General features: G+C 36.0%; 6 protein-coding genes across 6 annotated transcripts; 2 read left to right on the top strand and 4 right to left on the bottom strand.

The window, feature by feature from the left end:
* Positions 1-2,935: 2,935 nt before the first annotated feature.
* On the top strand, positions 2,936-21,307 carry LOC140172462 (hyalin-like). Its single transcript, XM_072195609.1, has 12 exons — positions 2,936-3,032; positions 5,712-5,975; positions 7,467-7,685; positions 9,048-9,311; positions 10,897-11,115; positions 12,353-12,616; positions 13,954-14,217; positions 15,798-16,016; positions 17,114-17,129; positions 17,766-17,995; positions 19,583-19,801; positions 21,033-21,307. The coding sequence occupies exons 1-12, from the start codon at positions 2,936-2,938 to the stop codon at positions 21,305-21,307; spliced, it is 2,550 nt and encodes an 849-aa protein (XP_072051710.1).
* A 9,487-nt stretch (positions 21,308-30,794) lies between these two features.
* Positions 30,795-40,460, top strand: LOC140172461 (adhesion G-protein coupled receptor G6-like). Its single transcript, XM_072195608.1, has 11 exons — positions 30,795-31,262; positions 31,822-31,896; positions 32,058-32,173; positions 32,719-32,865; positions 33,198-33,570; positions 34,151-34,353; positions 34,900-35,070; positions 36,922-37,031; positions 37,630-37,895; positions 38,597-38,663; positions 39,791-40,460. The coding sequence occupies exons 1-11, from the start codon at positions 30,863-30,865 to the stop codon at positions 40,296-40,298; spliced, it is 2,436 nt and encodes an 811-aa protein (XP_072051709.1). The 5' UTR covers positions 30,795-30,862; the 3' UTR covers positions 40,299-40,460.
* Positions 40,461-44,909: 4,449 nt separating this feature from the next.
* LOC140172460 (uncharacterized) lies at positions 44,910-45,449 on the bottom strand. Its single transcript, XM_072195607.1, has one exon. The coding sequence runs from the start codon at positions 45,447-45,449 to the stop codon at positions 44,910-44,912; it is 540 nt and encodes a 179-aa protein (XP_072051708.1).
* A 15,409-nt stretch (positions 45,450-60,858) lies between these two features.
* Positions 60,859-90,429, bottom strand: LOC140172459 (adhesion G-protein coupled receptor G2-like). The gene is made up of 10 exons (XM_072195606.1): positions 90,363-90,429; positions 72,563-72,678; positions 71,465-71,611; positions 70,465-70,837; positions 68,908-69,110; positions 68,322-68,492; positions 65,933-66,042; positions 64,927-65,192; positions 64,421-64,487; positions 60,859-61,865 (listed from the first exon to the last, which is right to left on the bottom strand). Exons 1-10 carry the CDS (start codon positions 90,427-90,429, stop codon positions 61,328-61,330), a joined length of 2,058 nt encoding a protein of 685 aa, XP_072051707.1. The 3' UTR covers positions 60,859-61,327.
* Positions 90,430-96,624: 6,195 nt separating this feature from the next.
* LOC140172458 (fucolectin-like) lies at positions 96,625-99,874 on the bottom strand. The gene is made up of 5 exons (XM_072195605.1): positions 99,811-99,874; positions 99,323-99,463; positions 99,096-99,191; positions 97,555-97,767; positions 96,625-96,752 (listed from the first exon to the last, which is right to left on the bottom strand). Exons 1-5 carry the CDS (start codon positions 99,872-99,874, stop codon positions 96,625-96,627), a joined length of 642 nt encoding a protein of 213 aa, XP_072051706.1.
* Positions 99,875-119,502: 19,628 nt separating this feature from the next.
* On the bottom strand, positions 119,503-120,369 carry LOC140172457 (BTB/POZ domain-containing protein 17-like). Its single transcript, XM_072195603.1, has one exon. It carries the CDS (start codon positions 120,367-120,369, stop codon positions 119,503-119,505), a length of 867 nt encoding a protein of 288 aa, XP_072051704.1.
* Positions 120,370-122,416: the final 2,047 nt, after the last annotated feature.

The following is a 122,416-nucleotide window of genomic DNA, read 5'->3' as shown; positions in this document are numbered from 1 at the left end:
AAGAGTTAACCCTGTGCACGTTAAGTGTCAGAGCTATTCGAAAAGAGAAGGGGGACCATCCCCGGTTCTGATATCTTAGGTTCCAGGATCGTGCATAGGTAAAACAAAAAACTGTGCACGTTAAGCCCGTGCGATAATACTCAATTTGAGGAGGAAGAAGGATGTCTCCGGCAATCACAACATTATGCATTACAACCGTTTCTCAACATGCTCAACGCGCGTTATTTAAAATTCCCGGACGCCGAAATTATCCAGTGCAATGACGTCTCAGTAATACAGTGAAGACTGGCAACAATTGAGCACAAAATACCATGAAGTCATTGCACTAGACAATTTCGGTGGCGGGAATTTTGAATATCGTGTGTTGAGAGCCGGCTGTTTTTATTCGTTTTTTTATGGTCAATAAACTTGTCCTGGAACCAAGTAGTCACCAAAATGTATAAGACAGCCGGTCAGCAACTGGGACTCCTCAGAAGAGCTTCGCCCTGTATTCTACCTGCACAGAGAGCCATCATCTACAAGGCTATGATACGATCAAAAATTGAATATGCCAGCAGTGCTTGTACTGGTGCGACTCCAACCTCACTAGCTCAGCTTGACTCCATCCAAAATAAAGCTAAGCGTGTCATTGATCAAAATACAAGGAGGCCCCTGAGTTATTATGCCAGCTGATGCCAGACATCCATGTCCATGACCCCAGGTTGCGACGGTCTGTGAGATCCCAAGATCAAATAAAACCTTGTCAGCCATGAAAGATCATTTCTACCATCTACAACCCAATTATTGGATTCTCTTCCTGCACAAATTCCAGCCATTAGATCGAGGGCCAGCTTCAGCAGGGAGGTTAGGCGCTTTCTGGGTGCTTCCTCGTCAGCAGCTTCTAAATGATTTTTTTGTCACTGCTGTTGATGCCCAGTTATGCCATGTCGTTAAAAAATATGAGTTTGTTTTAAATAAAACCATGTGATTCGTGAATTGAAATTAACAGGCTCAATAAAAGTGATCACTGAGTGAAGATAATGTTTCTGTTATGAATTTAAAGCATATTTATTGGCTTTGTATATAATAGGCCTACACATATATAGCCTATAGGACAGTGACTTAGGAAGATTTTCAACAAGTGGGGGGGGGGCTGAGAAAATTAAAATTTGTGGCTCATTCATTCTGGGGGTGCCATTGGGGTCAGAAAATTGAGCAAAAAATGCCCATTTACTGGTTTATGATGATTTTTTTTCACTTCGCCTCGAATTATTAGGAGAAGGGGCTGATTATATTAATTAATACAAACTGTTAGACATCTACCAGGACTCGCAAAATGGATTCTGTAACCATAGTCGCGTGGCCAAAACAAAATGAACATGAAATGTCAACGAATTGACGTATGGCATCGGACTATTATTGTTTAAATGGGATCTAGACAACTCGGGTTATACCATTATTATGTTTTCAGGGTTATTAGGAGTTAAGAAAACCTAATGATAATATTGGATGGCTTATTTCGCATGATACCATAACATATCAGATTCGTCATACAAATATCGAACTCGCCGTTGGCTCGTCCGATATTTTTATAACTCATCCGATATGTTATGGTATCATGCTCAACCATCCAATATTATATCAATATCGGGAAATTTCCCGTGAGGTATATTGTTGATATCCGGAGTTGTAGGTGGATTGCACACTGCACTGTGGGTGGATTGTAGAGGGAGGAAAGTGCTGCTATCAATGATTTAATCAGTGATCATCAATTCATCACCATCTGAAAGTTAGGAGATGCAGTGAACTGCAGTTAGACTTGTGCCGTGCAACATGACAACTTAATTCGCGCCATTTCGTGATTTCAGGATGGAATTACTTTCTAAAGTCAAGTGTCGCATCCTCATTGTTCGAATCATAACATTTGTCACATTAATGAATGCGTTTCATTTGCAGTGTGTGGAATCAGGTAGGTTGATAAATTATTATAAGGCTAAAATAATTGTTACGTCTCAAACCCCATGGCAGACAAAAACGAACAGTGGCGTAGGGCCCGGGAGCAAGGGCTAGTGGCGCCCAGGGGCGTAGCCAGCTTTCTTGGTCGGGGGGGGCAAAAAAAAATCAGGGGCACAGCTGAAAAAATTGCAGTTGCAACATGAAATTTAGTTTTTTAGGGAGACTACATGTTTTCGAGCTTCCAAAAAAGGCTTTATTGGGGCGATATTCAAAAAAATTGAATTTGACACTTTTTTTGCCCATGATCGAGACGAAAATTGGTTTATTGTGACAATGTGCGCGCGCAGCGCGCAAATTGTTTGTATTTTACACTATTTTGGCCCATGATCGGGGTGAATTTTGATGAAAAAGGGGCTCCTTGCCCTTTTTCTTTTCCTTTGCCCTTTGGTCAGAGGGGCACTTTTTTCTTTCATTTTTTGTCAGGGGGGGGTTATACCTAAACAATGCGAATATCGAATCAAGTAACTATTCTTCCAAATTGGTATGAGAATTTCATGATTTTACGGCAAAAAAATTATAAAAAAAACCACCGAATTTGCTGTTTCAACTGACATGGACGCGCGAAATGAATGCGTGCGGACGCTGTGAGACATAACAATTCTGAACCTAATTACCGTGTGTATAATGTTATGGATAGACGTTTAGTAGAGCAGCTAGTAAAAGGAACAAACCAAAATATCAATGACGTCTTAGTTTCGTTAAGCATGGTGAGTATGCCACAACCTCCAAGTAATAGAGGTTATCCACTTTACTCATGTGTGACTTCTAACAAAAGGCACTGGTTCCCGTAGTATTCCTCATTCAAACTAATTCAATGCAGTTACCTGCATGACTTTGGCGGGCTATTTTGAAACAGTCATTGTTGCACATGCAGGTACTTCTTTTAGAATGTCCTAAACAAGGTATAGCAGTCGTTGATATGATATGCAGCTTATAGAACATGGATAACCTCTATTATGACAGCACAACTAATGACAAGGCCCTCAGTGAGGTTCAGTCTAGCTTTCAAGCCTCCAACCACGGGAGCGGTAGGAAAGGTGAGAGAGCAGAAAGAATCTCTAGGTTAGGACAGGCTCCCTAAAAGGAATTGACCTTAGGAACATACAACGGAAGGTCCCTTCTGAGTGATGATTTTGCGAACTAGAGAATGAACTAGATAACATAAAATGGGTCATTATTGGACTCAGCAAAGTAAGACGAAAAGGAGAAGCTAGTGGAGTAGGATTCATTATAAGAAAATGCCTCACAGCTAATTATGTCGTAAGCTATAAGAGCACATCTGATAGGGTAGCACAGATGATGATCATCAAGTTATCAAACCAACAGAAACTGAGAATCTTCCGTATATATATATATATATGCCAATCACAAGCCATAAAGATGACGCAGTTGATGAAGTATATGAAGAAATCAATGGCCTTCTCAACCAAGACAAAGCAAGCCATACAATCATAATGGGAGATTTTAATGCCAAGGTGGGATCCAGAGAGCTGGAGAGCAAGTAGTTGGCAAATTTGGAAATCATCAAGCACATTTCATGTACCTATCCTTAAAACGTTTAATGCAAAGGTTGACAGCTAGAATTTCTGTACTACCGTATTTCGTCAAATAAACGCCCCCGGGGGCGTTACATTTTCCCAAGGGGGGGGCGTTTATTAGAGGTCATTTTTAGCACGACAATTCCCGTTAAAATCATTAGGTAAGCTTAAAAGTCACGCTAAAAGGACGAACTATGAACTTTTGACACTGACTTTTGGTTCACTTCCGGTGTTCCGATGCAGATTTTCGCCATTTATTGCTGCTATTACCGACCATGTGAGCAACTTGGTAAGCTTACTACACAAGATAGCATGGAAATATCGGAATTTTTGAAATTGAAAAAGGTGGTGGGGGCGTTTATTTGAGGGGGGGACTATTTGACGAAATACGGTATATGTCATTATTGACCAGTTAACAACAGGTGTAGATTGTATGAACATCCTATGACCTCGGGTACATTTCTCCCACAGTGAAAACATTATTATATCAATATATATATAATTTTCACAGCAAGCATATGTTCACTAAAAGTTTTACTATTATCTAGAAACCCTAGACTCTGGTTATCATGTTTATCTGTCGCTGTTGGTATTTTAAATTACTTCTTTGCACTAAAAACAAGAGCATAAATTAGTTTCATGTATTCACACGAACAAACTTTATGAAGTAAAAATAAGTAAAAATAAAATAGGATACAAATATCATGGTTAGTGCATGGTTCTGAAAATACCCCAGGCAGTCTATCTGGCCTGGCACTATTTAACTCCTTGCATGAAGCAGGTACTTTTTTATGTTCAAGAATTCATCAGCCGGTATCCACTACGATAAAAATATTGGCCAGCCCATCCATTATGACACGATATTGGATAGGCAAAAGACAAAATCCTATCATTTATTCTCATTCTTATTCAGTTTTAATGTAATTTTTGCGAGAAAAACTGCCTTTTTTCAGAAAAAAATAAAGTTACTTTTGTGAGGACATCCCCGTTGTTTTGAATGAACGAAACCATCACGGACATCTAAGCCGCCGAATCGCGTTCTTAGTTCTCGCACGTGTATTACGCGAACGCATTATCGCGCGATCATTGAGGAGCAACAAGCGTGCCGCCGTTGCGTGGCGGCGCGCGCCTTGACTAATATCACTATCAACTATTGTGAGATATTATACACCAGAAAACCAATCAAATTACGTGAATTCTTTTAATACAAGACGCACCCATTAAGACCATTGTAAAGAAAGAGGAAAATTTTTTGATGGATTTGTAGATGATTTGACAAAATATTTGCAGGTGAACCGTGTCAAATTCCTCACAGATTGAGTGGCGTCCTTTTCAAAAACCTATTTGTCTGGTATTGTGAAAATCTAAACATTTTGCTTTGGACCTCTGTTCCAAAGGCAAAATGTTTAACAATGCCATCCAAATAACTGATGCGCAGTTAACAAGATATAAGTAGTTACCTCTCCGGCTGACTGGCTGGTGCATCAAAGTTATGGTACAAAGTCGTTGCATGTACCATATATATAATCCATCGCCAGGGCTGGATTCACCTCTTGCTGGCCCCGAGGCACGGCAACATGATTGGCCCCTGGGTTTTGGATCTTTTTCTTGTTATCTTCATATTAAATAAATAAATAAATAAATAAATAAATAAATAAATAAATAAATAAATAAATAAATAAATAAATAAATAAATATTATGTAGACCATTTAAATATTATTCACAAGTGCGCTAGAAATCCTCTGTTTTTTTGAGACACGGAAAACAGCTAGGTACTCTTTTGATGTTTACTGAGGTATGGAAAGTGTGGCCTTCACCACATAAAAATGGGAAGGCTGTTTAGCATAATAAAGGATTAGGATTAAGTTGAAATACATACACCACCCATGGAAGACCTGATTGTAATCTTCCACATAGGAGGTGTGAATTTCAAATGGGCTTACTTGAATGGGTGACTCCATATTTGAAATCTACACAACCTCTTGTGTAGGAGATTAATGTCATGTTTTTCCATAGGGGAACGGGTAAGGAGGTATATGAATTTCAACTGGATTAGTCCAATTTACGAGGTTACTAGGGCTTTGATACATTTTTTTGAAGATTTCATTTACATCTCCATCTGCTCTGAAGGACACATTAAGAATATAAATAAAAGAACTCGTTTATATCATTTGCAGGTGGACCAAGAGACCAAATTCCACCTGTCATCAGTAATATCCCAACGGGCGTTTATGTCCAAGTACCAGATGCAGCTAATAGTAGCGTGGCTTCATGGAGTGTTCCAACAGCCACGGACAACTCCGGTGTGACACCAAACCGCGTGTCTACTCATAACCCAGGAGATGTGTTCAATTTAGGCAAAACAACTGTTACTTATACTTTTACTGATGGCTCCGGCAATGCTGCGATGTGCTTCTTTTACGTCACTGTAGCAAGAAGGGGTAAGAAATAAATCGATTTTCATTATCTGAAGCAATATATTATTGAAAAATAACACTTTGGTGTTTTGCAAAAGTTTATTCTACAAATCATATACTTTGAAAACTTGCTTAATTAATTGTTGTTAATGAGTTATGTACGTTTTACAAATTCAAGTGTTGTTGTTTTAGCCCTCTTTACAACATAACTCAAGAACCACAGGACCTACAAAAGTATATCTGTGATATTTGAATTCATTCTACACGCTTGCTATGAATTGAGCAATGTATATTTCTGCTAAAGCTCACTACCATTCGCAAGATGCTGCGAACTACTTTTTTTGGGCTGCTTCGTCCAACAATACATCGTATACCATTAAAATATAATTGGTTACAACGCAGATGTGTGCAAACAAAATTGCAAATAGCGCAGAAAACAAATGACAAATTGTGGAAGGCTGTTTAGCATAATAAAGGATTAGTTCCCAATACACTGTGGAGCAAGGAAAGTGGTTATTTGCATAATAAATACACAACTAAATCCTTTTCTAGTGCATTTGTGTATAAATGATATGTCATGAGGCCAATGGTGCTCCAATTGTATTGGCTGTGGTCGGCGAGATGCAAATTGGGTGATGATATCACATCTCATTTAGTTTTGTGTCTGTAGAACACAAATATCCAATTTTAGTCAATTTGGATATTTAATTAAGGTAAGTAGTTATGGCGGACTGAAAAAAAATAGCATGGAAAATCAATTTTGGCGCTTTTCTCAAATACTGCTAATTTTTTGCAGAAATCCGCTAGTTGGATTCGTTGCATCATTTCCTTTTTGAAAATGTACACTTTTATTTGCATATTGCAAAGTCAACTAATCAAGCTAATGCCATTTTGAAGAGCACAGGATGAAATATCATATTACACCCATTTCAAAACAGAGATTGTAATCAACCTAACTATAATGATAACATATAGGCCTAGGTAGTATATCTCTTGTCTACTTTGTTGTTGATCAACATCGTTGTCCATTTAGGGTATACGAGGTCGAAGCAGCCAAATATATCATATCATAATTGTTGTTAATGAGTTATGTACGTTTTACAAATTAAAGTGTTGTTGTTATGGCCCTCTTTACAACATAACTCAAGAACCACAGGACCTACAAAAGTATATCTGTGATATTTGAATTCTACACGCTTGCTATGAATTGAGCAATGTATTTTTCTGCTAAAGCTCACTACCATTCGCAAGATGCTGCGAACTACTTTTTTTGGGCTGCTTCGTCCAACAATACATCGTATACCATTAAAATATAATTGGTTACAACGCATATGTGTGCAAACAAAATTGCAAATAGCGCAGAAAACAAATTGCAAATTGTGTAGGGGAAAATAGCCAAATAAAAATAAAAATAAATATTATACGTATAAATGTTTGGACATTAAAAAAAGTTAGAGGACATCTCCCATTCACCCGTGTATGGTGAATTGACTACGTAAATTCCCGGTTGCCCAGCCACGGCTGTAATAGTACAAATGGGACAGTCTGCCGTATCAGGCGTAGGACGATGGAATCCAATCCAAGCTACAGATAATTCTGGTGCAGTTCCGACGGTGACACAGACCCACAGATCTGGGGATACTTTCAAATTGGGGCAGACCTCAGTCACCTACACTTTCAGGGATGGGGCTGGAAATAGTGCTGAATGCCGATTTACCGTTAATGTTATTAGATGTAAGGACATCTTCTTTCTTATATTTATATTAGGCGTTGCTTCAATACAAGCCGTTTGTTTTTAATTTTTTGTTTTAAATGTGTTTGTAAACTTTGTGTGGTTTTGTATTGGCACTTTAATGTGTCCTTGAAAGTTTGTAATATGATAGACTTGCGATGTTTGTACACTTACATCCCTATTCCCTTTCAATAAACATTTTTTTTTAAAGTCAAAATTTCAATATTTGTGCAATTTGAGGGAACAAAGGCCAAAAATCTGCAATTGTTTATGTTTCCTTATTATTGTAGTCACATAATTATAAGACTTGGCACAAATCTAAGTATTCAAAATCTGGAGTATAGGCTAAGAGTTGGCTCATAATTTTAATATTCTATGTTATTTTTGATGATTGGTTATGAAAATTAGAATGCATAACTTGTATATCGTATAGCGCAGAAAACAAATTACAAATTGTGCAGGGGGAAATAGCCAAATAAAAATAAAAATAAATATTATACGTATAAATGTTTGGACATTAAAAAAAGTTAGAGGACATCTCCCATTCACCCGTGTATGGTGAATTGACTACGTAAATTCCTGGTTGCCCAGCCACGGCTGTAATAGTACAAATGGGACAGTCTGCCGTATCAGGCGTAGGACGATGGAATCCAATCCAAGCTACAGATAATTCTGGTGCAGTTCCGACGGTGACACAGACCCACAGATCTGGGGATACTTTCCAATTGGGGCAGACCTCAGTCACCTACACTTTCACCTCTTGCTGGCCCCGAGGCACGGCAACATGATTGGCCCCTGGGTTTTTGGATCTTTTTCTTGTTATCTTCATATTAAATAAATAAATAAATAAATAAATAAATAAATAAATAAATAAATAAATAAATATTATGTAGACCATTTAAATATTATTCACAAGTGCGCTAGAAATCCTCTGTTTTTTGAGACACGGAAAACAGCTAGGTACTCTTTTGATGTTTACTGAGGTATGGAAAGTGTGGCCTTCACCACATAAAAATGGGAAGGCTGTTTAGCATAATAAAGGATTAGGATTAAGTTGAAATACATACACCACCCATGGAAGACCTGATTGTAATCTTCCACATAGGAGGTGTGAATTTCAAATGGGCTTACTTGAATGGGTGACTCCATATTTGAAATCTACACAACCTCTTGTGTAGGAGATTAATGTCATGTTTTTCCATAGGGGAACGGGTAAGGAGGTATATGAATTTCAACTGGATTAGTCCAATTTACGAGGTTACTAGGGCTTTGATACATTTTTTGAAGATTTCATTTACATCTCCGTCTGCTCTGAAGGACACATTAAGAATATAAATAAAAGAACTCGTTTATATCATTTGCAGGTGGACCAAGAGACCAAATTCCACCTGTCATCAGTAATATCCCAACGGGCGTCCATGTCCAAGTACCAGATGCAGCTAATAGTAGCGTGGCTTCATGGAGTGTTCCAACAGCCACGGACAACTCCGGTGTGACACCAAACCGCGTGTCTACTCATAACCCAGGAGATGTGTTCAATTTAGGCAAAACAACTGTTACTTATACTTTTACTGATGGCTCCGGCAATGCTGCGATGTGCTTCTTATACGTCACTGTAGCAAGAAGGGGTAAGAAATAAATCGATTTTCATTATCTGAAGCAATATATTATTGAAAAATAACACTTTGGTGTTTTGCAAAAGTTTATTCTACAAATCATATACTTTGAAAACTTGCTTAATTAATTGTTGTTAATGAGTTATGTACGTTTTACAAATTCAAGTGTTGTTGTTTTAGCCCTCTTTACAACATAACTCAAGAACCACAGGACCTACAAAAGTATATCTGTGATATTTGAATTCATTCTACACGCTTGCTATGAATTGAGCAATGTATATTTCTGCTAAAGCTCACTACCATTCGCAAGATGCTGCGAACTACTTTTTTTGGGCTGCTTCGTCCAACAATACATCGTATACCATTAAAATATAATTGGTTACAACGCAGATGTGTGCAAACAAAATTGCAAATAGCGCAGAAAACAAATTACAAATTGTGGAAGGCTGTTTAGCATAATAAAGGATTAGTTCCCAATACACTGTGGAGCAAGGAAAGTGGTTATTTGCATAATAAATACACAACTAAATCCTTTTCTAGTGCATTTGTGTATAAATGATATGTCATGAGGCCAATGGTGCTCCAATTGTATTGGCTGTGGACGGCGAGATGCAAATTGGGTGATGATATCACATCTCATTTAGTTTTGTGTCTGTAGAACACAAATATCCAATTTTAGTCAATTTGGATATTTAATTAAGGTAAGTAGTTATGGCGGACTGAAAAAAAATAGCATGGAAAATCAATTTTGGCGCTTTTCTCAAATACTGCTAATTTTTGCAGAAATCCGCTAGTTGGATTCGTTGCATCATTTCCTTTTTGAAAATGTACACTTTTATTTGCATATTGCAAAGTCAACTAATCAAGCTAATGCCATTTTGAAGAGCACAGGATGAAATATCATATTACACCCATTTCAAAACAGAGATTGTAATCAACCTAACTATAATGATAACATATAGGCCTAGGTAGTATATCTCTTGTCTACTTTGTTGTTGATCAACATCGTTGTCCATTTAGGGTATACGAGGTCGAAGCAGCCAAATATAAATCGATTTTCATTATCTGAAGCAATATATTATTGAAAAATAACACTTTGGTGTTTTGCAAAAGTTTATTCTACAAATCATATACTTTGAAAACTTGCTTAATTAATTGTTGTTAATGAGTTATGTACGTTTTACAAATTAAAGTGTTGTTGTTATGGCCCTCTTTACAACATAACTCAAGAACCACAGGACCTACAAAAGTATATCTGTGATATTTGAATTCTACACGCTTGCTATGAATTGAGCAATGTATTTTTCTGCTAAAGCTCACTACCATTCGCAAGATGCTGCGAACTACTTTTTTTGGGCTGCTTCGTCCAACAATACATCGTATACCATTAAAATATAATTGGTTACAACGCATATGTGTGCAAACAAAATTGCAAAAAGCGCAGAAAACAAATTGCAAATTGTGTAGGGGAAAATAGCCAAATAAAAATAAAAATAAATATTATACGTATAAATGTTTGGACATTAAAAAAAGTTAGAGGACATCTCCCATTCACCCGTGTATGGTGAATTGACTACGTAAATTCCTGCTTGCCCAGCCACGGCTGTAATAGTACAAATGGGACAGTCTGCCGTATCAGGCGTAGGACGATGGAATCCAATCCAAGCTACAGATAATTCTGGTGCAGTTCCGACGGTGACACAGACCCACAGATCTGGGGATACTTTCAAATTGGGGCAGACCTCAGTCACCTACACTTTCAGGGATGGGGCTGGAAATAGTGCTGAATGCCGATTTACCGTTAATGTTATTAGATGTAAGGACATCTTCTTTCTTATATTTATATTAGGCGTTGCTACAATACAAGCCGTTTGTTTTTAATTTTTTGTTTTAAATGTGTTTGTAAACTTTGTGTGGTTTTGTATTGGCACTTTAATGTGTCCTTGAAAGTTTGTAATATGATAGACTTGCGATGTTTGTACACTTACATCCCTATTCCCTTTCAATAAACAGTTTTTTAAAAAGTCAAAATTTCAATATTTGTGCAATTTGAGGGAACGAAGGCCAAAAATCTGCAATTGTTTATGTTTCCTTATTATTGTAGTCACATAATTATAAGACTTGGCACAAATCTAAGTATTCAAAATCTGGAGTATAGGCTAAGAGTTGGCTCATAATTTTAATATTCTATGTTATTTTTGATGATTGGTTATGAAAAGATTTTTTTTTTTTCAAAATTAGAATGCATAACTTGACATTAGCCATTTTGTTCAAGTCTTGTATAATAAAATCACATGTTTGTGGCTCTTTTGGTAAAATTTGGTAAAATATTTAGAATTAACTAAATGATTAGGATCGGGCTTTATTTCACTTCACTTCGCAAAACAGGATAATAATTTTTAATCGAAAAACATCAGTGTTGTATTTTTCTGGAATTTGGAGTCGACCATTACAAATGTTTCATAAGGCTACGATCACATAGAAGTATACTGTATACGGTATTCGCTATACGATATATACTCATTCGATTAGGCTGAGTTCAACATAGTAACTTCTATGTGATCGCAGCCTTAGCAACATGTTTGATGTATTAGAGTTGTTGACAAGTACATTATATACCAGAGGCTTTTGTTCATGCTTAACAAATGGACTTGGACTATTTACATAGTAGTTTAAACTATAGTTTATGCTACCATGAAGACAGACTACAACAAATAAAGAAGTTAGAATGACCCATTCAAGTTGAAATACATACACCACCCATGGAAGACCTGATTGTAATCTTCCACATAGGAGGTGTGAATTTCAAATGGGCTTACTTGAATGGGTGACTCCATATTTGAAATCTACACAACCTCTTGTGTAGGAGATTAATGTCATGTTTTTCCATAGGGGAACGGGTAAGGAGGTATATGAATTTCAACTGGATTAGTCCAATTTACGAGGTTACTAGGGCTTTGATACATTTTTTTGAAGATTTCATTTACATCTCCGTCTGCTCTGAAGGACACATTAAGAATATAAATAAAAGAACTCGTTTATATCATTTGCAGGTGGACCAAGAGACCAAATTCCACCTGTCATCAGTAATATCCCAACGGGCGTCCATGTCCAAGTACCAGATGCAGCTAATAGTAGCGTGGCTTCATGGAGTGTTCCAACAGCCACGGACAACTCCGGTGTGACACCAAACCGCGTGTCTACTCATAACCCAGGAGATGTGTTCAATTTAGGCAAAACAACTGTTACTTATACTTTTACTGATGGCTCCGGCAATGCTGCGATGTGCTTCTTTTACGTCACTGTAGCAAGAAGGGGTAAGAAATAAATCGATTTTCATTATCTGAAGCAATATATTATTGAAAAATAACACTTTGGTGTTTTGCAAAAGTTTATTCTACAAATCATATACTTTGAAAACTTGCTTAATTAATTGTTGTTAATGAGTTATGTACGTTTTACAAATTCAAGTGTTGTTGTTTTAGCCCTCTTTACAACATAACTCAAGAACCACAGGACCTACAAAAGTATATCTGTGATATTTGAATTCATTCTACACGCTTGCTATGAATTGAGCAATGTATATTTCTGCTAAAGCTCACTACCATTCGCAAGATGCTGCGAACTACTTTTTTTGGGCTGCTTCGTCCAACAATACATCGTATACCATTAAAATATAATTGGTTACAACGCAGATGTGTGCAAACAAAATTGCAAATAGCGCAGAAAACAAATTACAAATTGTGCAGGGGGAAATAGCCAAATAAAAATAAAACTAAATATTATACGTATAAATGTTTGGACATTAAAAAAAGTTAGAGGACATCTCCCATTCACCCGTGTATGGTGAATTGACTACGTAAATTCCTGGTTGCCCAGCCACGGCTGTAATAGTACAAATGGGACAGTCTGCCGTATCAGGCGTAGGACGATTGAATCCAATCCAAGCTACAGATAATTCTGGTGCAGTTCCGACGGTGACACAGACCCACAGATCTGGGGATACTTTCCAATTGGGGCAGACCTCAGTCACCTACACTTTCACCTCTTGCTGGCCCCGAGGCACGGCAACATGATTGGCCCCTGGGTTTTTGGATCTTTTTTCTTGTTATCTTCATATTAAATAAATAAATAAATAAATAAATAAATAAATAAATAAATAAATAAATAAATATTATGTAGACCATTTAAATATTATTCACAAGTGCGCTAGAAATCCTCTGTTTTTTGAGACACGGAAAACAGCTAGGTACTCTTTTGATGTTTACTGAGGTATGGAAAGTGTGGCCTTCACCACATAAAAATGGGAAGGCTGTTTAGCATAATAAAGGATTAGGATTAAGTTGAAATACATACACCACCCATGGAAGACCTGATTGTAATCTTCCACATAGGAGGTGTGAATTTCAAATGGGCTTACTTGAATGGGTGACTCCATATTTGAAATCTACACAACCTCTTGTGTAGGAGATTAATGTCATGTTTTTCCATAGGGGAACGGGTAAGGAGGTATATGAATTTCAACTGGATTAGTCCAATTTACGAGGTTACTAGGGCTTTGATACATTGTTTTGAAGATTTCATTTACATCTCCGTCTGCTCTGAAGGACACATTAAGAATATAAATAAAAGAACTCGTTTATATCATTTGCAGGTGGACCAAGAGACCAAATTCCACCTGTCATCAGTAATATCCCAACGGGCGTCCATGTCCAAGTACCAGATGCAGCTAATAGTAGCGTGGCTTCATGGAGTGTTCCAACAGCCACGGACAACTCCGGTGTGACACCAAACCGCGTGTCTACTCATAACCCAGGAGATGTGTTCAATTTAGGCAAAACAACTGTTACTTATACTTTTACTGATGGCTCCGGCAATGCTGCGATGTGCTTCTTTTACGTCACTGTAGCAAGAAGGGGTAAGAAATAAATCGATTTTCATTATCTGAAGCAATATATTATTGAAAAATAACACTTTGGTGTTTTGCAAAAGTTTATTCTACAAATCATATACTTTGAAAACTTGCTTAATTAATTGTTGTTAATGAGTTATGTACGTTTTACAAATTCAAGTGTTGTTGTTTTAGCCCTCTTTACAACATAACTCAAGAACCACAGGACCTACAAAAGTATATCTGTGATATTTGAATTCATTCTACACGCTTGCTATGAATTGAGCAATGTATATTTCTGCTAAAGCTCACTACCATTCGCAAGATGCTGCGAACTACTTTTTTTGGGCTGCTTCGTCCAACAATACATCGTATACCATTAAAATATAATTGGTTACAACGCAGATGTGTGCAAACAAAATTGCAAATAGCGCAGAAAACAAATTACAAATTGTGGAAGGCTGTTTAGCATAATAAAGGATTAGTTCCCAATACACTGTGGAGCAAGGAAAGTGGTTATTTGCATAATAAATACACAACTAAATCCTTTTCTAGTGCATTTGTGTATAAATGATATGTCATGAGGCCAATGGTGCTCCAATTGTATTGGCTGTGGACGGCGAGATGCAAATTGGGTGATGATATCACATCTCATTTAGTTTTGTGTCAGAACACAAATATCCAATTTTAGTCAATTTGGATATTTAATTAAGGTAAGTAGTTATGGCGGACTGAAAAAAAATAGCATGGAAAATCAATTTTGGCGCTTTTCTCAAATACTGCTAATTTTTTGCAGAAATCCGCTAGTTGGATTCGTTGCATCATTTCCTTTTTGAAAATGTACACTTTTATTTGCATATTGCAAAGTCAACTAATCAAGCTAATGCCATTTTGAAGAGCACAGGATGAAATATCATATTACACCCATTTCAAAACAGAGATTGTAATCAACCTAACTATAATGATAACATATAGGCCTAGGTAGTATATCTCTTGTCTACTTTGTTGTTGATCAACATCGTTGTCCATTTAGGGTATACGAGGTCGAAGCAGCCAAATATAAATCGATTTTCATTATCTGAAGCAATATATTATTGAAAAATAACACTTTGGTGTTTTGCAAAAGTTTATTCTACAAATCATATACTTTGAAAACTTGCTTAATTAATTGTTGTTAATGAGTTATGTACGTTTTACAAATTAAAGTGTTGTTGTTATGGCCCTCTTTACAACATAACTCAAGAACCACAGGACCTACAAAAGTATATCTGTGATATTTGAATTCTACACGCTTGCTATGAATTGAGCAATGTATTTTTCTGCTAAAGCTCACTACCATTCGCAAGATGCTGCGAACTACTTTTTTTGGGCTGCTTCGTCCAACAATACATCGTATACCATTAAAATATAATTGGTTACAACGCATATGTGTGCAAACAAAATTGCAAATAGCGCAGAAAACAAATTGCAAATTGTGTAGGGGAAAATAGCCAAATAAAAATAAAAATAAATATTATACGTATAAATGTTTGGACATTAAAAAAGTTAGAGGACATCTCCCATTCACCTGTGTATGGTGAATTGACTACGTAAATTCGGTTGCCCAGCCACGGCTGTAATAGTACAAATGGGACAGTCTGCCGTATCAGGCGTAGGACGATGGAATCCAATCCAAGCTACAGATAATTCTGGTGCAGTTCCGACGGTGACACAGACCCACAGATCTGGGGATACTTTCAAATTGGGGCAGACCTCAGTCACCTACACTTTCAGGGATGGGGCTGGAAATAGTGCTGAATGCCGATTTACTGTTAATGTTATTAGATGTAAGGACATCTTCTTTCTTATATTTATATTAGGCGTTGCTACAATACAAGCCGTTTGTTTTTAATTTTTTGTTTTAAATGTGTTTGTAAACTTTGTGTGGTTTTGTATTGGCACTTTAATGTGTCCTTGAAAGTTTGTAATATGATAGACTTGCGATGTTTGTACACTTACATCCCTATTCCCTTTCAATAAACATTTTTTTAAAAAGTCAAAATTTCAATATTTGTGCAATTTGAGGGAACAAAGGCCAAAAATCTGCAATTGTTTATGTTTCCTTATTATTGTAGTCACATAATTATAAGACTTGGCACAAATCTAAGTATTCAAAATCTGGAGTATAGGCTAAGAGTTGGCTCATAATTTTAATATTCTATGTTATTTTTGATGATTGGTTATGAAAAGATTTTTTTTTTTCAAAATTAGAATGCATAACTTGACATTAGCCATTTTGTTCAAGTCTTGTATAATAAAATCACATGTTTGTGGCTCTTTTGGTAAAATTTGGTAAAATATTTAGAATTAACTAAATGATTAGGATCGATCACAGAAGTTACTGTATACGCTTTATTTCACTTCACTTCGCAAAACAGGATAATAATTTTTAATCGAAAAACATCAGTGTTGTATTTTTCTGGAATTTGGAGTCGACCATTACAAATGTTTCATAAGGCTACGATCACATAGAAGTATACTGTATACGGTATTCGCTATACGATATATACTCATTCGATTAGGCTGAGTTCAACATAGTAACTTCTATGTGATCGCAGCCTTAGCAACTTATGTTTGATGTATTAGAGTTGTTGACAAGTACATTATATACCAGAGGCTTTTGTTCATGCTTAACAAATGGACTTGGACTATTTACATAGTAGTTTAAACTATAGTTTATGCTACCATGAAGACAGACTACAACAAATAAAGAAGTTAGAATGACCCATTCAAGTTGAAATACATACACCACCCATGGAAGACCTGATTGTAATCTTCCACATAGGAGGTGTGAATTTCAAATGGGCTTACTTGAATGGGTGACTCCATATTTGAAATCTACACAACCTCTTGTGTAGGAGATTAATGTCATGTTTTTCCATAGGGGAACGGGTAAGGAGGTATATGAATTTCAACTGGATTAGTCCAATTTACGAGGTTACTAGGGCTTTGATACATGTTTTTTGAAGATTTCATTTACATCTCCGTCTGCTCTGAAGGACACATTAAGAATATAAATAAAAGAACTGTTTATATCAGTTTTGCAGGTGGACCAAGAGACCAAATTCCACCTGTCATCAGTAATATCCCAACAAATAAAAAATAAAATAAATATTATACGTATAAATGGCGTCCTGTTTTTTGAGACACGGAAAACAGCTAGGTACTCTTTTGATGTTTACTGAGGTATGGAAAGTGTGGCCTTCACCACATAAAAATGGGAAGGCTGTTTAGCATAATAAAGGATTAGGATTAAGTTGAAATACATACACCACCCATGGAAGACCTGATTGTAATCTTCCACATAGGAGGTGTGAATTTCCACTTGAATGCCATAGAAATCTACACAACCTCTTGTGTAGGAGATTAATGTATGTTTTTCCGGGGAACGGGTAAGGAGGTATATGAATTTCAACTGGAGTCCAATTTGTTACTAGGGCTTTGATACATTGTTTTGAAGATTTCATTTACATCTCCGTCTGCTCTGAAGGACACATTAAGAATATAAATAAAGAACTCGTTTATATCATTTGCAGGTGGACCAAGAGACCAAAACCTGTCATCTACCAGATGCAGCTAATAGTAGCGTGGCTTCATGGAGTGTTCCAACAGCCACGTGACAACTCCGGTGTGACACCAAACCGCGTGTCTACTCATAACCCAGGAGATGTGTTCAATTTAGGCAAAACAACTGTTACTTATACTTTTACTGATGGCTCCGGCAATGCTGCGATGTGCTTCTTTTACGTCACTGTAGCAAGAAGGGGTAAGAAATAAATCGATTTTCATTATCTGAAGCAATATATTATTGAAAAATAACACTTTGGTGTTTTGCAAAAGTTTATTCTACAAATCATATACTTTGAAAACTTGCTTAATTAATTGTTGTTAATGAGTTATGTACGTTTTACAAATTCAAGTGTTGTTGTTTTAGCCCTCTTTACAACATAACTCAAGAACCACAGGACCTACAAAAGTATATCTGTGATATTTGAATTCATTCTACACGCTTGCTATGAATTGAGCAATGTATATTTCTGCTAAAGCTCACTACCATTCGCAAGATGCTGCGAACTACTTTTTTTGGGCTGCTTCGTCCAACAATACATCGTATACCATTAAAATATAATTGGTTACAACGCAGATGTGTGCAAACAAAATTGCAAATAGCGCAGAAAACAAATTACAAATTGTGGAAGGCTGTTTAGCATAATAAAGGATTAGTTCCCAATACACTGTGGAGCAAGGAAAGTGGTTATTTGCATAATAAATACACAACTAAATCCTTTTCTAGTGCATTTGTGTATAAATGATATGTCATGAGGCCAATGGTGCTCCAATTGTATTGGCTGTGGACGGCGAGATGCAAATTGGGTGATGATATCACATCTCATTTAGTTTTGTGTCTGTAGAACACAAATATCCAATTTTAGTCAATTTGGATATTTAATTAAGGTAAGTAGTTATGGCGGACTGAAAAAAAATAGCATGGAAAATCAATTTTGGCGCTTTTCTCAAATACTGCTAATTTTTTTGCAGAAATCCGCTAGTTGGATTCGTTGCATCATTTCCTTTTTGAAAATGTACACTTTTATTTGCATATTGCAAAGTCAACTAATCAAGCTAATGCCATTTTGAAGAGCACAGGATGAAATATCATATTACACCCATTTCAAAACAGAGATTGTAATCAACCTAACTATAATGATAACATATAGGCCTAGGTAGTATATCTCTTGTCTACTTTGTTGTTGATCAACATCGTTGTCCATTTAGGGTATACGAGGTCGAAGCAGCCAAATATAAATCGATTTTCATTATCTGAAGCAATATATTATTGAAAAATAACACTTTGGTGTTTTGCAAAAGTTTATTCTACAAATCATATACTTTGAAAACTTGCTTAATTAATTGTTGTTAATGAGTTATGTACGTTTTACAAATTAAAGTGTTGTTGTTATGGCCCTCTTTACAACATAACTCAAGAACCACAGGACCTACAAAAGTATATCTGTGATATTTGAATTCTACACGCTTGCTATGAATTGAGCAATGTATTTTTCTGCTAAAGCTCACTACCATTCGCAAGATGCTGCGAACTACTTTTTTTGGGCTGCTTCGTCCAACAATACATCGTATACCATTAAAATATAATTGGTTACAACGCATATGTGTGCAAACAAAATTGCAAATAGCGCAGAAAACAAATTGCAAATTGTGTAGGGGAAAATAGTCAAATAAAAATAAAAATAAATATTATACGTATAAATGTTTGGAAATTAAAAAAAGTTAGAGGACATCTAACATTCACCCGTGTATGGTGAATTGACTACGTAAATTCCCGGTTGCCCAGCCACGGCTGTAATAGTACAAATGGGACAGTCTGCCGTATCAGGCGTAGGACGATGGAATCCAATCCAAGCTACAGATAATTCTGGTGCAGTTCCGACGGTGACACAGACCCACAGATCTGGGGATACTTTCAAATTGGGGCAGACCTCAGTCACCTACACTTTCAGGGATGGGGCTGGAAATAGTGCTGAATGCCGATTTACCGTTAATGTTATTAGATGTAAGGACATCTTCTTTCTTATATTTATATTAGGCGTTGCTACAATACAAGCCGTTTTTTTTAATTTTTGTTTTAAATGTGTTTGTAAACTTTGTGTGGTTTTGTATTGGCACTTTAATGTGTCCTTGAAAGTTTGTAATATGATAGACTTGCGATGTTTGTACACTTACATCCCTATTCCCTTTCAATAAACATTTTTTTAAAAAGTCAAAATTTCAATATTTGTGCAATTTGAGGGAACAAAGGCCAAAATCTGCAATTGTTTATGTTTCCTTATTATTGTAGTCACATAATTATAAGACTTGGCACAAATCTAAGTATTCAAAATCTGGAGTATAGGCTAAGAGTTGGCTCATAATTTTAATATTCTATGTTATTTTTGATGATTGGTTATGAAAAGATTTTTTTTTTCAAAATTAGAATGCATAACTTGACATTAGCCATTTTGTTCAAGTCTTGTATAATAAAATCACATGTTTGTGGCTCTTTTGGTAAAATTTGGTAAAATATTTAGAATTAACTAAATGATTAGGATCGGGCTTTATTTCACTTCACTTCGCAAAACAGGATATAATTTTTAATCGAAAAACATCAGTGTTGTATTTTTCTGGAATTTGGAGTCGACCATTACAAATGTTTCATAAGGCTACGATCACATAGAAGTATACTGTATACGGTATTCGCTATACGATATATACTCATTCGATTAGGCTGAGTTCAACATAGTAACTTCTATGTGATCGCAGCCTTAGCAACATGTTTGATGTATTAGAGTTGTTGACAAGTACATTATATACCAGAGGCTTTTGTTCATGCTTAACAAATGGACTTGGACTATTTACATAGTAGTTTAAACTATAGTTTATGCTACCATGAAGACAGACTACAACAAATAAAGAAGTTAGAATGACCCATTCAAGTTGAAATACATACACCACCCATGGAAGACCTGATTGTAATCTTCCACATAGGAGGTGTGAATTTCAAATGGGCTTACTTGAATGGGTGACTCCATATTTGAAATCTACACAACCTCTTGTGTAGGAGATTAATGTCATGTTTTTCCATAGGGGAACGGGTAAGGAGGTATATGAATTTCAACTGGATTAGTCCAATTTACGAGGTTACTAGGGCTTTGATACATTTTTTTGAAGATTTCATTTACATCTCCGTCTGCTCTGAAGGACACATTAAGAATATAAATAAAAGAACTCGTTTATATCATTTGCAGGTGGACCAAGAGACCAAATTCCACCTGTCATCAGTAATATCCCAACGGGCGTCCATGTCCAAGTACCAGATGCAGCTAATAGTAGCGTGGCTTCATGGAGTGTTCCAACAGCCACGGACAACTCCGGTGTGACACCAAACCGCGTGTCTACTCATAACCCAGGAGATGTGTTCAATTTAGGCAAAACAACTGTTACTTATACTTTTACTGATGGCTCCGGCAATGCTGCGATGTGCTTCTTTTACGTCACTGTAGCAAGAAGGGGTAAGAAATAAATCGATTTTCATTATCTGAAGCAATATATTATTGAAAAATAACACTTTGGTGTTTTGCAAAAGTTTATTCTACAAATCATATACTTTGAAAACTTGCTTAATTAATTGTTGTTAATGAGTTATGTACGTTTTACAAATTCAAGTGTTGTTGTTTTAGCCCTCTTTACAACATAACTCAAGAACCACAGGACCTACAAAAGTATATCTGTGATATTTGAATTCATTCTACACGCTTGCTATGAATTGAGCAATGTATATTTCTGCTAAAGCTCACTACCATTCGCAAGATGCTGCGAACTACTTTTTTTGGGCTGCTTCGTCCAACAATACATCGTATACCATTAAAATATAATTGGTTACAACGCAGATGTGTGCAAACAAAATTGCAAATAGCGCAGAAAACAAATTACAAATTGTGGAAGGCTGTTTAGCATAAAAAGGATTAGTTCCCAATACACTGTGGAGCAAGGAAAGTGGTTATTTGCATAATAAATACACAACTAAATCCTTTTCTAGTGCATTTGTGTATAAATGATATGTCATGAGGCCAATGGTGCTCCAATTGTATTGGCTGTGGACGGCGAGATGCAAATTGGGTGATGATATCACATCTCATTTAGTTTTGTGTTCAGAACACAAATATCCAATTTTAGTCAATTTGGATATTTAATTAAGGTAAGTAGTTATGGCGGACTGAAAAAAATAGCATGGAAAATCAATTTTGGCGCTTTTCTCAAATACTGCTAATTTTTTGCAGAAATCCGCTAGTTGGATTCGTTGCATCATTTCCTTTTTGAAAATGTACACTTTTATTTGCATATTGCAAAGTCAACTAATCAAGCTAATGCCATTTTGAAGAGCACAGGATGAAATATCATATTACACCCATTTCAAAACAGAGATTGTAATCAACCTAACTATAATGATAGTAGGTAGTATATCTCTTGTCTACTTTGTTGTTGATCAACATCGTTGTCCATTTAGGGTATACGAGGTCGAAGCAGCCAAATATAAATCGATTTTCATTATCTGAAGCAATATATTATTGAAAAATAACACTTTGGTGTTTTGCAAAAGTTTATTCTACAAATCATATACTTTGAAAACTTGCTTAATTAATTGTTGTTAATGAGTTATGTACGTTTTACAAATTAAAGTGTTGTTGTTATGGCCCTCTTTACAACATAACTCAAGAACCACAGGACCTACAAAAGTATATCTGTGATATTTGAATTCTACACGCTTGCTATGAATTGAGCAATGTATTTTTCTGCTAAAGTTCACTACCATTCGCAAGATGCTGCGAACTACTTTTTTTGGGCTGCTTCGTCCAACAATACATCGTATACCATTAAAATATAATTGGTTACAACGCATATGTGTGCAAACAAAATTGCAAATAGCGCAGAAAACAAATTGCAAATTGTGTAGAAGAAAATAGCCAAATAAAAATAAAAATAAATATTATACGTATAAATGTTTGGACATTAAAAAAAGTTAGAGGACATCTCCCATTCACCCGTGTATGGTGAATTGACTACGTAAATTCCCGGTTGCCCAGCCACGGCTGTAATTATAGTACAAATGGGACAGTCTGCCGTATCAGGCGTAGGACGATGGAATCCAATCCAAGCTACAGATAATTCTGGTGCAGTTCCGACGGTGACACAGACCCACAGATCTGGGGATACTTTCAAATTGGGGCAGACCTCAGTCACCTACACTTTCAGGGATGGGGCTGGAAATAGTGCTGAATGCCGATTTACCGTTAATGTTATTAGATGTAAGGACATCTTCTTTCTTATATTTATATTAGGCGTTGCTTCAATACAAGCCGTTTGTTTTTAATTTTTTGTTTTAAATGTGTTTGTAAACTTTGTGTGGTTTTGTATTGGCACTTTAATGTGTCCTTGAAAGTTTGTAATATGATAGACTTGCGATGTTTGTACACTTACATCCCTATTCCCTTTCAATAAACATTTTTAAAAAAAGTCAAAATTTCAATATTTGTGCAATTTGAGGGAACAAAGGCCAAAAATCTGCAATTGTTTATGTTTCCTTATTATTGTAGTCACATAATTATAAGACTTGGCACAAATCTAAGTATTCAAAATCTGGAGTATAGGCTAAGAGTTGGCTCATAATTTTAATATTCTATGTTATTTTTGATGATTGGTTATGAAAAGATTTTTTTTTTTCAAAATTAGAATGCATAACTTGACATTAGCCATTTTGTTCAAGTCTTGTATAATAAAATCACATGTTTGTGGCTCTTTTGGTAAAATTTGGTAAAATATTTAGAATTAACTAAATGATTAGGATCGGGCTTTATTTCACTTCACTTCGCAAAACAGGATAATAATTTTTAATCGAAAAACATCAGTGTTGTATTTTTCTGGAATTTGGAGTCGACCATTACAAATGTTTCATAAGGCTACGATCACATAGAAGTATACTGTATACGGTATTCGCTATACGATATATACTCATTCGATTAGGCTGAGTTCAACATAGTAACTTCTATGTGATCGCAGCCTTAGCAACATGTTTGATGTATTAGAGTTGTTGACAAGTACATTATATACCAGAGGCTTTTGTTCATGCTTAACAAATGGACTTGGACTATTTACATAGTAGTTTAAACTATAGTTTATGCTACCATGAAGACAGACTACAACAAATAAAGAAGTTAGAATGACCCATTCAAGTTGAAATACATACACCACCCATGGAAGACCTGATTGTAATCTTCCACATAGGAGGTGTGAATTTCAAATGGGCTTACTTGAATGGGTGACTCCATATTTGAAATCTACACAACCTCTTGTGTAGGAGATTAATGTCATGTTTTTCCATAGGGGAACGGGTAAGGAGGTATATGAATTTCAACTGGATTAGTCCAATTTACGAGGTTACTAGGGCTTTGATACATTTTTTGAAGATTTCATTTACATCTCCGTCTGCTCTGAAGGACACATTAAGAATATAAATAAAAGAACTCGTTTATATCATTTGCAGGTGGACCAAGAGACCAAATTCCACCTGTCATCAGTAATATCCCAACGGGCGTCCATGTCCAAGTACCAGATGCAGCTAATAGTAGCGTGGCTTCATGGAGTGTTCCAACAGCCACGGACAACTCCGGTGTGACACCAAACCGCGTGTCTACTCATAACCCAGGAGATGTGTTCAATTTAGGCAAAACAACTGTTACTTATACTTTTACTGATGGCTCCGGCAATGCTGCGATGTGCTTCTTTTACGTCACTGTAGCAAGCAGGGGTAAGAAATAAATCGATTTTCATTATCTGAAGCAATATATTATTGAAAAATAACACTTTGGTGTTTTGCAAAAGTTTATTCTACAAATCATATACTTTGAAAACTTGCTTAATTAATTGTTGTTAATGAGTTATGTACGTTTTACAAATTCAAGTGTTGTTGTTTTAGCCCTCTTTACAACATAACTCAAGAACCACAGGACCTACAAAAGTATATCTGTGATATTTGAATTCATTCTACACGCTTGCTATGAATTGAGCAATGTATATTTCTGCTAAAGCTCACTCACTACCATTCGCAAGATGCTGCGAACTACTTTTTTTGGGCTGCTTCGTCCAACAATACATCGTATACCATTAAAATATAATTGGTTACAACGCAGATGTGTGCAAACAAAATTGCAAATAGCGCAGAAAACAAATTACAAATTGTGCAGGGGGAAATAGCCAAATAAAAATAAAAATAAATATTATACGTATAAATGTTTGGACATTAAAAAAAGTTAGAGGACATCTCCCATTCACCCGTGTATGGTGAATTGACTACGTAAATTCCTGGTTGCCCAGCCACGGCTGTAATAGTACAAATGGGACAGTCTGCCGTATCAGGCGTAGGACGATGGAATCCAATCCAAGCTACAGATAATTCTGGTGCAGTTCCGACGGTGACACAGACCCACATATCTGGGGATACTTTCCAATTGGGGCAGACCTCAGTCACCTACACTTTCAGGGATGGGGCTGGAAATAGTGCTGAATGCCGATTTATCGTTAATGTTATTAGCTGTAAGGACATCTTCTTTCTTATATTATTAGGCGTTGCTTCAATACAAGCCGTTTGTTTTTAATTTTTGTTTTAAATGTGTTTGTAAACTTTGTGTGGTTTTGTATTGGCACTTTAATGTGTCCTTGAGAGTTTGTAATATGATAGACTTGCGATGTTTGTACAGTTACATCCCTATTCCCTTTCAATAAAAAATTTCAAAAAAAGTCAAAATTTCAATATTTGTGCAATTTGAGGAACAAAGGCCAAAAATCTGCAATTGTTTATGTTTCCTTATTATTGTAGTCACATAATTATAAGACTTGGCACAAATCTAAGTATTCAAAATCTGGAGTATAGGCTAAGAGTTGGCTCATAATTTTAATATTTATATAATATTGAATGGCTTTGAGTGAGATACAAGAATATATTTTTCTATCGAGTGCAATATATTCTTGTATCACACGAAAATAAGCCATTCAATATTATTATTATTATTTATATCAGGCTTTTGCTATGCGGTAAAATGAATTTAAGCTTACGTAGCCACCGGGTTTAACCAATGATAATTGTAATGTAAGCTTACCTTTTGACCTTCTTGTTTTCTGCTCTTTACTCTCCAAAGACAATTTCGGAATAATTATATATAGGTTTATTTGTAGGCCTAGATGTGGATTATATTTCCTAAGGTTATCATCTTCCAGAATTGTCGCGAATTAAGTTTGTAATTTTACTTGTTTATACTGTAAGAAATCTCCTGTGAGTCGTTACGTTGTCTGTATTGTTGTGCTGTTGTATCATGACGAGTGTTGGTGCTGTCACCGTAGTAACGCGCGACGCGTACGCGATACGCGTACAATATTTAAAAAATATTGTAAAGCATCCGGGTATTTTGCAAATATTGTACAATATACAGTTTTATTGTATCGCTCAAAAGCCTGATATAAATAATAATAATCTATGTTATTTTTGATGATTGGTTATGAAAAGATTTTTTTTCTTTCAAAATTAGAATGCATAACTTGACATTAGCCATTTTGTTCAAGTCTTGTATAATAAAATCACATGTTTGTGGCTCTTTTGGTAAAATTTGGTAAAATATTTAGAATTAACTAAATGATTAGGATCGGGCTTTATTTCACTTCACTTCGCAAAACAGGATAATAATTTTTAATCGAAAAATATCAGTGTTGTATTTTTCTGGAATTTGGAGTCGACCATTACAAATGTTTTATAAGGCTACGATCACATAGAAGTATACTGTATACGGTATTCGCTATACGATATATGCTCATTCGATCAGGCTGAGTTCAACATAGTAACTTCTATGTGATCGCAGCCTTAGCAACATGTTTGATGTATTAGAGTTGTTGACAAGTACATTATATACCAGAGGCTTTTGTTCATGCTTAACAAATGGACTTGGACTATTTACATAGTAGTTTAAACTATAGTTTATGCTACCATGAAGACAGACTACAACAAATAAAGAAGTTAGAATGACCCATTCAAGTTGAAATACATACACCACCCATGGAAGACCTGATTGTAATCTTCCACATAGGAGGTGTGAATTTCAAATGGGCTTACTTGAATGGGTGACTCCATATTTGAAATCTACACAACCTCTTGTGTAGGTCATGTTTTTCCATAGGGGAACGGGTAAGGAGGTATATGAATTTCAACTGGATTAGTCCAATTTACGAGGTTACTAGGGCTTTGATACATTTTTTTGAAGATTTCATTTACATCTCCGTCTGCTCTGAGGACACATTAAGAATATAAATAAAAGAACTCGTTAATATCATTTGCAGCTGGGCCAAGAGACCAAATTCCACCTGTCATCAGTAATATCCCAACGGGCGTCCATGTCCAAGTAACAGATGCAGCTAATAGTAGCGTGGCTTCATGGAGTGTTCCAACAGCCACGGACAACTCCGGTGTGACACCAAACCGCGTGTCTACTCATAACCCAGGAGATGTGTTCAATTTAGGCAAAACAACTGTTACTTATACTTTTACTGATGGCTCCGGCATTCCCTCATTTCAAATATATAGTTTTGGTTTCTCTTTTGTTCAGAAACCAAAAATCAAGGGATTAAAAAGTAGAGCTGATCTGGTCTGTAATCATAACACTATTATGCTGGGAGGACACAGTATAGGGTATATAACCAGAAGTATACAATAGCCTATTGTGCTAACATAATTATTATCATGATTGATATCGGAAATCTATCCCGCGGACGACAGTTGATGCTCTCTGTCGACGGTAGGTGGCATATTACACTCACGAGTTCTACATGTAGGCCTAGAAATCATATACATGCGCGTATATTGAAGGATGGGGTGGGGTGGGGGGGGGATTTGTTTGTTTGTATGAAACATAAACGATGCATGGAGATGATTTGATTATGAATTAGTTTATTATCCCAGGAAGCACAACCCATACCTCTTTAAGAGGGGGCTCCCCCCCTATATAACCACATCTTCCCTAAATTACCCCTTTCCCCTCCTCCTCCCCTACATTCGATATCTTCATCTCGAGCTCTCCTCCCCCTTCTCTTTCACTTCCAATGCTCTCTCTCTCATATGTTTCTCTCTCTCCCGGCCCATATCCCCCTTGCCCTCCAACCCCCCCCCCCCACACACACACACACACACACATCACACATCTCTTCTCCCCTCTATCTTCTACTTTTTGCAGTAAAAATTGCTTCAGTAAAAGTCATTAGGTTATTAGGTTATTAGAGGTCATATAATGGCCTTCCATCGATTCTGGTACATGGGATTAAGGACATGAATCGATTTTGTTTATAGCACCTATACAATTACAATAGTTGCCCCTTTTGTAATGTCGAATGCAAATATTTCGATGGTCTATATATTTTCACAGTGAAATCAGCTTAGGCTGATTTCGTAGTCTCTTGTCAATGCTTTCAAACTAAATCAATGCTTTCAAATGTAGACTGCTTTGTTCGACTTCTCTGCTCGTGAATATTGCACTGCGAAATTTAAACATTTCTTTTGTATACTTAGATCATGGAGGTATATAAATAAATGGAGAATGATCGCCAGAATTCTAATCTCTTAAGTGGAGATTATCCTATTACCTCTATTCAATGAGTCACCAAACTTGAATGACTAGCCACTTCAGCCAAGCTATTGATCTCCACGATGGTTATGAGACTCTACCATGGTTCATTGATCGTCACTCCCAAAATTTCCTCATAGGAATTGACCCTACATTGACCCGTACCGGAAGGCTTGTAAAAGAGACTGTATAATGACGTCAGCTAGTCAATTAGCTGTTCAAAGTCGCCAGTTTTGATAGCTTATAGTTTCAATGTATGATTGTGCGAAAACCCGATGAAATTTGGATGTTCTGTTCTCAAGTTATGAAACTGTTTTCTACACTAGTTGTGCCGTAACTTGACAAATATACTTAGTTTTCATGTTCATATATTAAGCTTTTAAGGGGGTCTGAGGGAGTTCAAATATAGTGCAAATGAAAGCAAAACGTTTTTACCTTCCGATTGTGAAAAAATTATGTTGGGCCAATTTGGGCCAATTGAGTTAAGAGCGAGTAAGATTTACCGGAAGTACTTCGGAATTCAGCTAAAATCTTTTCATCATCATTAAACTTCTCATTTTATAATAAATAATTATCAGTATTTAGGCCTAAATGATTATTAATATTATTAGGGGCCGTCATTTTCTTTGGAGGGGGGTTCCAAATAGGCCTATACCGGGGGGTCATAACTTTTGGAAAGAAAAATAGGGGTCATAGCCTAATTTAATTTGTCAAGAATCATGACCAAAATGTAGGGGGTCACAATATGACCACAGATATAGGCCTACAGATAGGGTGTTTATTTTATTCAAAAGACTGATTTCAATGCAATTTTTTGGCGAAAATGACATTTTGATATCAAATTTTCTGAAACATGAGCACTTTCCAATAAACATTATAAGTAACTGCATTTAGCACCCCATTGAAATAAATGACCAGTGAAACAGACTTAACAATGTAATCAGCTTAGCATAATCAATATCCCCCGAAATTGCCTATTCAACAATAATTGGTCATAACCAACGTAGTACAAAAGATGCTTGGCTAGATCATTCTCCATTTATTTATATACCTCCATGCTTAGATCAGGTAACTCGAAAATCCTGTAATTTTATTTGTCACACCACTTATAAGAAACTGAAACCAAAACCGAAACTACCTGCCACAAATGTTTAGTTTTAAACAAAAGGTAGAAACAATGAGTTCGATATCTTGTGATTCAAGTGGTTAGGCAGGACAATAGGAAACCACGTGACCAAAACCAAAACCAAAACTAAAACTATATATTTGAAATGAGGCAATGCTGCGATGTGCTTCTTTTACGTCACTGTAACAAGAAGGGGTAAGAAATGATTATAAGACCATTGTAAAGAAAGAGGAAAATGGTTTGATGGATTTGTAGACGATTTGACAAAAAATTTGGAGGGGAACCGTGTCAAATTCCTCACAGATTGAGTGGCGTCCTTTTCAAAAACCTATTTGTATCGCGAGCGGCTTGCCGCGAAGCGTTAAACGGGTGGGGTTCAGGGGCCCGCCTTAGGGCCCCTGGTGGGGTACAGGAGCAAAGCCCCGGCGGCGGGCCCCTGGTGGGGTACAGGGGCAAAGCCCCAGCGGGGGTCAAGGGGGCGAAGCTCCCTGAAGCTCCTGGTTTTTGGCATAAGCTAAAAAATCAGTGTTTTAGAGTACAAATTTCACAATGAAAGTAGTAATAGATCTTCTTCCCTCTTTCTTTCCCTTATTTCTTCTCCCTACCCCTTTTCTCTTCTCCCTTCCCCTTTTTTCTTCCCTCTTTTTTCTTTTCTTTTTCCCCTTTCTCCTCTTCCCTCTTTTTTCCTTTTTCTCTTCTTTCCCTTTCGTTTCCTCTTTTCTCTCCTTCTCCCTTTTCCCTTCCCAGTTTTTTGTTCTTCTTCCCAGTTTTTTTTTTTGTGTCCGGGGGGCAGCTTGCCCCTCCGCCCCCCACTGGTTACGCCACTGCACATTTGCCCAGGATATTTGCGGGTTTACTTGTTTGTATATGACTATGCCCCATGCGTATCGATGATTTGCTCAAAACCCTTTACATTTTTGTGGATGGGGCTCTTCATGTTTGCATGTTTTAAAAGCGGTCGATAGTAAGCATTATGCTAACTATCGAGTTTTTTGAGTATTCGCTACTTGCACGGTTCCGCCATTATGCACTATGTGCGGGAGAGCCTCGAACTGGCAGCATACATGAATGGGAATTGAACTAGTCATAACGTTCTGTGTAAGGTTACATAATTCTTCCTTTCATGTATGCTGCCAGTTCGAGGCTCTCCCGCACATAGTGCATAATGGCGGAACCGTGCAAGTAGCGAATGCTGAATGTTCAAATCATTATTACAGACAGTACAATCGATGGTTGCAGAACCGGTAGGGCAATAGAAAATCGTGCACTTACAGACGGCGACGCTGGTTGGACAATGGTATCACCATATACACAGTTTGTTTGTGGTGGCCAAGTTACAAGATGGGCATATCAAGGAAAGGTATCGGGACCATGGCGAGCTATAGTATTCAGACCGACTGAAGGCTCTGTTACTGAATTCCAAATTGTCGGCATTAATGATATACCAGCAGGTGCAGTTAACACACCAGTTAATTATACAGTGTCTGAACATGAACGTATTACAGTCCAACCTGGAGATGTAATTGGATGGTCGTCTGCAGCTGGTGTAATAACATTTGATGAGGGAGGGAACTACGATGTCCAATGGGTTGGCGGAAATCTACATGCCAGCTTAGAAGTCAACCAAACAGTTAATATGACTACAGGTGTAGATAAACGGGAATACTCCATTGAAGCTATGGTTGAAGCTCCAGGTAACATAATAACCCAGCAAACACACAAAGCTTACAGAAGAGTTTTAAATGTCGGATTATATAAATGGTATAAAACCGAAACCCTTTGTAGACCCAAATGTTTCGACACCCCATAGACACAGCAACGTACCTGTACTAGTAGGCCCTAGACACACTTGAAAACAATTGATACCTTAAAGACCTTTGACCCCGAATGTGTGAACACTTCATAGACACTACAATGTTATGCATATGTACAAGTCAAAGTTTGAAGCATTTTGGAATTTTAGTCACATACCGCAAATGACCCCCAAATGACCTTTGAACCCAATTCTGTGACCAACCCATATAATAGACATGACTAATGACAATGTACCTGTAGCATCCCTGTGCTATGTTATTTGTGGCAAAAGAGGTATTATGAAGGTATTTCATCTGAGGCAGGAAACGACTCCTTAGTCCTTGGGGCATTTGACCCCAAACAGTGAACACATTGACTCTGGGGCCAATTGGGGCCAATTCATAATCTTAAATTAAATTAGATTCATTAAAAGATCTTTTAATAACTTTTAACCTACAGATGAAGCAACGACAACTGGTCCTACGACAACCGAGGATTATGATCTGCAATCCACGGCACAAACAAATGCTACAGGTACGATTGAAAAGAAGAAGAAAATTGGCCTAAGCAGTATAAAGACATTGCTATCATAGTAATAACGAAGTTTCGTGGGTGTTATAGTTTGCATCTTTGTTTAATACCTCTTCAGTCGACTTAACAAAATACCTCTATACACAATGTCACTTTCATTACAGCAAGTATTGCTTCAACTGAGACGGCTAAGATAACACATAAATATAGCATAACCCATAGCCAATCTGCAACAATACAAAGCATGGATCAACTAGATAAAGATCTACAAAAACTACCAGTAAGTATAACAACAAATAGAATATTTGCTCCCCTTTTAACGAGTAAGAGATTCCGCTACTTTGTACATAAATAACATCTACCATTTAAGGAGGGAGGTGTGTAGGTGTGTACTACTAGTCGGCGGTGTGGGGGTGGGTGTGGGGTGCGGATGTGTGAGTGTATGACATGTGGCACAGATATGTTGTGTGTATGTGGGGCTAGAGGCGGTGGGGACGGCCAGACCTAAATATTGACATTACTATGATAGGCAATTCATTCTACATAACAACCTATTCCATACACCATTTCCATGTTTTCGGTAACATCCTAAATCTCTTGCAAAGAAACCGACACTATAATAATATGACTTCGTCAATGCGAACATTGTCATTGCGCATGCTCGACTGCGCAGTGGCGATTAGTCTCGGTCCTAGCCGGTTTGTGCCCGTCACTAAACGGAGGAGCACAAACCGGCTGGGACCGAGACTAAGTGGCGATGTCTGCCTTTCGACGATAACGTAGCCAAAGTTTCTTTGCCTGATTTTCATTCTACTGTAATTTTAGGAAAATATAACAAGTGGTAATGTCGCAGCTGTTGCCGAAGAATTGGCTGACCTGGTTGCTAATGATGCTGAACTTGACGAGCAAAATTTGGACAGTATCAACGACGTTTTAACAGATATCGTTAATGTCAACGACCCGTCTGAGGAAGTGAGTAAATTATTAAATTAAAAACATGATTGAGACCTTCACGATGGCTTCAAACACGGTTCAAAGTAAAGCAAACAAACATTTACCTGAATTGGTCCTGAATTAAATATGTTTATTTATTTACAAATGAAAACATACCCCGAGTAATTTATAAATCAATAGATGATTGGGAGCTCGAAGAAACCGACCAGCGAGACCGAACGCCGAACAACGAGGCCGTCTCGGTCTTCGGCCTCGCTATGTATTTTTTACCCTCAGCTAAGAGTCAGTCTTGAAGGGGTAGCGAGAATGAGTTTGATGTGTAACTTTCAGTTTACTAATTGGGTATACAGGTTACGAAGTCAGTCGTGATACTTGTGGACGACATCTTAAATTCTACTGTTGGAGATTCAAGTGCAGACGTTTCCGCTTCCGTTCCCGAAGCACCCAACCAGATTCAACGAGCTTTAGAAAGCCAGATTGCCGCTTTGCAAACACAACCTGGGAATACCACTATCGAACAAGCAAATGTGGCTGTCCGTGCCGTAAAGGTACCAATAGATTCAGTCACAGATAGAAGGCTGGTCTTTCAAATAGTTTCTTCATCAGACGATGGTAACACGCTTGGTACGAATACCACCAACATTCGAACCGGAGAAGTACCAATGGAGGCAGAGGCTGCCATCTCGTTTCAGCTTCCCCGGGATATACTTGATAATTTTGAAGGTATGATCTCTTTTGTTAATGCCACATAATATTGTCAGTAAGCTTATGCTATTTGATAAGGAAACTTTATTTAATGCCCATTACCCATGGGCGCCGCCATATGATCAGTTGTACCACAATAACATATAGGAACTTTTCAGGCAAATATCTTCGAAATTACTATAATTCATACATATTTTAAATGTTTATAAGAACTATATTTGAAAAGTATTTACCGACGCAAAAAAAGTTATTGGCGGAAACCTTTATAATAACACAAGTGCCTTTACATTGAAACACACAGGATGACCACACATTGTGCCAAAGATCACTTTCCAGGAGAAAAAATCCAAACATACCTGTGCGGGGACTTGAACCCCAGACCTTTAGCTTGTGCGGCCAATGCTTTATAAAAGTAGTATAATTATTGATTTATAATAGCTTGATTGGGTTTTTCATGCTTATGGTCATTCTGAATGGGCATTAGTCATGATAAAATATCCTGCCTATAACAACTTAAAATAAAATTACACATTTCAATAATTATCATATTTGTATATTTTAATCATATGCATGTTATATCATTTTTTATTCATTTAAGGTAACCAGGCAATACCCATCAGTTTTGTTGTCTACCAGAACTCCAAGTTATTTCCATCAACAATTTTGGCGGATGTTTCCAGGAATGAGGATGACCCTCAGCGTGTTGTGGCAAGTCGCGTTATCTCAGCCACTATAGAAGGATTCCCAATTAGCAATTTGCCATCTACTCATCCCGTAGAATTGAACTTTGCAATTGAACAGGTACAAAAATGGCGATATTCTTCTCCTCCTCCTTGTTTTGTTTGCTTTTCTTGCAAGTCATACATGTATCTCAGTCTCTGCAGAGGGATTCCTGATTAACAATTTGTCATCTACTTATACTGTAAAATTGCATTTTGCAAATGAACGGGTATAATAAATGCTGATTTATTTTCTTCTCCTCCTCCTCCTCTTCTTCTTCTTCTTTCTTCTTCTTCTTCTTCTTCTTCTTCTTCTTCTTCTTCTTCTTCTTCTTCTTCTTCTTCTTCTTCTTCTTCTTCTTCTTCTTCTTCTTCTTCTTCTTCTTCTTCTTCTTCTTCTTCTTCTTCTTCTTCTTCTTCTTCTTCTTCTTCTTCTTCTTCGTCGTCGTCGTTGACGTCTTCTTCTTCGTCGTTGACGTCTTCTTCTTAGTCTTTTTCTTAGTTGAAATGCACTATCGAATCCACAGATAACAGATACTAACAGAACAGTATCTCATAACCTCTATAACATGTATATATGAACTAACCTTAACTCGATTCGTTTCATCTGCTTATGATAACCATTCAGGAAAGTGATGACAATACAACTAAGTTAACTAAAATCCAGTGCGTGTTCTGGGATAAGGATGCAAGTAACGGGCTCGGCGATTGGTCAAATGAGGGTTGTGAACTCAACCAATCATCAGATGGCAGAGTAATTTGTCACTGTTATCATCTAACCAACTTTGCTGTTATTTTGGTAAGACTTCACCGAATTATTTGTGACATTATTATTTGCAATGGCGTATTAGAACGGATAGGGGACAGAGATTCAAAATACTGATTCGAATCGCTCCATCGGTTGGGATATTAGAACAGAACATGGCTGTTGGTATATCGCCATGGATGGGGGGGGGGGGGGTGGTGTTACCACTTTTTAATACATGTCATCTAAAGTAAGCAAGGTCAGGACTAAATATTTACTGGGTTTATGAGAAAAATAATTATAAGCCAAACTTTGGATGTGGTAAGATTCAAGGGTAGGGCTAGTTTCGGTCCCGGTACGTCACCAAACAAATCGTCTGGCGACAACCTCATAGTACGTCTTTTCTGATTGGCCGAACATCAACTCAGTAAAAAAACCGTGATGAATTAGTCTGCACGTGAGTACGCGAGTAGCTGCGAGTCTCTGACATGAAAGGCGATATAATATATTATTAGTCTAGTCCTGTTGTAAATTAGTGTATCATTTTTACACAAGTCAGTCCTAATTCAGCAGTCACATGATTGAATAGCCATTTGAAAATCTTTTTATTTAGTTGGGAATTCATTAACCAATCAGCGATCGTCATTTTTACGGGGTTTTACCAGACTGTTTGTTTAGTGACGGAGGAGCAAACCGAATGGGACCGAAACTAGGGCAAGGTTGCCAATCGAGCAATTCTAATCATAGAACTTCTATTACTATCCGGGAATTGCCAGTCACTAAAAGTCACGCAACCGTAAGTGGATATCACGTCTATGACCTGAATTTTATTATTCCCGTGTTGTAATACGCAGACATAAAAACACATTTGTCAACACATTTAGCATTTGAAATTATAAGTAGAATATACCATATATTCTATAATAAATCGATGGGATATGACGGTGATTGTTAAATTATTATAATGCTTGATAGAATCAGACCGTCTATCTCTTCACAATGAGATCAACGGATCTCGAAGATTATAGTTACAAAACATTTCATTCATGTTCTATATAGCCTGGCTACATTATAGTTTCATTACAATCATGTTCATGTACACCAGTGACTTGTTTTGCATTGTGGGTTGAAAATTAAATAAGCCTAAATCGAAATGTACTAGAAACACTACACACCTACATCGCCTGGCTAATAATTACTTGGTACAGCAGAGATACTAAAATAAATACCCGCGATCGATACACCTGAATGTGATATGCACGATTTTGATATTCAGACGAAAATCGTTGGATACCGTGGTAGAAAATGATGAATATCTCCCGTAAATGATTTCGTCTAAAGAAACCAGATATGGTTCCTTGCATCTGAATATATGTATTGAAAAAGAAGCTGCGTCTTGAACTCAAAACTGGCAATAATTCTGATTTTATATGTGCCGAACTATATATATATAGCGCAGTGTATAGGCCAATCGTGTAGGTAGTCTAAAAGCAGTGACCTATGGCGTACCATGCTCACTGCACACAGCGAGATCAGAGTCACCGGGCTATTGTCAGTAGCCTCAGTCAGATGTCCTTCGGCCCATGCGTTTCAAAACTATTAAACAGGTCGGAACAAAATGGCCATGCGTGGCGGTGGATTCATCCTACCATGGCGATTTCTGCCATGAAGATATCGGGGCGATGACACTGTGCGCTATGGCCGTGGTGGTATACCATCTTTTCCCACTTCCTGTGATCCGAGGTCACAACATCGCTCTTTGAACTCGCACCTTTCGGTTCTAATGCTCTAATTAGTATAATCAAGACTGAGGTATAGAGTGTTGTAGCCTATACATTGCAGCTGTTGAATAACTGATGGTTGTTTGACTAAAACTGTACTTTTATTTCTTCTCTTTATTTGCAGGATAGATTCGGCGGAAGTGACCCCTTCTTTTTGGATGTGTTCAGTAAAGTAGGATGTGCGATTTCAATCATCTGTCTTATGGTCACTCTTTTCACATACATTACAAACAGGTTAGAACTATGTAATTAATAAATCAAGCCTATTTGTTTAAACTCTACTGAATGTACCAACACTTGATCGAGAAGTCTATTTTCCATGCAAATTTATGCAAATTTAGAAATTTTATATTTTTTATATCTTTTTATATCATGAAATGAAAGGAATAACTCGTATTATTGGTATAAAACTTAAAATATATGTAAATAGCGCCCTCAATTTTCACAAAAATATACAATTGATACAACAAAAATTACCACAAAAAGGCAGAAAAAGATATCAAAAGTTTGATAAAGAAAGAAAAATATATGTTAAAAATAGCTACAAATTTATAAATGTGTATATTAGTGTGAGATCTGTTGGTATCTTCCAGGTCTAGAATTGAAAATTATGTTTTGTTAGAAATAGAAAAATTAATAACACATCAAACAACTGTGCAAATACTGGCATTGCGTAGTCACAAAACAAAATGTTCAGGAACTTCTCGACGAGGGCCTCGCAGGATTAATGTAACATGCTAATTACGGATCAATATTTTTGAAGGAAAATAACATGCACATAGTTAACCTTTCTCGTGCATTTTCTATTTATCACGTTCTTGCCTTTTTGCAGGGATTTGCGTATGAAACCACCTCTACAAATTTTCATTAGTTTCTGTACGTCTTTACTATCAGTATACGTACTATTTCTCTTTGGTATTGACCGAACAAAGCCACAAAATGGATGTATCGTAGTGTCTGTGTTATTGCATTACTTCACACTATCGACAATTTTATGGATGGCTGTGGAAGCTTTCGCCATGTATATAGACTTTGTCAGAGTCATGGACCGTATCCACATCTCGAAGCTCATGTTAAAAGTATCACTTGTTGCTTGGGGTGAGTCTACACATTCAACAGCACAATTACCCTAGACTATGCCATAGTCGAATTTTGATAAAGACAAAATATTATCATTAATCATGGTGAACGGTACGCATTCCGTGGAATAAAAAATTATACTGAGTATAATTATGATCATTAAATATAATAGTCAGAGTATGTAAAATGGGCAGGTGGACTACGGAGTAGTCTACAACTACCCTGACATAAATAAAATCGGGTAGGGAGGTGTGTTCCCACACAATAACATTTTGTGATCAGCACAAGATACTAAATATTTGTATAGCCTTTTAGAAGCAAATATTTATGCAAATGACAAAAAGATGCATAAAGAAGTTTTCAAACAAAATTAATGTCTACAAAAATGTGTCTTAATCCTATCATATTTTTGAGGCATTGTGTCTTTATGTCCCGCTTTAATTCATGCAAGCAAACATGTCATTAATTTCGGTAACACATAAGATACCGACAGACATTGTTTAATCTTAAGCATCTAAAAATAGAAGCAAAATCACGAAACTCAAAAGTGTGTAATTGAGGATAAGGTTACCAACATCTCGCAACAAAATTTGAAAGACATCACACCTTTTTTTTCCAATTGACAAGATTTTCTCGTAATTACCGGTACAGGGAAAACAATGATTTGTTTGAAATGATTTATTTCGTTGCAAGTAATTCCGTTTTCAATTCATCAACAGGAATACCTGCTGTTATCGTTGTAGTTATAGCCATAGCCGACATTGGTCAATACCGCAATACCGATCAGTAAGTAATTCTTACTCTATACATCAGTAAACAAGGTTCTTTGTATCTCATCCAGCAATTATTGCCCTTGTGTACGTTCAGTAAACGCTGTTGCGTTATTTTTCAACACCTAATGAGAAGTGGCTGCTAATGGCTTTCCAGGGCTGATCTTAGAGTTGCCTGTTGGTTTTTCTTTTATGGAGTTTTGTCATTTCATCTTCTCATCTCAAGTTCACTGCTTGTCTATAGGAAGCCAGCAATGTTAAGATATTGTGTAGAGATCCAGTGTCATGCCATTTTGTCTTCTCATCACGTTACATCTGCCTTAGAGAAAATTTGATTGTTTTCACATTTTGGGTTCCTACCAGCTCCCTGAGGTATTCTATCCGTCACTGAGGTGACTAGATGAGTTGATTGCCTTATAACCAGGATCAATGAGCAACACTGATACGACGAACTTCTGTACAGTCTGTCCACTTAGAAGTACAAACCAAATCTGTGGCATCGGGGTCGATGCTTTGCGTCACACGCGAGCACGACGCAACGCGTAAAGAGCGTGGTGCACAAATCGCGCAGCAGTTGGCGCGCCAAAGAAGCATTGCACTGAAATAATTATTCTCATACCTCCAGTTTCCGAGGTCTATTTACTTTGTACTTGTACTTCTATGTGGACAGACTATAGTCATGGTTCCCAGGAAATGAGGCAATTGGTTGACAAATGTTGTGTTATGTACATTACAGACATTGTTTGACTATGCGCTATTCCCCTTGGCTGAAAAGGGTAGTAAATTATGACAACTTATTTAAGGTAACTTTCCGAATCCCTGCACTGCGGTGGTAGTGACTGGTGAAGTGTTCCAATAGCTGGTAATTTGCCGTACCGGGGGTAATTCATTCACCAGCGCAATCGCCTTAATTTGGAGCCTCGTGGCCCTTTGTGTTTGTTTGTTTGTTTGTTTGCTTGTTTTTAAATAAAACGAGAACTCTTAACAAATGTGAAACATTACATATTTCCCACGAAGAAAATGTGTGATTTTTCAAGTATAGGCAACAGAATGTGCATAAGATTGTTATTTTGTGTTATTATTTATGTGTGTGTTTTTTAAATATAATTTTGTGTTTAATCACATTTTCCTTTTCTTTTTCAGTTGTTTCATTCACATTGACTACGCATTCTACTTTACTCAAGTACTACTTCTAGGACTAACTATTGCTTTCAACGCGTACGTTTTTGTTCGCATAATGTACGTTCTTACATTCGGGAGGCTCAACTCGAGAACAGCACGCAACAATCTTAAAGAGATGACGAAACAAGAACGCAAAGAGGTGACGGAGCGCAAACGTCAGGAGATAAAGAAGCGAGTTCAGAATGCTATGAGTATATCGTCTGTTCTTGGCTTGACGTGGGTATTTGGACTCCTGTCTCTCACTCACAAAGATGCAGCTCTTACTTTCCAAATACTGTTCTGCATTTGTAACTCTTTGCAAGGACTGTTCGTATTTACCATGTTTTGTGTGCTTAACAAAGAAGTTCGCAAGATATGGAGCGACTATTATTGTTGCAAAGGTACAAGGGACATTTCACATATGTTGGGTGTAAGTTCCAGTGACACGACCACGGGCAAAAACAGGGACTGTAAGTTTGGCACAGGATAATAAAGCTGACATGGCATCGTCTCGAATGTAAATCAACACCAGCTGAAATTTATTATTATCAGCTATTCCGAGAAATAATGACAAATTAAACTTTTAATCAATTATGTTAAATTTATTTCGAAAATCATTTCAATTTTTGTGGTTTTATGGATTGCTCAGAATAATCATAATCCAAATTGGTTGAAGCAAGCTCTTATGGTAGACACATTCAAGACATGGACAGGCAAAACTGGTCTATGTATGTCAACAATAATATATTTTGCACTTAGTACCTAGCCCTTAAAGTTACCTTTCAAAAAATAGTGCTCTATTTTTCTGGAGTAGTTAGATTATACAGGGTGTCCCAGAAAAACTTACCGAGCGAATAAAATTGAACGTAAGTCGAGAAATAGACATCAGAATCAAAAAATTAAAAAAATGTAGCGCATAGCTTATTTTGTTGTGCATCACATACGAAAATTTTATTTGATTCCGTCGACTGGTTGTGTAGATATGAACGATTGCATAATGCCAGCATCAATGCAGTTAATTCCAAGTTTGATCAACAGGCGCTTTTTTCATACTTGCTCAACGCTTCCTAAACTTGTGTGTATCTCATTAAATTTAGTCCACATGTCATTGAAGATAAATAACAGTTTGTCCGAAAAAACTTTGATTTTTGCAATTGGAAGCTTTCCAACTTCAACTCTTTATGTCGTGCAAATATGTTATATTTTAACTTTCCAAAGAACATTTGAGCCAAGAATAAAAATGATCAAGTGCTTACAGCTTTACGTGTAATTTTCGATACCATGCAACATTAATGTTGAAAGATTTAAATTTTGCATTACAATTTATTGGAAATATTTCAAAAAAATTTTTCATAAATATTTCAAAAAAATGTGTGTGAGAAATTATTTTAAGCCAGCTGGAATTCTTTATGCAATAATTCTGTATGCAACATTTACATCAACATTGACGAAAAATATTTTCAATATCGTGCAGGTTTTCAAATTTGAACAAAACCCAATTAAATGTTTTGCAAGACACAGATTGTTTAAAAAGAACGAAAAGGATTTCACAGAACAAAATCTCATTGACAGTTAACCCCTAGTGTGCATTGTGTTGAATGATCTTTGTTTCAAACTTGGAATGTAGTGACTTGACGTATGCGTTATGTAATTGCTCATTTCTTCGCGATCAGTCAACCGATTCCAGTCAAATTGGTGTATAAGATGCAGAATAAGATTGGCTACACGCTGAAGTTTAGATTTTTGGATTTTGATGTCTATTTCTTGGCTTACGTCCAAATTTATTCGCCCGGTATTTTTTTCTGGGACACCCTGTAGTTATAGATTAATCCTCACTAATTTTAGATGTGGTAACATTGCCAAATAACTTAAACAGATTTAATGGAAGTGACAATAATTAACCTTGTGCTAAATGTCAAGTCCGAAAATAAAGTCCATTATTCGTTTGTTTGTCCTTGCTTTGCAACTGACCTGAACAAATAGCCTTTATAGATATTTTTACAATCACCCAAACACTTTCAAGATATATTCATTCATTCATTCATTCATCTTTATTTCATTCAAATATAAAATATAACAGCACAACAATTAAACACATACATTCAATGAGGAGGTTCTCGGAAGGCCGGATGGTCTGTATTAAGAACCCCCTGTCCTAACACACAAAAAATTTCAAATTAACAACAACAACAAAGTATACCGCAAAATGTCAAAAACACCCTCCCCCCTCATTTACCTTAACAAAACCAAAAGAGCCTGTTTTGTGATCAAGAATATGCAAGAAATTACAGAGATAAATGCAATACTACATTAACTATATTACAGATACGATACACAATTAAAGTATTTTAAGCCGTACAAGGAAATTAGATAAAATACTAAATGTAATTAAGAATAATATTATCTTTCACTTTGGTTTTGAAATGCTTGATCGTCTTTATGGTCTTTATGTTTCTCAAGTGAATTCCACTTAATTGGGCCCGCCGTTTTTAAGGTTTTATGAGCGAAATTCGTTTTAGATTTAGGAACCTGGTAATCTTCATTGTTTCTCGTGTGGTACTTTTGCAGAGTACTCTGCCTTACAAAATACAAATTAGCCAAAGTTATTGACGCAATGTTTATGTAAATGTCTTTAAAACAGTATATCATATTTTAAAACCCTTTATTTATATAACATTAATATTTACTTCTTTTATTATATGTTATGTTAAAAAAAATACTTTTTACTGCTTGCATGTTTTTCAATGTACGTTATCCACATTGTTATTGCTTACTCATACCCAGAAGCGGTCGACAGAGATTGAAATAAAGTTCAAGGCTCATAGATGTATATTGTGTATCTTATCTATAGACCACCATTCCTCTGTATTTTACAATATTTTGGCCCATGATCTGGGTGAAAAGGGCTTTATTGGGACAATCCTATTTTGGCCCATGATCGGGATAAATTTTGGTGGAAAACGGCCTTGTTGCCCCTTTTCGTTTCCCTTGCCTTTCCGATTTTCTCTTCCCGGTCAAGATCAAGTTACATATTGGGGTGGGTTTGTGTATGTGATGTGTGTTTGGGTCTATACGTCACATTAGTGAGTGTAAGATCCCGGGGTGGGGAAAGTCATTAATGTAACCGCAACAAAGATGATCTCCCGGCCCCTCCTCACATATCTGAGGGTAGGGGTCATAATATTGAGCTCCCTTGATAGTGCAACGTAATGCATAAATGAATACTCTATGTTCTGTACCATTCATAGAAACGAGGAGGGGCCGAGGAGGGGGCCAAGTGGTCATCTTTTGTACGGTTACATTAATGCCTTATACCCACTAATATGACGTATAGACCCAAACACACGTCACATACACAAACCAACCCCAATATGTGACTTGACCTTGACCGTTGTGACGTTTGAAAAATGGCTTCAAAATCGAAATGTTGGCCTCCATTTTCCTCCCTCCCCTAATACGATGTGGGTGATGGCGGATATGTGTAATGAGTGGATTTTGTCTGCAGCTTAGGGAACAAGTGATATAATGAAAGATCAAGCACAATTCAATAATATTGTCATCATATCCTATGTTTTCAAAAATGCGGATCCTTTAATTCTTTTGAGGAGTTTATTTAGGTCCATATTTTGAAAGAGAAGCAAAATATCTTAAATTTGAAAAAGCAGGAACTACATTTTTGAATCTAGAAGAATAATAATGATAATATGTAATTTATGAAGTTGCACTTAACTAGTTTTGGTGGATTAACATTTTGGACTTGTATTTTAAAAGTTAGCAATTGTCCCCAAATTTGTAAGATTCATACGAAATCCTTTCACCATTTTCTTTCCAAAAAACGTTAACTTTTATAATAACCTTTTAAAATAACTTGTCTTTGTTACTTTAAAAGTTATAGTGAAAATAAAGTTTAAAAAATTCCCGCCAAAACGATCGTGTGCATTCTTAATTAGTCACATATCTTTTGCTAAATATAACCGTCGTATTACTGTTCATAAGGTAGAACATGACTCCATCCATTAATCTCATACACCCGGTCCAATGTTCCATCTTTCTTTAAATGATCTATAAAGTACGTGTTCCACCATTAGTTGACAACATGATCTTTGCCCACTTTTTCTAAGATCCATGCATTTTGGCGTAGGACATGTTCCACCTCTCATTACCGGATAGGTAATACAGGCCACGCACACATTGGTATACAATTCACAAATTACTTGTCGATAACATTTGAATACCTTTTCCCTCAATGTTTCTGTACAAGGGTTAAATAAAATGCATTGAGAATTTGAAATTCAAAATGCGATATTCGAATTATAACGATCTCTCAACATACTAATTCTGAACTGAATCTGTATCAAAATATCCTCAAGATTGATAATGCTTGATAGCGATCTTGTAAAGAATATCGAACCGGCCTAAATAATGACCATCAAACTGTCCTATATCAAGGCACGGTATTCCCACGAACTCAATGAAGGAATCCCCATCCACCAACTTAACCAGTGGTTTAAGTGTGTTACATTTCAGAACGCGATGAACGACCCCAGATGTTGTGTTTCTGATTAAAAACAGCCCAATTACACGACATGAATGTTTCTTGCCGGTCCTTCTGCAGGCCTACTCTGCTGGCCTGGATGACAGGTATGGTATGGGTCCCGGTATGGGTATCCTTGTTTATCCGAGTTTTTACGAAACACCACAATCTTGTAAAGTTTCTCTTCTTGATTTTGCTTATACATGAAAGTCAAGTCGCATCTCATAGTGGAGTTGTCTTCCGGGTTGGGTATAGAGCAATTCAAAGTTGCTGAATTGAGTTGAGTTGCCGAAGATTTTTGAAAGTTAATGTTTTTCGTACCTGCATTTTTCACATAAATTCTTCTCGTCTTTACGGCAAGACAGAATTCCGTTTCAAAAGACCGAAGTCCTATAGCATCTGAAATGAACTCTTCCAAAGCTCCTTGATCTCCATCTTCCTTCAACAATTTGGCTATATTTGACATCCTTACTTTTTGCAGCTCATCCATGGTCATGTTTCGGAATTCAATGGTAAGCATTTGCTCCGTTGTCAAACCAAAATCACTGAAAATCGTAGATGCTTTTTTCAAATTCCAGCAGATGACATCATAACATCTATCTGACACTGAAACGAAGCAAGTTGCAAACCTTCGGCAATATTGAGCCACGATAATGCTCTTCTGACGTTTCCGTCAATTAATGTCTCCACAAACCTACAGCACAGATCTTTTAAGGCGTTTACTTCATATTTATCTGCGAGGGTTAGAAGTGATACGACATTGTCGGCGTTTATGAGAATCGCTCCTTTCTTACCACCATAGATAAAATCGAGAAATATCGGAAACACTTCCTGACATTTTTCAGTTTCGTCTAACGTAGCTCGTTTTTCCTCACTTTCCTTCCATTTACCGTTAAACATCTGCCGAAAAACAGCACTAGCATTGGACAAAATCAGCTTATGCGTATAGTAACGTTTGGAACTGCGTTTGGAACCGACTTGGAGGATTATATCCGATGACCCACAATCGTGCCGAAGTTTTGCGAAATTGTCCGATACGACCCGAGAACAATTGATATGGTAGGTCCTTTCTCCTTCCCCTTGTACCTTGTGCTTTGAATCGGCCATCTGCGTAAGAATAAACATTTGAAATCAAAACTCTATTATACACCTTTTTCCCTCTTTCCCATCATGCACTATTCCAGGGGGTATGAGTGTCGCAAAATACATCATCTCCCCGGGGAGTACAGAGTTATGTTTATTACATTCTGGAATACGGACATTTCGGCTGGTGCCTTCATCAAAAAAAGGAATCACCGATAATCATGATAATGGCGCACGATCACTACCCTTCAGGGGGCAAAAAAACAACATTTCTATGCCTTATTGACATGGTGTCGTCGCGAAAAAAAGTGTCCTCTTATTGAAACCTAACTTTGTACACATTTTATAGACCTAGAGGTGAAAAACTAATGACGGGACACGCAGTTATATTTTGTCGGCGTCCGTTTCACTTTTTTTGGAGATGAAAATAAAACGTAAACAAAATCTCTTACACAGATATTCTGCATCGCTCCGTAACTGCACACTCGTGTATTCAATAATTCATAATTAGTAACATCGACGGCCTTTACGATAATAGCTGATAATCCGCATATATGGAATCAGTATGCCCATATTAAGACAAAATAATTGCAAAGACCATTGGATGCACACGATCTATGAGGTTGATGAACTTCGTCATACCCCTGGAATAGTGCATTGTGGGACAAAGGGGAAAAGATCAATAGGCGGACAGGACTACGGATATTACTTTAAACATTAATTTTACGTCAGGAACATGATAAAAGAAATTGTTGATTTCATCAAAATTAATAGGCCTACTGCTAGGCCTATACAGACAGCAAAAGATAAAGGTACCAGTTATTTTCACCCTGTGTTAAAGACAGATATGTCATAATTTGAATCAGCAGCCATAAGCTGCATAATTTTGGCTCAGACAGATTAGCATTCGTTTTATCATAGCATATAAGCCAAGAGGCATTACCTGCTGGTAATAATTGTGACATAGGCTCTATTTGTTTTTGTACAGGGGTAAACATAATTTCGATCCATGCTCGTCCTCGCAGGTTTTCTCCGGGTGATCCGGTTTTCCTCCAGTAGGCCTATCTAAAATTGGACCTCTTCCCATATCCCTGTCCCGTAAAGTCCGGTTGGCATCCCTTGAATTTAGTAGCCTCGAGCACTATTGGGCTTTGCCTGGCTTCGGCCGATGTTACAAATAAAGAATAAATAATTGATACCATAGTCCTTTTCTGTCATATAATAAGAATACTCATCATGCTCATCGTTCGGTTTTGGAATATAAATCTCTACATTAGACCTACAATCAACGAATTAGTATAACTATGTTTGATGAGAAGTATATACCTACTCATTTCCCCTTCCCTCCACCATTCTCCCTCAATCAATGTTGGGGAGACTGGAGATCCCAATGGAAAAAGTGCTTTAATCAACATTGAACTGGGGGAGAGGGGTGGCGATTTACATTTAGTATGCCCGAGTGTGCCAACATTAATTTCTTTGATTGTAGCTATCTACTGGAAGCACATACAATTTATAGTTTGATGTTCATAATTTACTGATCGCAACCATTTAAAATCTATGTCACAGCCAATTTCAGCATGGTTCTTGATTAGAAGGCAACATACCTGATAACAATATGGTTGATTAAGATGATGATACAATTGTACACATTAAGGGCTGGGGTATGAGCGACCTTGAAGTACAGGTATCTGGAGAAGGGAAGCAACGAGTTACCCCAAATCACAGCGACAGGTAGTGACTGGGCCGCCGAGTGCTAATATATATTTATTTTGGAAGGTTCGTGTTTGTTTTAAATTTTGGGGCGTTTTTCCAAAATTTCATATTTTTGTCGATATTTCAAAAAAGCGACATGCCAAAGACAAATCTTTTTGCACATACTTTGTTATTGCTAATACAACTCTTTTCTGCATACCTACGTTACAATTCGTTGTGGTGATTTAGTAATATTATAAATTTTGTGACTGCATTTTTGCGTTTTCGATGCGATTTTAGGCTTACCGTGATTTAACGTTGATATCTGGTCTTGCTCCTTTTATAATTTTACTTTGACCGTCGGCTTTTGTAAATAACAGAATGTAGATTGGCTCTGAATACGTATCGTAGTCCTCTTGGTGGGTTTTTTCATGATATGATTAGTTTGTATTTGCATGTAACAACCCAAAATCGACCTCTGAATTCGGGGTTGAATGCTGTTTCCGGAATACCTGTGGACTCAAACAAGTGCACGAGTGGCGACTATGGTTTTATACTTCCCGCATTCATGATTGCGTCAACGCCTAATAATATACTTCTTTGTATAGGTTGAGTGTAGCTGGTATACAAAAAAAATGGTTACATGTCAATGACCATTAACTTCAGGGATAGATCCTTTGCACGCCTTTCTATCATGCAGTATCTTTACCCACAGACATGTGCCCGTGTCACGTGCCAATATTGCGCAACGTTAAAGGTTAATATATATTTTTGACATGGAGAAGACTGTGTGCTTCTATGGCCGAGTGGTCTAAGGCATTGTGGTTTCTTCGTTGCTATTCTCAGTGTCGCTTGTTCGAATCCGAGCGTCTGTTTCTTTTTCTTATGCGCTGATTTATTTTTCCAGCGTAGGTCCTAGAAAAACTACTTTATAATATAATTTCTTTTGTATTATTTATTTATTTATTTATTTATTTATTTATTTATTTATTTATTTATTTATTTATTTATTTATTTATTTATTTATTTTAGCGCTTTGTGATCTTTGTGATTTATTTTAGCGCTTTGTGATCCTGTTTGATTCAGCACTTTGTGATCTTGTTTGATGTAAATGCGCTTTATAAAAATAAAGTATTATTATTATTATTATTTTATTTATTTATTTAATGACGTTTTGGGGCTCGAGAGAACGGACACATTTATTTATTTGTTTATTTATTTATTTATTTATTTATTTATTTATTTTTCGATTGATTATTTGATGATTGAGTGAGCAGATTTATCGATTGCTACTTTAGTTGTGGGACTTGAATGACATCGTACATTAGTATTGATTTTTCCGTGAAACATTATCAAGAATTAATATCACAGGTTTTATTGCAGATAGGAAGTTGGCTTAGTGATACTATCTGTTGATTCAGAACCGGAAGGTGCCGGGTTCGATTCCCACCTATGTCTATTTTTTTAAAGACTTGGAAAATTACTGCAGTAAGTTTATTTGGCGCGCGATCTCAGTTATTCATTTTCTGATGGCTGTGCCTCTTACGGGCACCCTCCCTCTGGAATCCAAACCACGGTTCGCTCATAACACCTCCCTTAATGTCGACACGAAAATTGTAGGCATAGGTCTACATTACCTATTTATGCGAGTCAGTCTTGTCACAAGTTACCTTCGAACTCAATTGTGTTTGGACTCTGCACCTAGATTAAAAAAATAAATGGGTAGCTATGCACTGCGGATGACCTAGATAGACACTGTCTTGCTACATTAAGGCCTGGGGTATGGGCAAACTTAAAGTACAGGCAACTGGAGAGGGGAGGCAACGAGTTACCCCCAATCACACCGGCAGGTAGTGACTTGGCTGCCGAGTGCGAATATGTATTTATTTTGGAAGGTTCATTTACATTTTGGAATGTTTGTCCAAAATTTGATATTTTTGGTGATATTTCAAAAAAGCGACATGCCAAAGACAACTCTTTGGGCACATACTTTGCTATTGTTATTACAGTTCTTTTCCACAAACCTCCGTTACCATTCGCTTTGGTGATATACTAATATTATACATTTTGTGACTGCAATTTATCGTTTTCAATGCGTTTTAAGCTTACCACGCAATTAACGCTGATATCTGGAAATGCTCCTTTTAGAATTTCATTCTGTTCGTCGGCTTTTGCAGGCAACATAATGCAGATTGGCTCACGATGATGAATGATATAGCGAGGAAGTGAAAGAGGGAGGGGTGAAAAGAGGGAAGCGGGGATCGAGAGGGGGAGCAGAGCAAGACAAACAGGAAAAAAAGAAGGTAGGGAGGAGGGGAGATGGAGAAGGAGAGAGAGAGAGAGAGAGAAGGCGTGATAAAGTGTAGGAAACTAAATACATACCAGCACTAGGTAGCCATTCGATGAAGGCAAAGTTTTTATGCGTTACGTAATTAAAATGCCCAGTCAGATGTTTTTCACACCTGCCAAACTAAGTCACCCAATTTCGAATTGACGTTGATTGTACACTCTCATGAATATTGATTGGCAACATTTTCCAATATGTGATGCGATCAAGCAAAATCAGTCGGAACTCGGAAATATTAAATATTAAGTTTCTAATAGAGTGTATGCAATAAACCAACTGGAACGGTATAACGATTGAAATGACAGCCATGCAGGAGGACAGTTCTAAGATAACTTAAGATGACAGAGGGACAGGTCTCTAGATCGAGTCCACAACCATTCATACCTATCACACGTTTTATTGTATTATCATGCGGATTTTCCTGTGGTACCTAATGGAGGACATACTTTTATTTGAATTAGGATAACTCTGTCAGAGTCGTATTGCATACCCTCTATAGGATAGTAAAAAGCATTTACAAAGCTGTATTTTGCAGAAATTGAACAACCGCAAAATCAATATTTCAGAGTTCCGACTGATTTTGCTTGATCGCATCACATAGTGTCATCGCTCAAATCGGATACAACAGGAGAATAGAAGCTTCAGTCCGTTGAATTCAACCATGGCAATGTTAACAAGAAGAGTCCTCAAAAAGGACAAAGTTCCGAATTCCGCTAATGGCCTACTGGTATTACAAATAAATAAATCTACTCTTTCTTGACTCAGATCCAGGATCTGTGATGCCACAGAATTTCAATCATTTTGTAATATGATATGCATAACTCCAGTCTATCCAGTACTATAGATGAGTTGGCCTATGATGTCACATGTTTACATTCAGACCGCCCTCTATAGTTTCAAGCCAGGCAAAATAGCACAGGAGTGTCTATGACAGACCACATGAATCTCTTCAAAACCCAACTTTTAAAAACCTTTGAAGTTTTGTGTGATACTATGTATATAGCTTGATGCATTTGTAAACAAGTTTCATACCATTTTAGTAGTATTTGGTTTGAAACCAAAGTTAATGAAGAAAAATCAACTTTTTCATTACTATAGTGTTTTTTTTTTCTTTATTTGTTTCCATGGCAGTATATTACTTACATAACAATAACATAGATATATTGTTAATTCAATAAGTTAAATGCATGATACTAATTTGGCATGGCGGAGCCATCCAAAAGAGGCCAGAGGTGGACAACTCCTTCCAACTTAATTTACATTGCAGACATAATATAGAGAACATACATTTATGCCGGCAACCATTTGTAATTACTACAATCACATAATATTTCAAAACATGACATGATTTATAATATAATTTATAATAGGTTATTAAGAACAGTGAGGATAATAAAATAAATATAATGAAGTATTAAAATGATTTGAAATAAGTACTTTACTCATAAAGCCTTAATAAATCTAATTTTAATTCATATTTAAATACATCAGTAGTCCTGAATTTTGTGTAGTATTGAATTTTGCTTTTAATGAAATACTTTATTTCATAAAATGGGACCCGCGGATCTTGTACGTCTGGATGAGAAAAACCGTTTTATTTCTAACCAACTAGTAATCGTTCTTTCTTCTTATTTTATAGTATGAACATTCATTCTTTTCATAAAATAACATTCAAATAAAGTTGGCAAAAATAACTGAAAGCTTATTCATTAATATTCCAAGATAATATTTATACATATCAGAAATGAGAATCTCAGACTTTTGAAAAGTGCATAGATCTAAAATCACTCTTTGAAATGTTTCTTATTGCTCTTTTCTGCAATTTGAGTAGCTTGTCCAAATAAATTATGTATTTCCCCCAAATCAGAACACCATAGCTCTCAGATACGACAATATCAATGAAAAATAGATACAATACAGGATACGTTTGGGAATAAAATACTTTAAAATGATTGATTCAATGCGATATTCACGAAGGCCGATTTCCTATCTCGCTGTGCACTCTTATTCGTGACCGGCAGAGCGAATCCAAACACACTTTACCTTTGACATTACATTTTCTCCGTGAATCACCGTGCGGGGGCAGTATTTTTTCTCAACCCCATGATGACGTCATCGGCCTGGTAAAACAGCAAAGAAATGGACTTTTTACTGCATTATGAGGCTAATAGAGATGCATAGTTTCTATATCGTTTTTTATTAAATTGATTCCCAAAAAATACCGAAAACCCGAAAAAAAAAACATCAATTTTTAACCAAGATACGTGCAATTTTGTGAACAAGAATTTTAGCGTGAATTTGTACCAAAATGTCCGATTTTTGATCAGTTTTGACGGCGAAAAAATGGCTTTTACCAGTGATGAACGGACTTTTTTATTCGCCATTAAATGGCTGTGGCCTTTCTTTTTCTAATATTAGAAACGCTGTATGGGGCTGTGGGGAGGAAAGATGTGTACTTTGCAATCAAAATCAAGTCCTCCAAGAAAGGATTTTGGCGAATAGAACGTTGCAACACTGCCGAATTTTGATCACTTTGCGTGTGATGGACTAGACGCACGGTGCCCATAGTACAGTCCCGGGAGTACAGTGCGCCTGTATTATTCAATGTGATATTTAAAATAAATATAATACCCAAGAATTTCGTCCTGTTTACTTTTGGAAGACCACTTCCATCGAACATTACATTTGCATTGCTTTTGAAATAAAATGTTTCTGTGGGGTTCTCATGAACATAAAGTTTGTTTTTTCAATATTTATTGATAGCTTTTTCGCTTTAAACCAGTTTGTAACTTAAATTAGTTCAATATTAATAATGTCTATTTTATCGGCAAGATTTTTGTGAGAATATATGATGAGTAATATCATCCGTAAACAGGACGAATTTCAGAGTCGATGATGTAATGATAATATCATTTACGTATAATATAAACACTTTGAGGCCCATGAATTGACCTTTGAGGAACCCCATATTTAATATTTTGAATTACTAGTACATGAATTGTTACACACATACCTATCACATAAGTAATTTTTAAACCATTCTAAGCATGTTCCTCTAAAGCCATAATTTTCAAGTTTATATAATAAAATGTGACAATATTAATGTTAAAATGTATATCAAATACCTTAGATGAATCCAAATAGACACCCGGAGTGATTATCATTTTGATATGATAAATGGCGTTATAGATGTTGTCAATTTAATCAGTGGAGTAACCTTGTCAAAAACCAAATTGCCTATCGTTTAAAATTTTATATTTATTCACAGGCATCTGTTGAAAAACAAGCCTCTTCAAAAATTTAGAAAAACAAGATTGAACTAGATATATTGCATCCCTGTAAGGCTGCGAAGTCCAGCCGTGACCTTTAAGTGACTGCACAGTTATCTGACAGTGTTTGAAAATGGTGCCTTCGATCCCATATACGCTAATTTTAGTCATATGAAGTTTATTATTGTGATTTTTATAACGTACATATCTCCAACATTAATATAAGGCGTAATCGTCTTGTTGTTTTCCTTGAAAGACGGTATAAAAAGAACACAGCAAAAATTTACATACCTTATACGAGAGCTCATAGCATATAGCAATGTGTTGCAATAAAAAAATGTGATATGGCGTCCGACTTTAGAAAATTATTAAAGTGATGGTAATCGATCAGTGCCATAGGGTTTTTCACGGAAGGTCATTAGTTCAAATCATCCTCCAGACACGCTCCAGAAGACATACAAATGCACGCAGTACAATACCAATCACCTGTTTATACTGGTATTGATCAAAGTAAATATTTTGTACTCCATGCATTTGCATATCTGTTGGAGCGTGTCTGTAGGATTGAACTAATGACCTTCCGTGCAAGCACTCTATATGGGAATCAAAAATGGGAATGGAACACCTCAAGTCAATTTCTTTAGTATTATTAACATACATGACTGACCAAGAGTAAATAGAACCTCTGAATAGAAAGGACTATTATCTGTGTACCAAAGCGGGACAATCTACATTCATAGATTATCTTCTGTGAATAGCAGTCTACAAGATGATAATGTAACTGTATCAATAACTTGTGATCTAGTCTGTAGTTTAGTGCGGTATGCTCTCAAATTTTTGCCTAACTATACATCTTATATACATCTTATGATTTTTAACGGTGTGTAGAGTAGCCTGCATTAGTGCCTAACTCTGTTATATTGGCTGTTAAGTTAGGCAAATTGTTTTACAATCACCGTTAGAAAGTGTTTGGTTTGCGAAATTGCAATTTTCATTTTAAAATCATTTAAATTGGATAAAATGTTCAATTTTACCCCTTTTGACCTTTGGTTGACCTCTGGTGACCTTGAAATGACCTCCATCATATTTTGAATCCTACCGTGATTACATATACTAATTTTCAATTGAATTGGGCAAATTTCAAAATTTTACCCCTTTTGACCCCAAAAGAGACCCCTCCCCATGTCCAAGCCAAATCTGATTATAACCCTATATGCACCCAATGCTATAGTCATTTTGGCATTATTCTGATGATCACAGCACTTAATATGCAGGAAAAAAGTGAACTTTAAGGTGATTTTCAGTAATCAACCCTATTTTACCCCTTCATGACCTTGAACTCAAAATCCGTGTTTACCCTATAGACACCAGCTAATGTCAGTGCATATGTGTCAATCTCATCTCTGTACTATGTAATCTGTAGGAAAGGAAGCATTTTGAAAGTATTTGGTTATGTGCAGAAAAATCCCTTAATGACCTTTGACCCCAAATCTGTGTTTACCCCATAGACTCCAACTATAGTCGATGCCGATGACCAAGTTTCATTGCGCTACCATGTAATCTGTAAAAGAAGAAGCATTTTTGGTAAAATTCGCATTTTTAGCCAAAATTACTCATGGTGACATTTGACCCCAAATGGGTCATGTCAAATGTAAAGGCTGGGGTAGTGGAGCCTTTGCCCAAGTTTGGTTAGAATCGGTCAAATAATTAGGGAGCTAGAGCCAATTATGTCAAATGTTGAGAGAAAGAAAGAAAGAAAGAAAGAAAGAAAGAAGAAGCAGAAACCGCTGGGATGCAAGAGTCCAGCCGTTGCTCGGCTGGACTAAAAAGGTCGGTAATTCGAGTATAATTGTGGATCGGGGTGCTGTTGGGGACTGTGACTGGTTAGGGGTTTGGAGAGGATCAATTACTGTTGTTGTCTCCCTGCTCCCTGACCAGCCTGGGGCCCTACCAGTGCCTTGGTCGGGGTTGGGGTCCTGCGGCCTGCATGTGGCTGGGAGTCTACTCCGGCTGTCCCGCCTGACCCTCATCCACTCTTTTTGCCGATTACCTTTTTAAATCTATGTGCTAGTTTTTATTATGTATATTATTGTTCCTTCTGTATTTTTATATGTTGTATCTTGTGTGTTTTAATGTTGGCCTTGTGCCACCTGGGCACCTTGGAAGAACAATGCCAGTGCATTGAAAGGTTAACCCAGGTTAAAAGAATGAAATAAATAAATAAATAAATAAATAAATCGTCTTTTTTGTAAATTGAAACAATTTTAGCCATTTAAAGATCTTTGGGTGATATTTTGCTTTTTAACAAACATATCACCCCAAAAACAGATAGTTTTAAATATACCATCAGTGTCAATTTTCCTCGTCTTTGGAATGCACTTCCAGTGTCTATCAGGGATCAGTTCATTTTGCATAAAAATATGAGGCCATTCAAAAGCCACCTTAAAACACATTTTATTGAAATGAATATGCAAGAGCTGGAGCTGGACTCCTAAATTTGATGTTATTGTAGATGAAATATGTGTAATGTGTAATATGTTAATTATTATTAATGTGCAATATTTATGTTTTGAGTTCACTTGTCTCGATGGGTTGGAGGGGTCACACCCCTCTGGTGATAGTGTTCGCGCTCCTGGCTCCTACTGGCTAGCCTACCGGGACAATCTTTTATAATTTTTATTTTATGCCATACTTTGTATGTGTATTTTTGATGTATATATTTTAGCCAGTTATGGAAATAAATAAATAAATAAATCAATCAATCAATCAATCAATATATAAATAAATAAATAAATAAATAAATAAATAAATAAATAAATAAATAAATAAATAAATAAATAAATAAATAAATAAATAAATAAATAAATAAATAAATCTATATAAATAAAAGGAAGGTTGCCCATCTTGTGCGCGAGTGTTCTCCGAATTGCCTAGACTTTTGGCTTTGATTTAGCTGTATATTGATCGGGTACATATTGCCATTTTTCCATCGGACATTCGTTTTTGTAAAAATTGATGGTAACTAAGAGAATAACATAAAAAACTGTTGTGTTGCTATGCAAAATCGCATGCAGTGGCATTGTGGGTAATAAGGACAGTGTGAACCGCGTAATAATATTTCCAGTAAAAACCATACGCAGAGCAACATTGCCCTGTTTTCTGCCAACTGCGAGGTGGCCAAGAAATGATTCAGGCTATCTAGATGCACAACATCGCCACATCGCGTACTTTAATAATGATCTTACGAGCTTTTCGCCCCTACGCAGAGCTACGCACCCCATTCTCCGCCACTGCACCGAAGTTGGCAGCCAAGAGATTAAGGCTACGTCGCGTGATTTTTATTTATTTATTCTAGGCCAAATTCATACGGGAGATTGAGGAATATACGGGGAACGCATTGCACTTTATTTGGTTGAAACGGTCAAGACCAAGAATTGGCCTCAAAATCAGTGAAAATATGATTAAAACCGGGGTTTTTCCGGGGATTTTTTGTTGTCAAAACTCAGTGGTAGCGCGTACCGTAACTAACTGGCAGCAGCGCGTTGGCTTTAGTACGGTACGTCTATGGCAAGCCAAGGGGTCCAAAAGCGTGGAACAGCTACGCGTAGCTTCTTTCTCGTTACGAGCAGCTGTTTGACCAATCAAAATAGTCAAATTTAATCACGTGGTTGGGTCGTTAGCTGCGCGTAGTATAGTTATAGGTATCCTCTTTCACAATTATTATCTTGTAATTAATTTACGGAATTAGCATAGATAACGAACGGGTAAAGGAGGCCAAATCACAGCACGTGTCAAGAGAACATGTTGCTAATGCCTGGCTAAAATGACACAAAGCATATTTATTTAGTGTTTCCAAGTTTACACCGTGTTTAATAGCAAGTAATTTTATACTCGGGCTGTATTAGCGGTGCAGGGGATATGAAGGTCAAACAACAACTACTACTGATGTAAAGCGCTGCATGTGTAAAGATATTGCAGGGAAAGCGATATCACATGCCACTGTGTAAATATGGAGAGAGTAAAATGGGTCATCATTTTTTTCGGAACGAGGGGGGGGTCCTAAATTTACAAAAAGTCGGCGTCAATAAAATTGCGGCTCTCACTATTTCGGCATCAAAATGTTATGACCATCGACTCCCACCACCGATACACCTTACCCCTAGACAGGCTAAAATTGTATTGAAATCAGTCTTTTGAATACAATAAACACACTATCTGTAGTCATCTTGTGACTCCCTACATTTTGTCATTATCAATTTATGACCCCTCCCCCTTATTTTTCTTTCCAAAAAAGTATGACCCCTATATTTGGGATCCCCTTCCGAAGAAAATGATAGCCCCCTAAATATAGAACAATCATCATTCTGTTCAGATATTACTTTAATAGCACCTATACCATTTTTTTTGCTGATATACTACAGATATTTTCATTTACAAAATTAACAACGTAATATTTGTGAGAGAGGATGTTTACATCAGCTCCACGTGTTTAAAACCGCGAATCTGATTGGTTAATAAGCTGCACGTAACGAGAAAGAAGCTACGCGTAGCAGTTCCACGCTTTTGGACCCCTTGGCTTGCCATATACGTCGGCGTACTGAGCAATGTGACGCGCACGTACGGGGTGCATAATATGCACAGACCAACTTTCCGTGCCCGAGGAATAGAAAAGAAAAGAAAGGAAGACAAAACTGAAAAGGTAGGCCTATGGATGGGTCGGGTTGTGGATTATTATGCATAGTAGGCCTACTGGATTCGGTTAAGAGATTACCCGCCAAGATGATAAAAAATCGTGAGGATACGAGAGGAAAGAAGGAAGCTAAAAATTAAAGAATAAATAAATCTATCTATATAAATAAAAGGAAGTCGCTAAATCTTGTCCAGAAGCAGGCGCCGAGATGCTTTCACTTTCAGCTCTTATTTTTGCGTACATTGATCGGGTACATATTGCCATTAAACCATCTGACGTTCATTTTTGCAAAACTATTCAATCACTATGGAAATAACAAAAAAAATGGTTGGTTGCTAGGCCGTTGAGGTCAATAACCTTATGGATTAGGTCATGACAGCAAACGCGTCAAATGCAGTAAGTGGCGAGTCACGCACCTGCGCGTACACGGCACCATAGTTAATGTTGGCTTCCGCGCGTAGGTCTAGACAGTGGCGAAGGGGGGGGGGGGCACACTCGAAGTTTTTGTCGCCACCTTTTTGAATGGCCACGAAGCACCATTGTGTCACGCGCCGTGCAGGGGGTTGTGTCCCCTCAGAATTGAAAACTTGGTGATTCAAGGCCTTGAAGCCATTTCGGGGATCATGGGTGTAAGCTGATGAAAAGGGGTGACAGATTTGCAGGAAAATCCACTTTTCAGAGGGAATGTTAAAATGTAGCCAACAGGGACAGAACTGTTCAGTATAGCCCGAAAAGGTTAAATGTTAGGGTGTGGGTGAATGTCCACATTTTGGAAATTCTGCGGCCCCCGCCTCGCAATTAAATCCTGGCTAGAAAATAGGCCTTGCTATTAACAACACGGAATCGCTTAAAATGTTTTGCAGCAACTTTTAATGTTGCTTATATACGATTATAACCCGAAATCGAAACGTTTTCTAGCAACCTCTTCTATCCTTAATGTTTTATGTTTGTTGGGATAAAGTTAAAATCAATCATTTTGTCACGAGCTGTTTCAAAAGTAATCTGATGGATTGAATGAGTAACAACATTATCACAGGTCTGGATATTTATGATTATCAAGCTAACATGATCATTGCTATACTGGATGAATAAGATGATCTACACCAAGACACCATGATTATCATCACCGTTTACCATGTTTACTAACCACTCCCGTTTACTAACCGCTCCCGTTTACTCAACTAGCGGGGACCCGCGCGAAACGCGGGTCTCCCGCTAGTAAGTAAATAAAATTGATGAGTTAAATATAATAGCAAGTGGGAAACAGACATCTTTGGCCATTTTCTTGATTTAATATTACGTTCTTAATTCCATCATGACCTGGACCCTTATTACAATAAAGCTTATCAATGCCTTTTATTAACATTACTAGTAGTAAGATTTCTTTTACAATATGTATCCTTATTACTTGTCTGATTCGTCCTTACTTTAATACCAGATGCAGGGTTTTCTTTAAGCATTTTGCTGAAGGGGTATTTTCAAATTTTTTTACCCTTTTAATTGTGAATTTTTCCTCTGAAAGAGTCAAAAACATTGCCCAAGGGGTATTTTTATAATATTATTTTTGAAGACATTTTTTAACAATGTGTGATTTTAGAGCCATAGGCGTAGATCCGGGGGGCTGGTTTGGGGGGGCTGGTTGGGGAGGGGGCTGGTTGGGGGGGCTTTAACGCACAAAACACGCGTATTTACGCATTCAGGCACTTTTCTGACTCCTTCAAATCCATAGTCCCAAAGTCCAATGCGTACAAAATCTTGAAAACGTACGCGTTCAGATATTGCAAGATTTGAATAGAGAAACACCCGATGTTGTGCAATTATTCTCGGCTTTTGGCATTTAGGACCAACTCCCGATATGTAGGGCCCATCACATTTTGTCAGCCTCGATCCATGTATGTTTTAGTGATTGCGAGTCTCTAAAATTGTATAGTGTGAGTTTTAAATCTTGCAAATTGGGCTCGGGTCCTTTTTTCTGTTTAAATGATGCACCAAATATGTCTTCAATTGGACTTTATGTTTAATTTTGCAAAATTTTCCCTCTCAGGGGGGAACATCCCCCTCAGACACCCCCATGCGAAGTGGATAAACAAGTGACCATTTTCGCTTCTGCTTTCGACATTTGCCAATTTAGGCCCTGTGTTTAACACAATTTATAGGTCTAATGGGGAAAACGTGACAACGAAAGGCTATATGGACCGTCATTTTACTATTTTCGGCTTTTCAACTGTTCAAACTTAAATTTTACACAGTAATAGTGCCAAAATAATCCACCAAATTGCTTCAATTAGGTCTTCATTTTGCAAAAGTTTCTTACTTCTCAGAGGGCATTTGTAAATATTATTATTTTCTTCTAAAATTGCCCCCACCCCATTCTGACTGCTCTAGATCCGCCACTGCTCCAAACAGTGGCGTAGATTTATTTTTAACTCGGGGGGGGGGGGAGAAAGAATAAGTTTATGGTACAAACATTTTGCCATTTTGAAGCTAGACTGTTGAGATATGGTGCAAAAGAGGAAAAAATTTGCACTTTGGGGGCTAAAATGGCCAAATATGAGGTTAATTTGGTCAGAACCCACATACAGGCGTCAACATTGGGGGATGATTGTATGGACCATCCCCCTGGCAAAATATTGGGGGAGATCGCCCCTCCTCCGGATCTACGCCTATGGCTCTAAAACACACATATTGTTAAAATGTCTTCAAAAATAATATTATAAAAATACCCCTTGGGCAATGTTTTTGACTCCTTCAGAGGAAAAAATCACAATTAAAAGGGTCAAAAAAATTTGAAAATACCCCTTCAGCAAAATACTTAAAGAAAACCCTGTTTAGGATATACAGGGGTGAACACAACTGGTATGTTAATTTTTTGGCTTACTGTATTCAGTAATTCTAGTTGGTTTTGAAAAATGTGACAATATCATTTATCATGTTCAAATATTAATTGTGAGTTGGTCTATAAATCTCCTCTTTAAATAAATCAATATCAAAATCTCCCGTGATATATACAATTTTATTTTCGTTTGTGATCTTTATGAGAATTCTCGCTATTCGCAATAAGGGCGCCGCCAGCGGTTTGCGATGTAATCGTGATGTATCATGGGAAAAGGTCGACATCCAAGTCCGCGCAATACGAATATTACCATGCTATTACATAGGAACACGTGACAATATTTTTCTAGTTTGTCAAAATAAAGGTGTTACACGCGAATAAAGGTGTTACACGCGAATCGATTTTTCCTCTATCGATTTGCGTGTAATACCGTTATATTGACAAACTAAAAAATATTGTCCCGTGTTCCTATGTAATAGCATGGTAATATTCGTATTGCGCGGACTTGATGTCGACCTTTTCCCATGATACATCACGATTACATCGCAAACCTGCTGGCGGCGCCTCTTATTGCGAATAGCGAGAATTGATTTCTTTCTTCAATAAAATTGTCGATGCATGCATGAGCCCTATTTATAACGCCATGCAACCAACACATTTTTTTGCTTTATCCGATCATTTTCTATGAAACAAGATTCATAATTTTTGGCGGCTTTCTCAATTTATAATTATTATTTTTGATACGTATACTTGTGCCACCTTCATTATATATACTAGAGTCTAAGAAGTTATAGTCAGACAAAGTCTCAAGTAGCAGTTAAACTTCAAATCATCCCAGTGCAACTATAATGTGATCTAATAGTTTAGTAATATTAATTCTCCTATTGTTACTGAGCTGTCTGGTTTCTTCATAATATTTGACGTTGTATGAAGACATTCCTTATCCTAAACCAATAGAGTTACCTCCATCAAGTAAATTGATACAAATTTGATATAACATTATTGATCAAAAGTTTAATCTGTCATTATTTCTGAGAATAGCTGATAATAATTCAAACTGGTGTTGATTTACATTTGAGACGATGCCATGTCAGCTTTATTATCCTCTACCAAACTTACAGTCCCTGTTTTGCCCGTGGTCGTGTCACTGGAACTTAAAGCCAACATTTTTGAAATGTCCCTTGTACCTTTGCAACAATAATAGTCGCTCCATATCTTTCGAACTTCTTTATTAAGCACACAAAACATGGTAAATACGAACAGTCCTTGCAAAGAGTTACAAATGCAGAACAGGATTTGGAAAGCAAGAGCTGCATCTTTGTGAGTGAGAGACAGGAGTCCAAATACCCACGTCAAGCCGAGAACAGACGATATACTCATAGCATTCTGAGCGCGCTTCTTTATCTCTTGTCGTTTGCGCTCCGTCATCTCTTTGCGTTCTTGTTTCGTCATCTCTTTAAGATTGTTGCGTGCTGTTCTCGAGTTGAACCTCCCGAACGTAAGAACGTACATTATTCGAACAAAAACGTACGCGTTGAAAGCAATGGTTAGTCCCAAAAGTAGTACTTGAGTAAAGTAGAATGCGTAGTCAATGTGAATGAAACAACTGAAAAAAGGAAGGCGTGATTAAACACAAAATTATATTTAAAATGAAACTACACACATATTGACAACAATAACAGGCTTATGCACATTCAGTTGCCTATACTTGAAAAAAAAAAACATTTTCTTCGTGGAAAATATACAATGTTTCACATAGTGTTTATAGAGTTCTCGTTTTATTTAAAATAAACAAACAAACAAACAAACAAAACAAAGGGACCACGAGGTTCCAAAGTATCATACCGTAAATATGGCGGACTACTAAAATGCATTCAACAAAAGCATGATTGCAATCTACCGCGACACTTCGTCTCACACACATGTCAAATACACTACGATGAAATAGGTTGATGACAACCTTTGATTGAATGGCCTGCACTGCGCCATGATTACGGCGAAGGACACCGGTTCAAATCGTTTGTTTGGAGCATAAAAGCATGCAGAGCCTCTATTGGAACACTTCACCAGTCACCTATCACCACAGCGCAGGGATTCGGAAAGTTACAGATACCTTAAATAATTTGTCATAATTTACTCCCCTTTTCAGCCAAATCAAGGCTAATTGAGGTTATCCGTGTTCTATAAGCTGCATATCCTATCAGCGACTACTATACCTTGGTTAGGACTTTCAAAAGAAGTACCTGCATGTGCAACCACAACTGTTTCAAAACAGCCCGCCAAAGTCATGCAGGTAACTCCGAGGTCATGCATTGAATTGGCTTGAATGAGGAATACTACGGGAACCAGCGCCTTTTGTTAGAAGTCACACATGAGTAAAGTGGATAACCTCTATAGCTCATAGTCAAGCAATATTTGTAATGTACATGACACATTCTTAGTCAGTGGGAGTGGTCTAGTTCGTAGACACATTTCTGATTGGACAATCTCATGATTTCGGGTGCCGTCTATCAGGCCGTAGACGACCCCACGTCATCATGCGTCTTGATAATGCGTAACACGCGTGTAGAGGTGCGCGTATGTATCGCGCTGGATGCGTAGACTAGTGCGGAATACGCGAACGCGCTAGCAGTACGCGCAACAGAATACGTGAAGTTGTAAACAAGTTTCGTTCATTTTATAATGAGGGGAGTTTTTATGACGGTAACTTAGAAAAAAAAAAAAAAAATTGTTTACAGTTATTAAAATAATATTTAACTGACTAAGAATGAGAATAAACGATAGGAATTTTTATTTTGCCTATCCTCTACCTATGATAGACGACAGGCAGGTCAATATTTTTATCGTAGTGGATACCGGCTGCGCCGGCATCCACTACTCAAAATATTGGACCTGCCTGTCGTCTATCACACGGTAGAGGATAGGCAAAATAAAAATTCCTATCGTTTATTCTCTAAATATTTGTCAACCAATTGCCTCAGAAAATGTCATTTCCTGGTAACCATGACTACACAAGGTTGTCTTATCAGTATTACTCATTGATCCTGGCTATATATTAATGTAATTCAATCATCTAGTCAACTCAGTGACCGATAGAAACCTCAGGGAGCCAGTGGGAACTCAAAGTGTGATCACATTTCTCTAAGGCAGATGTAACGTGATGAGAAGATAAAAATGGCATGATACTGAATCTCTCCACAATATCTTAGCATTGTTGGCTTCCTACAGGCAAGCAGTTGAGATGACAAGATGAAGTGACAAAACTCTATACAAAATCAGCGAGCCATTAGCAGCCACTTCTCAGTAAGTGTTGAAAAATAATGCAACAACGGTTGCTGAACGTACGCATGTGCTGGATAAGATACAAATAACCAAAAGATCGCTTACGTCCTTTCGTTTAGGGGGCGAGGGGACTTACGTTTATTACGTTTATAAAATAACATCGGTCTGAAGAATGTGTCATTATATATTTTGTAAGCTTTTCTTCATCAAAATGGCGTTTGTATCAAAAACAAACATTGCAAAACCGCTTAAAATGTCTAATAATAACTAAATACATGCCAAAAACGTATCTGCGGTGATACGACTTTCTTGCACCATTCTTCATAACTTAACTGAATGCAAGAAAGTCGTATCTGCGCAGATACGACTTTCTTGCGGAAGAAACATATCATCTCAATTAGTAAGTTTGATAGCGGGTTCGCCGTCGGACTAGTTTGGAACTGTCAAGCTTTTGTCAGGAGTAGCTCTGCCCTTTTCAGGACAAAGTACCTAAAAATGAGATATGCACCCCTTGTCTACTGATGGCTCTGAAAAGAGCCGTTCACTGAAGATTGTCCCTTGTCAACAGAGAACAAGCAGATTCCGCCTATCTGCTAATGTAAAATGTTTGGTGGCTCTGAAAAGAGTCGTTCACTGAAGGCTACACCTGTCAACAGAGAAAAAGCAGACCTCATGTATTGAGTTTACTCTACCGATCCTGATGTATCTATCCAACCAGGAACAGAGGTTTTTACCCCGGTTTTTACTTCTTTCTTTGAATCATGGACTGAATATTAAATTTTTTATTCCCAGTTAGGGCTAAAAGGTCCATTTTTATTAATTGAAATATAATTTTAGATTAGAATATGATGTTACATTTATAGAGTAAGAATTACTTACTGATCGGTATTGCGGTATTGACCAATATCGGCTATTACTATAACCACAACGATAACAGCAGGTATTCCTGTTGAGGAATTGAAAATGAAATTACTTGCAACGAAATAAGCCATTTTACTCTATATTCTTCATTTGACAAATTGTCTTTTCTGTACCGGCAATCGCTTCTATTTTAAGATGGTAAAGAATGTCTCTAGATACCATTTTGTGTTACTGAAATTAATAACATATGTATACATACCGGTATACATGAAGCGGGACATAAATACCTCAAAATATGATAGGGTTAAGACACATTTTTGCACACATTAATTTTGTTTGGCAATTTCATTTTGCATCTTTTTGTCATTTGCACAAATATTTGCTTCTAAAAGGCTATACAAATATTTATAGTTTAGTCATTTATCTCGTGTTGGTCACAGAATGTTATTGCGTGGGAACAACCCTCCCTCTTCTACACAATTTTATTTATGTCAGGGTAATTGTGCTGTTGAATGTAGACTCACCCCAAGCTACAAGTGATACTTTTAACATGAGCTTCGAGATGTGGATACGGTCCATGACTCTGACAAAGTTGATATACATGGTGAAAGCTTCCACAGCCATCCATAAAATTGTTGATAATGTGAAGTAATGCAATAACACAGACACTGCGATACATCCATTTTGTGGCTTTGTTCGGTCAATACCAAAGAGAAATAGTACGTATACTGATAGTAACGACGTACAGAAACTAATGAAAATTTGTAGAGGTGGTTTCATACGCAAATCTCTGCAAAAGTCAAGAACGTGATAAATAGAAATTGAGACAGGTTAACTACGGTTATGTTTTTCCTTCAAAATGTTAATCTGCAATTAGCATGTTACATTAACCCTGCGATGCCACTCTTGGAGACGCAAATACGGGCGCAAATACAACTAGAGCTACTGTGGCTCACGAGCCACGAATATCAGGCGGTGACCTCATTTGACCTTTGTCGGGTTGACTACTCATGCTCCCTCAAATCAAGGATAATTTGCATCACATTTAAGCTCAATTGGGACCATTTTAACATTTGACCTCATTTGACATTTCCTGACCTATGACCTCGGATTACGTTTTTGGTTTCATACTCCCCAAGTGTCAGGGATTATTCTCCGCAAGTTACAGCCTGATTGGAGCAACTTTAAATTTGAATTGACCTTTGACCTCGGATGACCTTTGTGGTTTCATACTCCCCAAGTATCAGGGATCATTCTCTGCAAGTAACAGCCGGATCGGAGCAACTTAAAATTTTACCTGACCTTTTACCTCAGATGACCATTACGGTTTCTTACTCCCCAAGTGGCACTTCAGGAGTATAAAAAAAAAAAAATCATCCGAGGTCAAAGGTCAGGTCAAATTTAGAGTTGCTCCGAGCTGTAACTTGCAGAAAATGATCCCTGACACGTGTCAGGGATTGTTTTCCCTGAGTTACAGGCTGATCGGAGCAACTTTCAATTTGACCTGACCTTTGTTCATGTAGTTCTAACCTGTTTGTAATGTATGTGAAAAGAGTGGCCATAAGACAGATGATTGAAATCGCACATCCAACTTTACTGATCACATCCAAATAAAAAGGGTCGCTTCCACCAAATCTATCCTGCAAAATATTAATGAGAAGAAAGTAGGTGAGTTTAGTCAAACAACCATCAGTTATCATTCCTATTCCATAGCAGCAATGTATACAACACTGGCGTGTATTCCTCGGTCTGGATTATTCTAATTACACTCAGAACGTTAGTCAGTCGCTGGCTATTTGTACTGTACATGACCAACTCAGCTGCTTTTAAGTAACTGAGTTAAAATTAACTAAAATTAAATAATTAAAATTAGGCACTAAAAACGATCGAATTCGGTGTTGAAATGAGCTAAATTTTGAGTTACACCTTTTCACTTTATTTTTCTCGGTGAATGAAAATCAATAGATTTAATTTCTTCGGTAAATGTCATAGAAAAATTATAATGCTGGTGTTAAACTTGGGCGTAAAATTTAGGCTTCTAGTGTTAGATTCTCGATTTTTACAGGCTTCAACTTACCCCATGAGCTGTTTTTGGATCAACCTTTTAGCTTTTCAAAGTAAAATAGTTCACTAATTAGAATTTTTCCCAACTCTCTAACGCACATCATCGGGGCTATACATATATCATTTCCATTTTGATTTCACAATTTTTCACTCCGACTGAAATTTTTTCGAACACGTGAATTGAGGCTAGCAGCATTGTGAATCGATATTAGTACAGGGTGCTATTGGGTGATATTTGAGTTAGCATCTAGTTTTCCTACATTTGTGGAACAAATGTTTTTTGGCATCCTTACACCTCAAAGGATAAAACTAGAATTGGTTCAATTTTTTCCTATGGCCCCTGTACCACGAGGGGTCGAAGGTCACAATGGGGCCAAAAGTTAATATCTGTTCTATCATGTTGTAACATACCTCAAATTGTTCCTCTCATTGCTAGGAATATAAAAAAAGTCAATTGTCATATTGCACTAGGGTGTTTAGTTCAGGAGTTATAGAGTAAATAAGGTCAAATGTCAAATATCTCATGCACAGAAGCCAAATTTTCAAAATACACCGATTCAATCGAAATTTGTCTTAAATTACTTCTCTCGGCAAAGCAAATAGGAAAATAATTTATTTGAGAAATTTATAACCTCAGACTCGGATGAAATTACGGGTCAAATGTTATGCTTGTACATATTTCTATTGGACTTGGATTGCGTGAACTCTGAAGGGGGACATGACAATACAAAAATACACTTAAATTGTGAATTAAGTACATGTTTGAGATTTCTCATGTTAAGGGGAGTAATTGGAGATCAGTTTCGAAGAAATCAGACTATTTATTAATATTTACCTCTGTGTATGAAATTGTTGACATTTGACCTATTCGTAATAAGAGGAACAATTTGAGATACATTACAACATGATGGGACTATTTTTAAGTTCCCCCCACTGCACTGTGACCTTCGACCCCTCGCGCGTTTCAAAGGGGGCATAGAAAAAATGGAATCAATCAAATTTTTATCATTTCAGGTTTAAGGATGATGATGATATTGGTTCCACTAATGTAGGTAACACTGGTTGAGTAATCCTTGCTTTCAATGCAAAGGACATGGGATGCCATGATGGAAATATCGATTATTTCTGCTGGTTGCTTTCGAAATAAAAGTACTGAGTTGAACATTTTGGCAGTCAGAAGTGAGATCAAAACGGAAATTCTGACAAAATTATATAGAACCAGACGATGAGCTTTATAGATGTAGGTAAAATCTTTCTTGAGCGAGCTATATTAGTTTGAAATGCTAAAAAGTTAAGCTCATGGGCGGAGTTAACTAAAAGACATAATTTATGCCTAATTTTAACAGTATAATTTTTTTTAAAAGGTATATTCAAGCACTATGTTTTTATGTGACATTACTGAAAAAAAAAATTGTTTTTTATTTGACCGAGACAATTAGGTTCACAGCAAAAAGGTTGTGTTCATGGGGTTGACTTCAGCATTATTGATCGACTTTCAACGCGACTATGCATAACAATAGAGGATGGTCAGTAGCGTTCGAAGTGATTAGAGCATTAGCTATTTTGTATTATGTGGGTGAACCCCGGGTATGTACTCCTTCGTCACTAAACAAACCCGGGGTAAACAAACCGTCTAGCGACAACCCGTGAAATGACGATCGCTGATTGGTTAATGAATTTCCACATAAAAATGTTTTCAATTGGCTATTGAACCATGTGAATTAGAACATGACACTAAAATCATATTTGTAGATTAAAACGCAAAATGTGCACTAGTTTACAATAGGTATAGACTAATAGCGGCATACACTAAGGCGCCAATCGTCTGATACATTATTATTCATTGAAATCTTACCAAAATAACAGCAAAGTTGGTTAGATGGTCACAGTGACAAATTACTCTGCCATCTGATGATTGGTTGACTTCACAGCCCTCATCTGACCAATCACCGAGCCCGTTACTTGCATCGTTATCCCAGAACACGCACTGGATTTTAGTTAACTTAGTTGTATTGTCATCACTTTCCTGAATGGTTATCATAAGCATGATAAGAAGACATAAAATGAATCGGGTTCAGGTTAGACATGCTACAGAGGTAATGAGATTATGTTCCGTTTGTCTCTGTTATCTGTGGATTCTATAGTGCATTTCAACTAAGAAGGAGAAGAAGACGAAGAAGAAGAAGAAGAAGAAGAAGAAGAAGAAGAAAAAGGAGGAGGCGGAGGAGAATAAGGAGGAGGAAAAGAAGGAGGAGGATAAGAAGAAGGAGAAGAAGAAGAAGTAAATCAGCGTTTAGTATAGTATGTTCAATTGTAACATTCAATTCTACGGGGTAGGTAGATGGCAAATTGTTAATTGGGATGCAGTGGGGCGACTTGCAAGAAGAAGATGAAAAAGGAGGAGGAGGAGGAGAAGGAGAAGGAGAAGAAAATCACCATACCTGTTCAATTGCAAAATGCAATTCTACGGGATGAGTAGATGGCAAGTTGTTAATTGGGAATCCTTCTATAGTGGCTGAGATAATGCGACTTGCCACAACACGTTGGAGCTCCTCCGCATTCCTGGAAACATCTGCCAAAATTGTTGATGGAAATAACTTGGAGTTCTGGTAGACAACAAAACTGATGGGTATTGACTGGTTACCTTAAATGAATAAAAAATGATATTACATGTGTATGATTGAAATAAAAACAAATACGGTATTTTATTTTGAGTTGCTATTTATGCAGGATATTTGATCATGATTGATAACGGAACTTATTGAATAATGCCCATTCGCCGAAGGGCATTTATAATGACTATAAGCCCAATCATGCTAATATAAATCATTAATAATTAGCTTTGGGCAGTAGATAACTCTTGAAAATGTGAAGCGATTTCCGCTGTTGAAAGCGCGGATGAGAAAGCATCTGTTTTGGAAGAACTCTTGTTGGAAAAATTCCATACACATTTCCCTGACTGACTGAATCCATAAAGCGGTTAATAAACCAGCTTCAGAGAGCCTATTATGTGTGGGAATATGGACACCTATAAACAGTTACGTAATAAAGTGCAACGCGAGATAGTCAACGCAAAAACCAACTTTTACAATAAGAACATCGATGGGTTACGTTGTAACCAACCAGGTAAATGGCACAAGTATGTTAAAACATAACTGGCAAGGACCATAGAGGTCGATGGAACCTCAAAGGATCCTCCTATTATCCATGAAGCAATTCAACAATCACTTTGCGTTTTAGCAATCCGATTTAGCAAGATTGTAACGGAATCGTCTTAGAGGAACATGGTCAGCAACTTCGCGACTGATGCCTAGGATATAATCCTCCAGGGCTGCATCTTTATTAGGAGGAGGAGTCCACGAACTTGAAACGTGGAGGCGAAAAGTAAGAAGATGTATCGTGGAAGTGTTCTTTCAGTCGTAAACTTCGGTAAAAAGGCTTCCATATCTGTGTTAGTGTATTACTGTTTAGGTGGAAGGGCCGGGTTGTCTATTAATGATAGCAATACGATTTGAAGTGTTTCAATTTATTCATGAAATCACATTCGGAACCACATTTCTTGAAACAGTTTTGGTTACACAAATCAGCTAGCTGAGGCTATTTTATAAACATGATCAAAGGCAATTGATTTAATGCCCACATAAACAGACGGGCGCTGACATTACAGCTTCTAGACAGGAAGTCTGGAAAAGTGACCTTTGGCACAGCGAGTAGTCTTCCTCTGTATTTCAATGCAAAGGCGAAATACGTTTCTAGACTTTTTTTTTCACTTTGTAATATTATTTTAACAGTTTCCGTCAATAACTTCTTGAAAACATCAACATATCAAATCTCCGAATGTGTAATAAATTACTGTATAAATTTCGAAGATATTTGCCTGAAAAGTTGCTATATGTTATTGTGGTTCAACTGATCATATGGCGGCGCCCGTGGGTGTCTTTATCAAATAGCATAAGCTTACTGACAATATTATGTGGCATTACCAAACGAGATCATACCTTCAAAATTATCAAGTATATCCCGAGGAAGCTGAAACGAGATAGCAGCCTCTGCCTCCTTAGGTGCTTCTCCGGTTCGAATGTAGGTGCTATTCGTACCCAGCGTGTTACCATCGTCTGATGAAGAAACTGTTTCAAAGACCAGCCTTCCATCTGTGACTGAATCTAGTGGCACCTTTACGGCACGGACAGCCACATTTGCTTGTTCGATAGTGGTATTCCCAGGTTGTGTTTGCAAAGCGGCAATTTGGCTTTCTAAAGCTCGTTGAATCTGATTGGGTGCTTCGGGAACGGAAGCGGAAACGTCTGCACTTGAATCTCCAAGAGTAGAATTTAAGATGTCGTCCACGAGTATCACGACTGACTCCGTAACCTGTATACATAATTAGTCAACTGAAAGTTACACATCAAACAAAAGGTCCCACATATCACCAGCAACACTTTTGGTAGCGCTCTAGATAACGCAACATACGAGGACAGTACACAGTTCAGTTTTAAACGTATTTTTAGGAAGAAGTCATATTTCAGATGCAAGAGAAAACCCGAAGTGTCTGGAACTAAAACCTAAAAAGATAAGTAGCTACTTTGAGCCTGGGTTGACATGGTTGATCAACTTGAACGGGAAAACTTGAAAGGAGATGCGAGTTTTTCCCGCAGATATTTGTCTTGGCCACCACACGAACCCGTTCTTCCTAGCCCGTCAAGAATAACTCTTGCGCTGGGGTTAAAAACTATTAAATAGCGATGCCGAAAGCCAAGACGGCCTCGTTATTCAGCCTTCGTCCTTGCTGCTCGGATTCGTCGAGCCCACCCCAATAGTTCTCCCTGGAATCATATGTTGATTTATAAATTACTCGGTGTATGTTTTCATTTGCAAATTATAAATTAACATATTCAATTCATATACGGCCTATTCAGGAAAATGTTTGTTTTGCTTTGAACTGTGTTTGAAGCCATCGTGAATGTCTGAATCATGTTTTAAATTTAATAATTTACTCACTTCCTCAGACGGATCTTTCACATTAACGATATTTGTTAAAACGTCGTTGATACTGTCCAAATTTTGATCGTCAAGTTCATCATCATTGGCAACCAGGTCAGCCAATTCTTCGGCAACAGCTGCGACATTATTCCTTGTTATATTTGCCTAAAATTGCAGTAGAATGAAAACCATGATACATTTACTAGTATTATGATCGATACCAAGTGCCGTTTTAGGTTTAGATTTTGAGGCTATTAATTTGATATGCACACCTAGCAGGTTGTTTAGAGGAATTAACTCAGATGATATTTTAAACATCGCTCTCACTCTGTGCTCTCATGAGTCACTCACGTGATCATTTCGTTAATTCCCTAAAATAGACAAAGAAACTTTGGCTACGTCATCGTCGAAGGGGACACATCACCACTGCGCAATCGAGCATGCGCAATGGCAATGTGCGCATCAACGATGTCATATTATAGTGTCGGTTTCTTTTCAAGGGATTTAGGGTATTACCGAAAACATGGAAATGGTGTAGTGGAATAGTAGGCGGTTATGTAGAATGAATTGCATATAGAAATGTCAATATTTAGGTCCCCACCACCTCTATAGCCGCATATACATATCTGTACCACATGTCATACACTCACACATCCGCACTCCACACCCACACCACCAACAAGATACCTTACACCCTCACCAGTGGCGCAACTAGGGGGGCAGGGGGCAACGTGCCCCCGGCGCCACCCTTAGGGACGCCAAATTGACCAATTCAGCATCGATTCTGCGCCCCTCCAAGCGATGAAAGTCAAAAGTTTCGCGCGCTCCGCGCGAATTTTGGCACAAAATTGAAAGAACATTTTAAGACCGATAAGATCGCAATTGTTTCAAGAATGGGGGGATAGCCCTGGGCGCTACAATCCCTAGCTACGCCACTGGGCCCGCGTCTAACTAAGATATTCTCGGGTGCTAACAACCCTAGTTACGCCACTTACCCTCACTCCTTTAATATTTGTAATGGTAGATTTTATATATCCCTATGTACAAAGAGTAGGTGGAATTTATCACTCGATAAAAGGGGAACAAAATAATGTCCTATTTTGTTGTTATACTTACTTGTAGTTTTTGTAGTTCTTGATCTAGTTGATCCATGCTTTGTATTGTTGCAGATGGGCTATGGGTTGTGCTAAATTTATATGTTATCTCAGCCGTCTCAGTTGAAGCACTACTTGCTGTAATGAACGTAACATTATGTATAGAAGTATTTTGTTAATTCAACTGAAGAGGAATTCAACTGAAGATAGCCGAGGGCTATCCCCCCATTCTTGAAACAAAGATTCAAACTATAACACTCACGGAACTTCATTATTACTATAATTACAATGACTTTCATTATTACTATAATCATTTCAAAAAGAGAAAACACATTTTTACACCACATTGTATTTTATTACAGTTTTTTCAACTAATTACGTTACGGAAATAGTTTGGTCTCTGATACCATCTCAGGCAAATTACATGTATTACGCTAAGTAATACTCGTAACTCACATAGCAATCTAAACATTTAGAATACGTAGCGTAGCCTACAATCAAGTGCAAATTTCCTGGGACACTTGTTCATATTTCGCGCCCTCTGTTCAATAAAACCGGTCATATGAAGTTCACCATGTGATATTTTATTTGTATAGTTTCCAACCTATTTCGAATCCTCCTCCCCACCAACCAATGTTGGAGCAAAAATATAGGCCATTTAAAAAATGAGGCGTTTGGTATACAACATTGAATAAGGGGTGCAGGGAGAGGTCATTGAACTATGAAAGTGTCCCAGCAAATTTGCACTTGATTGTATAGGGATGCGAAAAATAATCTATTAATATCAATAAAATCGCCATAACTCTCGAACGCGTTGCTCGATTTTCATAATTTTTTTATTGATGTCAAGATAATTTCATTATGCATTACATGATTACCCAATTTTAATTTTTATATTAAAATAAACATTTTTTTGAATATCTAACCCTGCAATGCATGCATTTTTCAAGTATTTTTTAACACATTGATTGCTTATATTAGAGTGGACATATAAATTCTCCTTTGGTAGAATTTACAAACATAATAAAAGCAATCCAAATAAGAAATTAAGACCATATGGAAATAAATAGAACAGAATCATGATGTTTGTCTCATCATTGATCTTTCAAACTCATTACCCTATTTCAAATGCTATTATCGGAATGCACGTTAAACTCTTTAATTTAGGCCTTCAACTACCCATCACAGACACGCTAATTCAACGTAACAATGCCATGCCAAAAAGTGTATATACAATTATATACAATTACACATTTTAAATGTGCTTATTATTGGTATTCAAAAATAAAAAAGAGATAAAGAGCAGGATTTAAAAGTAAACATATCGGCGACAATGAGCGTCGAACCGTAGCCCTCAAGATCAGAAGGCAGTAAGCAAACCACTACACTATGGTTGAGCTGTTGTTATTCATGCGAATTTATTTATAACAAGGATAACAAGAATTAATGACGCAATAACGGTCTACCAGAATAATATAACTTAAAAAGTAATATATATTTATTTAACATTATGGTAGACCGTGCTCATTTGCCTTAAATGGAGGAATAATTACCAATAAACATATCAAAGTTAGGAAGGTATGTATAATGTGACCGTGTATATTCAAAATATATGTTAGATACATGCTGAATACGACCAAAACATGAGTTTTAATGAATGATTTCATTGGATCGAAACTCGATAACACAATACAGTAGCATTGCAATGATAGGATTAAATACGCTGAAATCGAGTGCAATTGTTATCAGTCTCCCGGTGGCATATAGTTACTGGCTTTGCTTTTCGCCCCGAGATCTCGAGTTCGAATCCATGTAATGCTATTTTTCTTTCTTTCTTTCCTTTTCTTTCTTTTCTTTCTTTTTCTTTCTTTCTTTCTTTCTTTCTTTCTTTCTTTTTCTTTCTTTCTTTCTTTCTTTCTTTCTTTCTTTCTTTCTTTCTTTCTTTCTTTCTTTCTTTTTTTCTTTTTCTTTTTTCCTTTATGTTGCCAATTTACATTTACATTTATCAATGAACTAAAGGGAAACAATTGTTTTGTTTTATGATTTTTTTGTTATTTCAGTAGCTATTTTTAACTGATTGTACTCTATATTTTCAATATGATTTAATTTTGATTAGTTTTAAATTGTTTTAAAAGTGATTTTTGAGATAATGCGCTTATAATAGCAATCATGTGTCAAATATGCCTTAAATAATGCATATATTACAGCGTTTTGATACCTAAAAATATTTAGTTTGATAAAAAATGACAATTAAAGTGACCAAAATATGCGCAATGTTATTTGTTTTAAATTAGTGAAAAAATCATGTCAATCGAGCAACGCGTTTTCGAGTTATGGTAATTTTACTGAAAGTAATAGATTATTTTTTTTTTTTTTTTTTACAATCAAGTGCAAATTTCCCTGGGCACTTGTTCATATTTCGCGCCCTCCACAAAATAAAACCGGTCTTATGAAGTTCACCATGTGATATTTTATTTGTATAGTTTCCAACCTATTTCGAATCCCTCCCTCCCCACCAACCAATGTTGGAGCAAAAATATAGGCCATTTAAAAATGAGGCGTTTGGTATACAACATTGAATAAGGGGTGCAGGGAGGTCATTGAACTATGAAAGTGTCCCAGCAAATTTGCACTTGATTGTATAGGGGATGCGAAAAATAATCTATTAATATCAATAAAATCGCCATAACTCTCGAACGCGTTGCTCGATTTTCATAATTTTTTCAGTGATGTCAAGATAATTTCATTATGCATTACATGATTACCCAATTTAAATTTTTTTATATTAAAATAAACATTTTTTTGAATATCTAACCCTGCAATGCATGCATTTTTCAAGTATTTTTTAACACATTGATTGCTTATATTAGAGTGGACATATAAATTCTCCTTTGGTAGAATTTACAAACATAATAAAAGCAATCCAAATAAGAAATTAAGACCATATGGAAATAAATAGAACAGAATCATGATGTTTGTCTCATCATTGATCTTTCAAACTCATTACCCTATTTCAAATGCTATTATCGGAATGCACGTTAAACTCTTTAATTTAGGCCTTCAACTACCCATCACAGACACGCTAATTCAACGTAACAATGCCATGCCAAAAAGTGTATATACAATTATATACAATTACACATTTTAAATGTGCTTATTATTGGTATTCAAAAATTAAAAAAAGAGATAAAGAGCAGGATTTAAAAGTAAACATATCGGCGACAATGAGCGTCGAACCGTAGCCCTCAAGATCAGAAGGCAGTAAGCAAACCACTACACTATGGTTGAGCTGTTGTTATTCATGCGAATTTATTTATAACAAGGATAACAAGAATTAATGACGCAATAACGGTCTACCAGAATAATATAACTTAAAAAGTAATATATATTTATTTAACATTATGGTAGACCGTGCTCATTTGCCTTAAATGGAGGAATAATTACCAATAAACATATCAAAGTTAGGAAGGTATGTATAATGTGACCGTGTATATTCAAAATATATGTTAGATACATGCTGAATACGACCAAAACATGAGTTTTAATGAATGATTTCATTGGATCGAAACTCGATAACACAATACAGTAGCATTGCAATGATAGGATTAAATACGCTGAAATCGAGTGCAATTGTTATCAGTCTCCCGGTGGCATATAGTTACTGGCTTTGCTTTTCGCCCCCGAGATCTCGAGTTCGAATCCATGTAATGCTATTTTTCTTTCTTTCTTTCCTTTTTCTTTCTTTTTCTTTCTTTTTCTTTCTTTCTTTCTTTCTTTCTTTCTTTCTTTCTTTCTTTCTTTCTTTCTTTCTTTCTTTCTTTCTTTCTTTCTTTCTTTCTTTCTTTCTTTCTTTCTTTCTTTCTTTTTTTCTTTTTCTTTTTTTTTTCCTTTATGTTGCCAATTTACATTTACATTTATCAATGAACTAAAGGGAAACAATTGTTTTGTTTTATGATTTTTTTGTTATTTCAGTAGCTATTTTTAACTGATTGTACTCTATATTTTCAATATGATTTAATTTTGATTAGTTTTAAATTGTTTTAAAAGTGATTTTTGAGATAATGCGCTTATAATAGCAATCATGTGTCAAATATGCCTTAAATAATGCATATATTACAGCGTTTTGATACCTAAAAATATTTAGTTTGACAAAAAATGACAATTAAAGTGACCAAAATATGCGCAATGTTATTTGTTTTAAATTAGTGAAAAAATCATGTCAATCGAGCAACGCGTTTTCGAGTTATGGTAATTTTACTGAAAGTAATAGATTATTTTTTTTTTTTTTTAATACAATCAAGTGCAAATTTCCCTGGGACACTTGTTCATATTTCGCGCCCTCTGTTCAATAAAACCGGTCATATGAAGTTCACCATGTGATATTTTATTTGTATAGTTTCCAACCTATTTCGAATCCTCCTCCCCCACCAACCAATGTTGGAGCAAAAATATAGGCCATTTAAAAAATGAGGCGTTTGGTATACAACATTGAATAAGGGGTGCGGGGAGGGTCATTGAACTATGAAAGTGTCCCAGCAAATTTGCACTTGATTGTATAGGGGATGCGAAAAAATAATCTATTAATATCAATAAAATCGCCATAACTCTCGAACGCGTTGCTCGATTTTCATAATTTTTTCAGTGATGTCAAGATAATTTCATTATGCATTACATGATTACCCAATTTAAATTTTTTATATTAAAATAAACATTTTTTGAATATCTAACCCTGCAATGCATGCATTTTTCAAGGATTATTTAAATCATTGATTGCTTATATTAGAGTGGACATATAAATTCTCCTTTGGTAGAATTTACAAACATAATAAAAGCAATCCAAATAAGAAATTAAGACCATATGGAAATAAATAGAACAGAATCATGATGTTTGTCTCATCATTGATCTTTCAAACTCATTACCCTATTTCAAATGCTATTATCGGAATGCACGTTAAACTCTTTAATTTAGGCCTTCAACTACCCATCACAGACACGCTAATTCAACGTAACAATGCCATGCCAAAAAGTGTATATACAATTATATACAATTACACATTTTAAATGTGCTTATTATTGGTATTCAAAAATAAAAAAGAGATAAAGAGCAGGATTTAAAAGTAAACATATCGGCGACAATGAGCGTCGAACCGTAGCCCTCAAGATCAGAAGGCAGTAAGCAAACCACTACACTATGGTTGAGCTGTTGTTATTCATGCGAATTTATTTATAACAAGGATAACAAGAATTAATGACGCAATAACGGTCTACCAGAATAATATAACTTAAAAAGTAATATATATTTATTTAACATTATGGTAGACCGTGCTCATTTGCCTTAAATGGAGGAATAATTACCAATAAACATATCAAAGTTAGGAAGGTATGTATAATGTGACCGTGTATATTCAAAATATATGTTAGATACATGCTGAATACGACCAAAACATGAGTTTTAATGAATGATTTCATTGGATCGAAACTCGATAACACAATACAGTAGCATTGCAATGATAGGATTAAATACTCTGAAATCGAGTGCAATTGTTATCAGTCTCCCGGTGGCATATAGTTACTGGCTTTGCTTTTCGCCCCGAGATCTCGAGTTCGAATCCATGTAATGCTATTTTTCTTTCTTTTTTTCTTTCCTTTTCTTTCTTTTCTTTCTTTTCTTTCTTTCTTTCTTTCTTTCTTTCTTTCTTTCTTTCTTTCTTTCTTTCTTTCTTTCTTTCTTTCTTTCTTTCTTTCTTTCTTTCTTTTTTTTTTCTTTTTCTTTTTTCCTTTATGTTGCCAATTTACATTTACATTTATCAATGAACTAAAGGGAAACAATTGTTTTGTTTTATGATTTTTTTTTGTTATTTCAGTAGGTATTTTTAACTGATTGTACTCTATATTTTCAATATGATTTAATTTTGATTAGTTTTAAATTGTTTTAAAAGTGATTTTTGAGATAATGCGCTTATAATAGCAATCATGTGTCAAATATGCCTTAAATAATGCATATATTACAGCGTTTTGATACCTAAAATATTTAGTTTGACAAAAATGACAATTAAAGTGACCAAAATATGCGCAATGTTATTTGTTTTAAATTAGTGAAAAAATCATGTCAATCGAGCAACGCGTTTTCGAGTTATGGTAATTTTACTGAAAGTAATAGATTATTTTTTGTCTTCTTCAATACAATCAAGTGCAAATTTCCTGGGACACTTGTTCATATTTCGCGCCCTCTGTTCAATAAAACCGGTCATATGAAGTTCACCATGTGATATTTTATTTGTATAGTTTCCAACCTATTTCGAATCCTCCTCCCCACCAACCAATGTTGGAGCAAAAATATAGGCCATTTAAAAATGAGGCGTTTGGTATACAACATTGAATAAGGGGTGCGGGGAGGGTCATTGAACTATGAAAGTGTCCCAGCAAATTTGCACTTGATTGTATAGGGGATGCGAAAAATAATCTATTAATATCAATAAAATCGCCATAACTCTCGAACGCGTTGCTCGATTTTCATAATTTTTCAGTGATGTCAAGATAATTTCATTATGCATTACATGATTACCCAATTTAAATTTTTTTTATTAAAATAAACATTTTTTTGAATATCTAACCCTGCAATGCATGCATTTTTCAAGTATTTTTTAACACATTGATTGCTTATATTAGAGTGGACATATAAATTCTCCTTTGGTAGAATTTACAAACATAATAAAAGCAATCCAAATAAGAAATTAAGACCATATGGAAATAAATAGAACAGAATCATGATGTTTGTCTCATCATTGATCTTTCAAACTCATTACCCTATTTCAAATGCTATTATCGGAATGCACGTTAAACTCTTTAATTTAGGCCTTCAACTACCCATCACAGACACGCTAATTCAACGTAACAATGCCATGCCAAAAAGTGTATATACAATTATATACAATTACACATTTTAAATGTGCTTATTATTGGTATTCAAAAATAAAAAAGAGATAAAGAGCAGGATTTAAAAGTAAACATATCGGCGACAATGAGCGTCGAACCGTAGCCCTCAAGATCAGAAGGCAGTAAGCAAACCACTACACTATGGTTGAGCTGTTGTTATTCATGCGAATTTATTTATAACAAGGATAACAAGAATTAATGACGCAATAACGGTCTACCAGAATAATATAACTTAAAAAGTAATATATATTTATTTAACATTATGGTAGACCGTGCTCATTTGCCTTAAATGGAGGAATAATTACCAATAAACATATCAAAGTTAGGAAGGTATGTATAATGTGACCGTGTATATTCAAAATATATGTTAGATACATGCTGAATACGACCAAAACATGAGTTTTAATGAATGATTTCATTGGATCGAAACTCGATAACACAATACAGTAGCATTGCAATGATAGGATTAAATACGCTGAAATCGAGTGCAATTGTTATCAGTCTCCCGGTGGCATATAGTTACTGGCTTTGCTTTTCGCCCCGAGATCTCGAGTTCGAATCCATGTAATGCTATTTTTCTTTCTTTCTTTCCTTTTTCTTTCTTTTTTTTCTTTCTTTTTCTTTCTTTCTTTCTTTCTTTCTTTTTTCTTTCTTTCTTTCTTTCTTTCTTTCTTTCTTTCTTTCTTTCTTTCTTTTTTTTTTTCTTTTTTCTTTTTCCTTTATGTTGCCAATTTACATTTACATTTATCAATGAACTAAAGGAAACAATTGTTTTGTTTTATGATTTTTTTGTTATTTCAGTAGCTATTTTTAACTGATTGTACTCTATATTTTCAATATGATTTAATTTTGATTAGTTTTAAATTGTTTTAAAAGTGATTTTTGAGATAATGCGCTTATAATAGCAATCATGTGTCAAATATGCCTTAAATAATGCATATATTACAGCGTTTTGATACCTAAAAATATTTAGTTTGACAAAAATGACAATTAAAGTGACCAAAATATGCGCAATGTTATTTTTTTTTAATTTAGTGAAAAAATCATGTCAATCGAGCAACGCGTTTTCGAGTTATGGTAATTTTACTGAAAGTAATAGATTATTTTTTTTTTTCTTTTATACAATCAAGTGCAAATTTCCCTGGGACACTTGTTCATATTTCGCGCCCTCTGTTCAATAAAACCGGTCATATGAAGTTCACCATGTGATATTTTATTTGTATAGTTTCCAACCTATTTCGAATCCTCCCTCCCCACCAACCAATGTTGGAGCAAAAATATAGGCCATTTAAAAATGAGGCGTTTGGTATACAACATTGAATAAGGGGTGCGGGGAGGGTCATTGAACTATGAAAGTGTCCCAGCAAATTTGCACTTGATTGTATAGGGGATGCGAAAAATAATCTATTAATATCAATAAAATCGCCATAACTCTCGAACGCGTTGCTCGATTTTCATAATTTTTTCAGTGATGTCAAGATAATTTCATTATGCATTACATGATTACCCAATTTAAATTTTTTTATATTAAAATAAACATTTTTTTGAATATCTAACCCTGCAATGCATGCATTTTTCAAGTATTTTTAACACATTGATTGCTTATAGAGTGGACATATAAATTCTCCTTTGGTAGAATTTACAAACATAATAAAAGCAATCCAAATAAGAAATTAAGACCATATGGAAATAAATAGAACAGAATCATGATGTTTGTCTCATCATTGATCTTTCAAACTCATTACCCTATTTCAAATGCTATTATCGGAATGCACGTTAAACTCTTTAATTTAGGCCTTCAACTACCCATCACAGACACGCTAATTCAACGTAACAATGCCATGCCAAAAAGTGTATATACAATTATATACAATTACACATTTTAAATGTGCTTATTATTGGTATTCAAAAATAAAAAAGAGATAAAGAGCAGGATTTAAAAGTAAACATATCGGCGACAATGAGCGTCGAACCGTAGCCCTCAAGATCAGAAGGCAGTAAGCAAACCACTACACTATGGTTGAGCTGTTGTTATTCATGCGAATTTATTTATAACAAGGATAACAAGAATTAATGACGCAATAACGGTCTACCAGAATAATATAACTTAAAAAGTAATATATATTTATTTAACATTATGGTAGACCGTGCTCATTTGCCTTAAATGGAGGAATAATTACCAATAAACATATCAAAGTTAGGAAGGTATGTATAATGTGACCGTGTATATTCAAAATATATGTTAGATACATGCTGAATACGACCAAAACATGAGTTTTAATGAATGATTTCATTGGATCGAAACTCGATAACACAATACAGTAGCATTGCAATGATAGGATTAAATACGCTGAAATCGAGTGCAATTGTTATCAGTCTCCCGGTGGCATATAGTTACTGGCTTTGCTTTTCGCCCCCGAGATCTCGAGTTCGAATCCATGTAATGCTATTTTTCTTTCTTTCTTTCCTTTTTCTTTCTTTTTCTTTCTTTTTCTTTCTTTCTTTCTTTCTTTCTTTCTTTCTTTCTTTCTTTCTTTCTTTCTTTCTTTCTTTCTTTTTTTCTTTCTTTTTTCTTTTTTCCTTTATGTTGCCAATTTACATTTACATTTATCAATGAACTAAAGGGAAACAATTGTTTTGTTTTATGATTTTTTTGTTATTTCAGTAGCTATTTTTAACTGATTGTACTCTATATTTTCAATATGATTTAATTTTGATTAGTTTTAAATTGTTTTAAAAGTGATTTTTGAGATAATGCGCTTATAATAGCAATCATGTGTCAAATATGCCTTAAATAATGCATATATTACAGCGTTTTTGATACCTAAAAATATTTAGTTTGACAAAAATGACAATTAAAGTGACCAAAATATGCGCAATGTTATTTGTTTTAAATTAGTGAAAAAATCATGTCAATCGAGCAACGCGTTTTCGAGTTATGGTAATTTTACTGAAAGTAATAGATTATTTTTGTCTTCTTCAATACAATCAAGTGCAAATTTCCTGGGACACTTGTTCATATTTCGCGCCCTCTGTTCAATAAAACCGGTCATATGAAGTTCACCATGTGATATTTTATTTGTATAGTTTCCAACCTATTTCGAATCCCGTCCCGCCCCCACCAACCAATGAAGCAAAAATATAGGCCATTTAAAAAATGAGGCGTTTGGTATACAACATTGAATAAGGGGTGCGGGGAGGGTCATTGAACTATGAAAGTGTCCCAGCAAATTTGCACTTGATTGTATAGGGGATGCGAAAAAATAATCTATTAATATCAATAAAATCGCCATAACTCTCGAACGCGTTGCTCGATTTTCATAATTTTTTCAGTGATGTCAAGATAATTTCATTATGCATTACATGATTACCCAATTTAAATTTTTTATATTAAAATAAACATTTTTTGAATATCTAACCCTGCAATGCATGCATTTTTCAAGTATTTTTTAACACATTGATTGCTTATATTAGAGTGGACATATAAATTCTCCTTTGGTAGAATTTACAAACATAATAAAAGCAATCCAAATAAGAAATTAAGACCATATGGAAATAAATAGAACAGAATCATGATGTTTGTCTCATCATTGATCTTTTCAAACTCATTACCCTATTTCAAATGCTATTATCGGAATGCACGTTAAACTCTTTAATTTAGGCCTTCAACTACCCATCACAGACACGCTAATTCAACGTAACAATGCCATGCCAAAAGTGTATATACAATTATATACAATTACACATTTTAAATGTGCTTATTATTGGTATTCAAAAATAAAAAAGAGATAAAGAGCAGGATTTAAAAGTAAACATATCGGCGACAATGAGCGTCGAACCGTAGCCCTCAAGATCAGAAGGCAGTAAGCAAACCACTACACTATGGTTGAGCTGTTGTTATTCATGCGAATTTATTTATAACAAGGATAACAAGAATTAATGACGCAATAACGGTCTACCAGAATAATATAACTTAAAAAGTAATATATATTTATTTAACATTATGGTAGACCGTGCTCATTTGCCTTAAATGGAGGAATAATTACCAATAAACATATCAAAGTTAGGAAGGTATGTATAATGTGACCGTGTATATTCAAAATATATGTTAGATACATGCTGAATACGACCAAAACATGAGTTTTAATGAATGATTTCATTGGATCGAAACTCGATAACACAATACAGTAGCATTGCAATGATAGGATTAAATACGCTGAAATCGAGTGCAATTGTTATCAGTCTCCCGGTGGCATATAGTTACTGGCTTTGCTTTTCGCCCCCGAGATCTCGAGTTCGAATCCATGTAATGCTATTTTTCTTTCTTTCTTTCCTTTTTCTTTCTTTTTTTCTTTCTTTTTCTTTCTTTCTTTCTTTCTTTCTTTCTTTTTTCTTTCTTTCTTTCTTTCTTTCTTTCTTTTTTTCTTTCTTTCTTTTTTTTTTTCTTTTTCTTTTTTCCTTTATGTTGCCAATTTACATTTACATTTATCAATGAACTAAAGGGAAACAATTGTTTTGTTTTATGATTTTTTTGTTATTTCAGTAGCTATTTTTAACTGATTGTACTCTATATTTTCAATATGATTTAATTTTGATTAGTTTTAAATTGTTTTAAAAGTGATTTTTGAGATAATGCGCTTATAATAGCAATCATGTGTCAAATATGCCTTAAATAATGCATATATTACAGCGTTTTGATACCTAAAAATATTTAGTTTGACAAAAATGACAATTAAAGTGACCAAAATATGCGCAATGTTATTTGTTTTAAATTATTGAAAAAATCATGTCAATCGAGCAACGCGTTTTCGAGTTATGGTAATTTTACTGAAAGTAATAGATTATTTTTTTTCTTCTTCAATACAATCAAGTGCAAATTTCCCTGGGACACTTGTTCATATTTCGCGCCCTCTGTTCAATAAAACCGGTCATATGAAGTTCACCATGTGATATTTTATTTGTATAGTTTCCAACCTATTTCGAATCCCTCCTCCCCCACCAACCAATGTTGGAGCAAAATATAGGCCATTTAAAAAATGAGGCGTTTGGTATACAACATTGAATAAGGGGTGCAGGGAGGGTCATTGAACTATGAAAGTGTCCCAGCAAATTTGCACTTGATTGTATAGGGGATGCGAAAAATAATCTATTAATATCAATAAAATCGCCATAACTCTCGAACGCGTTGCTCGATTTTCATAATTTTTTCAGTGATGTCAAGATAATTTCATTATGCATTACATGATTACCCAATTTAAATTTTTTTATATTAAAATAAACATTTTTTTGAATATCTAACCCTGCAATGCATGCATTTTTCAAGTATTTTTTAACACATTGATTGCTTATATTAGAGTGGACATATAAATTCTCCTTTGGTAGAATTTACAAACATAATAAAAGCAATCCAAATAAGAAATTAAGACCATATGGAAATAAATAGAACAGAATCATGATGTTTGTCTCATCATTGATCTTTCAAACTCATTACCCTATTTCAAATGCTATTATCGGAATGCACGTTAAACTCTTTAATTTAGGCCTTCAACTACCCATCACAGACACGCTAATTCAACGTAACAATGCCATGCCAAAAAGTGTATATACAATTATATACAATTACACATTTTAAATGTGCTTATTATTGGTATTCAAAAAAAAAAGAGATAAAGAGCAGGATTTAAAGTAAACATATCGGCGACAATGAGCGTCGAACCGTAGCCCTCAAGATCAGAAGGCAGTAAGCAAACCACTACACTATGGTTGAGCTGTTGTTATTCATGCGAATTTATTTATAACAAGGATAACAAGAATTAATGACGCAATAACGGTCTACCAGAATAATATAACTTAAAAAGTAATATATATTTATTTAACATTATGGTAGACCGTGCTCATTTGCCTTAAATGGAGGAATAATTACCAATAAACATATCAAAGTTAGGAAGGTATGTATAATGTGACCGTGTATATTCAAAATATATGTTAGATACATGCTGAATACGACCAAAACATGAGTTTTAATGAATGATTTCATTGGATCGAAACTCGATAACACAATACAGTAGCATTGCAATGATAGGATTAAATACGCTGAAATCGAGTGCAATTGTTATCAGTCTCCCGGTGGCATATAGTTACTGGCTTTGCTTTTCGCCCCGAGATCTCGAGTTCGAATCCATGTAATGCTATTTTTCTTTCTTTCTTTCCTTTTCTTTCTTTTCTTTCTTTTCTTTCTTTCTTTCTTTCTTTCTTTCTTTCTTTCTTTCTTTCTTTCTTTCTTTCTTTCTTTCTTTCTTTCTTTCTTTCTTTCTTTCTTTCTTTCTTTTTTTTCTTTTTCTTTTTTCCTTTATGTTGCCAATTTACATTTACATTTATCAATGAACTAAAGGGAAACAATTGTTTTGTTTTATGATTTTTTTGTTATTTCAGTAGGTATTTTTAACTGATTGTACTCTATATTTTCAATATGATTTAATTTTGATTAGTTTTAAATTGTTTTAAAAGTGATTTTTGAGATAATGCGCTTATAATAGCAATCATGTGTCAAATATGCCTTAAATAATGCATATATTACAGCGTTTTGATACCTAAAAATATTTAGTTTGACAAAAATGACAATTAAAGTGACCAAAATATGCGCAATGTTATTTGTTTTAAATTAGTGAAAAAATCATGTCAATCGAGCAACGCGTTTTCGAGTTATGGTAATTTTACTGAAAGTAATAGATTATTTTTTGTCTTCTTCAATACAATCAAGTGCAAATTTCTCTGGGACACTTGTTCATATTTCGCGCCCTCTGTTCAATAAAACCGGTCATATGAAGTTCACCATGTGATATTTTATTTGTATAGTTTCCAACCTATTTCGAATCCCTCCCTCCCCACCAACCAATGTTGGAGCAAAAATATAGGCCATTTAAAAAATGAGGCGTTTGGTATACAACATTGAATAAGGGGTGCAGGGAGGTCATTGAACTATGAAAGTGTCCCAGCAAATTTGCACTTGATTGTATAGGGATGCGAAAAATAATCTATTAATATCAATAAAATCGCCATAACTCTCGAACGCGTTGCTCGATTTTCATAATTTTTTCAGTGATGTCAAGATAATTTCATTATGCATTACATGATTACCCAATTTAATTTTTTTATATTAAAATAAACATTTTTTTGAATATCTAACCCTGCAATGCATGCATTTTTCAAGTATTTTTTAACACATTGATTGCTTATATTAGAGTGGACATATAAATTCTCCTTTGGTAGAATTTACAAACATAATAAAAGCAATCCAAATAAGAAATTAAGACCATATGGAAATAAATAGAACAGAATCATGATGTTTGTCTCATCATTGATCTTTCAAACTCATTACCCTATTTCAAATGCTATTATCGGAATGCACGTTAAACTCTTTAATTTAGGCCTTCAACTACCCATCACAGACACGCTAATTCAACGTAACAATGCCATGCCAAAAAGTGTATATACAATTATATACAATTACACATTTTAAATGTGCTTATTATTGGTATTCAAAAATAAAAAAGAGATAAAGAGCAGGATTTAAAAGTAAACATATCGGCGACAATGAGCGTCGAACCGTAGCCCTCAAGATCAGAAGGCAGTAAGCAAACCACTACACTATGGTTGAGCTGTTGTTATTCATGCGAATTTATTTATAACAAGGATAACAAGAATTAATGACGCAATAACGGTCTACCAGAATAATATAACTTAAAAAGTAATATATATTTATTTAACATTATGGTAGACCGTGCTCATTTGCCTTAAATGGAGGAATAATTACCAATAAACATATCAAAGTTAGGAAGGTATGTATAATGTGACCGTGTATATTCAAAATATATGTTAGATACATGCTGAATACGACCAAAACATGAGTTTTAATGAATGATTTCATTGGATCGAAACTCGATAACACAATACAGTAGCATTGCAATGATAGGATTAAATACGCTGAAATCGAGTGCAATTGTTATCAGTCTCCCGGTGGCATATAGTTACTGGCTTTGCTTTTCGCCCCCGAGATCTCGAGTTCGAATCCATGTAATGCTATTTTTCTTTCTTTCTTTTTTTCTTTTTTCTTTTTTTCTTTCTTTCTTTCTTTCTTTCTTTCTTTCTTTCTTTCTTTTTTCTTTCTTTCTTTCTTTCTTTCTTTCTTTCTTTCTTTCTTTTTTTTTATTTTTCTTTTTTCTTTTTTCCTTTATGTTGCCAATTTACATTTACATTTATCAATGAACTAAAGGGAAACAATTGTTTTGTTTTATGATTTTTTTTGTTATTTCAGTAGCTATTTTTAACTGATTGTACTCTATATTTTCAATATGATTTAATTTTGATTAGTTTTAAATTGTTTTAAAAGTGATTTTTGAGATAATGCGCTTATAATAGCTATCATGTGTCAAATATGCCTTAAATAATGCATATATTACAGCGTTTTGATACCTAAAATATTTAGTTTGACAAAAATGACAATTAAAGTGACCAAAATATGCGCAATGTTATTTGTTTTAAATTAGTGAAAAATCATGTCAATCGAGCAACGCGTTTTCGAGTTATGGTAATTTTACTGAAAGTAATAGATTATTTTTGTCTTCTTCAATACAATCAAGTGCAAATTTCCTGGGACACTTGTTCATATTTCGCGCCCTCTGTTCAATAAAACCGGTCATATGAAGTTCACCATGTGATATTTTATTTGTATAGTTTCCAACCTATTTCGAATCCCCTCCTCCCCACCAACCAATGTTGGAGCAAAAATATAGGCCATTTAAAAAATGAGGCGTTTGGTATACAACATTGAATAAGGGGTGCAGGGAGGGTCATTGAACTATGAAAGTGTCCCAGCAAATTTGCACTTGATTGTATAGGGGATGCGAAAAAATAATCTATTAATATCAATAAAATCGCCATAACTCTCGAACGCGTTGCTCGATTTTCATAATTTTTTCAGTGATGTCAAGATAATTTCATTATGCATTACATGATTACCCAATTTAAATTTTTTATATTAAAATAAACATTTTTTTGAATATCTAACCCTGCAATGCATGCATTTTTCAAGGAATATTCGACACAGTGATTGCTTATATTAGAGTGGACATATAAATTCTCCTTTGGTAGAATTTACAAACATAATAAAAGCAATCCAAATAAGAAATTAAGACCATATGGAAATAAATAGAACAGAATCATGATGTTTGTCTCATCATTGATCTTTCAAACTCATTACCCTATTTCAAATGCTATTATCGGAATGCACGTTAAACTCTTTAATTTAGGCCTTCAACTACCCATCACAGACACGCTAATTCAACGTAACAATGCCATGCCAAAAAGTGTATATACAATTATATACAATTACACATTTTAAATGTGCTTATTATTGGTATTCAAAAATAAAAAAGAGATAAAGAGCAGGATTTAAAAGTAAACATATCGGCGACAATGAGCGTCGAACCGTAGCCCTCAAGATCAGAAGGCAGTAAGCAAACCACTACACTATGGTTGAGCTGTTGTTATTCATGCGAATTTATTTATAACAAGGATAACAAGAATTAATGACGCAATAACGGTCTACCAGAATAATATAACTTAAAAAGTAATATATATTTATTTAACATTATGGTAGACCGTGCTCATTTGCCTTAAATGGAGGAATAATTACCATTAACCATATCAACGTTAGGAAGGTATGAATCATGTGACCGTGTATATGCCCCATATACGTTAGATACATGCTGAATACGACCAAAACATGAGTTTTAATGAATGATTTCATTGGATCGAAACTCGATAACACAATACAGTAGCATTGCAATGATAGGATTAAATACGCTGAAATCGAGTGCAATTGTTATCAGTCTCCCGGTGGCATATAGTTACTGGCTTTGCTTTTCGCCCCGAGATCTCGAGTTCGAATCCATGTAATGCTATTTTTCTTTCTTTCTTTCCTTTTCTTTCTTTTTCTTTCTTTTCTTTCTTTCTTTCTTTCTTTCTTTCTTTCTTTCTTTCTTTCTTTCTTTCTTTCTTTCTTTTTCTTTCTTTCTTTCTTTCTTTCTTTCTTTCTTTTTTTCTTTTTCTTTTTTCCTTTATGTTGCCAATTTACATTTACATTTATCAATGAACTAAAGGGAAACAATTGTTTTGTTTTATGATTTTTTTTGTTATTTCAGTAGCTATTTTTAACTGATTGTACTCTATATTTTCAATATGATTTAATTTTGATTAGTTTTAAATTGTTTTAAAAGTGATTTTTGAGATAATGCGCTTATAATAGCAATCATGTGTCAAATATGCCTTAAATAATGCATATATTACAGCGTTTTGATACCTAAAAATATTTAGTTTAAAAAAAAATGACAATTAAAGTGACCAAAATATGCGCAATGTTATTTGTTTTAAATTAGTGAAAAATCATGTCAATCGAGCAACGCGTTTTCGAGTTATGGTAATTTTACTGAAAGTAATAGATTATTTTTGTCTTCTTCAATACAATCAAGTGCAAATTTCCCTGGGACACTTGTTCATATTTCGCGCCCTCTGTTCAATAAAACCGGTCATATGAAGTTCACCATGTGATATTTTATTTGTATAGTTTCCAACCTATTTCGAATCCCTCCTCCCCACCAACCAATGTTGGAGCAAAAATATAGGCCATTTAAAAAATGAGGCGTTTGGTATACAACATTGAATAAGGGGTGCGGGGAGGGTCATTGAACTATGAAAGTGTCCCAGCAAATTTGCACTTGATTGTAGACAACGCGACAGAAAGTTTTTTTATAATATAGTCACTCACATTAGCAAAAGTCTCTAAAACCTAAAGGTACTCATATTTTCACAAGAAATATTGCACAAACCATTATTTACATTCGGCAGTTCATTGGCAATCTGACAATCAATTTCAGATGAAGCATCCTCCACCATGTTCATAGAATCAGATATATTACAAACCATCAATTCGTTTGAACTAGATAAAACACTTACATCATCACTACTTTGCAAATTACACTGTTCATCAAGCTCAGACCTGATGTTAGACACTTTATCGCCAAAACAATGAGCAAATCCATTTCTAAGAGCTACATTGGATCTACATGCTGGTTGTTTATGAGGTGATCAATTGAAAAGCGTGTTTAGAGTTCTATCAATTGAGAAGCGTGTTTAGAGTTCTATACCTACATGGTTTTAGCATTTGCAATATATCTAAAGTTTCTTTGAAATAAACAGTCTTACTAAACACTATTCATAATCAGTTGGTTAGCTATAGAGTTCTGTGCAACAAATTTATGGCGATCTTCATTTGATCGAGTCTTCCTCCACTTGCGTTCAAGGGCTCTTCAATTACGAGGTAAATTACAGACTCCTTAAACTTACCTGTACAGTTATATCCGGTGTATGCCTCCACTTCGCAAAGTTGCAGCGTTACATTCCCTGTTAACTCAACACTCAAGTATTGTCCACTTAGGTTACATTCGATCTCGATCACTTGGGTATCCGCTGTGCTCGATACTCTACTTGCACATTCTGGGTTGTTCGTGTGTACAGAGTTAGAGCCTACTCGTATTATGGCTCCATCAAGTCGGTCACCTGGCAAAATAAAAACATGCCAAAACGATGTACATGGTAAATCATGACGATATAGATGGTGTAGTTTATAGAATTGAGAGTGTGCAATTTCTTACAATGCTTACTTCAAAACCAGTCACAGTAGACTGAACCTAAGTTGATCACCAGGACCTTTGCCTAGTGTCACACATGTCAAGAAACAAACTCGAGGTCAAATGTCATTCAATTCGCCGCCGAAGTGATGATTTAACAGGATTAATTACCATAGCAATAGATGAATGCACTTTTTGAATAGATCACCCTGCACTACAACGTTCACGCGGTACCTATTCGGCGTAGAAGTGATGCAATTAATCGGATTAACTACCATAGCAATAGATGAATACAATTTTGTATATATCGCCCTGCACTACAACGCATCACGCGGTACCTATGTATTGAACCATAGATGTCAAAGAACAGGGATAAAGACCTGGATATTAATTCTATAGAATATACATATCATGCTGATCACTCGCACCTGTAAGAGTAGTATCTTTAATACGATTGCAGACAGATACATGTGATGAGTGCAACCTGCTTGTAGTGCATGGCGATATATTCAAAAATTGTATTCATCTATTGCTATGGCAGTTAGTCCGATTATTACGTCACTTCTACGGTGAATATACATTGGCCCATAGATGTCAAGGAAATGCTAATTACTCGCACCTGTAAGATTAGTATCTTTAAAAAGAGCGGTATTATATTAAATCTATGATTGCAGACATACACAGGTGATGAGTGCAACCTGCTTATAGTGCAGGGCGATTTATTCAAAAATTGTGTTCATATATTGCTATGGCAGTTAATCCGATTATTACATCACTTCGACGGTGAATAGCCAAAACGTTATTTCGCTTCTTCCACAGATTGCACAAAATAGCAATATGACCTGATAATTCGACACATGCATTGAATATAGCCAGTGTACGGTATACACATGCCAAATGTTAATCAGAAAACATTCTGTTATTACCATAGCACAGCGACGTCATTTGCACAAATGCCAGTGTCTACGAGGTATAGGTTAGGGTAATTTCTGGTATGGGACCAAATACCTTCAAAATGACTCTTCTGTCACATATTACAGAGAACAACGAAGTCACTTACATCTATACATTAGTGAAAGCGAGTGTATATTGGGTGTACGCAGAATTGGGTCAAATTTAATTTTGAGGTAATTAACGGTAGGGGCGCCAATGCCTTCAAAACACGTCTTCCTCCACAAATTATATTAATTGCACATGCATCGGCTATAGACAATGTCTATTGTGGTCTAAAATTGAGGGGTCATTTTCGGTATGGAGCCATATAACTAGAAAGACGTGGTGTCCCAATAAAAACAGAACCCTCATTGCGTCCTCTTTTTCTCCTATTTCTGAAAAGTTGATCAAATGTATTTTGGTATGTAAAGAAACCTTAAATCGTTAGCTTTAATAGACCAAAACAATTATTTCAATCGGCTCACAATTTCTTAAGAGCAACTTTACAACTCAATGGTGAAACCCCATCTTCAATACGCTTCTGCTGCTTGGAATCCAGGCACTGTTAAGAATAAGGATCTCCTGGAGAAAGTACAGAGAAGGGCAGCAAGGTTTGTGATGAGTGATTTTCATCGAACTACGAGTGTTACAGAGATGTTACAGCAGCTCAGTTGGGAAACAGTTAAAGAGGGAAGAATCAAGACCAGAACAAGAACCCTTCAGAAGATCACCATGAACCGGTTAGCTATAGATGGGTCAAAATACTTCAAGCCAAAACCAAGCAGGAGCAGAAGGGGTCATGATAACCAGCTTGTTTTACATGAGACTCCTTACACTGACATCATGAAGCAGTCATTTTTTGCAGAGGCAATTGCAATTTGGAACAGGTTCCCTGTGGTGCCTGTACCCGACGACGACGCCGACAGTAAAGGTTTGACCAGCCAGAAGCCCCAACTTAATTTTTGACTAGACAAGACCCAGCCAGCACTCAAGTCAACCTACAGTGATACTCCCGTGTGGATGTGCTATGGAGGAAGTTTCAACGAGGTAACGAGGTAACATCTTCGCAACCGTATTACTGCTGCATTCGCAAGTATACGACACACAAGGATACACAATGCAATTTATGGAATGAGAACCAGGGCTGAAACCTGTATTCGTCAAGGAGGCAACCAGGTAGAGGGCAAAGCAATACAGTAAACTCACTTCAGAAGAACCATGGACACATCAAACAGCCCTTTTCAGGCTACCTTTTTGATGATATGTTGTAAATGATATGTTGTATATAAAAAGAAAACAACAAACAACAAAGTAAGAAAGTAAGAATCATAATAAAACAAAAAGGCATAAATAACAAAGAAAAACTATAAGTTTAATTGCAAGTATAGCAAGAGAAGTCCCATCCCACATCCATTTTGTCGACAAGTTAATGACACTTAACACAATCCATAGCCCATAGGCCCACCGGTACAGCCCATTCCCTAAATAAAGTTCGTAATTTTATAAAGTTATCAGTGCGGAATGCTTGATATTCATGCATGGTATGTGTACTCCTTTTCAATCTTTGAAGTAGCCAAACCTCCTCCGTGGACAGAGTGAAAAACGGGTACATTTCTTTAAAAGGGCATCTTCAAAAGTTAAAAGGGCATCTTCAAAAGTTTTGAGCCGATTGAAATTGAAAAACGAATAATGGTTTCTTAACATACCAAAATATATATGATTAACTTTTCAGAAATAGACGTAAACGAGGGCGCAATGAGGGTTCTCTTTTTATTGGGACTCTTCTGCCACATAATTGGAGAAAAAAAGAGGTAATTTCTATACATTATAGGTACCATGTCATTTCGCCCAAATATGGATCTCACATTATCTGTGATGCAGTAATCACGGTAATGAGCCCCGTGTCTTACTATTAGATAAAAAAGGCCTTATGGACTAATTGGCTATATCTATTAAGGGTCGTGCTCAATGAGCACAAATTAGCTCCAGTTCATATTTTATTTCCACCAACATGTAAGATCTTAAAATGCCTCAAAATTACGACAGATGCAGATGGGGAGGGGGGCAAATTTGTCCAAAATTATTACATTATTCGCAAAAACAAAGGTCATCACCTACCACAACAATCCACTCTGTTGTAAATGACAACTCTGTTCACGCAATAAGTCTCCTCAATGTCAACGACCCACCAAGGGTTTCCTATTTCAGTGTTCGCTAAAAACAAAATGAAATAGTTAAATAATTTATTTATATAGTCAATCATAGAAGTAAGTGAGGTCAATAGCACATATTTAAGGTTATCACAACCTGTTTACGAGACAAACTAGAGCGGTTACCGCACCACAGCTGAACCATGGGCCTTTGACATTATATTGTGGTATACCACTGTCACCCGGGGTCATACATTCTTGGGATATCTAGATATGAAAAAGACCCAAAGTAGGAATATTGACCCGAGTCTTATTATGAGTGTCTACCCCCGGAATTGATTTTTATTATATTCGTTTTCTTACACGTATGTGTACAGGAAGCAGAGAAATAATCTCCATTCGTGTCACCATCTACTGCTTTGTCAGAGGTACCTGTAATCCCGTATGTAGGGCCGTGTGTGGAGCTCTGGTTGGTAGGTTTGCCTTGCAAGGGAATTAATATTGCAGTACCTGCATATGGAAATAAATAAGCAGCGCATATAAAAACTACAAAGCAAATAATGTTGTTGTTATTTGGTAAATCACCTTGTTTCATTCGTTAAGGCTACGCAATATTTTTGTCAAATCTCGTCGGGTTCACCACACAGTGACGTATCGTAAGGATAACTGGAAAATGCATTTCGGAGAAAAACGAGTTTGAAAATTGTGTTGTTGTGTTTTTGCACTAATTTCGAATCTACTGTATGAAAACTGTTCCTAATTAATCGAGGCACCTTATACTATTTTACTTCACATTTTAGCTTTTAAATGGGAACGGTACGCAGCTATGTGATGCACTTTTTCGTAAATAGGAAAAAACGCATCACATAGTGGCGTTAATTATACTGTAACCCTTTATAGATGAGTTGACTATTGCCTAGCAGTATGCGAACGCATTATCAAAATTTCCATTGTTTTTTTGCCTGGCAGTATGCGCGCGCATCATATTTTGTTCAGAGCCCGTGCTTTTAAAACTACCGCCACACCACCAGAAGGCTATTGAATTAAAGGTTAATGAACGCGTATTACTTGTTGGGAGAGAAATTAGTTAGGCTATAGACGAATCCAACGAGCCAAGTCATGGTCAGGATTTGGTCGGCCATATTTGGTTCCCCGCATGCACCAAACAGGTGTTGTGAGTGCCCAATTGGGTGGATTAAACCCGCTTAAAATTCTATGTTAGATTCTTTTGTGTTGTAAACTGTCATCATTCTTTTATCTACGTGTAACAAGGGGGATAGAATGCAGTTTAAAATACCCTTCAAGGCCGCATCATTTCACATTTTAGGTGAGATAGTTGGGTCCCCGTCGCGGCTAATGGCTGCCATTGAGGTGCAGGAATGCGTGAAATTGGATTCGTCTATAGGTTAATGAACGCGTTAATGAACGGGGCTCGTGCATTAGACGCACCAACATCAGCGCGCGTGCATTATTTTGTCTAATTTCTCTCCCAACAAGTGATACGCGTTCATTAACCTATTTCATACACGAGGAGAAAAAACAAGTGATTTTTGCTGTTTTTTAAACAAAATTATCACTAAAAATATTGGAAAACAGAACCAAATATAAATGCATCAACCCGCCCAAAAGTGAATCAAGCCTATGCGACGCGAACGCGTGTGCAAGCACTGCGCGTAGTACGCGGAATGCACAATATACACAATCAATGCATGGTTTTGATTTTTCTAACGATTGTTCTGATTGGTTCGCGCTGTCTAAGAGTGTATGAAAAGTGTAGTGGTTGTATGCAGTTCGCTTAAGCATATCGATATACCGGTCCCTTGCTTTTGTTGATAAACATTGAGGTCAACGCATCTATACAGATTAATGATTCTGATTGGTTTGTGCTGAGATAATGAGCTATTTTTAGAAATGATGAAATATGTGAAATATGCTGTAATATGTTACAAGTAGTGATGATTATTCTAGAAGGGTAATAAATTAAATATAAGGCCTGGAGAGTAATTGATTTTTGCAGCAGATTAGAGTTATAACAGGAAACTCTGTGAAACTCATGTTAGCCTGTAGTGGTACAACAGTTATAATTGTGTGAAGTCTTCGGTTTGCGGTTTTTGTATGTTGGAGAATCAAAATACGCCAAAGGGGATAGTGAAAGACAATAATGCTTTATGGTCTTGTCGACTCAAAGAAGTAACAGACTGAAATATCTCCAACGAACCATAATTTAACGGCGGATTTTCAGAAAAGTCTCCAAGAACACATACCCTGTTACTACGATCCCGAAGGTAACTATTAAACAAATTCTTGGCAGAGTCGAATTGAATGCAGAGGTAAGATCCAAAAGGACCAACATTATTGCTTTACCTTTGTCAAGTTCATTAAAATGTCATTTTCACCCTAATAAGAGCTGTTTCTGTGCTATGAGAAGCTTTGTAGGCTGATGGATATGTTTCAATGAGATTGTTATCCTGGAGATGATTATTGTATCTAGAATGAGCCGGGTACTCTACAAGCGTATGAATTTACACAGAGTAGGGAAGTTGGAAATAGGACGGTAATTTTTTTAATAAATCTGAATTGACAGTTGATTTTTTTAAATCAAAGGTGTGATAACTGCTTGACGAAGAAAAAGGGGATATGAAACAACTCTGAAAAGAATTATTGATAATGGACGTGATATTGGCAGCAATGTATCAGCACAACGTTTCAATAACCAAGTGGGGATTGGATCAAGAGGACTGGTCTTGTTGGGAAGCTTAGAAATTATTTTTCTAACCTCATCCTCACTCACATTAGCAAAACTCTCTAAAACCTAAAGTTACTCATATTTTCACAAGAAATATTGCACAAACCATTATTTACATTCGGCAGTTCATTGGCAATTTGACAATCAATTTCAGAAGAAGCATCCTCCACCATGTTCATAGAATCAGATATATTACAACCCATCAATTCGTTTGAACTAGATAAACACTTACATCATCAATACTTGCTCAGACCTGATGTTAGACACTTTATCGCCAAAATAATGAGCAAATTCATTTCTAAAAGCTACATTGGATCTACATGCTGGTTGTTTATGAGGTGATCAATTGAGAAGCGTGTTTAGAGTTCTATACGTACATGGTTTTAGCATTTGCAATATCTAAAGTTTCTTTGAAATAAACAGTCTTACTATTCATAATCAGTTGGTTAACTTTAGAGTTCTGTGCAACAAAGTTTTCGCGATCTTCATTTGTTCGAGTCTTCCTCCACATGCGTTCAAGACTTCTGCAATTACGAAGTAAACTACATACTCTTAAACTTACCTGTACAGTTATATCCGGTGTATGCCTCCACTTCACAAAGTGTCAGCAATCCATTCTGTGGTAACTCAACACTCAGGTATTGTCCACTTAGGTTACATTCGATTTCGATCACTCGGGTATCCTCTGTGCTCGATACTCTACTTGCACATTCTGGGTTGTTCGTGTGTACAGAGTTAGAGCCTACTCGTATTATGGCTCCATCAAGTCGGTCACCTGGCAAAATAAAAATATGCCTAAACAATGTACATGGTAAATCATGACGATATAGATGGCGTAGTTTATAGAATTGGGAGTGTGCCAGGGCTGGAGTGTGCGATTTCTTACAATGTTTACTTCAAAACCAGTCACAGTAGAGTGAACCAAAATTTTGCCAGGGGAGTGACACTAAATTCACGGTTTTTGTATTAGCCACGCAAACCTATGGCGAATTTTGTTGGCTTGCTCTCAACAAAGTGAGGCAAGGTATCGATCGGTCATGAATAATCAACTCAATTCACATCAACTCTTACTCAGCCCATGTGATTGAGGTCACCACATAAAGGTGTCGTAAGTTTAGCGAATCGAACCTGTTGAAGTTAGTAAAAAAGCGCCCTCAAGCAAGGTCAGACCGGGCGGAAGTGGGTCAACTACTATGATCCCATCAGGCCACATTGATTTGTTTTTTTTTCAAGAAAGTCTTTTAATTTGATAAGGGAATGTCTTGTTGATATAATAATGTCGAACTTAGGACTTACTATCGATGATACGAAGGAACTATACGAGTATGAGATATGAAATACAGTGAGTATTTGAAGTCTCAAAAATCATTTGACACCTTACGTGACCTTCCAGAATGGCGCCCGCGGCAATAGTATTTTCCCCTGTGCTTCCTCCTGTGAAAAAATTTATTTTGAGGTAATTAACGGTAGGGGCGCCAATGCCTTCAAAATACGTCTTCCTCCACAAATTATATTACTTGCACATATGATCGGCTATAGATGAGTTGACCTCAATGTTTATTAACAAAGGCAAGGGACTGGTATATCGATATGCTTGAGTGAACCCCATGCAACCACTATACTGTTTAATAGCCTTATTGTGATGTGGCGGGAGTTTTAAAAACACGAGTCCTGAACAAAATCTGATGCGTGCGCATACTGTCAGGCAAAAAACAAACAATGGAAATTGTGATGATGCGTGCGCACACTGCCAGACAATGACGTCAGAAGTCAACTCATCTATAGGCAGTGTCTATTGCCACATAATTACAGAGAAAAAAGAGGTAATTTCTATACATTATAGGTACCATGTCATTTAGCCCAAATATGGATCTTACATTATCTGGGATGCAGTAATTAGCCCCGTGTCTATAAAAAGGCCTTATGGACTAACTGGCTATAGCTATTAAGGGTCGTTCTCAATGAGCACAAATTAGCTCCAGTTCATATTTTATTTCCACCAACATGTAAGAACTTAAAATGCATCAAAATTACGACAGATGCAGATGGAGAGGTGGCAAATTTGTCAAAAATTATGACATTATTCGCAGAAAGATCACCTACCACAACAATCCACTCTGTTGTAAATGACAACTCTGTCCACGCAATAAGTCTCCTCAATGTCAACGACCCACCAAGGGTTTCCTATTTCAGTATTCGCTAAAAACAAAATGAAATAGTTAAATAATTTATTTATATAGTCAATCATAGAAGTAAGTGAGGTCAATAGCACACATTTAAGGTTATCACAACCTGTTTACAAGTATAATATATGAAAAACGTTTTCTTACACGTATGTGTACAGAAAGCATGGAAATAATCTCCATTCGTGTCACCATCTACTGCTTTGTCAGAGGTACCTGTAAACCCGTATGTAGGGCCGTGTGTGGAGCTCTGGTTGGTAGGTTTGCCTTGCAAGGGAATTGCAGTACCTGCATATGGAAATAAATAAGCAGCGCATATAAAAACTACAAAGCAAATAATGTTGTTGTTATTTGGTAAATCACTTTGTTTCAATCGTTAAGGCTACGCAATATTTTGGCCAAATCTCGTCGGGTTCACCACACAATGACGTATCGTAAGGATAACTGGAAAATGCATTTCGGAGAAAAAATAAGTTTGAAAAAAAAATGCTGATTTGTAATAATATTGTGTTGTTGTGTTTTTACACTAATTTCGAATCTACTGTATGGACACTATTTCTAAGTAATCAAAGCATTATGTGAAACGGAAAAATACCGTAAACATAAAAAGTGTTTTACAAAATGGCGTATCGTACCGTACGCCGCTATGTGATGCACGTTTTCGTAAATAGGAAATAAACGCATCACATATAGTGGCATTATTACAGTAACTAGGGGGCGTATGGAGAAAACACGGTTTCCGAATTTGTGTTGATATAGTTTCGAGAAAACCTGCTAAATTTAAGTATTTAGAGCATATTCTACATCTTCATCGTCGTTACTCCTTTTGTTATAATCCAAGGACAATACCAAGCTGAAATGGGAGTCTCTATACAGGTATGGAGGGCTAGAATTGGAACTTTTATTATGCCACCGAGCGGGAAATTTAACCGTGGCCATGTTGGCATTGTGATATCTAGTCAACGTATATCACTTGCAGTACGGCTGTGTATGGTTGCCCTACTTGTGGTGTGCGGCTCGGTAGAAAGCAACCCAGGCCCAGGGCCGTCTGAGAATACACGACAAAAGACAACAACAGCATCAAAAACTTTATTAGATCATTTTGATAGCATGAGACCAACAGATACAGAGGGAAATATCCAGAGCACCATATTGAAAGAACTAAGAGATTTTAAGGCAAGCTACGACAAATCTAATAACGAACTGAAACAAACGGTAAATAAATTGGCAGCGGACATGAGTAACTTGAAAAGTCAGGTAGACGATGCTAAAACTGTAGCCGATCATGCGTGCGATGTAAATAAACAGCTTCAGGCCGATTTGGAACAGGCAAACGCTAGGATTGAACAACTTGAATCGCAATCTAGAAGGGACAATCTAATTTTTCATGGCATCGAAGGAGATGACAAGGAAACCTGGGATGAAAGCGAAGACAAGGTGAGAAGTTTTCTGAGTGATAAACTTGATATAGATGGCGATGAAGTTGAATTTGAACGAGTACATAGACTGAAATCGCGCGGTGGAAATACAGCTCCAATCATTGCCAAGTTCACGAAATATAAACAAAGAAGTGCAGTTCTCGATGCAGCACAAACGAAGTTGAAGAAAAAGGACAAATATGGGGTCTCACAAGATTTCACAAAGAAGGTTCGCGATACAAGAAAAACCCTGATCCCATTTATGACAGAAGCAAGGAACCAAAACAAACGTGCATATCTCTCCTATGACAAGCTAGTTATCGACAAAGTTAAATACGTGTTCGATGAAGGAACTGAGGACATTGTACCAGCATAGGGATGTGGTCACGGCCATAATAACTCAAAAAAAAAAGTGCAAAAACATCCTCGGACAAACACTGAAATTTCAGAAATAAATCATAGTGAAGTCATAAAGGCTGATAAAATGAGTTATTATAATGTTGTCATTGATACATATAATGAATATGCAAACATGTTAAAGGCTAAAGATGCTGGTGGTGGTGGTAATGTTGTTAAAAATGATAACGTTGAATGCTTAAATGTCAAAAAAGACACTCTTGAACTTGAAAGTTTTAACGATATGATGAGTGAAATTCATATGTCTATGAACCATGATGAAAATGTTAGATCTGTCAAAAATGCAAATACCAAGTATAATAATGATGCAGTGATAAATGGGTGCATTATAGAAAATACCGTTGACAATGGAAGTATGGACATGATTAATGAGCTGGAAATACAAAATATTTCAATAAATAGTCATGGTGATAGTGATAACAATATTTGTAACAAACATGATGAATATCCAAATAAAACCACTGATACAAATGATGTTGTGCAAAATACTCTGGTAAACATGTCAAATTGTTTGAAAAGTGATAAATATATGTCCATAAAACATTGTGAAAATTATTGTAATGTCATCAAAGATAAAAATGTTGCTATTGTCAAAAATGGTTGTGTTAGTACAAATAGGCCAACTCCTGGTAATGGAAGTATGAATAATTTGGCAAGGGATCATTTTAAGTTGACAACATATGGTGATAATGATGATGAAGCATCTAAGATGAGTAAACATGATAACACTGGTGCATTTGATACTGATTCAGGTAATAATGGTAACAATCATGATAATGGAAATGTAGAAAATGATCAGATTGATGATGATGAAAATGGAACTGAAAGTAATAATGACAATGTAAATAATGATAACCATGGTGGTAATCAAACTGAGTATGATATGAAAAAATTTCTCTACTGGAATGTAAATGGTTTATTAACAAAGCTTTGTGATACACAATTTATTGCTTTCATAACAAAATTTGATTTTATGTGTTTTGTGGAAACTTGGGCAAATTCAGACAACGAACCAAATTTGGATGGTTATAATCATGTTGGTTCTTACAGAAAACGACGTTTTGATATTGGACGTCCGTCTGGAGGCATTTCCTTCTTTTATAAGAACTCTCTAAATGTTTTAGCTACAAAACTAAAAAGTATTTCCGAAAATATTCTCTGGACGAAAATTGATTTCATTTCAAAATGCATTATTGTGGCAACTGTGTATAGATCACCGGAAGACTCCCCCTATTCTATAAATGAAGATGTACTTGACATTCTAGAGACTGAATATGCTCAATATTTATCAGATTACCCAAATGCCATTTTTATTATTGTTGGTGATTTTAATGGAAGAACAGGTATTCTCAATGATTTCATTGACTCGGATGAATGCCCCGAGGGTTGGGACAATGATGTGTATGATGAAGATGTCCCCCTCCCAAGAAGATCAAACCAGGACAATTTTGTAAATTTCGTGAATTGTTGAATTTTTGCTGTAACACGGGTATAAAAATTGTAAATGGTAGAATTAATGCTATTCGATCAAGCTTCTATACAATCATAAGCCATCAAGGGAAAAGTGTTGTAGACTATGTGTTATGTAATGTTTCCACCTTTCAAAAGATCTGCAATGTTGATATCCACTCAAGAATTGAATCGGATCACCTCCCAATTACCTTTTCATTCATAGTGGGTAATTCTTCTGTACCGTCTGATATGCCAGACCCATGGCAACAGACAGCATGTAGCTCGTTACATAGATATGTGTGGAAACCAAATCTACTCAACTCTTTTGTTAACAGGTGGAAGCATACAAAGGTGAATGAAATGAAACATGCTTTTCAAAGAGCTCTAGACTTGGTACAAATTGACAAAGCATTGTCTGCTTTGACAGATATCTTTGCTTATGTAGGGAAAGCTATGCAACGCCCTTTTATGAACAACAAAAGTAAGGCACATTGTAAGTCTACGTGGTTTGACGATGAGTGTATCAGGTTTAAAAATAGAGTTCAATACAAACTCAGATTATTCAGATTAAGTCGCTCTGAAGAAGCTTTAACTGATTACAAAAATACGAAGCATGAATATAAAAACTTCATTGAGGAAAAGAAAACAAAATTCAAAAACCAGCAACAAAAAGAAATTTTGGACTGTTTGAAAAATCGCGACAGTAAAGGTTTCTGGTCAAGATTGAAGGAAGTCAAACATCAATTTCCAGTGAGATTTCATCAGACAATTGGTTTCAATACTTTGAAAATCTATTTCGAGTTGATATACCAGGTGGGGAGCCCACGTTGCAAAACCAAGTTGAGGTGAACTAAATCACCATCCATATTGGACTGCATTTTTTGATGCCGAGATAACACCAGAGGAAATTAAATCGAGTATTGATGCTCTTAAAAATGCCAAGGCTCCCGGTATTGATGGTTTTCCACCCGAATTTTTCAAAAACAGTCCAATTAATGAGTTGAGTGATATTTTGGTGAAGTTTTGCAACCTGATCTTGACCACTGGATCATTTCCACTCCAATGGGCATCCAGTCTTATTATTCCTATTTTTAAAAGGGAATAAAACTGATCCAGCAAATTACCGTGGTATTTCTTTACTTCCTATAATGAGTAAAGTTTTTTCTAAAGTTTTGCTCGAAAGGTTAAACTTTTGGGCTGAGGCTGAAAATGTTTTCCATCAAGAACAGGCCGGCTTCCGTAAAGGTTTCAGAACCACAGATAATGTTTTTATATTGGATACAGTTATCAATAAATATCTTTCATGGAAGCGTGGAAGGGTCTACAGGGTGTAACAATAAAATTTGTACAATTTTGAAAAAAGAATGACACAAGTATGCCGCTTATATTTTGGTTTGATATTTATATGTCTATCAAGATAATTTCTTTAGCCACCAGATAAGCTTTGTTCCAATAAAATCGATGGTATACAAGTGAAGAAAAGGCCAATTATGTAACCTAGCCTTAAAACCGCTTGGGCCACTTTTGTCTAAGTGTTACAAAAGTGACTGAATAAAGCACCGGGGAATAAAGTTGAACCATGGACCAGTTGGACGGTGCTCTTATGATAGGTAGTTTTAAACAATGGTATATTTCGAATTGGTAGAAATGATTACATAATAGAATATATCCTTGAGTTGTTGAAAGTCAAAACTAAGCACTGACATAATAACCTCATTTACTAGAAATCGTGGCTGCAGCTCAACAATTTCAACCCCAATTCACGTTGGAAGAGCGTATTTTTATGGTTGTGATATTCGATAGGACATGGAGTCAAGCAGAAACCATAAGATTGTTTATAGCTCATTTTCCAAACTCACGTCTTCCATCAAGGCATACAATTACATATAACTATGAGAAGTATGTAGAATTTGTTAACAGAACTTCTGGCAATAGTGGTCGCCCCAGAACAGCTAGAAGCCCAGCTGAAATTAATTTCAAAATTTTACTTATGGATGCAAAAACTGTTCCCAGTTTTACCAATAATATCTCAGGGATACGAGAAATTTCTTTATTTACAAGATAATTTAAAAGAAATTTCATGACTTCATTTATAGATTTTATAGAAATATTATATTATTATTCAGTTCGTGTTAATGATATTAAGAAACGCCACTTATAATTCTTTTGAGTCAGTTCTTTGATGTTTAATGTACGATAAGCCTATCAACGCGGTTCAAACTTGATATGCGCAAATATGGCAAAAGTGGCCCAACACGTTTTCTGGACGGTTTAATTAATTGGACATAACTTTTGAACACAAACTAGCAGAGAAACCAACTAAACGTTTTCTCTTAGCCTAGATATTACTGATTGTATTACATATAATATTTGTGCCATAACTCTTTTAGTTTTTCACAGAGAAGTCAAAATGGAATTGTACAAATTTTATTGTTACACCCTGTATATAGGCTTTGTAGATTTTCGTAAAGCTTTTGATTTAATAAATCATGATGCTCTATTATTTAAGCTGAAACGATATGGTATTACTGGTAATGTTCTTAATGTTTTGAGTTCAATGTATATGCAATTAAATGCTTGTGTCAGAACATCTACAAGTATAACAAATGTTTTTTCTTGTAAGGCTGGAGTTCAGCAAGGTTCTTTGCTGTCACCATTTTTATTCAAACTTTTTATAAACGATTTGAGTACACGACTGAACTCTGACGACACTGAAAAGTGCAGATAAATCAATGTTTTATCAGTCATCTACTATTTGCTGATGACTTAGCTCTTATAAGTGGCACTATCTTTGGTCTACAAAAACAACTTGATGTTCTAGCAGAATATTGTCATGAATGGGGCCTTTCAGTAAATATAGATAAAACTAAAATCATGGTATTTAAACGAGGTGGTGTTCTTAAACGTGCTGAGAAATGGTTTTATAAGGCAACAAGAATAGAAGTGGTCAATACCTTCAAGTACCTAGGTAATGTGTTTTCAAGTAATGGGAACTGGCTTAATGCACAGAAATCCACTGCATCGCAAGCTAACAAAGCTTTCTTTGGTCTCATAAAGATTTTGAAAAGCTATAGTCCTCTCCCTGTGGATGTTCTATTCAAGATTTTCGACACAAAAATAAGACCTATACTCCTTTTCGGTAGTGAACTTTGGGGAACATCTGAGTCCCAGATAATTGAAAGAGTACATATTAAGTTTTGTCGTTATGTTCTTGGTGTATCTAAATCATGTAAATCTATCCCACACTGTGCCATTCGTGGTGAACTTGGTAGAAATGCACTGTTGGTAAATTCACTTATTAACTGTATTAAGTATTGGTTTTACATTTTATCACTGGATAATAACAGGTTTTTAAGACAAAGTTATGAGTTTCAATACAAAAAGGCAGAGAATGGTAAAGAATGCTGGGCTATGAAGATCAAAAATATTCTGTACTCTTACGGTTTTGGTGAAATATGGATTGCTCAAGGTGTTGACAATGTAAATTATTTTATTGATGTTTTCAAACAGAGATGTAAAGATATTGATATACAAAATTGGCGAAATGCATTAAGTACATATTCATCACTTACATTTTATACTCAAATCAAAGAAAATCTAGTGGTGGAAGACTATTTATTGTGGCTGGAGAAACCATTTCATAAAATACTTCTGACCAAAGCCAGATTGGGTGTTCTTGAGTTAGAATATGTTCGTGGAATATGGTTTAAGGTTCCTCGAAATTTACGTATTTGTAAAATCTGCCACACTGGTGAAATTGAAGATTTGTATCATTTTGTATTAAAATGTCCTGCTTATGCTAATGAAAGAAATCGCTTATTGCCAGAGTGTATTCCAAATTTCAATTATTTTATTACTCTATTTCAGTCTAGAAATCAACAAACTATAATTTCATTATCAAAATTTATTTTTAATGCTCATAAAATCAGGCAAACTCTTTTGCCCCCTGGTGATGGGTAAATATATTGTACTGTACTTTATTGTATTGTAAGGCCGAAGGCCTATATATACTGAGAAATAAAATCTCTCCATATGGAGAGAACTGAACTGAACTGTAACCCTCTATACAGATTAATGATCGGTTTGTGCTGAGGTAATGAGCTATTTTTTAGAAATGATGAAATATGCTGTAATATGCTATAAGTAGTGATGATTATTCTAGAAGGGTAACAAATTAAATATAAGGCCTGGAGAGTAATTGATTTTTGCAGCATATTAGAGTTATAACAGAAAACTCTGTCAAACTCATATGTTAGCCTGTAGTGATACAAAAGTTATAAGTGTGTGAAGTCTTCAAACTTCAGTTTGCAGTTTTTGTATGTTGGAGAGATAAACAATACTTGGCTGCAATTATTAAGATTTTAAGATCCAAAAATCGACAACTTCTTCGCTAAGTGAACGATTTTACGGACTCGTTAATTGCATGGTCTTCACGCTTTATTGAATGGCGAGATGACTGGCAGCGCACAGTGTCATCGCCCCGATATCTTCATGGCAGAAATCGCCATGGTAGGTTGAATCTACAGCTACGCATGGCCATTTTGTTCCGACCTTTGAGACGCATAATGAGCCGAGGGACATCTGACTAAGGCTACTGACAATAGCCTGGTAATTGACCTCTCTGTGTGTGAGAGAGCATGTATACGCCATTGATGAGGTCAATGGTCATATGCTTTTAGACTGCTTGCACGAGTGAGTGCAGCTAGCCTTCGCTGCGCTATAGTTCGGCATATACAAAATTAGAAATTTTTGTCAGTTTTGAGTTCAAGACGCACGCGTCTTTCTCAAGACGCTAGCTAACGACTATCATATCCGTTGAACATATATATTCAAGTGCAAGGAACCAAATCTGGCTTCTTTAGACTAAATCAATTACGGGAGATATTCATCATTTTCTACCCGGTATCCAAAGATTTATCGTCAGAATAGAAATCGTGCATAGCACATTCACGTATATCGATCCCGGGTATTCATTTCAGTGTCTCTGCTGTATCATGTAATTATTAACCGGGCGATGTCGGTGTGCGGCGTATTTGTCTTCACAATTTGAATGTGTTCATAATACTTGTAATCATTATAGTCGTACAAATAGAAATTATACTTCATATTCACTGTTAATCCAAAATTAACTCAAACTCAAATTCAGGCCAGCGATCATTTCATGTTAGAGCTGTTCTCTCCTGAAACAGTTTCACCTTAAGGGATCTAGAATGAGCGTTTATGGCGTTTCGACAGTATTTTTTGTGGGACATGAGAGCACCTCAGACGTATCGAATTGCATTCTGAATACGAAGCATGTCTTTCTGATATCAAATAAGTTTCATTTTTTGGAATTCACGATATAATACAAATTTTATGACAAATTATTAAAATTTGATATTTTTCAAATTTTTGACATATAACAGTCCTCGAAATAAATTTAATAAATCTAATAATATATTCTTAAAGTGTATGTAGCAGGGAGGAAAAGCCGATGATCAATTGAAAATTTTGACCTTTCATATTGAAGATATGGATTTTTTCCCCAAAAGACCCTTTTTTTTTTTGTGTTTTGGGAAAAAAATCCATATCTTCAATACGAAAGGTCAAAATTTTCAATTGATCGTCGGCTTTTCATCCCACCTACATACACTTTTAAGTATAAATCATCAGATTTATAAAGTTTACTTCAAGTACTGTTAAATATCAAAAATATCAATTTTAATGATTTGCCATAAAATGTGTATTACATTGCGAATTTCAAAAATCAAAAATTTTGATATCAGAAGGACATTCTTCGTATTCAGAATGCAATTCGATATGTCTGATGTGCTCTAATGTCCCACAATAAATACTGTCCAAACGTTCATACCCCTTCCCTTAAATGTGTAAAGAATTATAAAAAACCGACTATTATAGCTAGCCCGCTCATTCTTCTCTTTATTGAGGGTAAAACAGCATCAGTGACAAGCACTGTTTTTCAAGCTTCATTTCAGTTGAAATATCATAATATGATTTTACAAAATTTGCAAAATTACAAGGTAATAATCGCATAATTACATGTACATGATATAAACAAAACACATCAAACACATAATTACAAAATCAAATAATCAATCATTGTAAAATTCAAGTTAAAAAGTTAAACAAATATATAAACCATTAATGGTAAATATTGACCATACCCAAAAAAAAAAAAGAAATAGGCCTGGACCAAAATCATGGTTTGTATTCTAAATTGACTCAAAGACATGTTTTTTACCATAAGCTTATGTATTTGAGCTTGCATGTATTTGATAAACGATTTTATGCTGTGTACTTTTGAACACTCGAAAATGACATTTTAATTTAAAATTTAGTTTAAAAAAATCTTTTAAAAAACATCATACCGCATTCGTTTTTGAAACTGCCATGGGCTTTGAGACATAACAATTTTTTAGCCTTATAATAATTTATAAACGTACCTGATACCACACACTGTAAATGAAACGCATTCATTAATGTGACAAATGTTATGATTCGAACAATGAGGATGCGACACTTGACTTTAGAAAGTAATTCCATCCTGAAATCACGAAATGGCGCGAATGAAGTTGTCATGTTGCACGACACAAGTCTAACTGCAGTTCACTGTGATCATCTCCTAACTTTCAGATGATGATCACTGATTATATAATAATACAATCAGTGATAGCAGCACTTTACTCTCTCCACAATCCACCCACAGTGTGCAATCCGCAGAAAGCTGAATCTTGGTCGGGGATCAAGTTACCTCGGAAATTTTTATACCACGATAGGAATTGCTTTATTCCGTGTTGGAGGTAACTTGATTTTTGACCAAGATTCTGCTCCACCTACTACTCCGGACATCAACAATATACCTCACCGGTAAATTTCCGATATTGGTATGACCCGAGTTGTCTCACACGCAGAACGCTAGTCAGTCGATGAGTATTGTTAAACAAGACCCAGTCAGTCATTAGGCGCTTGAGACGATCGAATTCGGTGTTGCAATTAGCAGAATTTTTAGTACATGTTTTCACTTCATAATTAATTTTCTCGGTCAAATGAAAAACAATAATCTTCATTTCTTCGGTAAATGTCACAGGAAAACTATAATGCTTGGTACTGTATATTTTTTTAAAGCCCTGGTGTTACACTTAGGAGTGAAATTTGGGCTTCTAGTCTAAGATTTTCGATTTTCACAGGCTTCAACTTGCCCCGTGAGATTTTTTTAGGTCAACGTTTTTGCTTTCCAAAGCACATCATATAGGGCTATATGTCATAGTTTTGTCAGAATTTCGGTTTTGATTGCACCATTGTTCAATTCCGACTACCAATTTTGTCAAAATCAACTCGCAAATGTACCCATGTATGGATGATTTTGCAAGCTACAATAGAAATATCGATTATTTCTGCTGGTTATATTAGAAATGAAGTACTGGTTGGACATTTTGGCAGTCGCAAGTGAAAAAAGGTGAAATCAAAACGGATATTCTGACAAAACTTTAATAGGTCCACACGATGTGCCTTACAGATGTGGGAAATATCTTTCTTTAGCGAACTATATTAGTTTCAAACGCAAACAAATACATTCCTATAAAAGCTCACGGGCGAAGTTGAGGCCTGTATAAATCAAAAATCTTACACTGAAGGACACAACTGACATTACTGACATGACATGACTATGCATAACAATAGAAGCTGGTCAGTGGCGTACTGAGTGTCTATTATGGTCCGATGCATGCCATACGTCAATTCGTTGAAATTTCACTTTCATTTTGCTTTGGCCACGTCACGGACGACTTTGGTTACAGAATTCATTTTGCGAGTCCTGGTACATTTCTAATAGTTTGTATTAATCAATATAAATAAAATTACCATTTCTAGGCTTAGGAACCGGGGGCTTAGGGGGCTTAGCCCACTTAAAAATTTGGGTGCGGGCTCGAATATCCATCAGCCCCCAGCTCCTCCACCCAATAATTCCAGATGAAGTGAAAAAAAATCATCATAAACCAGTAAGAATGGGTGTATATGACGTATTTTTTGCTCAATTTTCTGACCCCCTGGGGCATCCCCAGAATGGGTCATCAACAAAATTTCATTTTCTCAGCCCCCTGTTGAAAATCTCCCTAAGCCACTGTTCTACAAAGCCAATAAACAGGCTTTAGATATTCATAACAGAAACATTTTCTTCACTCAGTGATCACTTTTATTGAACCTGTTTATTTTAATTTCGTACTACTATTATTTTCATGGATTCGTTCTTTATTCTCAGTCATTTCAAATGTAGTTTACTTAAGGGATCTAAAATGAGCGTTTATTGCGTTTCGACAGTATTTTTTGTGGGACATGAGAGAACCTCAGACCTATCGAATTGCATTCTGAATACGAAGCATGTCTTTCTGATATCAAATAATTTTCATTTTTTGAAAATTACAATATAATACAAATTTTATGACAAATTATAAAAATTTGATATTTTTCAAATTTTTGATATATAACAGTCCTCGAAGTAAATTATATAAATCTAATGATATATTCTTAAAGTGTATGCAGCAGAGAGGAAAAGCCGACGGTCAATTGAAAATTTTGACCTTTCATATTGAAGATATGGATTTTTTTCCCAAAAAGACCTAATTTTTTTGGTGTTTTGGGAAAAAAATCCATATCTTCAATACGAAAGGTCAAAATTTTCAATTGATCGTCGGCTTTTCATACCACCTACATACACTTTAAGTATAAATCATCAGATTTATAAAGTTTACTTCAAGTACTGTTAAATATAAAAATTATCAATTTTTAATGATTTGCCATAAAATGTGTATTAAATTGCGAATTTCAAAAAATCAAAATTATTTGATATCAGAATGACATTCTTCGTATTCATAATGCAATTCGATATGTCTGATGTGCTCCAATGTCCCAAAATAAATAATGTCCAAACGTTCATACCCCAGCCCTTAAGTGTATCCTTCAATACTGCTGCAATGCGAGGTCGCCTGCTTCTGACGATGTGTCTTATTTCTTCTTGCTCAATGCTGTTCTCAAAAGGATGCGGTGGAAACCCTATCTACCATGTGGCTGTGTCTAGCTTGATGGACTTGTTAGCCATCTTCTTCTGAGGTTCTGTTTTGTTTTTCATGCTTTCCATCGATTAACCACGCGACAAACATAATAATAATAATAATAATAATAATAATAATAATAATAATAATAATAATAATAATAATAATAAAGATCACATGTAATGCAACGGTATCTGTCTAAAAGAACATGCTTATGGCGATTTGACAATCGGAGCAGTTCTACTTAGTTCATTTAGATTCTGGCTCCGAATGAGTTGCTTGAGACCCTTATTTTGCCTTGGACCATCTCCGTAAGACCATACTAAAACCGTCACCGTATACCTACCTTCAAAATGTAGGTAATTAACGTGAACAGGTTGGCTTTAACAGGCATCTGTTTTATTTTGTCATTTGAGAGCTCTAGTATCTTAATAAATAATGAGCAGGGATGCTACGAACTAATAATCATGGAAGTAAGAGACACTCTTTTTTCCATGTCATAATATAGGCATAAAGAGACTGGATTTTCATTATCAAGAAATCAGAGCCATAATATGACAAAAGTTAACTTTATTGTTATGATGAATTCGAAACACAAAACCTGTAATTAAAATTGTAAATCAAAAAAGCCTATATAATAATGCATAGAAAGGTGAGCAGTTCATTCACTTAAGGGAAGGGGTATGAACGTTTGGACAATATTTATTGTGGGACATTAGAGCACATCAGACATATCGAATTGTATTCTGAATACGAAGAATGTCATTCTGATATCAAATAATTTTGATTTTTTGAAATTCGCAATGTAATACACATTTTATGGCAAATCATTAAAAATAGATATTTTTGATATTTAACAGTACTCGAAGTAAACTTTATAAATCTGATGATTTATACTTAAAGTGTATGTAGGTGGGATGAAAAGCCGACGATCAATCGAAAAATTTGACCTTTCGTATTGAAGAAAGGATTTTTTTCCCAAAACACCAAAAAATATTAGGGCTTTTTGGAAAAAAAATCCATATCTTCAATATGAAAGGTCAAAATTTGCAATTGATCGTCGGCTTTTCCTCCCAGCTACATACACTTTAAGAATATATCATTAGATTTATCAAATTTACTTCGAGGACTGATAAATATCAAAAATGGGAAAAATATCAATTTTTTATAATTTGTCATAAAATTTGTATTATATTGTGATTTTCAAAAAATGAAAATTATTTGATATCAGAAAGACATGCTTCGTATTCAGAATGCAATTAGATACGTCTGAGGTGCTCTCATGTCCCCTAAAAAATACTGTCGAAACGCTCAAAACGCTCATTCCAGATCCCTTAATATCCTTTCCTTTTTCTCTTCAGGCTTCCCTTTTAGTTTCGCAAATAAATCTTGATTTTCCTGAGAGGGGAGGGGGCATAGTTTCACCATCCTAATTATTGTTACATGACTTATGACTTACATCACATGATATTCGCAATATAAAAAGTGGATCTGCATGTGATACTGCAATACCAACTTTGACATCCCTCTCTTGACACTTTATTTCAATAATTTTGAAATGTCCTATTTACAATTCCCTAGTGTATATAAGGCGCTTCGTCGTGTTTATTTAATTGGTCTGAAGATGGCACTCCCTAGATTTTCAAAAGCTCAGAAAAGGACTTCGCTATAGGGAAGATCCAACCTTACTCATTTTTACCATTCTAGAGTACCAAGTAATTTCAAATAATACCAATCATTTTGATTTGAAGCAGGAACCGTTATTTATCACGCGCGCACTCTTGAACTTCTGACCAGGAAATTTGAAGTTCCAATAACAAAGTCATTATACTCTCATTAACTGTTGATATAAAGGAAATGCGTGCATGAAAAGCTATGAAAGAATAATCAGTTTCCTCTTGTAGCGAGCAATGGTTCCCCATTGTGTTTGTTTCTTCTTGTGCAGGATACACAGCCCTTTACCTACCCATATGAAAGCAGTTTCTGTTCCGCCACATTCACCACAATCAACTTCCAGAAGTGTATATGAAATGATATTGCAAAACCACATCGCTGTAGCTTTTGCAGTATTTCAATCGTCAACGGGAAAGAAGAAATATCAATTCATTCTGACGTGAATCCTTACTGATGTGACGAATGTCACAAAACTTTCGCAAGAAACATTCGCTAAAAAGTCACAAGTCTATACAAATTTGAAAATGTTCAAGTGTCAGTTTTGCTCATTGACCTATCATACGCGGAAAGTTCGAGACTCGCACCAAAATTTCCATACGAAATGAATGTAGTGTTTGGCCAGCAAAATAGATCTACAAAAAAACGTTTCAAAACGTAAAAAGGGGCCAAAGTTTAAAAAATCTTTCCTGTGTGGCTTTTCACCCTTTTTTAAACTTGGTCCCATTCAGTAAAGTAGTAATAGCATGAAGAACGAGTCCTAATTTCTACAATTATTAGGTTTAAGACTGTTCAAAAGCATAGGCTATGTATTATCAAAATCATTTGACGGTCTATGTTTTATTATATTGCGTGTTCATAGAGAGTAGTAGAGTATTATATATACTTAGCAAATTGACTGTCTGTCAACTTGCATATAGGCCCTACATCTGTACATGAGGCGCAGAATCGCACAAGACGATGAAGAATTTAACAAAGTGAGTATTTGCTACTTTTGCTTAAATCAAAATACATTATAACGTCTTTACGGAAAAACTTCAATCACGCACGAACATTAATTCATTTACTCTACAAAATGAACACTGACAACTAAGAAAACAAACAAGTAGCCTAAAGATGACTTCATATGGGTCTTTAGAAACTTTCATAAATGGGACCAAGTTTAAAAAAGGGTGAAAAGCCACACAGGAAAGATTTTTTTAAACTTTGGCCCCTTTTTACGTTTTGAAACGTTTTTTGGTAGATATTAATTCTTTTTTTGAGGTAAAAAAATATTGTGCAGTAAGTGGGTTCTTTGTAGCCATGCGAGGCGAACTAGTTGGATATCCATATTTCGCGGTTAATGGTTCTTTATAGCCCTGCGGGGCAAACTAGTTGGATATCCATATTTCGCGATGAGTGGTTTTTGAAGCTTCGAGGGCAAACTAGTTGGATATCCATATTTCGCGGTTTGTGGTTCTTTTTTAGCCCTGCGGGCAAACTAGTTCGATATCCTCATTTCGCGGTTAGTGGTTTTGACGACCCGTAACCACCCCAATCACCTGCATGGGGTAAGAATTATTAAAAAAATTAATAGCTGAACCCAATAGTTCAGCGAGGGACTGGAAACGACATATTGATGACTATATATAGAGTGTATTCAATAAACCCAAGCAGAACGAGAGCTGCTAAGTAACCGTTATCCGAACCATAAACACATGCATGATCAGACAACGAGTGTTCAATTTCCTCATAGCTTCCCACGTTGTACACACGTCAGTCGAATTTGGCGGTGTTGGTTTGTTAGCCCTCCAAGCTATAACATCGTTCACTTTGTGTTGAACTTTGTATGTGGGCCTCACTGTAATAACATAAAGATCAGTCTGATCAGTGTGATATCATTTCAAGAGGTCACTTCACATGATTAAGCTAAACAGCCTAATTCGGCCCTGATTTGGTAAAATGATCTAACTTGAAATTAAAATCGCTGTTTCAAGAAAAAGAGCTTTAAAGTTTGAACACTTGACGTTTTTCTTTTTGAATAAAATAAATTATTAAACAGATCTAATGTCTTAGAAAATATATAAATCTCATTATTTGGTGCAGCAAAAAGTTAGGAGTCCCACGTAACATCGCATGGTAAAAAGTGAAAAGTAACTGAACAAAATGGTGTTCAGATCACTAGCGTTGGTTGAAGGAACAACATACAGGGTGTCCCAAAAAAAAGAGGCCCCACATTGCGCCCTCTTTTTCTCCTATTTCTGAAACGTTGATCAAATATATTTTGGTATGTAAAGAAACCCTTAATTGTTAGCTTTAATAAACCAAAACAATTCTTTCAATCGGCTCACAATTTTTGAAGATATGCCCTCTTTAAGAAATGTACCCGTTTTTCACTCTGTCCACGGATGAGGTTTGGCTACATCAAAGATTTAAACGAAACACACGGTTAATGACATGGATAGATAATAGCATCAGTCTTGAGAAAGCATTCACAATAAGCGAGGATCACCAGCTAGCTTCAAACATCTTCGCAACCCCGTATTACTGCTGCATTCGCAAGTATCCGGCGCACAAGGCCTTACGGATGGTACGCAACGCAATTAATGCAATGAGAACTAGAGCTGAAACCTGTATTCGTCACGGAGGCAACCAGGTAGAGGGCAGAGCAGCACAGTAAACTCACTTCAAAAGAACTAAAGACAAACTAAACAGCCCTTTTCAGGGCTACCTTTTATTCCAAAAAGAGAAATGACATGTTGTCAATAAAAAGAAAGCAAGAAACGAGAAAAACATAAGTAATTGCAAGTATAGCAAAAGAAGTCACATCCCACATCAATTTCGCCCAAATTAATGACACTTAACAAAATCCATAACCCATAAGCCCACCGGTAAAGCCCATTCCCTTAAATAAAGTTGTTATTTTATAAAGTTATCATCAAGGAATGTTTTATATTCATGCATGGTATATGCACTTTTCAATCTTTGAAGTAGCCAAACCTCATCCGTGGACAGAGTGAAAAACAGGTACATTTCTTTAAAAGGACATATCTTCAAAAGTTATGAACCGATTGAAATAATTGTTTTGGTGTATTAAAGCTAACGATTGAAGGTTTCTTTACATACCAAAATATATTTGATCAACTTTTCAGAAATAGGAGAAAAAGAGGGCGCAATGTGGGGCCTCTTTTTTTTGGGACACCCTGTACAATCAATCAATCAATTTATTTCATCCATTCATATACATGACGGCACCCTTGCTGGCCCTGATAGCATCGGACTTAATGTCCAAATTTCTGCATTCAAACTTTAATTTCCTTTTGGTACGCCCTGCCCATTTGGTAGATCTTCATTCTCTCCATTATAGCTGTTTTTGTATTAATTTCTTTCTTTCTTTCTTTCTTTCTCCCCTTCTTTGTTTCTCTCTTTGTTTCTTACCTCCTTTCTTTCGTTTTTTTTCTTTCTTTCTATCATAGGCCTACTTTCATTATTCCTTTCCTTTTTAGTTCTTTTTCTGTTCTTTATTTCTTTCTTCTCTTTTCATTTTCCTTCCTTGCTCTTTTCCTTTCTTTCTTTCTTTCTTCCTTTCTTTCTTTCTTTCTTTCTTTTTCTTTCTTTCTTTCTTTCTTTCTTTCTTTCTTTCTTTCTTTCTTTCTTTCTTTCTTTCTTTCTTTCTTTCTTTCTTTCTTTCTTTCTTTCTTTCTTTCTTTCTTTCTATTTTCTCTTTCTTGTTCGGTCCAATAACTTTCTCGGCAACTTCACGGACCGCTGTTTCGAAGGTCTCATACCTGTCAGAGATGGGTGTGGTGTCATCCATGCTCAAGATCTGGAATCTGTTTGATAGCTCCAGCTGAAATTCCTCCTTTGTATCAGGATCTTGCAACTTCTTCCAGTTGAATTTTGGTCTCTTGCAAGGTTTTCCTTTGCTAGTTCGCAGACTGGCAGCTAGACGGATGCTCACAATACGATGATCGGAGTCCACTTCTACTGAGTTGTATGCTCGACAGTTGCGGAGAGAATTTACCCACTTGCTGTTTATTAGTATGTGATCTAGCTGTGCATGGGTTGATCCAGCTGGATGGGTCCAAGTCCAGAAACGGTTCCTGGGTTGCAGGAATCTCAACTGGGCTGGTCTGAGATTGTACTCCTGGCAGGTGTTGACCAGACGCTCACCATTGTCATTTGTTGAATCATGGTAGCAATGTGGACCAATGACCCAAGGATGGGAAAGATGACTGTCTGTTCCTATTCTGGCATTAAAATCGCCGAGGATGAGATGGATGTTGTGTCTTTTCATACCATCCAGGTGGTCAGATAGAGATGAATAGAATTCATCCTTGTCAGAAGATGTTGCGCGCTCAGTGGGTGCATATACAACAGTGATGCTGAGCTGAGGGTTGCCATGGAATGTTACAAATAGTATCCTCTCGGAAACAGCTTCAACACTCTTAAGACATCTGTGAATGTGCTTGGACATGACCAGGCCAACTCCTCCGTGCCTTTGCTTGGTAGCAGAACTGAATGATAAAACCCAGTTCCTATCATCTGACCATCATCGGTTGGGCTTGGTGTAATGAGACGATGTTCTTGAATTCCGGCAATGTCAATACCTGCATCAGCACAGCCCATGAATAGCTGATGCATTTTCCCTTGTTGATTTACAGTACGGACATTATAAGTAGATATTACAAGAGATTTGAAGGTAGACAGGCGACAATAATCAGGGCCAACAGTTCGTGATGGTGTGCCGAGTTCCCGCTGGTCCGTCATGAAGTCAACAGTAGACTGTGTGAAATGATTTATGTACCCATTAATACTGGAATTCAGCGCCTTTACCCTAGTATGTGGAATAAGAACTCCCATCCTCTACGAAACTTAGAACGGAAGCTCCAATCCAAAAACAACACCAGACAATAAATCAAGCTACCAAGCCAACTAATTTAGCTCACCTTTCCTAACCAGCTGTGTTGCGAAAGGAAGTTTCAAGGTAGAGAAGGTAGACAGATAGAAGGATGAAAAGTAGAAAAGGATGAAATATAGAGTAGTGTAGGTAAGAGCATCCAAAAGGGACAAAATATAGTACCCATTTGGAGAAAAACCAGCATAGATGGAAAGAATTGGCAAAAAGTGCCAAAATGCTGGTAAAAGGTAATTTTCAGCTCCTCGACACTGGGATAAGGTGTCTTCCTTATCCCAGTTAACATGCCAGTTATCCCAGTTAACATCCCAGTTATCCAAATTAACATAAAATATTAAAATTATGACCTTTTAGCCTTTTTTGCTGCCTTTGGAGGCAATTTTTTTTTCGGTGAAGTTGTCTTTTTTCAGTTTCAATGTATACCTTTATACACAGCTGGGTAGGGGAACATTTTTTTTGCTCATCAGTGAGGCAATTTTTTTTTACTCATCAGTGAGGCAAATTTTTTTTACTCATCAGTGAGGCAATTTTTTTAAAAACTCCCTAGCCCCCCCCCCGATAATATCTAATGGTGCGCCCCTTATTATTGTTCATCCAGTATAAGGTGCAACATGACCCCATCCATTAATCTCATACACCGTGTCAACTGTTTCATCTTTCTCTAAATGACCTCTTATAAATAACGTCATGTTCTACCATATAGTTGACAACATGACCTTTGCACCCTCTTATTTGCATCCATGCATTTTGGCGTAGGGCATGTTCCACCTTGGTATACAATTCACAAATTACTTTTCTGCGTCATTTTTTTTACAAGGGCATCGATAATTTGAAAATAAAAATGCTATATTCGGATTATAAAGATCTCTCCACATAATAATATTCTGATCTGAATCCGTATCCAAATGTCCTTAAGATTGATAATGCTTGATAGCGATCTTGTAAAGAATGTCAAACTGTCCTAAATAATGACCATCAAACTGTCCTATATCAAGGCACGGTATTCCCACAAACTCAATGAAGGAATCTCCATCCACCAACTTGGCCAGTGGTTTAAATTTATTACATTTTAGAACGTGATGAATGACCCCTGATGTCGTGTTCCTGATCAAAAACAACCCAATCACACGGCATGAGTGTTTCTTGCCGGCCCCTTCTGCAGGCCTACTCTGAAAGGTAAGATATGGGGATCCCTGTGAGTTTTTGCGGAACACGACAATCCTGTAAAGTTTCTCTTCTTGATTTTGCTTATACACAAAAGTAAAATCGCATCTCATAGTGGAGTTGTCTTCCGGGTTGGGTATGGAGCAATTCAAAGTTGCTGAATTGAGTTGAGTAGCCGAGCATTTTTGAAAGTTAATGTTTTTCGTACCAGCATTTTTCACATAAATTCTTCTCGTCTTTACGGCAAGACAGAATTCCGTTTCAAAAGACCGAAGTCCTATAGCATCTGAAATGAACTCTTCTAAAACTCCTTGATCTCCATCTTCCTTCAACAATTTGGCCATATTTGATATTCTTACTTTTTTTCAGCTCGTCCGTGGTCATGTTTCGGAATTCAATATGTTGCAGAATCTGTATCAAACCCGTTCCATCCCTCAGAAGCTCTTGAACGTAAAATGACGTAAGCCACTTTTCTACCGCCATGAAAACATCAAACTCTGTTTCAACAACAACATCCTCTCGTTCCAAAATGGCAAGCATTTGCTTCGTTGTCAAATCCAAATCAAATTCACCTAAAATCATAAATGCTTGTTTCAAATTCCAGCAGATGACATCGTAACATCTATCTGACACTGGCGTAAGTTTCAAATCTTCGGCAATCTTGAGCCACGATAATGCTCTTCTGACGTTTCCATCAATTAATGTCTCCGCAAACTTACAGCACAGATCTTTTAAGGCGGTTACTTCATATTTATCTGCGAGGGTTACAAGGGGTACGACGTTGTCGGCGTTTAAGAGAATCGCTCCTTTCTTACCACCATAGATAAAATCGAGAAATATCGGAAACACTTCCTGACATTTTTTTGTTTCGTTTAACGTAGCTCGTTTTTCCTCACTTTCCTTCCATTTACCATTAAACATTTGTCGAAACACAGCACTAGCATTGGACAAAATCAGCTTATGCGTATAGTAACAATTGGACCCGCGTTTGGAACCGACTTGGAGGATTATATCCGATGACTCACGATCGTGCCGAAGTTTTTCGAAATTTTCCGATACGACCCGAGAACAATTGATATGGTATGCGCTTTCTTCCACTCCCTTCACCTTATGCTTTGAATCAGCCATCTGCATAAGAATAAACATTTGAAATCAAAACTCTATTATAGACCTTTTCCCCTCTTTCCCATCATGCACTTTTCCAGGGGGAGGGGTATGAGTGTCGCAAAATACATCATCTCCCCGGGGGAGTACAGAGTTATGTTCATTACATTCTGGAATACGGACATTTTGACTGGTGCCTTCATCAAAAAAAAAAGGAATCACCGATAATCATGATAATGGCGCACGATCACTACCTTTCAGGGTCAAAAAACAACATTTCTATGCCTTATTGACATGGTGTCGTCGCCAAAAAAAGTTTCCTCTTATTGAAACCTAACTTTGTATACATTTTATAGACCTAGAGGTGAAAAACTAATGACGGGACACGCAGTGATATTTTGTCGGCGTCCGTTTCACTTTTTTTTTGGAGATGAAAATAAAACGTAAACAAAATCTCTTACACAGATGTTCTGCATCGCTCCGTAACTGCATCACTCGTGTATTCAATAATTGCATAATTAGTAACATCGATGGCCTTTACGATAATCCGCATATATGGAATCAGTATCCCCATACTAAGACAAAATAATTGCAGAGACCATCGGATGCACACGATCTATGAGGTTGATGAACTACGTCATACCCCCTGGAATAATGCATTGTGGGATAGAGGGGGAAAAGGTCAATAGGCGAACAGGACTACGGATATTACTTTAAACATTAATTTAACGTCTGGAACATGATAAATGAAATTGTTGATTTCAATAAAATTAATACTGCTAGGCCTATACAGACAGCAAAAGATAAAGCACCAGTTATTTTCACCCTGTATTAAGGGATCTAAAATGAGCGTTTATTGCGTTTCGACAGTATTTTTTGTGGGACATGAGAGCACCTCAGACCTATCGAATTGCATTCTGAATACGAAGCATGTCTTTCTGATATCAAATAATTTTCATTTTTGAAAATCACAATATAATACAAATTTTATGACAAATTATAAAAATTTTATATTTTTCAAATTTTTGATATATAACAGTCCTCGAAGTGAATTATATAAATCTAATGATATATTCTTAAAGTGTATGTAGCAGGAAGGAAAAGCCTACGGTCAATTGAAAATTTTGACCTTTCATATTGAAGATATGGATTTTTTCCCAAAAAGACCTAATTTTTTTTGGTGTTTTGGGAAAAAATCCATATCTTTAATACGAAAGGTCAAAATTTTCAATTGATCGTCGGCTTTTCATCCCATCTACATACACTTTAAGTATAAATCATCAGATTTATAAAGTTTACTTCAAGTACTGTTAAATATCAAAAATATCAATTTTTAATGATTTGGCATAAAATGTGTATTAAATTGCGAATTTCAAAAAATCAAAATTATTTGATATCAGAATGACATTCTTCGTATTCAGAATGCAATTCGATATGTCTGAGGTGCTCTGATGTCCCAAAATAAATACTGTCCAAACGTTCATACCCCAGCCCTTAAAGACAGATAATCATAATTTGAATCAGCAGCCATTAGCTGCATAATTTTGGCTCAGACAGATTAGCATTCGTTTTATCATAGCATATACGCTGGCGAAGTTAACGTAATTAATCGGATTAGTTGCCATAGCAATAGGTGAAAACAATTTTGAACATATCGCGCTGCACTTTACGCTGCAAGTTACACTCATCACCGGTGTATAGATTGAATACAATACATGTCTTTTCAAAGATAATAATCTTACAGGTGCAAGTGATCAGCATTATATGGTTTAATGCAGATGTACCGAATGAACGTATCAGTGCAGCGCGGTATATTCAAAAATTGTTTTCACATATTGCTATGGTAGTTAATCCGATTATTACGTAACTTCGCCAGCGTATAAGCCAAGAGGTATTACATGCTGGTTGTAGTTGTGACATAGGCTCTATTTCTCTTTGTACAGGGGTAAACATAATTTCGATCCATACTCGTCCTCGCAGGTTTTTTTCCGGGTGCTCCGGTTTCCCTCCAGTATGCCATTCTAAAATCGGACCTCTTCCCATATCCCTGTCCTGTAAAGTCCGGTTGACA

This window comes from Amphiura filiformis, chromosome 16 (assembly GCF_039555335.1).
Source record: "Amphiura filiformis chromosome 16, Afil_fr2py, whole genome shotgun sequence".
NCBI lineage: Eukaryota > Metazoa > Echinodermata > Ophiuroidea > Amphilepidida > Amphiuridae > Amphiura > Amphiura filiformis.
This window is presented reverse-complemented; position numbering and strand designations above follow the sequence as displayed.

What these genes read in the sequence shown, in the direction of transcription:
- LOC140172460 (XM_072195607.1), bottom strand. Translation starts at nt 45,449, where the DNA reads ATGGCCGATTCAAAGCACAAGGTACAAGGGGAAGGAGAAAGGACCTAC.
- LOC140172458 (XM_072195605.1), bottom strand. Translation starts at nt 99,874, where the DNA reads ATGCCACTATATGTGATGCGTTTATTTCCTATTTACGAAAACGTGCAT. An exon ending in GCATCACATAGCGGCGTACG is followed by an intron (nt 99,464 to 99,810) that starts GTACGATACGCC and finishes TTCCATATGCAG; the next exon opens with GTACTGCAATTCCCTTGCAA. An exon ending in CAACAGAGTGGATTGTTGTG is followed by an intron (nt 97,768 to 99,095) that starts GTAGGTGATCTT and finishes TTATTTTGCCAG; the next exon opens with GTGACCGACTTGATGGAGCC.
- LOC140172457 (XM_072195603.1), bottom strand. Translation starts at nt 120,369, where the DNA reads ATGGCTGATTCAAAGCATAAGGTGAAGGGAGTGGAAGAAAGCGCATAC.
- LOC140172461 (XM_072195608.1), top strand. Translation starts at nt 30,863, where the DNA reads ATGGTATCACCATATACACAGTTTGTTTGTGGTGGCCAAGTTACAAGA. An exon ending in GGCACAAACAAATGCTACAG is followed by an intron (nt 31,897 to 32,057) that starts GTACGATTGAAA and finishes CTTTCATTACAG; the next exon opens with CAAGTATTGCTTCAACTGAG. An exon ending in TGAACTTTGCAATTGAACAG is followed by an intron (nt 34,354 to 34,899) that starts GTACAAAAATGG and finishes ATAACCATTCAG; the next exon opens with GAAAGTGATGACAATACAAC.
- LOC140172462 (XM_072195609.1), top strand. Translation starts at nt 2,936, where the DNA reads ATGGATAACCTCTATTATGACAGCACAACTAATGACAAGGCCCTCAGT. An exon ending in CGTCACTGTAGCAAGAAGGG is followed by an intron (nt 12,617 to 13,953) that starts GTAAGAAATAAA and finishes TATCATTTGCAG; the next exon opens with GTGGACCAAGAGACCAAATT. An exon ending in TACCGTTAATGTTATTAGAT is followed by an intron (nt 19,802 to 21,032) that starts GTAAGGACATCT and finishes TATCATTTGCAG; the next exon opens with GTGGACCAAGAGACCAAATT.
- LOC140172459 (XM_072195606.1), bottom strand. Translation starts at nt 90,429, where the DNA reads ATGGTGGAGGATGCTTCATCTGAAATTGATTGTCAGATTGCCAATGAA. An exon ending in AAGAACTACAAAAACTACAA is followed by an intron (nt 71,612 to 72,562) that starts GTAAGTATAACA and finishes CTGCAATTTTAG; the next exon opens with GCAAATATAACAAGGAATAA. An exon ending in CCAACTTTGCTGTTATTTTG is followed by an intron (nt 66,043 to 68,321) that starts GTAAGATTTCAA and finishes AATATTTTGCAG; the next exon opens with GATAGATTTGGTGGAAGCGA.